This window comes from Lepisosteus oculatus, chromosome 7 (assembly GCF_040954835.1).
Source record: "Lepisosteus oculatus isolate fLepOcu1 chromosome 7, fLepOcu1.hap2, whole genome shotgun sequence".
Lineage (NCBI taxonomy): Eukaryota > Metazoa > Chordata > Actinopteri > Semionotiformes > Lepisosteidae > Lepisosteus > Lepisosteus oculatus.
Genome location: NC_090702.1, coordinates 36,727,614 through 36,858,135, shown reverse-complemented (window position 1 = coordinate 36,858,135; position 130,522 = coordinate 36,727,614). Strand labels below are relative to the sequence as shown.

Genomic DNA, 130,522 nt, shown 5'->3' with positions numbered 1-130,522 from the left:
ACATTAAGTCTCCCAATATGATAGTTTTATTACGATATTTCATTAAAAATGTCATTTTAAAAATATTGTCCACAAGAGGGCGTTCAATTATTATTTTTATTTTTAGCTCTCTGGCGCGCTACAGTTGTTTCTTGTTTTTAGCCTGGACATATTGCTATGTTGTACATTAAACTGTGTACATCTGTGATCTGTAGTGAAGTTGGACAACTCAGACCTCAGGATGTGCAGAGTGGAGATAAAAGAAACATTATAATTGTTAATAATCTGATGCTGCTAAGGAAATGGAGAGGTTAGTTTAAACATTGTTGTGAAATGGGGGTGTTGATAAATGGAGTTTAAAACAAAAACATGAGAACAGTTATAAACGAGAGGAGGCCATTTGACCTATATAGCCCATTTGGCAGTATTAACTCAATCAAAATGAATAGTTTATTGATCCATTAGCAGTCAATCATTATTGGTTAATTGAACAAAATTAATCAATTGCAGCAATGGAATATGCAGATAAAATAGATGGCAAATATGAACCAACATTTATTAAATAAAACTAGACCCTTCTTCAGTAAATTCCCAAAAGAAAAAATACTATAAAAAATTACAAATATAATTAAATATTACAAAAATATTTACAAACTATAGCAAATGCAAGGACTCTCAAAATTCTCTGACTTAATTCTCAAACTGGCTCAAGAAATGTCATTACACCAGACACGTTTAGGTAATAAAATAATACCCAAATTCAGAGGTACAAAGATTATGACCTTTCTAATCCAATCGAATATTTTCCAGCCAGATCTGGAGTTATTAAATTAGCAATTAACAGGATCAAGATCCTCAGTGGAGCAAAATTCTGCAATGGAGCAGATTGGAATGTCCACAGGTTAGGTAGCAATGGCCTGTAACTGCTGCATACAAATGCATCCAAACAGATGACAAAGATTTGTAACAGATTCGAGGAAATACATGTATATCCACAGTTATGAAATACATACATCCCAGTTTCTAAATGTATTCAGTGGCAGGTTTTAAGTACCTGCTAAATGTAATCATTTTTTCTTGTATTAAAGAAACTCTCCTGTCTTCATTTATTCTCATCTGGCTTACCTTTAACTTAAATACTGGATTTCTAAAAAAAATGCTCTTGCCCTCTGATTGGTCAAAGATAACCCTATGGCTGATAGGTTACAGATAACCTTTGACTGATGTAAACAGACCAGAAAATCTCAGTGGCATTGAGTAACACCTCAAGATAAGAACATTGGCACATAATATTTAAAGTTCTATGGTATGATACACAGGGGGGTCAAAGACACAAAGACATCTCAGCCAACTCAAGCTCAAACCTAGCGGCATTCTGTCTATTGTGTGCCACTCCTTGGGGTAATGCCTGTCACATCAACTAATGACACAATAATTACAGAGCTCAGCCTGTGCTCTAAGTGAGTGCCTTTACTTGTCGAGCCACTTAGAAGTGCCAAGGTGTATTAGTTTTGAAATTACAATGGGAGCACTACAATTGCAATCAAAACCAATTTTCTTTTATTTTTCTTTGTTACCATATTATTTTATTTTTGCATCAACTTTAACTTACTGTTTTGGCTTAATTTGTTTTCTGTTTTATCCTGTGAATTGAGATATTCTGCACAGCATAAAACATTCATTCAAATAAAGCCCCCAATCAATCCTTGTGACAGCTAAATCAAACTCTGTCATTTGGATTTCATCCAGGAATTTTTGACGGTTACAAGTTATTTCTCTAATGCTATTAACACATCCAGATGGTTGAAAGTGCAAACACAGAATCTCTGCCTTTTTTCAGAACATTGAACATAATTGTATTTACAGTTCCCTTTTTCAACATGCTTTTACAGGATTTTAAAAGATATTCTCTATTGCAATCAATGACAGATCATTTAAAACAAAAATACTTCAATATGGTTGATGTATGGCATTTAGGTGAGGAATTTAAATTTTTAACATTGCTCTTCATGTAAATATCAAAGGCAAAGCTCTCTCTAATGCTTAGTTATTATTTAAAAAAATCTTTAAAATATCCGTGTTGTCTGGAGAACCAAAAAAAAATTGATAGTGCTATTGCTATTGGAGATTTAAATCACTAAAGGAACAGACATCTCTCAAAACGATTTTATCAGCCTTCCAACATTGATAACTGAATAACAGAAATGCTGTCCTTTCAAATCAGTGAAAAACACATTCAATAAAAAAGCAGAGTACGTTTATTGTGCAAGTGCATTTAGCTTCACTTCACATCAGAATGATGTTCTCATTTGGTTTCAAAGTCAGGTTCAAATGAAAGACTGAGGTTAAATCACTGGTCTGTGGAGAGTTTAGAATTGTAGCCAACAAAGTTCAGTGCCATAAATTAGTAATATCTCTACTTACCCACTTGGCATTTCAGCATGCTTCACATAGTTGAGGTTTTGAAAAATACAGGAATACATGTTAGAGGGGAAACAACTAAAATGACTGGGTAGGTGGATTACAATGTAATGGCTCAAATGCTGAGGCAAACCTATTTAGTGATTTTAACAAAGAAAAAACAGACATAAAGATACAGAAAATATAACTTCTTTTCACACCCTTCACCTTTTTTAAAACAAATCACATTTGAATGTTAAAATACTGATCCATGTAATCCATAGCTCTGCTTATTAAATTATTTCTGTAGTCAGTCCCCTGGCCTCAAAGTATTTTTAAGAGTTCATAGCAAAGGCATGGCATTTAATTGTAAAATAATGGACAGACAAAATAAGATGTAAGAATCTGCACCAATGACCATTCAAATAGAAATGATGTTAATTCATGCAAGAACAATAATACAACCATGTCCTGCTTGGATAATGGTGATTCCCTGGTTGCTGTGGCTATAACTGAAGGCAGGCCTGTTTGTCAGAGCAGTTCCAGAAATCAGCAGAGCAGTCCAGAGCTCCATGATAGGAGCCCCAGCAAGGCAGAGAGTCCCCACACCAGTCCAGGATCATCATCTCAGCCTGATCCATCTCTGCAATGGTTTCTAGGCTGTAGTGGTTACAGCATTAGACATTCCAGGAAGAAATAACCCATGCATCGGTAGAATGACTGGAACTTGCGATCTGTATTGGCAACATGAGGGGGTGGAGGAGTGTTACATTGACCAAAGAATGCCATTTTGCCCTTGACAGACATGATGGATCACAACTTGTGTGGAGATGTCGTGGTGAGGGTTATGCTAATTGTTAGCATTATTCAGGCCAAGCAGTGGGAGCAATGGAAGTGTGATGATGTGTGGAGGCATTTTCTTTAATACAAAAAAGTCTTTGTTGCATGTTCAAGTTGGCTCCCAAGATTGAAAAAAAAAAATGTTGGCTCAAGGACTTAATGCTTTTTGCTAAGCAGGAAGATTGCCCTCAAAGTGTTGATTTTCCAACAGGAGAGTTAAAGACCACCCAGTTCTAGGATTACAATGACACAACGTGAAGAAAGCAAAATCAAGGTCTTGATGAAGCCATCTTTTTCTTCTAACTTGAGTCTGACAGAACCTCTGTGGAGCCTGCTCACCAATACTATCAATGTATCGAAATCATGATTATGATTATGTTAATACCTGGGGAGGTTACACCCTGTTCTAACTTTGTAATTCCCCAGTGTCATGTCTCATACTGAAATCTTATAAGGATTCTTTGATCTGCAATTGTGTTCTCATTTTGTATTAAATGTTTAAAATATTTTATTAAATCCATTAGATCCCAGTGTTGCCTTTGGAAAATCAGTATACAAGTTTTATATCTATAACAGCTTTAGAAAGATACCAGTACTTTGATAAAGAACTTGGATTATTACGTTAACGTTTTATGTTTTTTTGGCCCATGCTACAAATACATTATGAGTCCATTAAAAGCATTGTTCACATTGTGGAAACTAAATCACCACATCCACTAAACATTCCAGTGGATCTGGATATTTTCCAGGGGTAATATTTTTGTCATCTTGTGAGAAATGTAACCCTGGTTATAACTGCATCACTAAACCAAAAATACTGCCATGGACTATAAATAATCATATTTTATAATTAAATTGTGCCATGTAACCTATACACAAATACACAGAATGTCCTATTGTGAATTTTATCATTGAAAGATCTGTCTCTTACAAAGACTGTAAGAAACATTATTTCTTTGACTAATGAAGAAAAGTGAACTACATTTTTTGTCTTACGTATTAATAGATTTCTATTAGGAACACTCCCCAATTTGACCATCTTAAATGTTTTTGATAAGTACATGAACAAAGACTGTTACATTTTGTACAACAAAATCTTTTTATCTAGTATTCAAATTGGAGAGAATGTGTAGTGCAGTAAACATGAAAAGCGATTTAGATGCAAATTATATATAAGGATAAGGGTATAAGGTATAAGGATGCCAATATGACCAACATTCGCGAAAATAATTTATATAATCTCTATATCTATTTAAAAATTAATTTCCATTTGAACATACTCTACTTTGACATTAGTTGAAATGATCTGAAACTAGAATTGGTTTCCAAATTGTTTCCTCTTTAAATATCTTTAATTACATGCTTTGAAAAAATATAACCTACCCGACTTTAGTATGTTTTTTTAAAGCATGTATGAGTCATTTGAATTAGATTTAATAAGACAAGGCCATTTTAATTGAATTTAAGTTTGTTGTGTTTAGATACTGTACTGTATGTTCCCAAATCTAAATAAAAACTATATCCTATAACTGACACTAAACATAACCCTAACTACAGTATAACTCTTTTACCTTAATCCTAACTCTTACCTTAGTGCTGGAATGTCAATCCTCATTTCAACCTGATCTATAACTGTGTGCTTAGCCCTCTGTACTATACATTTAATCCATTACAGAGATCATCAAAAAAAGTTGCTCAGATTTTTTTCAACTTTAAATATTTACAATTCAGTGAATGAAATCTCAGGATATTTTTCAACTGATAGTATTCACCATTATTAACATTATTCATTGTGCAGTTTATAAGATTTCCACAATTGCCAGTGTGAATTTCTTTTCACATAAATAGATGGGAAAATACATTGATACATTTGGTTGTGGGAGATAAGATTCTAAAATCAATTAGCTAGTTACCAAAAGAACTAGAAAATTGACTCATCTCATTTGTAACTCTTTGGTTCTTATGTACTGTAGTTACATGGACCAGGAACAAAGGAAGACAGGCAGTTCCAGAAAACAATAATCCGAGAACTATGTGTATTTGGGCATAAACTTGAGACAGTTTTATAAACATTATATTATTAAAGGATTAGACTAAAGTCTCCAACCATATCCCTGGAGAGACCCAATCCAGTTACTGTTATAGGTTACCTGCTTCTAAAGATTGGGAATACCTGTGAATTACTGAACAATTAAGAAACTAATCCAAATTAAGAGCTCTCTGGTCCTCAAAAGATAAAGATACACTCAAGAGTTTGGTTTAATAAATTTTAAACAATTTTAATTTAACAATTGATCATAGTGAAATGCTTAAAAATTGGTAAGCCATTAAAGTTCCAACACCAACATTGGAGACCCCTATATTAAAATGAACCTCCACTTTGACTTTTCAAGTCCTAGAAACAATGAAGACTATAATCATATTGAGGAAGAAAATATATTTTAAAGCAATTATTTAAATGTGTTCTAAAACAACAAAATCACGATGTGGAAACAATATGTATAGGTACTTAGCTTACATAGTGTATGAAAATAATATAAAGCTTTGTAAATGTAGATGAGGAACTATTACAATGAAATAGAATCTTGACACAATGTTTATAATAATTGGCCAAGTTATTTAGTTAAATACACTTTATCCTTCAAGGATCACTGAGATGATGTGTTAGGATTATATAGGATGGGTATTACATTGTTTTCATGGAAATGGAAAGGTTATTATAAACCCCCTTTAAGACAGAGGCAAAGGTTTAAAATCTTTTTTAACAGAAAGGTTAGTGACTTCATATTTTCTCCCTCCAGTACACCTCAGAATAAAGAGTTTCAGTTTATCTGGATATTTTTCTAATGTGGTCATGTGTAATACTGCCGTTTGTAGAGGGGTATACTCAACAATTGTTTTCTCTTCGTAGTAATCAGTTGGCACTGACAATGAGAAAGCGTGAATCAGTGCTAGAGCTGTATAGTATAGTTTGTAAAGGACATTGTTTCATATGAAAGGAAAGGTTTTGTTGTGCTGGTTTCATAGAGCTAGTTTTAGTATTGTCATTTCTGCATGATGATCACAATTTGAAGAGAATAACAAGTGGGAATTCTGAGTAGTTCAAACTTCAATAGATTAACACATCTAGTGTGTTTGAGAAATATGAACTCACCACAACAGACAAATATTTTTCTGTTTTTCACATAAGGAAGGACTGCAATGCAAAAGTTAAGCTTTGTAGCCATTACCAAATTACCCTGATTTCCAAATGCTCTAATACTAACTGTTGTGGAGATCATGTACAGTCAAAGCCTATATAACACAAAAGTCACAGACCGCAAGACTTTCAAACAGGAGTCCAAGATAAAATGTGCCTTTTGTTAACATGGTGACTGACATGTCAAAGCCATTTGTAACCGGATATATAAATATAATGTTTCAGTCAAAAAAAATGCAAGCATTGCTGAAGAATTTTAAGATATTTTGCATCTCCTCTTTACAGCCTGAGGCCTTTACAGCATGATTACTTAGGAATGCCTTTATTATCGTACAGGTTACTATAACTTCGTTTAGTGAAATACTTGAGATTTTTCTGTCCGGGAGGCATTATTGGCAAAAGTTATTTTGTCTGCACTTTTTAGAGTTATAATAAAAGGCATTTATAAGTAGTTAAATCTAATACTAAAACAACTTAATTCTTGCTGATGCCGATTTGAAAAAAGGATGTGAAAAGGGATAACTAATCTATTTCATGGTGGGGCTGAAAATATTTGAAAGTGTTAAATGTCAAGCTTGTTTTAATAGCCTATCCTCACAACATGTTAAACATAGAGATTATAAAGTAACTGTTTCACAGTAAAAGATCACATCTGCAAATAAATCTACTTATTTTTCAGGACGGCAACTACTAAAACTTGGAGACAATTGACTTTAAGGACTGATAGATATGCCTTTGCTACCTGGCTAAATTTGTTATATTCTCTATCTCCCTAAACTACACAAATACAGAATCTCCTGAATTAAACATGTGCTCCAATCTGTGCTGTTTTAATTGTCTATAAAGCAATTCTTTGTGTTAATCCCAGTAGATAAATCCTGGCCTGATACAGGTGTGTTTGAACAGACACCATGACCCAAGGGACAGCTTTATTTTTTAAATCTAGGACAGACATAAAAAGTAACAGGAAGTTCCACATTCTGAATCGCATCCTATATTCATATAGAAATCCTGGCAGCATCTCTTCTGGTAACTATGCCCATCCCTTATCAGAAAGTATTTTAATTCTGGGAAAGGGCTGTTTCAACAAGAGCACAGGGCTGGGCTACATCCTGGATATGATACCTTTCCATGGCAGGACATGTACTGTATAGACACAGACAGACAGGACCTGCATATCATTGAAGGGTGGAAGAAAACTGCAGCTTCTAGAAAAACTAAGCAAACAAAAGGAGATTATAGAAACTCAAGGTGGTGCATCAATCCATTATCAAACTCAGAACCCAGAGGCTGCACAGACCGCCAAAACACAGTGCTGCCCAATAAATACAATAGTATTTAAATTCAAGTTTGCCCTTGAAGAGCAGCAGTTAAAAGTTGAGCAATCAAAAATAAAAGAGTACGATAAGATTTCAACATTTCTATATTAAAAGTTAAACAATGGTTGGAAAACATTGAATAGCACTGAATCAAATGCAAAGCTGTAAAAATAATGTTCACATATATTCACAAAATTCAGATTTGTTAAATCCCTGCAACTATGTATAAATGTGATAAACTGAATTCCAATATTATTTAGTCACGTGGTAGTTTCACAAAAATGGACAATGGACAATACATTATCGTCTCATATGGAATTCTGAGGGTAGTCCAAAATAAAACATTTTGACCTAAAAAAAAAGTTGCCAAAAACTTTAAAAAATCTATTAGATATCCCAAATTCAAGGTTCTTCTTGCATGCAGTTCAGGCTTTGTATCCTGTGGCATGTATTGTAATACAATTAAACTGGGACACATAATAGTGTCCAAGACATTTAAAGCTAATGTGATGGATGCTAACTTGAAGAGAATGTAAGAATGTTTTACCCAAAAGCACAGCCTGAAAAGTTGCTTGGAAGGATAACGCTCACCCAGGGGCAGCAATTGGGAATCTTCAAAATCAGGAGACAATGTCTCCGAAGGCTAGAGGCATTTGAGTTTGTCCTCATGAGTCTGAAGTCTGTGGCAGAGCTCCATGGCAACAAAAAAAATAAAGACTTGAATTTGCCAAACAGCACCTAATCAACTCTCAAGCTAAATTAAACTATTATGTGGCTGGAATTCAAAACACAAATTGAAAATCTATAAACACCCTCACCAGGAGTATTATGAGAACAGAAAAGTGAAATTAATGTTGATAGAAAACATCCCTTTAAAGAAAAATATAAATGGCCCCATTCTTCTTCAGTGTAGGATTTCATCCTCTTCCCTTGGTCTCTTGGACAGCCTGAGGATGAGATGGTTTATAAAATTTACTTAGATATTTTATTAAAAAATGGGTGTCTTCAGCCACAAAGTTTGACCTTGAACACACATAGACTTTACAACAGCAAACAGATTTTACAAAAGTACAAAGCTTTCATCAAGCCCAATGACCAAATGGTTAAGAATGTGTGAAAAGCAGCATAGACTGTCTGTCATAGTCTCTATCTAGTCTCTCTATCATAGCAGAACATCTATGATATGAGCTGAAGAAAGCAGATCACAAGCAAAATGTGCATAACCTGAAAGAGATGGAGAGGTTCATGGAAGAGTGGTCAGATGTCCCTTGAGCAATTTAGTAACCCATTAAAAGGCTACAGAAAGTACCCCTCAAGGTTATCAAAACCAAAGGAAGGTTCACAAAATCCTCATTGCCATAGTATGATTAATTCTGACAACAAAGCTTTTAAAAACACATGTAATATATTTGACCAATGTATTGTTTATACACATACTATTAAAAGTAACACAAGCCCTTAGTTCAGATTTTTTTACATCAAAGAATATGGAAAATAATATTTTTATCTGAATAGTCATGCTGTATGAATCCAGGAATACATTTGGAGGCTATTGGAATTTTATGAAAATGATGAAACCTTCATATGTAGCAAAGTAAATCATATTTACAAGCAGACTGTTGTTAAGTACTGAGGGTTAAGTAGCTTTTTCATGTCTGATGAAAAATGTACTATTCCTGTTCACAGATCCTATTAAATTCAATGCATATAAACCATACAGTGCTGTTGTTAATAAAAAGATTAGTAGAGCTGGAACCTAAAAGTCCCAATGCATTTAAGCATGATTTGCAATGCATTCATAGTTGTGCCTGGCACGGTTAAAAGGGGATTTATAGTCTTAAGTTACTTTACCTTTTAGGGATAATTCTTGTGAGAGTTATATAATGTTTCAGTGTGGGAGTAAGAACCTGAAATACAGACAGAAGTAGCTTCTGGTTGTTTTCTTTTTTGGATTGCTTTGTGTTTTCTTAGAAAAACAAAAAAAATACATACAGTAGCTGCTTAATGACAACAGTGTGAACACAATGCTTTGGTGATCAGGTAAGTCATTTCTGTAGATAAAAAGACAAAAAGCTTAAAAATTCAAAACTTTATTTTACAATCTTACATTGTTTTCCAGTGTTTTGTAAAACAATAAATATACATATGTTACAAAAATTCCAGTGTCTATCATAAAAATTAAAAATAGTTAAAAAACTAATGAATAAAAATCAAGAAAAAATATACATACACTGGGTCAAAATGTACACGAGAATTGCTGCAAGTGTGTAATATTTACTGGAGAGTTGCAGACTGAACTGAACATAAAGTGACAACTGAAGGTGTTAGACTACATTCAGATCTGTGGTTTTGAAACACGTTCTTTCATGCAGTTCAGGCATTGTCTTCTGTGGCATTTAATTCAATTAAACTGGGCCACAAAAAATGTATTTTCATGGAGGCTGGGTAAGAAACCTTGTTTTTCAGATAAAGCATTTCTTACAAATGTAGTTGTGGCTACACACAACTATTTAGGAGAAGAGAATGAAACATCCCATTGACTGTACATTTCAGATATCAATGTTGATAAATTTCCTTTTTAGTGGTAAAGACCCAACATCTTTTTTTTTTACAATATGAAGACTGCAGTTTTGTAAAACATACGGAACAGAATTACACAGAATGCTGTTATCATATTACCACAATGAGTGTGCTACTGTGAAAGATAAAAACAGCAAACTTTTGTATAAACCACAATCTTGTTGTGATAATGACAATTAGGTATGCATTTCCACTTACAAAAACTACTTTCTGGGGAGTTATGAATATTAAAGAAGAACAAGATGTGAATGTATTTAAGACAAAAATGAAACATTCACATGTGCCTGAACTTCTGATACTGTATTGCTCTTAAGCTTTTGGGATATAGCTGCCATATTTTGAAACCAAATAGCACCTCATTTAAATTTAAATGGATGATATCTGATGATAGATCAATTGAATCACTTCCAAAAAGCTGTGCAATGTATTTAACAAGTCATCATAGCAGGTAAGGCATTTTTGTATTCCTTAATGAGTGCTTTGCAAACAGCCTGAGGGTAATGAACAGCCACACTTCACAAAATGGCCTCAGACTCCACCTTGGCAACAAGGGCGTATTTTCTTCTATGGAGCACTGCACCAGCGAATTCAGAACATCTCCACTTTAAACACCTACAGCTGTACAAAAACTTGACCAAAACTTTTTATTACATAGAATGGTCCATCTACACCCATTACTATTGCTTTTATCTAGTTGTCAGCTGTTTTTAAAGTACCTTAAGGCAACAGATGAATATTTGGCTTATATGTGAGTATTAAGTTCCAGACTTTGCAATTACATATACCACCATCCTTCAAAATAACTTCAGTGGAGCTACTCGTTTTCCATATCCCACATTTTCCATCACTGAGAAGGTGTGTAAATCCCTTAAAAATTTCACAATCTTCTGCCCACAGAATTCCGAAAAAAAAAACAAAAAAAAAAAAAAAAACCCTCTCTGATTTCATTGTCTGATGAGGGTGCAAAACTCCAAATACTTCCTCATTAAAACAATTTAATGACTGTAAATCATACAGCACAGCAACTTCAAGTACAATTGTGCAACCAACAGTAGGAGATTCGTTTAAGTACAGAAGCTCCTGTAGCAACACATATTAAAATGCGAAGTACAGTATAGACGCTAGCTTTTCTTTTTCTCCTAAGAAACGGATATGATAAAAAACAGGATAAAAAAACATATCTACAATTTCTTTTTACATAAAATGCATTCATTTAAGACTGTTTCTCTCTCCCAAAGCCAGAGACAACATGACACATTGGTGTGCTTTGCAGTTCACTGGGGCAAGGCTGCAGCGTGTCACAGAAACCCTCAGTCATCATTAGCAGACTTTACTGAGGTTCTTTCAGTAATGCTTCAGCGTTGTTAATGTTTCTGCTTCCCATCACAGATTTGTTTACCACAGTCAGCTCCTCGGATAAACAATAGCAGAGTAGTATCGCCAAGTGACAGCAGCATGGGGCAGCACATTGGCTACCGATGTCGTTTATTAAGTGATCGCTTCAATTGCCTCGATCCACCTTGTTGCATAGTGGCCTTTCACTTCCGCTTATTGTTTGGCACTGTTCACAAATACACCATGACAAAACCTCCTGCTGGTGCAGTCACATACATTCCCTTTTCTAGCAGGTAAAAGTCTGCAGTAATATTCTTCTCCATAGGAGCTGATGCAACAAAGTGTCTTGTTCACAGGCTTTACTTGAGCCGAGAATGGGGAGTCCCTCATGAGTGTAATACCCCCTTAGGGTTCCTGGTGAATCAGATTGAAGTTTCATTACTTCCTCTGGGCAGGAGAGAAAAGAGGAAAAGTAGACATGCAGGATTAGGGGGATGCAGTGGCAGGCAGGCAGGCAATGTCTGACTTGACTGAACAAATGCAATCGTTTAGTAAGATGTCATGCAATGTGTTTAGACACGTTCTGTTAAACTAGAGAGAATATCTTAGAACTCTGAATGGAGCACGCAATCTTTTCAGCGAGTACACAGAGTTTCCGCATTTCCCCCCTTTTTTTAAATTACTGCAGATTTTTTAACCTGAGATACTCATTTCTCCATTTACACTTCAGATGGCTTGCACAATGGGCCGAAGGAGAAGCTCTGTAATTTTATATGATGGGTTTCAGTTTATTTCTTGCCAAATGGCACAATGTGCATTCTATTCGAAACCCACTTTGCTTTTCATCAAAACAAACAGGGATGATGTAACTCTATATTGGTCTGAGAATCACTACAGGAAAATCACAGAACTGTTCTTTGAAACAAAAATTACAAATCTACAAAATGTTAGTTTTTTAAACGTTCATCACATTAACAGTCGTTGCTTTTTAATTAAACATCTGATTAAAGCTATGTGAGCTTTCAGCTGGACAAAAAAGGCTGACAGGTAATCAAGTTTACAAAAGGCAATGATTGCACGGTTAAAGACTCTGCTCTCAAAGGCTAATTTTCTAACAATTAAGTGTACTCATAGAAAAGTGTAGTCTCAAAGTAGGAGAAATCATTATCACAGTAAAATTTAAAAGAACCAAGAACATGTCAAAGTATAACTGGAATATTGATACAGCTTAATCCTACACTATCAAAAAATGCATTCAGCCAAATAATTGTCAACCCTTTGCCTGTGAAGTGAGAAACATGCAGACAAATATGAAGGCCAGAAATAATCATGCACATGAATATATGTATTCTCGCACTCATGCAGGTAATGTATGGTCTTACTAAGCATGCAGATTTATCTGAATATATAAATTAGTACAATTATTGACACCTAACTAATACAACCTGTATTGCATTATTTCAGAGTTAGCCATATGTAAGTTGTGTGTTTTCATAGCAGCACAATATTTGATGTGAGGGCCAATGCTATCATGTACTCACTCCGAGTCCGACGTGTCTCGGTTTATTGTGCCTGCTCGGACATTCATGGCCACTCCATTCTGCTGCTCTCTCAACTGCTGCCTGGCTGGCTGCTTCACAAGGACATTACTGCCAGCGGCTGGACGGATGCCTTCACTCGACCCTATGGACGAGGTCCGCGATGAAATTGTCGGTGGATTGTAATCGGATAGCTTTTCTCGAAGACGGTTTTTCATGTTCTTGTCTGACAGAGGTGGTGGGTAAGTGATTTTGTTTTTCAGGATTCCTGCAGTTTCAAAGGAAAACAAGAAGAATAAATCAATGGCAATTCTGGCACAGTACTATTTAAAACATACAAAGCAGCAGGGTAACGATAAGTAGTATGGCAATGAATGTGAATACCTTATAATTTTTTTATAATGCTATCTTAAAAACATTGTAGGAGAAATCTTATTTTAACTCTGGTCTGGTATCTGTCTATGTGAAGACTGGTAATAACTTTCTTAAAAGTCATCCAGAGAGTGATATCAAGAACAAAAATAGATTTTGTATTTTATACATCTTAAACATTTTCTGCACTTATTGAATGCTGAATTTGAATTTGAATCGTAGGAATCTTTCATGAGGAGGCTTGGCTTGCCTTTTCTCTGCTCGGGTTGATGATTGGAGTTTGGCTGGCTTGCTGGTACACTTTCTTTCAGTGGTTCTTTCTCTTGTGGCACCTCCCCAGTGTGGTTCAGTTTGTTTTCCTGGTGTAGCTCCACATTCACTTTGGTCTCCACCCTGAGCTTTTCTGTGGCCCCTGGGTCCTCACTGTCACTGGCTGTTGCACACTCTGTGGGCCAGTAAGGTTTTACATGATTGGGAACAGCATCTACAAAATCACATAAGGAATGGCATGAGTGATCATTACTGTTAAAAGTACATTTTTACATTTTTTTAACCTGTGTAGTTTGTACACTGCAGAAAAATTAATAATAAATACCATTCTTAGATAATGAATGAATGAACAATATTCATCTATCTTGTTTAAAAGCAGATGACACAAAAATGTATACTGATCAGGCTTCTTCTTTCAAGGATGTCTATTTTTTTTAAATCAACAAATTGACAAATTATACAGTTAAGTGTTGCAAGATTTCAGCTCTCATAATAATATGAAGAATAACACAAAAACCTGAACAGGCTCACATACAACACATGCAGTTGGTATTGGTATTGCAAGAAGTGATGTATTACAGTATTTTGGTAAAAAAAAAAATACTTCAAAAAGCTATTTTCCCATTTAAAAATAATGAATCGGCAATAACTTATATAATTAATTCATATCTAAGATTAGTTGTCATGACAATGAACAATTATTAACCACACTAAACAGAAATAGGACATGCAGCACACAATGTGATTTGTGAGCAGTGACGATTTAACAATTGAAGGCAGAGTGACTCAACCACCCTTGAGCAGATTCTGACTTAACAATTAACTGTGTATTAATTGTTTTCTGAATTCCCAAAGAAATTAATTCAATATTATAGTGGAGGAAAAGAAACTGACCACACTATGTGATTTGTCTCATGATTTAAACATTTCTTTGAACCATTCAGAAGCACACAGGAGTGAAACATTTTGTGGAAAAGGCAATTTAGAAGCTGCTGTGTTACTACTCTACTCCTTCTGCAGCCTCTCTTACCTTTAGGGGTGCTGTGCAGAGGCTGCCTCTCATTATTTTTCGGTGTGTTTGGATTCCACCTCGGCTTCACGTCCACCTCGTCATCTTCACTGTCTGAGGAGTGGGAGGACGCATAAGAGCTGCTGTGCTCATCCACCGAGAGCTCACTGTCTGAATCAGAATCTGAGGATTACAAAAACAAATCAAATCTCACCCTTGGCTACCCAGACATTTTGAACAGTAGCAGTGGAGCTAATTGAGCTTCTGTGAAGCCCACAAGATAGGAGAGAGAAGAATGTACGGGTTAAGAGTCGGAATAAATTGATGAATGTAATGATTTTTATTTTATCTAAGAATAGTTCTACAAAATCCTTATTTCATCTCTGAGATTAAAAAAAAGAATCTTTAACTTTTAACAATTTTAGTGGAGGCTGGTATTTTTGTAGGAAACAGCTTTTATAGGATAATAAATTCCTGAAATTAACAAATAAAATTTACTGAACAGCTGTAGTCTGGAATTCCATGAAAATATAACCAACATCTATTCTAATTATAAGCAAAAGTGATGCACATAAAATACAAAAATATGTAAACAAATGAGGTCACTTGTTGGACTATGAAGAAGAAATGAAATCAGTGTAATGTCCATTTTCTCAATTTAGTAAATTCTGTGATAAAATGCTAATTAAGATTAATATTAATGTGTATTTAAAAATGTTTTTTTCTGTAGATTTAAGCTTTCAGGACATAAGGAATATTGATATATTCTTCATACAAGACTGACTATACCAATGTAATAATTTACATCTAAGCTCTGGTCCATCTCTGTGGAATCAGGAACATTCCACAACACCAGGAGGTTAAAACTTCTTTCCCTTCTCAAACAGATGTATTTTACAACTAATTTGAGTCTTCATCAGATCTGTTTACATTAAAGTAAAAGTTGTCAGAAATTCTACCTATCCTAGTGGTTCAACCATTTGAACACCACTGTAAACGAGTAAAAGAAAGAAAGTCATGATTTTTACATGAACACTACTTGCCATTAATTTGCTTTATAGTTTTCCACATTAACAAAGCAAGGGAACAGCACTTTTAAATTATTGTGGGTTTTAGCTGTCATCTGTGGGAATTCAAGAATTCACATGACCCAAACTATATCAGAGAGTGCACAGCTAGAATGCAACTATATCTAGAATGCATAAATGAATGTTTGAAAAAAAAGAGAATGATGTTCTGCTTGAATACTAGGAGAAATAAGCATGATACGACTAAATCCAGGAGCTGTGTAAAACAGAAATTCAGCCATACCTTCATGCTTGGTTTTACTGCGGTGGAATATAGATGAATCTCCTTCAGGGAGACCCACTCTTGCTGTACTAGAAGATACACTTGGCTTTTGCCCAGAGTCATCCCTAATACCAAAAAAGTTCAAGAACAGATATAAAAACTACAGAGAATATATCCTTTGATTATACAACATATATCATGAGAAGAAGACAGAACATTTTACTGCAGAAAAAAACCCTTTCAATTCAATATTGTTCACATTGTTCACAGTGTCTCTTGCCTGTCTAACAGCTGAGAATTCAGGATTAGGCAAAACTGGCAACAACATGCTCATGATGGTAAATATTACTTTTCCATCACTTCACAGCAGAATATTCCTCTTTGGGATACAGCAGAAACTTTGTGCTATCTGAATGGATATTTATATAGCAGACTTCTTTAGGTGAAGAAATTTGCTTCAGGCATTGAAAAGCATTCCATCAACTGGTCTGATAAAAATAGATTAGCTCAAACTGGAAGAGAGCCAGTTAGCCAGAGGTAAATATATATTCTGGCTAAACAAAGGGCTAGTGCTTCTGTATATATTGCTTTCTTCTGCTTCATGTAAAAATGTTAATTGTAACAGGTGTTTTCCAAAGAAAAAAAAACCCAAACCTTCACACAAAGACATTCTAGTTTGTTGTGGCATGAGATCTTAAGCCATAGTAAAATTAGCTTACATTTAATAAGACTCAAGCCTGTTTACTTATTCAATGTAAACAGCAAACTCTACATCACTAACTAAAGGGTTAATAATGTGAGAAGTCTATCAATTCATCACACAGTGGTGCAGAACCACTTTTCCTGGCAACTCTTTTAGAAGTACAATGCCAGTGGCTTACTTTAGAAAGTGAATGTTCAAAGGTGTCCAAAGCATCTAACAGGAAACATTGCGATGAAATGTACAGGGCAAAGTAGACTGCAGAGATAGGTTTGCAACAGGAATGGTTCTGCAACCGGCCGTGCAGTTAGTTATGTTAGCAGTGAATTGGAAAATGAAAACGTCAGAGCGCCATGCACCCATCACCTGATTACCTGAGCATATAAGCAAGATAGCTACTGTGGCTCTTGGCTGACCTGACAGTGCTCTCGAGCGACACAGTGGACTCTCCAATGGGCGTCCGGTACAAGTTTGGCTCTTCCGTGTACGTGTTGTTACAGTTCAGAGATCGCTAAAAAGAACAAGCCATCAATATGAAACAGTCATACCTACGTTGAAACGCCAAAAGCAAAAACATTGTGTAATCTTTAGCTTTGCTGTTTAACATAAACACAGCACATGTACAGTATGTGAAGTACAATTAGCTTTCCAAATGAAAAAGTATCGGTAACTTACCGTTAATAGAGAGGCTCGTGTTGTACTAGATTCATCAGGTAATGATTTCTTTGCAGTGAAAACGTTCTTTAAATTTTTTCTCACTTCTTTATTAAATATGCAGTGGAAGAAGAAAATGAATATACCCTGGAAAGGAGATGAAGATTGTTAGTATAAGACTGTACCCTTTTTAAATGTATTCCTGTACAGATTAGTTGGGAGCTGAAGGTGACCTGAATCTCAGCAATGCTGTAAAGCTAACGGTGTCCACTGCAGGCTTAATGAAGCTAAGCTGGAAAGTTATAAAAATGACAACGAAAGCTTATTTCGCTGACTCTGTCAGTTCTGAGAAATAAAATGTCTTCCTGCATTCCTTGATTTTATTTGCTAATGATGATTCCTTATTTTTTAACTTATAAAAACTGCTTTAACACTAATTCAAACTCTGTGAAATACGTCATAGAGTAAAAAATGAGGGGAACTCATCAATATTTTATTGAATCCATAGCTTTTAAGGGAGATCTTTATAGTTTAGTATTTCAGAGAAGGATTGTATTTACAGCACCTGGAGACAGCTGAAGACGGCAAACAGGTAATGGAAGGTCATGACATGACTGTTGACTGCCATCAGGCCTAGCAGCCAGGTGGCACTGATCAGCAGGAGGAGGACAAAAGCAGTGCGCAGAGCAGAGCTATAATAGAACAAACAAATCATTCCCACATTACATAAACCTTTTAAATCCAAAACGTTTCACACAAGACCAGAATTGTTTATAAATGTATCCTTAGGAGATGTGCTTCAAATGTGTGAAAAACAAGAATTCAAGAAAAGCTAAACAATTACATAAATGGCTTTGCCAGTTCTGAAATCTAAAGTGCAGATTGCTGGATCAACTGAAACCATCCTCTACATTACACTGACTTTTCACGTACAGTTCTCAGAGGGTATATCAGCAGATCAGTAATAACCTCACGTCTAATGTTGATAATAATACAATTAAGTACATAAGAAAGGAATTAAGTGGGAAGGCCACATCTGTCCATTAATCATTAATCAAATTACAATCAAATTAAGAATTTTTTAAAAGTTTCCTACAGTTTCATTAACAAAAGTTTCCAGTTGTTTAATGTTATTACTGCTGCATTTGAAGTGTTCAAGGTATTACCTATAAACGTATGGGGGGGTATCTTTGTCTTTGACTCTAATCTTTATTCCTTCTGAGCTCTGAATGCTCTGCTGAGGTAATTATTTACTTTTCAAGTTTTTATGTTGTTTAAAGATACCTATACAACATTCCAGATTGCACAGCTTGAGGAACAGGACAGCACAGCCTTAAATGAAAAGCAACTATTAAAGACAGAAGTTTCCAAAGACAAACCATGACTAAGCTAACTCAATTGCCACATCACACATGCTGTAGCTAGCCTGTACTGTAATTTCCCAAGAAAATGTAATGATTTTACATTGCAAATTAATATTATGTACAATGTGAACCAAACTTGACTTCAACAGAGTAGTAAATTACTAAAACCACATTTGCCTTCAAGTGAGTGTCCTGTTGCTGCATGCTATTGTACTCACATGACTCCTGTCTTCTCAAATGTTCGGTGCTTTCTTCCACAAGAGGCCTTTGCAGCTAATATAAAGATCACAATGTTGACCTGTGAATGAAGACAAACACACAAACATGTTCAGATTTCACTCCTTTATACAAAAAAGAACATGTATTTATTTTCTTTAAATCTTCTTTGAAACAAAGGGATAAAAACATTAAATATCCAAGACACTCACAAGCACTACAATGGAAATGGGTCCTGCAAAACTCCATATTAGGGTATCGTGAACAGACAGCCAGCAGAAGTCAGGATTACCATAACCTTGTGGATCCAGGCCTACAGCAAGACCTGTTAAAACAAAGACGAATAGCAGTGCCTTGCTTATGAAAGAAAAAAAGTTTATGTTAAGAAATTTCATCATAATCTCAATCTCAAGTTTGGGCATGTGCCAGACACTTTATACCGACAACTAGTGCCACACTAGGTTATGAAAATCAACACACTGAATCGTCCTAGAAAAGATGACTTTTTGCTTTAGATATGTTTACAACATTTCATTTTGATTATACTGTATATCTCCCGATGATGTCACCTCCATTTAAAAAAACAGGATTTTGCCTGTGATTGTGTATTGCTTACCTGTGATGATGGCTGGTATCCCCCAGCCAATGGCATAGTAGAACCTCATGTGTCCATGGTTTATGTTTCTCACTTCAGTAAGCATGCGGTAGATGTGAAGTCCTTCCACAAACATCCACGCAAAAGTACACATATAGAAATAGTGCAGTAGGATGGCGATCACAGTGCAGACAAACTGGAACAAGCAGAGACAGTTTTTCAGGACACACATCTATACTTACTCACTACAGAAACAATTAGCACCACACCTATAAATGTGGAGACACACCATTATTTCACATAATTTGATACAGAAATAAAAAAAAATACAACAGGGAAAATCCCTATACTTAAGTCATATCTATAGAAAAACTGCAAGGTGACCATAAATCTTTGTATCTTTCAAAACTGAATATTAATTTGCCCACTAAAATTTCAATGAAGAAACTAGAGAAGGTGACTTCCCCAATTATAATCTGTGTTCTTTTGTAGAACTAGATTTTCGTTGTGGTTTCTTCCAAATATTATACATTTACCTTTAGGTGCCTTACGAGTCTTACTACATAGCAACACCAGTTTGTGCATGTTTTCAGATAAATCTGTAAAGCCCCATGGTGTACTTAAAAAAAGCAAATACAGAAAAAATGTCATATCATTAATCAACTGAACAATTGATAATGTACAGGGATTTAGAGCCACTCCCTAAAAGTCCATTATTGCCTAACTAAAACTAATAGAGACTAGGCCATGCGCCAGACACCCTTGAAATATTTGTGAGTTGTGATTCGGACACTTTTTTAATTCTGGGTAAGCAGAAAATGAATCGTTTAGACTGTCCTCGTAAAAAAAAGCAGACTAAAACTTCAAACAGCCTTGTCTGTCATACACAATAGGTAATTGTGGACTTAAATTTTGTAATATTTTCTAACTCTGCATTCATGTGTATATAACAGATTCTGTTATACATTTCCCAGTGGTAACGTAGTATATTATTCCTAAATTGACACAAATAAACACAAATGTAATTTGTTGAAGCAACTGTTTCAATCTTTTGAAAAACCTTTGTGTATTGAAATGACATGTAAAACTGATGAAAAAAATGCACAAATAATCCTTTGTATTGCAATTGTATATCCTGATTCTTTTTAAATGCATTGTTCCCCAGGAACACAAAAAGCAAGCAATACATTAGAGGTTCCATTTTAAAAAACTCTGAAATTAAGATGAGCAGGTTGCTCCTAAACATGTGCATACCATGTCTATTGGCCTTCTTTCAGCAACAATTATTTTCTAACTGTAATATAAAGAATCTTATTTAAACATAAAAAGTTAGTTAATGATTTTTTAGCAATACTTTAAGCTTCTCTTTTCTATTTCCTGTAGAGAAAACACAAGAAAAGTGCACTGACAGATACAATCTCAATGTTGATATATCTCCTTCATGTCAAGTAGGCATCTGTCATGATGACTATTTAAAGTGCTGAATGCTATCAAAGCTCTCATCTCTGAAGGTTTGGAAATTCCTTCTTTGAAAACATAACCCTACTAAGGTCCTCTTTGGCCAGCCATAGGCAAATCAGAAATATTATTAAGTACAGTATTTTCATTAGACAGATACAGCATATCAGCCCTTCTCTTGAAATGCTTATTCACAAAAGAAAAAAAAAAACTTTCTACACAAAGTAACTAAAGCTGCTTTTAAGCAAATAGCAATGCAGTGACATTAACATTGGAGAAATGGAAATCATTCCTGTGGATTATGACTTGTTCAATAAAAAAAATAAATCAAATAAAGCTGTACATGATTAAGGGTGTATGATGTACAGCCAATATGGTATTTTCCTTTTATTAGGAAATAAAAAAACCTTCTACTGAAGACAGTCTAAAGCAAGCAATTGTAATGCAATAAATAATCCATTTCTTAAACCTGGTTTCAAGGCGATTTAGCAGATAAGTCTAAGGATAGGTTTTCTAGTTTGCTCTGAACAACACTGTTGATTCTTAAGCAGATGAAATTTCTGAAGACGATTGGCAAAGTGTTCTTTACAGTTAAATATATAATTAAAACAAAGTGCATGCATCTGGATGAAAAAGGTGTAGTAAACTCTTAAGATCACAAGACTTTTTTGTTGCACAAAATGAAGTTTCATTGGCCAACCAATCGCTCTTATAATATGATCTTATCACCCTTAGTTTTCTACATTCCACTGCTTTTTGAACAGGTAACTTCCTGCACTTCTAAAACTATTGTATGATATGCACAAAGACACAAAGCTACTACAAGTAAAGGTACACTGTGTTATTTATTTCTTAACTGTAAAGCACCTGGAGGAGAAGCAAATTCTGACTTTTGTTTTGGTCTTGATATGTTCATTTTATGCCAGAGACTTACCGGATTGTCAGTTTGATTGATCCCTATGAGGAAGACAAGCTCAGAGAAGAAAAGAGCCCCAACTAGGTTCTTATGGATGTTGTGAAGATTAGACCTCAGCTTCCTAATGATGACCAGTAGCAAGAATGTCACCAGTAAAGCCACAAGAGATATGGCTATAGTAGTGTAACTGACAATCTTCAATGGCAGTACTTCTCCATACTGTAAAAAAAACAACAACAAATGTATGGGGAATATTTAAAAAGCAAAGATTAAACAATTTCTCAGAAACAGGAAACATCATTAATACTCTGATCTGTTATAATTATTTATGTTTTTTTTAAAATTAATATCAGTTAACATGAAAAGGTGCCAAGAATGTATGGCAAATGCAGATTTAAGATTCTGTTCCAGACAGGCTACAGCAGGTGCAGAGGATAATTCCTTGAGTGACTGCACTGCAAAATAGGAAAGATCATTTAAAATGTGACTAAGCATGAAGTGAATTAACATGATAATATAAGATATTACAACAATAGGCATATAAATAAATAAGGTTGAATAAACAATGTGATTTCAGAATTACAAAGGTACTTTTATTATGGAAGTATATGGTACCTCTCGTTTCGAGATGTCCATGAGCACTGCAAAGCTGGTCATGTGGTTGCATTGGCAACTAATATGAGACTGGTTCCTAGAAACAAGCTCACAGCCCTTTGAGGACCAGCCCCCAGTCCCACCGATCCTGAAAAAATACAAAAGAGCAATGGTATCAGCCAGCCAGGGATAGGATCCACCTTGTCAAAGTGGCTGATTAATATTTTCAATGTGCACTACTTAAAAGAACAAGCCTGAGACCACAAGTAAGGTAAATTCCTACCACTGGCTGCATCATTTAATAATTTATTATTTAACTAACCTATTTGCTGTTTTTAAAATTAAAGCAATGGAAACAAAAAAAGATTTATCAACATTTGCTCAATATTTCCATCTTAACTGAAGCAGTTCTGATCAGATAATTAATTGGAGTTTTTTTGGCTTAAATACTGCATAGTGAATTATATCTGACTTATATAAATGTATGAGAAATTGTACATATATTAAATTAATTTTAAAAACCACTCCGAAAAAAATCACCATTCAGGAATTCTTAGTGGAGTCATTTGTTTCTTCAAGCTTACTGACAGAAATAAACCAGGGCAAATAAAAGTATTCTGAAGCAATCAACAACCCTAAATATTTTGTAGTCAATTTTAGTGAGTGAAACAAACTTTTTTTAAAATTCTGGACTAATGCACCTAAATATGAAAGACGTGTAAGAGAGTGATAGGTTCAGACAAGATCTTATTTGCACCACATTCCCCAGAAAGAAGTGGGGATTGATCTCCCTTCCCCTATCACCCTACATGTTGGTTGGCAAAAAGGGTTAGGTATCAGTTAAGATCAGGAAGTGGACAGTGCAGAGGTCAGTGCGTATCTGATATCAAGGAAAAGATAATCTGGTACAGTGCATAACTAACACCTAAAATGAGATGGATGACATGAATGTGATAGCAGAACAACCTACATAATAAGAAGTAAGTAACCCCCTTAAAGTTTACTTTTTTACCAGAATAATAACATGATCTCTATAGTGGAATGGTGTCCATTTTTGCAGAAATGAACTAATACTGAAAACCAGTTATTGTGCTTGTACTGACCTTAGAATGCTAGATTATGATCTTGATTAATATAACCCTATTCAGTCTTCAATGATAAAATCATTTTTTAATTTGTCAAGAATATTGCAGACTATGATGTTTCTCATATGAACAATACTATTAGCATTATTTACAATCTGATGCACTTCTTGCAATTTTGTTTTCAATAAAATTTAATTTAAAAATGACAACTGATATTTACAGAAAGCCTGAAGAAAAGCCATTCCACTAGTGAATCCACCATTTCAAATTGAAACCAATTTTTGAAAAAGTGTAATTATGTTATCTGCAAGCATACCTTAATCAAAATGTGTTACTTCTTTCTGGGATGTCCTTCCTAAGAATTTTCTAATTATATCCGATTCTCTAAATAGTGCTAAATAGCGCAATACCTTCAAACCACATTTAAGATAATGTAATTCATTCCAGAACACAGAACAGCTCATTGAGCCAGAGCTCCAGCATTCAGTAGTGTTAAGCAGACTAAAGAGCATGTTACTCCTTGTTTGGATGGACCACTGGTCCATCACTGGAATTGCCCCCAGCAATGCTGGTCCCTACTCATATCGCTGGATGGACTGGACCAACTGGGGTAACATCCCCCGCACAAGGCTGCAACAGCAGTGTCTGCACCAGGGTCATGAACCTGCAGTCAGATACACATCCACAATCTTACCCATTAAGCAAAGCTACCACCACATATGAACTATACGATGAAATAATTAATTAACGTTACGCCTATTCTCAAACATAAATTATACAGATTACAACATATTATAAAACAACCACCTTTAAATCGGAAAAAAAGAAGCACTGTATGAATCTCCACCCTCAGTCTGACACTGAAATTTAAGATGACAAATTCTTCAGTTGTTGAACCTTTCAGGCCTGGAGACGAGTCTGCAGAGGTGCAGCACTTTAACAAAAATGAAAGACTTACGCAATGGAATGGTTCCAGAAGACACACACAGGCTTGGTCCTCTCCTCCGTCTCCAGGAGGTTGTAGTCCATGGTGATTGGCATCTCCAGTGGAATGGAAAGAGCGCCCCCCTCACAGTGCACTGTGGTGCTGACTATCGGGGTGTTAATGACTGGCCGGTTGGGAAGCCTAATCCAACACAGACAAAGAGCACTTCTTTACATTCTGCTTATCTGGCAAATTGTCAGGATGCTGTCTCCAAAGGTTTTGAACCGAAACAGTTGAAACATACAACTTAAGCTCTGAAAGCCTTCAAGAAGTACACCATGTCACAGGGTTTCAGTAAATTTACTTTATCTATATAAATGTATACATCTGCAGTCAAACTGTTATGACACATTAAATGTGCAAAACCATAACCCTTTCCCTGAATATTTGATCAAATTACCATACCAAAGGCTAGAATCTCTTTTAAAAATGAGTAAGAAGTGTTAAAAACGATATGAGAAGTCTCATTTTCTAATTAGAGTAAGCCACTCTAGGGGTAGCGCCGAGAACTACATTACCTCAGGCTCCTGCGGTCAGGGTCAAAGTGCTCAGGCAGAAGTTGTCCTAGAGATCTGTAGATGATCACCACAGCAACCGTGTGTGGGCTAGCACCTTCAGTATGACGTTTCTTTTTTAGGGGAACCGCATCGTCATTTTCATCAAAATCTCTCTGGCTAGACGGTTGACTTGTGGGCTTAACTAGAAGATATAAATAATAGAATGTTGACATTTATGCATTTAGATTAACATGACTGACTTTAGAATTGATTAGGTCAGAAGAAAATATATGTCAAGGTATACTGATGGTGTAAGTCAAGAACAGTGAGCTGTACGGCAGACTCCTCTTTAAATGGATATGGAGATGTTCTTTGCAAGGATGCTTGCTGTGATAAATTACATAAAAATAAATGTTCACCTTGGTTTTCTCGTTGCCTGAAAATGGCCTCTGGAAAATGAACGGTGGACTCCAGGTCTTTAGGATAGTCTTCACGGATCTCCGCAAAGTGAGGCAATACAACGCTGTCCGGGCTTGAGTTATCCAGGAAATCAACAGCAATAACTTTGAATGGAGAATTTACAGAAAGAATGTGTGAAATATACTTACTCACTATTTTATCTCTTTGTACACTAAAACCAAATGCAAGTGAATGTGTAAAAACAATATTAAATTACACAAAAAATATCCTTAGTCATATACAATACATTAAAACAATGACCTGAACTTACTCATGTTTGGAGTGACTATGGTGAAGGGTTTGAGATAGGTCTTCCTCATGTTCTGTGCCACTGTGCTGGCATACTCCTCATAATGTTTCAGGAGATGAGCGGTGCCACCCTCTGTACGTTGGATCTGCTCCCAGTGGACTTTGTTGCTAGGGTCCAGGATGGCACTGCCAGCTTTAATAATATTCTGCAACAATAAAAACACGCAAATCTCAGCAGAACATGGACAAAAGCTCTGCTTTGGTTTTCGTAGAGCACTGGACTAATTCTTCTTGACACCTGTGCTTTCTGGCACAGCCTTGAAATCAGTTCATGGACCGGTGCAGTCATGGTAAATGATCAGCAGCACAGGTCTCAGCAATGCTGGCAGAGCAAAAACCCATGCAGTGTCTGCCAGAGCCACTGGTACTCTGCCCGCAAACATCAGGTTCTGGAGCAGTTACTGAGGCACCTTTAATACAGGAAGAACAGAGGCCATTGGCACCTTGTGTGTAATACAGCATCAGAGTCAGTGCCAGGAAAACATGGAGGCAGTTTTAATCCAGGCCGTATCACTCAGAACAAGTATATTAGTCACTGCCTGCTGTATTACTTACAGATAATCCTTTAAGCTTTTCTTTCTGCTGGGGAAAAATATTTCAGCAGAAAAGGCCTTCATACACACCGCAGTGAGTGACCCATACAAAAATTAGTATTGCTTAACTTGTATAAATTCTGTATAACTGTTGACTAAGAACTTGAGTACATATTATAGATCACTGTAATTATACAATACTTCTCAATAGAATAGATGGGATCCATAAAATAATTACTTGAGGTTCCATGTTTTCATCATTCTGCTTAATTTGTCAACCTAGATCATACTGACTTATAACAAACGGTAAGACAGCAACTAATGAAAGATGTAAAGAGAAAAAAAAGCTATAAATCCCTCTCTGAAATCACGGGGGTTTAGGAAGTTTATCTCACTCCAAAAATTGTTACAGTGAACTTGTTAGGCATGTGTTTTCATGAACAGCTCACCTAATTATGTGAGATGATTAAATCTTACTTTATTTACTTACATGTCAAAGGTAGTGTGGAACAAGATGCTGGGAAAATGTAATATACTGCAATAAGAAATATTATTCAATGTTTTAAGAGCTGAAGCCATATTTAAAAATACTGAAATGATTAAGAACTCAGCAGAAGCAAAAAACAGAAGACACAGTGGTACCCCCAAGACTAGAGATGGGATCCACAGATTGAGATCGCACACTTTGCCCAAACAAAACTTTTTTCAAACAACTGCTGTTTGCTTCTGTTTGTTTTTACTACTAGAAATAGAAAAGTGTGCGCATGTTAATGCATGTGTGATATTGGGGAGCTTTTAGCTTATTTTGTTAGATATAGAAATACTGATGTTTCTTCCTCGCAAAGGTGCTACACAGAATGAGAGTAGGAGCTGTCGTTCTCTGCAAAGGTGAAAGATGTTGGAGTGTCCCAGAGTGATGAGTTTCAGATACTTATATGAGCTGTATTTGATTACGTGTGTGAGTAGGTTACTAGAGATATGGAAAATATAATCCTTAAAACAGGTCATACCTTAATCCATTTTAAGAAAATAATCAGAAGGACAAAAATTACATAAGAATATGTGAGCCTGAACCAACAAAATTAAAAATAGTCATGATTCTGAATATGCAGAGGAAAATCTTTGTGTAAACATAAAATGTAAGATTTCCTCTATAAAGACTGAAATAAAGTTCAGTTAATGCTGCATAGAACAGTGTTTCTCAATCGTAGGCATGGAGAACCCTTGTGCCTGCTATTTGCACCTGTTCAGCTGTGAATCTCCAGTACTGGTTCATGAATTTTATTCAATCTACACACGTTAAGCTACATGCTTGTCGAGACTTTTTGTTTACTTTTTTTTGTGCTCAGTCTTGAATCTAGGAATTCAACCGTAACTTAACGTGTCGCTCCTCAACGCACGCACCCTTATTTCTATGTAGCTTAAATAGATTGTCACTTTATGATAAACAGATGGAAATGTAAATATATCGACAATCATAACATTTTCCTTCCATAGAGATCCTGTTGGTTACATATCAGGTAAGATATGTCTGAGGGGAGATTGGAAACTCAGGAATCGATACAGAATTGATACCAATTACAAATCACATTCTATATGTTGATCAAAATCCACATTTAAAAATATGCCTGCAAATAGAAAATTGAAATCAACTAGTCTGTGACTTGTGACTGGGAACTCGGCTGACCCCAGCATCAGGGGTGGGAAGCAATAATCGTGTTAACGATTTTGAAGAGATAATTATATCAGTATCAAGCGTGAGACAAACCAGCAGATGTCACCATTATTCCTGTGAGTCTAGGTACAAACCACCCCACGACAGGCAAGAATGTAACACATGGGGTAACTGCCACAAAGACTTGAGTGAATGTGAAGAAACAATGGAGATGCCTACCTCATTGAATTCAGCGTCTCTTGTTGCTGCCAGATCAAAGCCATGCTGTTTGCTTTCATACTGCAGGACTTGCACGATTAACTGGTAAGCAGTCTTCACATCATTTCCATAAAAACTACTTGTACTATTGGTGGCATTCTGCAGCATCCTTGCAATATTCTTTGACTTTTCACCATCCATTTTTGTGCCATTGTGATGCAACTCCTCATTCTGTTAAAATGAAAATTCAAAAACAGTCTAGAAAAAACGTATGCTTTTATTTAAACAGGTTCAGCGCTATAATCAGGCGTCTGCACATATGTACCAAAGTTTACTAAGTTTGTTCTTGTTTATTGTGCAAAGTACAAATCTAGTTTAACCTAGAGCAGCACAAAAGGTGGAAACAGAATGGAAGGATATGATCTTTGAGAGCAATTATAATAATTCTGTCCCTTAACAGGCACTTTTAAGGCACCTTTGTAGTTGAAAGTTAGCATTTACCATAGCATGAGACCAGAAGCAAAAGTAATGTGCAGCAGGGCAATGAAAAAACACAATCTGACAAATATCTTCAACTGTAGAAAACACTTACCAAGGTTTTTAGCTTTGAGAATGTGATGGTAGTACAATTGAAGAGTTCTGGGGGAAGCCAGCCTTTTTCCTCATTGCAATGGCGGATTGCAGTGCCTAAGGTTTGGAAAAAGATGAGAAGGGTTATAAAGAACCCATTGATCTTTATTAAAACTTGCTATGAAGGGTAAAAACAGGGCCTGGGTGCCCTAAAGTAGTCCTGGTTAGGGTTCTGGACTACTTTAGGGATTTATTCCAGCTGAGTTCTAAATCTCCAGTGATAACAGATCAATTTAATTAATCTGTCTCTTGTTTATATGGTTACCTTGTTCCTATACTCATTCGTGAATATATATGACTTTAGCCATATTGGGTCCAACAACTTATTTATTCAGACTTTGTAGAAACCTCTCCTCAACTTCCTTAACCATTAAAGCTCTTATGATGTGATCAATGTATGATGAACAGACAAAAATGGGAATTAAAATCTATCATACATTCCCACAATGATCTTTTTCTGAAAGGCAGTTCCAAAACTGCCTGAGAAATTGGTACAGGGTTGATAACAATTATGAATCCTATTCAAACTTCAAAGAGCTAAAAGCACATTTATAAAAAATAAAATAGAAATCAATTTGCCTTTGATTAAGAAATCAAGCTGGTACTTGAGCAGTTCTCAGTAAAACCCTCTGACCAGAGAGGGGAACCAATGTACTAAAGTGATGATCACTGCCAAGTGAAGACATGCAGCTGCTTGAAAGTGAACTAACATTATGCAGGAACAGCGCGGAATAATCAAGTACAGAATGTGGGCTTCGTGGTACATTTGCAGGAGAAAACCAAATATTGCAGCCTGTAAAAGAAAATAGGTCCACAAACTCATGTCTGTAGTACCTTGCTTTGTATTTATGCCAGCATTAGACAATCTGAAACAAGATACTGATGCCCTGCCCATCTCTCAAAATGTGTATTCATACACAAAGAGCTATTTGGTTACATTGTGTACTGGTTTATAACATAGTCGCAGGTTTTTCTAGAGGTCGTGCCAGGTCTGCCCTACAATGCTGGGATCTGTCTGTATCATACTTCAGTAACCATTTTCATTAGCATGCAACTGCAATGAGAATGGCTTTTAAAACAAAGCATTAATAATTGAACTTGAAGCCATGTTGGCAGACGGCCTCAACAGAAAACAATTTAGTTTCTGTCTATTACAAATTGACTTCAAATACGTTCTTCTTTCTCCGTAGCCGAAACATATGTCAACAACACATTTGGATTCTAAAAGCACTCTTTGTCAGGGGCAAACTAATGACATTCAAGTATTAAATTGATTACTGGGAGCAAATGTTGCTGGTGCCAGTTACATGGGTTTGATTGTTGGTATATGAAAGAGACAAATATAGGTGGGTAGCTGCGTCAGCATGCGTAGTCTGCAAAGGAACAAGTAATAGGTTTATTCCATGCTGAAAAGAAAAGAGAGAAAACACAACGTTTCGACTGTGAAGCCTTCTTCAGGTCACGCCTGAAGGTCACACCTTAAGAAGGCTTCACAGCTGAAACAGTGTGTTTTCTCTCTTTGTTTTTTTTCAGCATGGAAGACACAAATATATGTAAATATCTCATAATGATATGAAGAAGAAAGTCAGAAAATTCATGTTAGGAGAGAAAAGAACCATAAAGAGCAAAGATGTTTTCTTCATATCTGTAAAGAAAAACTGAAGAGATACATTGGCTTTCTGCATACTTTGAAATAGTATGTTCACATTAAGATAATGCATGTTGTTTATAATTTCTGAGGTTCAGGGTTTCCTGCAGTTTTACACAGGCCAGGCAGGCCACCTGGCCAAACAAATGCATGAAAACTAACAATGTATACAACAATCCATACTGAAATACTGTTTCATAGTAATACACTGCAAGATTATGCATTGAGCCCAAATCACAATGCCTCATACCTTTGTCTGAAAATCTTGCGACATAAACATATTCATACATATTCATATACATAAACTAGGCAGATATATATATAATATGTATTATAATTAATTTCTGTACATTTCTAAAAATGTATTACTACATTTTATCCACTTACAAGACTATAAGAAATGAATTTTGCACCTTCAGTTATGTTACTCGGCTCCTTGATAGTACACCACTGTTTGGTGCCACAGAGTGGAGATATTGGGAGTAAGTGACTTCCAGATTTCTAAATCCAGATTGGGAGCACCTTTAAGCAATATTAACCCTTAGCTGTATCAGGCTGTATAATTTGAAATGAAATGAAAGAAATGAACGTTTCTGTCTTATAACTGGTTTATATGTAAGAAATAAAGTTAATAAAACGTGTATTTGTATTTTAATTATCAGGATACCTTTGATAATATTTTTACAATTTAAAAGTTCATAAAATTAAGAGAACAATGGGTAGAAACTGAGCTGTTAACTCTAGAAGGGCTGGGAGAGACAAAGGATGAAAAAGAATCTTCTACTCTGGTTAAACATGATGAAGAATAAATATTTAGCACAGAAAATAATGTAAAAGGTTACAGGAGAGAGACGGGGAATTAATAGAAGGAAGAAGCACCAGGTGAGCAGACCTCGTTCTGGTCTTGGATTCCAGTACTAAAGAACTACTGAACTTTGTGAAAATAAACTCAGTTTTCTAAACATTATTTTGCACTGTGCATTCTTTTAAGTTTTAGCTAGTATACCTAGCTAATTGAGGGTGTAGCTTCTCAAAGCTAAAATTGATAAAAATATATATTTGTGTTCAACTCTCATGCAAGAGAAACTTGTTGGATTTGCCAGTAAACTTTGCAGGCAACAGCTGGAAAACTAGAATATAAAATAACCAGTGAATCTGCAAAACTAAAGGCAAGAAAAATCATGTTTAAAGAATGTTTTTTATTTTGCATTTTTTCATTGAAGAATTTTCTTTCTGCATGGGATTTATTGCTAACGGCAGTTAAAGAAAGATAAGATAGTTTGATGAATGATTTCAGATGTCTAAAAAAATTATAATTAACATTCATTTTTGATAATGACCTAAGACTTTGATTAATCCTATATTACCAAACTAACTTTTGCACTCAAATAATGTCTTTTTCAGGAAAATATTGTTAAATTACAAAAATAAGATAGCTAGTGAGATTGCAAGCTAGTACAGTATCTACAGTAGGTGTTGGATAGCTTGGGGGAGAGAGGGGGGTGAGGAGGGAAGGAGAAAGCTAATGTTAATGTCTCACTTATGTCATCTGTGGGAGGTTACCACCTGGCCCAAGCTTTTTCATGCGGGAAACCCTGAGGTTCTTTTTAAAGATACTCATTTGCATAGTATGCATACTTTTAAAACAGCTTCAGGGTTTATATTCTATACATCAAATGAAACTTGACATGGAAATCATGTATATTGTGTGGAATGTTGTATTTTGAAAGTTGATAAATAGCTTTTGGTGTCTTTTTGATTAATTGGTCATTCAGAACTGATTTGATGCATTTAAGCAACTTTTTGGGGGCACTACTTTTTTGGTTGGCTGTGGAGAAGTAATGTGATTTCGCTTGTTGAATGTCAAGCCTAGAGAAAAACACAAAAAAGAACCAATATGTTCTGCTTTTCAAGAGAACAATCTCAGTGTTGGAGGGTGAACTAAGTTAGCACACAGTTGGGATGTCATAGCCAGTTTTCTAACCTAGCAAGGTGTTACTGGCAAACAATCTGGGCCGCAATCTTTGAGACCATGTGTCAAAACACCTCACGAAGATTGATCTGGAGATGAGAACATAATTATTTGGCAGGAAGTATCTAGTTGTAGAACTCCACCTTCAGTGACTGATGGCACACTGATCAAGTACTGGGACTTCACTAGGTCTCCTTTCTCATCCTGGGCTCATCCTCATGTGACAAAGTTCCAATATTCCATTGCTTTTGTGAGAGATGAGAATGTGACAGTTATATTATCGATGTCCCACTTGCCAGTGAACATTTGAACCTTTGGTAAATGAGCTCGGATGATGTGTGGAATCTGGGGCTCAAGTACCAGAGAACAGGAACATGATAGTCAGGCTCTAAGAAAGGTATGGCACGAAATTCCACAAGATGGGATCTGCAACTTGGTGCAAAGTAGGATTTAAGATTTTACTGTTTTCCTGATGATAATGTTATGAATCTGTTACAGTTATAAGCTTCTTTTAGGCTCTGCACACCATGTACATACGATGAGACATCGCTGGAAAACGCAATACAACTGCAGTCCATTTCCATATGAGTTATTCTATATTTTATTTTAAAATTATCCAAAGGAAGTATTTATTATGAAATGAAATTGACCCAATATGTCAGTGCCTTAGATTAAAATTTTATATTGAGAAAAATGTACTTTAAACATAATACAATTTGTACCAATTGAATCATGTTACAAGATTCAGGGTTGTGTGACTATAAAGTATACAGTACTTACATCTGTACATCTGTTACTTAGTAAAATGTTAGCAGCTGAAAAATTAGTTTGTGCTCACCAATAGATCCTTTGGGACAGTTCATCGCAGCTGGCCTTCCAAACTTTGTTTTAGGCCACCAGATACCTGCTTCAAATGACTTGGGACAACCTTCATAAATCACTGTAATAGAAAAACATGGTCACATTCATTGTAGTACACAGTCTTTAGTCTCGCATTTTAAATGTTTCTGGCAAGCTAAGGAATGCTGAATTCTTTACTGCATGTTCCTAAACAGCAGGCCAACAAACACTACATCTGGTCATTCAATTTTGCTAAATAAAACAAGTAAAAGAAAAACAAGATAATAGTCAAAGGACACAGGACAAAATATTAGAATTACTTCTCTTAAGCTATTACAAATAATTTTCCATATAACATTAAAGCATTTATTTTCTAATAAATGAAACCCAAATATTTTATGTGGGAAGCTTTCAATAAATGAAGTTGGTTTCCCTGTTGTCTCTGCTATGCTGTTTATCAATGAGTCTCAAATATCCAAGATTTATCTGAGATCCTGAGATCTATGTACTTTTGTAATGCAGAACTTCTTGCCTGGTCACAAGGTTAACTACATACAACAATATGTCAGAAAAACATAATAGCTGTTAACCCTATTTAAATAGCCCAAGAGTTTTTTGAAGCCCTAAGAAACTTGAAATATAACACCAGTTGTTCACCAAAGAAAAACAGTGTGTTCAGGGAAACACAAAAAGCTTCTGTTCCCCCTACTGCTCTCTTGTCTTTAAACTGTATCAGGACCATTGTCTGAACAAGACCACTTAGAATTGACATACCTTGGCATCCCTCAGATGTGACCTCAGCAAAGGGGTTGTCACAGCGATTGCACTGCCGGCCAATAACTCCAGACTTGCATGTGCACAGGCCTGTCTGGGTGTGACAGGTCCGTGTTTTAGATCCCAGGGAGAAACAGTCGCAAGGATAGCAGGTGTCACTGCCCTCTGGTCTGTAGTAATTATCCTGCAGATATCAACCAAGTTCAAACACGTCAAAAGCACAGCAGATCTTTCATTTATATTAAAACTAACCTGAAGAAAAAAAAGTCTGAAGTGTGTGTTGGTTTGCAAAATACTTCTATGCAGAAGCAAAGCATTTGTGACAATTTGGATGTTTTTTATATTTCTAAGCTTTAAAGTCCTAAGGACTTCCAAACATGCTTTTCTGATAATAATCTCCTATCACAGATTTTTTGTAACTGGACGTTTTTTTTAAAGGATGGGAAGCAGTCGGCCAGTTTCACTTATGTAATAGTCTTTCCTGTCTTTGATACGCGGTTTAAATTTAATTTAAATCCATATATATATAGGATTCTTCCATTGACTTAAATTGGTCTTATTTTATTAGAGAATGCCTCGCTGACAAATAACATTCCTAAAACTGCATATTTGCCACTTTCTGTGAAAAAAAAATAGTGAACATACACATTTTTGTGCCTTTTTTGGACATGAGTCCAAATACCACATTGAAGTTACAGCAAAAGACTGTGATAATTATATCACATAACTTCTGAAAGCCTGATGGTGCACCCCTGGGCAGACATACCAAACACTGCAAGCATCAGCAGCAGTGTCAAAATAAGGCTAATCCTTACCTTGCACCTGCACTCTCCAGTAGTTTTGTTACAGTCGGGATCAAATCCCTTATTAATGTCACAATTGCAAGGCCCACAGTTGGAGTTTCCCCACCAGCCTCGGGGACAAGGTTGATCAATCCTGAGAAAAGAAAAATATTTTTGTCATTCTGTACAGAACTGAAAGATAGAATATTACATTGGCTCAGATTCACATTGCCTCTTTTTAGTTACAATTACACAAATTCTAATCAAAACTGTCATAAAGTCTGACAAGTCACCACTGTAAACAGAAAGATACAGCAAATAGTCATAGTTATAAGTTATGCAATGGAACTTGCATTTGCCTCAGATAAACAGATAATACACAAATCTTCTTCTTTTGACAGAAACATACATTCAAATATATACTGAATCTGGATATAAATGCCTACACCCAATGCTATATAGTACTGAAACGTGGGATATTAAATTGGCCTAAAACAAAATGGTAGAACTATCCAATAAAACCAACCATTTCCTCAGCTTGGCCAAAATAATAAAATTCCATTTCAAATTAAATCCAGCCCTGGAATCTTTCATGCAATAAAAGCTACCATAGCAAACGGGAACACATCTGCAGCAAATTATCAAGATGCAAGGCATTTGAGTTAATTAATGACAGACTCATTATAGTGGCACCATAAACCATTTACCTGTGGAAGATGAACAATTTATGGAATAATACATTAACAAATGTTTTTGTACTGTGTATATTTTGTAAGTTTTGTATTAATACCGAATGCCTTGCAAAATAATAATTTCAGAAAGAATGACAGAGAAAAGGAGAGTGTTGAACAGACTTTAGAATAAGGGGAATCATACTTGTTTTCACAGTACTGTCCCTTGTAACTGTCCCCACACTCGCAGATATATCCATGGGAGGAACTCGGCTTGTGGACACAGGTAGAGACATGCTCACATGGGTTAAGCTGACATGCATCCACACAATGTTTGCCAAAGTAGCCTTGACATAGGTGGAAGAGAAAGAGAAATCAATTACTGTATGTCAATAATGTTTCCTGACAAAATAGCTAAACGCATCTTTTGTTACTGTATTGAATTTTTATATAAAAAATCTTGTAAAAACAAATATTCTGAGTTTGATGGATTGAAGGCAAAACTATCTTAAAATTATATAGATTTTTTAGCATTCTGGTAAAAAAATATGCAATACTGTTGTCTGTGGGGCAGATTTTGTTAAGAATACCTGGATCACAAATACAGGAATAGGCATTCCATTCATCGCTGCAGGTGCTGTGTTCAGGGCAGATGTTGGAGTCGCATGGATCTTCAATATCGCAGCCATCTTCCACACGAATCTTTAGGCCCTGGTTCATGTTCACATTGGCTATACTGGTAGAGGTTTCTCCCATTCTCACACCCTGTAAGGCATTTCAGAACGGGCCCATTAAAGAGGAAAGCCTCTCTTGGATAAATATGAACTGCAACAGTAATGAACATTAGGTGAAGAACCAGCATAGCACTCACCTGCATACAGCCAAGAAATCCTTGCTCAACGGACCCGTCTTTCCCCAAAAGTCCCCCTACAAACAGGCTTTTCACTTTCAGTCCCGGTACCTCATTCCCAATTTCCACACTTTTCTGTTGGAAAGAAGCATAATCAAATGTGAATTAAATGTGAAATTCCATCTTTTACTTTCACCTCACCACGCAAACAACAGGATTTTCAAAAGCAGTTCTCTGTTCCACTTGTGAACCACATTCAGGCTTAGTAAATGATAACATTCAGAGAAACTGTATAATTTACTAAAAGAATGATAAACCTGTCTTGTTTCTGCTTGGTGTCAAGTTTTTTCCAAAATTACACAATTTGTTTTACACAGCGATACGCTGCAGACCACACAGAAGGCAATATTTATTAAACCAGCAGACAAGCTGGAATTAATAAAGTGTAACACTTTCTACAGGCAACCTTACACATCCTTCTTCTTATAATATACACATTTACAAATGTAAAGACTTTCAGATCTCATAAATCTCTCCATAGACATAGACCCTGACCATCCCTGGAAATCCACATAAATCATAGGTATTTATAAATCCATTCAAACTGAAAATAAAATACAGACATGTGAAAAATACCAGTAATAGGAATACTACAAATGCAAATGAAAAGGGATATACCATTTTTGATCAACTATGACATTAATGCTAAGGGGAAAAAGAAAGTAAAAGTGTTCACCATTTTTGTAATATTTTAAATAGCATGTAAAACTAAAACTAAAAGTTATTCAACACCTTAAAGAGAAAATCTTTCCAAACTGAAACCTATAAACACAATGAAAGCCATAACAAATACATTAGATTTCATTAGCAATAAAATCTCTCTACAACTTTGTAAAATAAAGACTAATTATGTTTGCACTCATAAAAAAAGTTTGACTTTTCTCAACTTTATTCCTATCTGGCTTGGCTGATTAATTTTAAAATATTTTAATATTTTTGAAGAAGTTAAGGTTTATTTTAGTTATTAAAGAGAGATAACCCTTTTTATAAATGAACAAAATACATTAGTTGTGACAAAAAGTAATGGTGTAATTAGCCACAGTGTCTTTTTGGACATAAGGCTAAGGATATCTAAAGATATTAGATATGCATATTACTATTTGTGTGTAACTCCTTTTGACAAAAGCACTGATCGCCACTTCAGTTTTATTGGCCTTAATGTTATTAAATCCCCATGCCGTATTGTTTTTTTATCCATCATCAGACAAAGGAACCAACAATTGCTTAGGTTTGCATTCAGTCCTCTTGTTTGCCTGAAAACATCTAACTGCTTCTGTCTCTTCAAGAAGGTCAGCCTTCCCTGATATCTCCACTTTTTAATTTTATATGCACTGAGAATCCTTACATGCCTGTTACATGCTTTTTTATCCAGCTCAACTAAGGGAGTATCAATAAAGGAAAAAAAAATTCTGTAATTTTGGAACCTGTATGTTTACCTGAAACATTCCGTAGTCAAGAGAAACTACTGCCATGTATTTGGTATCTTTGCCATCTTTAGTGCTTTTTATCTCAATCAGCAAATGGTGCCACTCTCCATCATTCACTCTGGCCTCTGTGAACTTCAAAATGGCCACCAGACTGACCCCGTAGTACACTTCAAACTGCACGTGCTTGTTACTTACCTGCAAAGAAAACATTTCAGTTACAAATAATTTTTCCATTCATCACACCAGCTTCGTAACACACAACAAAACAAACCATGTACATACGTTTGAAGAAACATACTAAATATAATAATAATAATAATAATAATAATAATAATAATAATTATTATTATTATTATTATTATTATTAATTAATAATTACTTACACTTATATAGTGCTTTTTCTGGACACTCCACTCAAAGCGCTTTACAGGTAATGGGGACTCCCCTCCACCACCAATGTGTTGCATCCACCTGGATGATTCGACGGCGGCCATTGTGCGCCAGAATGCTCACCACACATCGGGGATGTGTGGGGAGGAGAGCAGAGCAATGAAGCCAATTCATAGATGGGGATTATTAGGAGGCCATGATTGGTGAGGGCCAATGGGAAATTTGCAGCAACCTTAGTTTTTCCCAGGAGGTATCCCATCCAGGTACTGACCAGGCTCACTCCTGCTTAGCTTCAGTGGGTTGTCAGTTGTGAGTTGCAGAGTGATATGGCTGCTGGCTACAAATATGAAAAGACCACCCACAAGCAGGGCCCTGAATTTTTTATACCCATGTCACCGTTGAAGGATGGTATGTTATTTAAATTTCTATCTACCTCTAGATTGTTACTATGTATATTTGATGTACATAGCTCTGAAAACGCGTAAAGAATGTTATCCCAGATAAACAGATCATTTGTTCTAGGAATATGTCACTCACTAGTATGTTGATCTTGGAAGACAGTCCAGCATTTGTCTGCATTAACATCCCACTGCTCTGCCGGGTTCTGAACATCAATCCTATGTACCAGGGAATTGCAATGGTGATGTCTGGCTCACTCCACGATACCATACTGTGGCCTTCAAAGTACTGAGGAGAAGGCATTGCTGGAAACAACATGGAATGTGGGCATGTCAGTTCATAGTGCATTGGGCCTTCCTTTCCAGCAGTTATGTAATTTTGAACTATACAAAATGTTTTATTTTAAACACAGTTGTTTCTATCGAAGTGATTTTACAAGAAGGCTAAGTGTAAACACTATACATTTTAGTATCATTAACAGTATCATACATTTTGGTATCATTTGCTAGACCTCTATCTTACCACATTGGCATCTTTGAAATTGTATTAAGGTGAGTAGTCTCACACTGTCAAAACAAACAGGATGCAATAGAAATATGACAATTGTAAAGTTCAATTAGTGAAGCCTTTTCTGATAGACTTAGTCTGTCTCTTATCTAAAATACATGGAAACAAGGTTCCATCATCAATCCTTTAAGGTATCTAGCATAGCACATACAAATGGCTTTAACAAACATCATAGCATAAATAACACAGTACATAATAAAATAAATAATAGAACTCACAATTGTTGATGTTAATGGCCAACTGTAGAAAGATGTTTTTACTTTTTCTGAATGGGTAGGATGAAACCTAATTGTTTTATATGGCTGCCTGCAGCCATAAAATGTAAAACATTTGGACCATAATACATCTTTCAATTGATCGAATACAATAATTTAAATAAACAGTAATTCATATTTTGACATTAACGAAGGAGGTAGCAGTTGGGACAAAAAAATGCTACTTTTTAATATTAATATATTTAAAAGTCCCTAAACAAGGAGATTTACCTTCCTAATTAAGGCAGTATACAGTAGGTACAATGATTAATCAACATTTTCTAAACTGTTTTAATAGTGGTAATTATGTGAAACCTTTGTATATGGTAAAATGCAACACATGTATTTAGTGAACCACCTACAAAATAATTCTAGGACCAAAAGTATCAATGCACTGGATTCTGGATGTCAGAATCTTGCTTTCATGAAAGAGTCCTAGAAGCTTCTGTATTCTCCTGTCTAAGTTTGCTCCCAATTAAATTTTACAAGGGTCAGAAGACACTGCACATTAATGGTAATGTGCTAATAGAAGTAGATCTAGTTATTTTCAGTGACAGCAGTGATGAAATCAGAAATCATGCACTCTGCATTTGAGAAAAATTATAATTGAGGTGTGATCTAATACAAGCATATACAGACAGGAAAATAAGAGAGACGTGCATATATGTTCTTTAATTTATCACTTTAGAAAGGAAACATTCCATTCACAACAGTCATCTATGAGACTGGAAAAAGATACTCTCGTATTTCTTTTAAAAGTCAAACAATTGTCTTTAAGAACAACCAGGACAAGTAAGATTTCTATAACATAGCATTTGATATGTTTTTTGTATCAGATCTTGTTTGATATTTCATCCGTACTTTAATGAGTGCTACAGTAAGTAGGGTTTCATATTGGATTAATTTAAACTTCAGTGAAGACATTGATTTTCTTTATTCTTATTACCTCTGCATAGTAGATTCCTGTAAATATATTTTAACATATACTAAACCAACATGAACTGAAAGGGCAATAAAAGCATTTAACCATTACAGTAACCCTTTCTGAGCTTTAGTTTTAGTTTACACCCCTGATTACAAAAAAAAGGCAATAACTTCAAAAACCTTTCATTAAAAATGTTAATCAAATGTATTCATTTTTCAGTCAACAAATAAATGATGTGAGAGATCTGAAGGTAAGGGATTGCAAAACAAAGTTATTAAACCAGAACCACAAACTGACAACCTGTAAAATTTCAGTCCTGCTTCTTACCTCAGCCCCTTCTGAGGCAGAGTGCATAATAAAACCCACCTTCCCTAACCCTTATTCATAAAACACCGATATGGACTGAACATTTAAACCCATTTCATTCTCGTGCCCTTCAATGGACTATTTCGAATTTCTAATTCTGTAGATATGTCTTTCCTTTTATTGAAGGAAGGTTTAGGAGATACTTTGAAAATACATTGGCATCCCATGTGAAAATAAAGTCCTGTGAAAGTAAAGTCCTGATTAAAACAGGATTAAGACAACCTGGATTATATTTTTTTTTATGTAGGAAGTCAGAATATTTTTGAAGCTTGTGGTTGTGGTTTTTTCCATTTGTAAAGCATAATTTTCACTGTTGCTAATGCTTAACCACTGCACACAAAATATTTAGGCATTTATGCTCACCATTCAAGAATGTGCTAAAGACTAAATTACTCTATAAAGTATCTCACATTTACCAATATGGTTTTAAGGAAGCAAAATGATACTATAATTACATCAAAGAGCTGTCATTTATAGTACATAGTTTGTGAAGTTTTCCACAAAATAAGTCCAAAACACTACTACGTATAGGATAATTTTCTAAAAATGTAAAGTTCCCACAACTCTTGTTTCTAGACATACAGGTATTTACAATCACTTTAAAGTACAGCACTATGTAACCACATCTTATTTAAATCTCAATTGTGTGACAACCAACACACATGAGGAGTGTTCAGGTTTTTTTTTTTTATGGATGAACCAGAATGCTAAACAATACAAAAAAATTAAATATAATTGTCCTTGATTCATACCCAAACAATACAGTATTGTTCTAGTCAACAACAATATTGACAAGAGCCAATCACAAATCTACACATAATTGTATTGTTACTAGATAAATAATATATGAAAGTTAATTACATGATAAATTAATAATGAGGAAAGGAAAAAAAATCAAGCCTTTTCACGTCAAACTGCAAAAGCTCCAAACACAACTCCGACTATAGTGCTGCTAAGCATTTCTGATGAGTCGTTTTTCAAACGACAGTACATCATTAGGTATTAACAGGAAGGAGTCAAAAACCACTTTCAACAAACACAAAAACAATCCTAGCAGACATTTTTCTCTCCAATGCAATGCAGAGTAAATGAACCATGAAACTGAAACACCTGTTACCCTTCTAAGATTCACTCAAAGGCTTGCAATGCAGCACAAAGACAATTACGTGTGTTAACACAGGACATAACTCTTTAACATGTATTCAGCAGTATACATCACTAAAACTGAAAACATGAGGGCAGGAGCCCTGCAATTCCCTCATATTTCCAAAGCTGTTTGATGAAAAGATAGTATCCTAGCAGATATTAGTGAATATGTAAAAAGACATGACAGTGCCGGGTTCAAAATATCACTTCTGGTTTAAAGCTCTTTAATGGCCCTTCATGAGCTGCGATCTATTACTCCATTATTCTACAAATAACATAGAAAGGAAACACACCTGAAAAATGACTTAATTCTAAAGTCTATTCAAGCAATTTAACATACAAGTTAAAAACATCCAGCATTTAGCAGTTACGGGAATTGTTATTCCAGTGTAGTGTCTTTTCCAATATGACAAATAATTGTGTGTTCACTGGTCTGACAATATGCTTATAGCATTTACTTTGATAAGCTAAGATCTGTGTAGTGTTCACAAATTTCCATTCCTCTAAGAGGATACTCAAAAAACAGTAGTCTCCAGCTCATTCTAGGACACTGTCGGCTGACTTTTAACATCTTGCTTTTTATTACCTTTAAAAAAAAAGGTTTATCACACAATGACTTCCTTGACCCTCTCCCTCCTGATACTTCTTTCTCCCACAGATAATTTATTTAATTATTTAATTTCACTACACGTCATGTTATGTTTACATTTCTGCTCTTAATACTGGATAGTTTTAACTGCCGGCCTCTGAGAGGTTTCCTTTAAAGGGAGCTCTGTTATATTATCTGCCCACACCTGCTTCCTTACAATATGCCTGCAAGAATCAAAAGTCAAACTGTCAGCAGTAAATTAACAAAAACAGCATGACACTTGTGTTCCAGTCCCATCAAACCACTTGTGACAGATGATCTGCAGAAACTCATTGTGTTTCCCTTAAGTGCAGAGCAAACTACTGGCCTGGTGTTCTGCTATACACAAGGGATCAGCACAATACCAGCTGAACTCCTTGCCAGATTAAATATATAACCTCAGAGGAAGCAAAGCAGGACCTTTTAGTTGTTATTTGATGGAGACTCACCTTGTTCACAGTTTTTGCCACCATAATACAGTGGGCACTCACAGCCATAGGTATTCCATTTATTTATACAGGTCCCTCCGTTCTGGCATAGATTTGGACTGCAGAAATTCTTCTTAGCTGTACAACCTACATTTCATGAAAAAATAATGGGTTTCAAAGACCTTGTCAGCAATTATACTTCTAAAAATGTGTGGCTGTAATTTAATTCAAATATGCAACAATAAACTCTCGGGCGTATAAAACCTTGTCGTTGACCTCACCTTTATCAGATGTTTTGCTACATTTTATTGTGTTTTGCCAAAATCCCTGTGTATTTAATTTCTCTTGTAAAACCCAAGAAGCCTGGGGGAAAACATCTATCCAGCAATACCACAATATCGTTTTTACAAAGAGGACGACGAAGAAGAGACAGGGGGTGCCTTCTGGCTATAGCACATATCACTGTTATGGGCAACACTCTTAGCCCTTTTGTTCAACAGAAGCTTCCCACAAGACATAATACCAATAAGCAAACTAACTAGAATTTGTTGACTAGTTGAGTTGAGACTAGAAATCAAAATCATTCCAAAAATGTATTTTTAAATGAAGTCCTACACCCTTCTTCTTAATCATTTAATTAAAATGAAATCATTTTTTTCTTCCTGAATATTCAATATAACTATGATAACTAGTTAGAAAAATAAGCTAACCTGCTGTGGTGCCATTATTCGCTATGAAACTGGCCATATCAATGGGTTTGCTGTCAATGGTCAGGTTCCTCATGCAGCCCACAAACTCCCGGTTTCGGACAGGGAAATCCTCTGGGAGGTTTGGAACCCCTCCAAGAAGCAAAGGCCCTGTAAGGTCCAAGGACCTGGAGAGAAAAGATGGTACTTTACTTATTAATAATCTGTGCATATTTGAATCCTGCAGGTGTTGCTGTGCTTCAACCAATGACAAACAACATAAAAACATCATTTAAACAAGGGTTTGAACTTCAATATATGTAAAGCTGAGTAAAAATTTGAGTTCATGTGATTTGAGATAATTGAGGTTAAAGATCAAAGAAGATTTTCACTTTGTGTTTATCAATGATGAGGACATAGATGTCATTCAAAATCAAAAGAAGTGAGGTCAGCAAGTAAATGATTTCATATGGAATGACCCACTGTTAACAGTTAGGATTAGATAATCGGTTTTCACACAAAGTACTAGACGATAAAATATGAGTTAATTCTTGAGAAACGTGATGAACTTGAGAGTGTGAGTTGTAGTCTTTTGATGGCATCTAATGAGATAAGGTGTGTGCCCTTTATGAAGCATCTTTTTACTTTATTGTCTTCTGATTAAAATTAAAGGCCCTACAAAATCTCGGATGATTAAGATTTACTGTAAAATGGAAGCTATGTGAGAGGTTAGCCATCTTTCAAGGAATCACTGAAAAATTTCAATAACATGGATTAGCACCGTTTTAAAAATGAAATGTGAACATTGATATTAATAGCAAAAATCATCAGCACCAAAGTAACTCTCAGAGCCTTTAACTTTCATCAGAGCTTAAGAAAGGGTTTTTATTTTAGTGAGTATGTATATCCTGTTAGGTCTGCCCTTGAAATGACAGCTGCAGGCTCACAGCCAGAGAACTCACTTCTTTGGGCCAGTTTGAGTTCCCTGAGCAGCACAGGAGTAGTTTCCAATGTGGCTGCCAAAACGAACAGCCATTGCAATGTCACAGTCATCCACTGCTACTACAGCCACCTTCTCTCCAGAGGGCCCATGTGGAATACCTAGTCGTCCGATGTTGGGCTGGAACACAGAACAACAATGAACTGACTTATGCACAAATCCAATAAAGAGACAAAGGGAAAACATTATAAGCAAAAACCAACTGATTGCACAAGATCAGATAAGCAAAACGGTGCCAGACACAAGGGTCATTAAAATTTGCTGAAATTGGCTTTTAAAGATAGGACAGAATTTCAGCTATGTTCATTTTAAATCGTACAGAGCTATCCTCAGGAAGTCTATGTGGGCTATTAGAATTGACTCTAAAAATAAGCAATCCCTTAGTGCTTTTCAGAGAAAGTTCACAATACTTTAAGTACTGTTGTTCTAAAGCTATAAAAAGCAATGTGTGCTTATGACAAATGTGATATGCTGCAATGGAATCAACTGAATCATCTGGCTTTTCCAATGTCTGTGATTACATTCACATAAGCTCCAAAGATTTAGATCCTGACGTTCAAATTGACTAATATAATTAGTTCAGAAATATGTAGAAAATGTGAGAGAATTGGTCTTTCAGTTAAAGGCTATTAAACTATGATGATGCCATTACAACTGCAATTTGACATAGTAAAATTATCATTTTTGTGCACTGTTAAGTTTAAAAAGCCCTTATGCTTAGGTCAAGAGATAGAATATCTTTTGCTCAAGGGATATAAAGATCTCCCTTATCACATGAGTACTATACTACAAGCAATATAGATCAAAGCTCAAAATATGGAAAGTTGTTTAGAGAAGGTATGTGGATTTTAATCCTGAAAACATGAGCAAACTGCCCATTTTAGATCAACAGTTATAATTCTCCAGAGAACTGAATATTGTGCTACTTTGGTTAATTATAATGCCTAATTATATTATGGCTAAGTTGAAAGTGCTCATTCTTTGTCTATCCTTTTATAGAGAATGACAATTTTCCACTTTTTGGTAATACAAATGTGTGGTGTGCCATAAGCCATCAAGATAAAATCTGTGAAGCTTTTATGTACATTTTCCATACAACTTAATTTTTTTTTTACAGTGAAACAAGTACAAATACCATCCCTTTCCCTTGAGAAAGGAAATCCCACATATCTCAAAGACACAGCAGCACAGCTACTTTGTAAAGTTTCAAAATGTTTTCAGGTTGTCAAAAGTCATTGTTTATAGGTTGCTGCCCCTTGTCCTGAATGTAATGAGTAATATTCCAGATGTCTACATATTCATGCAATTCTTTAACTTTCCATCAGCATTTTCATTTACACAACACCATTTTAGCTGCAAGCAAGGTTTAATTCCTTGTAAAGATCAATTAGTTTTCTGTTAACTGTGAAAAGGAAAAACCCTGCTATGATGCACTTTGGTTTCATTACTGTAGCAGTTTGTGGAGCAGATGATTAGAAATATAATTTTTGTACAAACTGTACAATGCATAACTTGGTATATTTTCTGACTAACTTACTCTACTTGTCAAGTTCAGCTTTGAGCCTGTTTTAGACATAACTTTTCCACAAAAACCAAACAAAATTTCAGAGTGTTGGGTGACAATGGGAAAAGCTTTTAAGAGTATGCAGCTGCAAAGCCATAGTCCTGGCCTTGGCCTTCAAGAGAGCACCAGCTCAGTTTAATAATATAAAGGATTACTGGTAGTAAGGCAGTCTGAAGTGGCTCCTCCATTTAACTTTAGGACAGAAACAGGCAGTACAAGTCCAATAATTCATCGAGCTTTGAAGACTTTAAAGGGAAGCACACAGTGCACAAATCTAATTAAAATACTGGCGACCTGCCAACAATCATATGAAAAAGAAAAAGCACTTTAAAAGCACAAACAGCCTGCCGTTGGCACAGGGCCTTTCCATGAGCTCCACCCGCTTATGGCTGCTGTTTATAAAGTCTTTCACACAATTGAACACCCAAGCTACAGCTGCCTCCACAGTAAATATGAGGCGTTCCACAGATCAGAGGATAACGCAAGTGCTGACAGATAAACACAGACTGTGGCCAATGCTTCACATCTATAAAAAAAAAGAATACTGTTCCGAAGGCAAACCTGAATATCAAAACCTCTACCACATGTACAGTACAAAGCTTCATGCAGTTAATCTCAATTACATTTATGTCATAGCAGTGAATGTGAATTCTTATCTATTTTTATATCCTTGCTGTGATGAAAGCAAAACTGTAGCACTTGAGGAGAGAAAAATATTGCCCAGCTCTATGTAATCTTTATACGAAGACCAAACAAGGAGAAAGGCTGCCCAGCTCAGGAGAAAATTGCTTTTTTATATTGTTTGCTTAAAGCAGTCCACAGTTATTTATCAGGTTTCTCTGGCTCAATCAATGGCAATAAATGAAAATGTACAACTCAGATTTATCTTCCAAAAAAAAAACTTATGTTGACCTAAATGAAAAAGCAGTGACTACTACACTTTTCATTCTTCAGCCCTTAACCTGCACAAAAGTATTTGAAACACTCATGTTGAAATTCACTGCATGCTATATCATTACATGTCTGGAATGTGTGAATATTGTTTATATGCATTTAAATTGCAGTCTGAATCTTGCCTTTCAACTACAAGAGAAATACCAAAATGAGACTTCCAGGCTCAGTCAAAAACTAGGAATTTGAGTGCACAATGCTTGAGTAATGGCAGTTCTAAGTTTCAATATATATAGAATCTAAAAAAAAATTGTAACGCCAGAGCTATTAACCACCAAGGGCACTGACACTGGATGAACACTGAACTGGCAATGATCCACACAATGAGAGCATCACTATTCGACTGTGACTGGGATTCCCTGAGCAGATGAGCACAATTCACTATTTTAAATAAAAAATGAAGAATGACAAGCACTGCCCTTGAGTATTTTTAATACATTTTTTCAGTTATGGTTTGAAATAGTTACAGCAACTAACTATTGTGAGAAATAAGGACTGCTGGTTACATCCCAGTGCCAATGCAATCCCTTTTCTCAGTTCAGACATGATCTCCTTTGGAAGCCAGCCAACAAACCAAGCCTTCTTAGCTCTTTCATTAACCTGTTGGCCTTCAACCAACAGACCAGAGAAAAATATCTGGATTCGCCAACAATACTTCACCACTCTAGAGGAAAAGGCTCGTTAACTGCCAGTTACTCATATCTTTTCTTTTTGTGTTGGTTCTAGTTGGGAAATTCTGTTTTTGCCCCAACTCACACCTTACATTCAAGCAAATAAAAAAATAAATAAAGAGAGGTCAAAAATGATTGACAGAGATTAAACAAAACTAAAGCATGTATTATCTGGCCTTAGTGTTTAAAAAACAGCCAAGTACATTTAAAGAGTTGGAAGAATATAACCCACTTAGAGAAAGCAACCTGTAATGTTGGAGTCTCATTACCCTGTGTATTTACTTTTTAATAACTCACTTTAAACATCCTATCCAAATTATTGTGTTGTCATCAAATATAAAAAGTACAATATTTAAAAAATGAAGCCATGCCTGTTACAGCTATTTCATTTAAAAATCTAAAACTACCTGCAGCAGAAGTGTGTGTATGCAATAGAGATAAGAATCAAAGGATCGCTTTCGAACTAGTTTTGTGGAAATGTCACACATATAATTTTTGTTTGTAGACAAAAACTGTTCTGCCTAAGAACTGTTGCATCTTATAATCAGTGGCTTGTGCTGTCAAGTAACTCCTATATGAATTTTCATAACAGGAGTTGTTAAGGCAAGAGGAACTTCTATTTAATAAAATAGAGGATTAGCTATATAGTTTCTCCTCAATGTCTGGAATTCCAGGTTTATCTATATTTTTTAGAACAATGTTGTACTATTATGTCTGAGAAAAGGACAAACAGTGTACTCTAAACAGGTAGATTAGTGAAGCAGGCCAACACAAGACTATGTTTGTAGAACAGTTAAAACAACCTTAAGAAATTAAGGGGATTCAGTCCACATTTTCCAGTTTCATTACGCATAGATGAAGAGCTTTGTTCACTCTAGTTATATAAGCTCATTTAATTGGTCTAGTGCTTTTGGCATAATACATGATGATAAGGCCACCCCTACAATAAGTCTGTATAAGTACTTCAGATTTCCAGGGCTTGATATGCACAGTAGATTTACAATAAATGTAAGACAAGAGCTCTTGAATCATTAATTTTGTGTCTGCCGTGTCTGCTTTATTCTCTTTATTTAACTGTCCTTCAGGTGTGACGTTTCTTGGCTGTCAATTTAAGAACTGACAAGCTTTGTGCATTCAGAAAATTATTTGAGAGAGAAGAAAACACTTCAAAAATCATTACCATTATCAGAGGCTTCTAAAAGCCTTATCCTTAATGTGAATGCAATGGTAACTTCAAATTTAGTTAAGTCCTCTAAAGAGGGTGCTTGTGCTTTTTTTTTTACTTTTTCAGTGCTAGGTGTATCAATGGTGAATCTCTTTCTTCATTACAAATCCTTTCAATAGAAACTTTTGTTAATGTGCCTAACTTGACCATGACTTCATGAAGCAATCCATTTGTAGCAATGATTTCATTAACATATCCGACATAACATTAATGTCTCCTTTGAGGTGAAAAAATCCAAATGAAGAGGTTACATCACGTTAAAAAGTGTAACTTAGTCTATAACTTCCTCATGGTAGAAGCAGAATAGGACCCATATTTCAATACTCTCTCCCAGTGTTAGGGAATACTGTGACTTGAAACTTAGAAGCACAGTTATGCCAGCTGCATGTATAATTACATTTTCAAGAACATAACGAAAAACTTCTTTTTTATGCAGTTTCACTCATGTACTGTATATGAAGGAATAATCATCAACATTAATCAGCTAGGAAAATTATAACAAAGGACTTTGACATTATATACTAAAGGCAGGATGATAAGTCTAGCGTTGTAATTGGATACATAGAAATGTGTGTTTGCATTACTGCCTCACAGCTTGAAACGCTGGTTGAATTCCAGCCCAGGGCACATTCTGTGTGGAGTTTGCACATTCTGCTTGCATCTGTGTGTTTGCTCTGAGTACTCAGGTTTCCTAGTGTCTTAAAATGATCACTGTGAGGGTATGAATGTGCTTTCCAATGGAGTGGCGTCCTGTGTTGCACTTTATGCTTCTAATACGGACTCCAGGAGCTTTATCAGTAACGCACATCTTTCAGATAACGAACAGATATGTGTATGTATACCTACAACGACAGTGCCCCTTCTAGTAATCTCATTCTATTGCCCCTAGATAGCAGGATGGTGACAAAAAGTAGAGTGGCACCCACAGATTCTGGAAAGTTAAACCATTTTTTTTAAATGAAGCCAGTTTATTTAAAACACTGACAGCCATGGAAAGACAAGACCTGTACAGATGGTCCACATCAGGTTTTCTTCACAGCTGTGACCACATCGCAGCTGTCACAGTGACAGCAGACTTTACTATACTATGTAAATCCACGCTGAACATTTCTTTCCTCGCATGGGTTTAGGCCTCAGGACATGAACCGAAGTTTAACACACAGAGGTAAGAGTCAACTTACAATGCCACTCTAATTCTCAGGCTCCACTTCAATAATGAATGTGTATAGGGCAAAGGCAATGAACCCTTACACAGGGTGTTTGAGTTTTTCAGCTATGATCCTGTTCTGATCACAAGCATTGTACAAAACCACACAGTGACCTCAATGCGTGATCAAGAATACAAGCTGAAAGTAAGAAATAACACCATATGAAGAACAAGGCATTATTTGCCAAGAAACCAGTCTTTTCTAAGGAGACCTACTTAAAATAGCAACATTTCCATAAATGAGTGTTCCCAAATTCAGCCCGGTAAAGAGTCCAGAGCAGGAATTTCCACAGCAAAAGACAGTAGGCTACCAAGTTTGTCAACACTGAATTTTGCTTCACAAACTCAAGCTGGCAAAAACACTACATGTCATTATACACATACTGTACCTCATGTTATGCCGAATTGGAGAATCCAGTCATTTGAAAAAAAGTCACTGGTTGTTTACCTTGAGAACATCAAACCTAAAATGTTCAAAATGTCCTAAAATTTTACTTCTGTACTTATACAAATCTGCTTGTACAAATGGAGCAATGTAAAGTGCCAAAAAGTAAACTTGAAGCAAGAGTGTTACCTCATTCTTTGTGTAAAACAATAAAATCAGATACATTGAGACATTGTACAGTATGTTAAATAAAGCAAAAGTATGAATCTTTGTGCCATTGTGAATACAAGTTCATTTATGTACATATTGGTACATAAAGTACAGATGAAGTGGTGAAAATCTAAAATATGCAAACTTTAAGTTGCATAAATTTAAATGTTGTCACAGCAATTTTAACTATGGTTTACAATGGTTTTGTGGTCCAAATGCACAAAAATGTTTTCCCTTATTAAAAAGTTTACTGCACTACATTTTTTTCCTCTTTAAAATGCTCATAATGTGCACACAGAGTTACCTTTTTGAACTGTAGCTTTTTCATAATCTTTCTTTATTTAGCTACTTTCATGGCGCCATCTGAAGTTTTTCACAGTTAAAGAAATGTAAAGAAAATATCTATTACTAAAAAAAAATAAAAGTGTACATTTGTTACTCCATCACTAAACAGTTAACTTGCAGCAAAAGCAGTTGTCTTTCCTCAGGAGTGACACTTCTGTTTTTCTGAGGACTGCAGGCAATTCTCTTGTTAATTGTCAATTCTGGTTTTTGGAGAAAAGATAGGCTTACTGGAGCCATGGTAACACATTTGATGTTCTGAGGCTCCACAGAAATAAGAAAAGGTCAATGAATACAAATTGGTCTCCCTACTGACAGCTGCTCAGGATTGCTCTGGGAGCTATTGCAGAGCTTTACTAGACCATGCTTATTGCCCCGTCCCTCGTTATCACACTTGCAAGGATATCTGGAACCTCGAGGAAATGGTGGAAGTTTAGAATTTCTCTTGTTTGACCAGAGAACAGAGAGCACATTCTCTAATGATGACCTGACCAAGAGGCTTACACAACTGTAGTCCAGAAAACAAAGCAGTGAAAGACAAAATAATGTTAACCATAAAATGTTAATAACTGGGCATGACATAAAAATATGTAGGAATGCTAACAAGTATTAGAGGCAGGCAGAAATTATTTAAATAGGTAGTATAATTAACTAACACATTTTGTTTTTGTTTTTTTTTCCTTTTTCTGATCTAACAGTGTTAGTACATATCCTAATTTCTCATAAAGTGAAAAAAACACCCGGTTCATCATAAGAGTTCTTAAAGGTTAAAAGCAACTGAAGTTAACACAAAGTAACACAAAGTTGTGTTACTATGTATATAAGAGAATATCAGCTGCAATGTTTTATCTGCACTACAGCAGAACAGCTCCATTTCTGCAAAGGCATGTGCAAGCACCAAAACAAATCAGTGATGCAAAAATATTAAAAGTTCCCTTATGCTGTCATTAAGCTTTAAAGTACTTGTAATCTTCTTTTACTCCCATTTGCTGTGCCTTAAGTGTGTAGAAAGTGCCAAAAGAAGTGTGATCTATATTGGGATGGAGGACGAGCTATCACATAATTAATTCTTGAAAGGTGGTGTTTATAAATGAGATTACAGAGTCCTGATTTTGTTTGGGTTTTCAAAAGGAAATGCGATTGGCTATCTTTCTGGTCTGCTGAAATTTCATTTTTGATGAGTGATTCAGCGCATTTAAAAAATAGAAGGCCCACAAGTTCTGCTTTCTGTGGTTTCAGGACACCATACCAAAATATGCATCAGTCCTGTCAACTTATAAGATCTTCATTGTGCCTTTGGCTGTGTTGTACTTTATCACTGTTCCATCACAGCAGGTCCCACAACGTACACAAAGCTGATTGAATTACTGAACAAAACTTTCATTGCTATACAGCAGCCTTTTTCTGCCTTTAGGGTGTACATAAAGACTGTTGTTGTATTACCCAAAGGAAAAGCAGCACATTTCAAACCTATACTTTACAACAGTCCCTTTTCTCACTCTCACTCTAGTAAAAATGCAATTATCTGCTCTCTATTTGTCAGTGAAGCAGAAGCAAATATTTTGTTTCACATGATGATTTTCTTGTTGGTGTCTAATGGTCCGCTGCAGAATTTAAGTACACCTCATGTTTCAACTGTTACATGTTACAATTGTTTTCATTGTTATCGCATCCTAGCCAAATTTCCCATTGGCCCTTACCATTCATGGCCTCCTAATAATCCCCATCTATGAATTAGCTTCATTACTCTGCTCTCCTCCCCAGTGATAGCTGATGTGTGGTGAGCGTTCTGGCGCACTATGGCTGCCGTCGCATCATCCAGGTGGGACTGCACATTGGTGGTGGTGGAGGGGTATCCCCATTATCTGTAAAGCGCTTTGAGTGTCCAGAAAAGCACTATATAAGTGTAAGCAATTATTATTATGTAAATAACAGTGACAGCCCATAAAATGTAATAATGGCAAATCACCTGACTAATACAATGAAAATCAATTTGTTTTCAGAACGGTTATGATTCCAAAGGAACAGACAAGTATAAACAATGGTACATTTAAAATACAACTCCGACACCTCTAAAGTTCTAATACAAATACTCTTTTAGACTGGCACGTCCCAACAAACCCAGATAATCAAGATGCCAACACAAAAAAACACCTATTATGGAATAGATTTACAGGAATGACTAATTTCTTGGAATGAGAAGTTGATTCATTCAATATGTATGTTTTGTCATGGTGCATAAACTATGTGGAATCTTACTGTATATTGTATATGGAGATAGGAAGGTGAATCAATCAAAGAAACTGGAGAATAAGAATCCACATGCAGGTGATAAGTGAAGCCTTACTCAGCCAACATGCTGAGTGAACAGTGTGCAGTCAGGAAGTCTTAAGTTTGATTTGAGAAGGAAACTATTACAGCCCCTGTCCCAAAAACAGAAGTTGCAATAGTTTTCAGATCTACATCCACCAGGCATAAATATCAGTCTTCTTTTTATGAGTCATATGGATAGGATAACAGCTGTTAGATGTTTTTGGTTTCTTTGCAGCATTTTAAAAAGCAATACTAGAAAATGCAGTCTAAAGTCCTCATTACAGACAGGCGCTAAAGGACTTCAAAAACCTTGCATAGATTGCAAAATAGAACTAGTAATAGTATTATTACATTACAAAATGTCACTGTCACACATGTTCTTGAAGGGAAACACTCCAAAAGTATTATTTTCCAAAGCTGGAGGAAAAAAAAATTTCTTACAAAGAGAAAAATAAAGAATGAACCTTCAAACTTGTGTGTGATAATGAGGCTAGTGTGACAGAATCCACAAATAAATAATCCTTCTAACAACTAATCGTCCCAAAAATCCATTTTTGTTTCAAGAGTACCAAGCTAAGTGATACTCTGTGACCCAGAGGCTATGAAATGGAATAGGAGAAATGGAATAGGAGAAGATTTATTATTTTAGCATAACATTTATCATAATGTTACGAATAGCTTGGCAAAAAAAATCAAAATTCTCCATTCTGTGATGATTTCTTACTTACATATTTTTGGGAATTTACACACGTTTGGAGGTTCATATACATATTAAAGGGAGAAATTTATTTTAAAGTAAATAAAATTACTGTATAGGCTCACTAATTAAATCTTGTAGGTATGCTTGGCAAATTCTTCAGAGAATAAAGTAAATGTTCAATATTCTTGACTTTCAGGAGCCGACCGCGTATGTTGAGAATGCATGAGTTACAAGTCGACTGCATTGATAACTAATAAAATATGGAAAGATACAATGAAAAGAATCTGTAAACTTCTCCAATTCAGCCAAACATAACTACTGATGTCTTTCTATATTGGTATTCAAGTTTTAGTTTTAACAAACATTAATTATGTCTCTTATCATTATGGCCTGTGTGAGCCAAAATGATTTCAGATTCAAATATGTTTGTGTGAGATCAATTAGTAACTACAATTACAAAAACAGTTACACACACAGTATTTTTGTTTATATACAATTTATGACTTCTACCAAGTTAATAAAGTAACAGACATTTTGTACAACAGACTAATTAATAATATACAGATGTTGAAAATTCCATAATCTGGGAAATCCTTTGTAAAAAAAGACTATTTCTACTGTATATCTTTCTATGTAAAAAAAAAAAACAAATAAAAAGGAGAGCTAAAGATAATCACAAATGATCTGTCAAACTTTAGTTAAAAGTACAAAGGATAAAAATACAGACAAATCATGTGAGAATTCCTAAAAAAATATTCACTAATATTCACTTAAGATAAAATTCAACAGGAGATAATAAGAACTGAGGTCTTCTCATATACATTCTAAATAGAATAAAGTGCTACAAGCCTGAGGCCATCACAGCAGTTTTGTGAGTTGTGGTTTAGTCTGGATTAGATGGTTGTGATTATCAGTATACTGTCTCTTCAGTATACAATCGCACACAGCGACTACAAGAAGAAAAACAAATCGGTGGGGGTGATGTCTCTACAATTACTCATAATAAACGTGACTAGGAAATATACTTTCAATCTCCAAATTGCATTCAAAAGAATGTTTCCGTATTAAACTTGCATCATTCACAAATTTGGAAAATTTAAAATGTTTAGAAAAAGTGAAACAAAGTATGGTTGAAATCCTAAGGTATTTATCAGTTATATATTTTCCAAGACAGACCAATGAGCTGAAATAATTGTGTATGTCTGAATATCTTGAGCTCTTTGTCTCTCAGTTCCTTCCTTAGAAGAACATAGGCTACATCCCCAAAACTTAACCACAGGGCTCGTCTCTGTAACAGGCTGACATTTGAGAGGGCCAAGCTAGATAAAATTCCTTGTCGTGATTAATACTTGTTGTTCCACAAGTCACCTGACCTCCTCTGTTATAGGAAATATGTCATGTGGAAAGCCGATACTGTACTAATGTATAACTGCCATTTCTACTCAAGTAAATAAATGCATGAAACCTGACTCATGTAAACTATCAATAAACCATTCCTCTTTTACCTGTTTCAGCCTTTTCTTCCACATTATTATGAACAAGTTTATGACTTTTGTTTTCCATGCATCTATAATGTATAATAAGTGCCATGCAGTTATAAAAATATGTTAAGATGGAAACATTTTCAAAGCTATACCTTGTTTAGATTTATATAGTACAGAGATGTGTCGTGTTTTCACAGTTTTTAAAGTCTCCCTCATTGTAGATATCAGTCACAAGTCATAGTTATTTTAAGCTGTAAAGATTGTTTTACTTACACAACCATGTAATGAATTAGTTCTACGTGTGGTTTGAGGTAAATGTTCTTATTTACAGGAAGACATTTTTCTAAACCACCTATGCTTTCTGATTCAGTTAAAGTTTTTTATTTGGTATTATGCAACCTTAATGGTACTATAAACAGAATGAAAGCAGGAAGGTTTACAATATTTTATTAATATGTTTTCTACAGCTCAAAAGAATCCACAGTTGCAAAATAATTATCTACACTTAATGCGTTTAAATTAGTTAATTCACTTTATCACCTGGTAGAATACATGATTTTCAGTAAATGTTGAAGGAAATGCAACATTTGAAATGAAAGAGTAATTCAAAAAAATTTAATTACTTAATTGATGGATATAGTTTTGTCTCTACTAATTATATTTAATGGTTAGATACTGTGAATTAAATACCAGCTAAATAAGAAGCCTGTTATGAACAAAACTGCCAGTAAAGATCAAATCATTTTTACCCACAAGTGGGAGCAACATCCACTGATTTACTGACTTTTACAACCAGACAAGAGAACAACATAAATGTTTTTTCCCCTCTCTGAACATTCCACAAAAACATCCCATAAATCCAGTTCCCGTACTATCTTCTTGTCTGCAACAGGCAGTAGTTAAAATGCAAACCTTTGTACATGTTCTATCAAAGAAAGTGCTAAAAACATGGCTTTTCAGCAGGAAGTTATAAATTTCCCCTGCAAATCAAATACATTCACCAGATACAACAGTGCAAAGGTCACACAAAAGATTCCAAGGATAAAGAGAGCAAAAGAATTTGCCTGCAGTAGCCTAAAATGATTTAGTATCCCTGTTTCTGTATAGTTTTATTTATGAAGTATTATAAAAAATATAATATTTCAATATTATTTTATGTCGCTAGACAGCAACCCATGATAGGGACTTTTGACAACCACAAATAATACCAAGAAAAAAGTTACAAAAGAAGATAAACTATTTATATTAGAATTAATAGCACTTCTATACATTACACAATATTTTATATTGTATTTCTGAGATAATGAGTATTGCCTGTTTGTTTTCACTTTTACAGAAAGATGATTCCTTGCAAGCATTCCTTTTATATTAAGACCGCACAACATAGCCAGATCTGTACAAATGATGTCTGAAGACCGCTCTAATAAGCCATTTGGTATGTTATACTGAAAACAAGGTCTGTTTCAAATGCACAACATTAGACTTTTCAGAGACAAAAATAAACCATACCCATCTGGAACAAATATGTTTCTATGCATATATGAGTGGTATTAGCTTCACAGTAAATGTTATATCATAGTGATGTGGGCCTTGTGGACTACAGTAACTAATGGAGGCAGAGTAGCCTAGTGGTCAGAGCTGTGAACTGGAGGCCAGAGAATCCTGGACTCCAGACCCAGGTAAGGCACTGACTTTGCTATGACCTTGGCTACGTCACTTTACCTCCTTATGTTTCAGTTCCAGCCATGCTGTATATATGGGTACATGCAGGACCCCACTGGAATCAAGGAGATGCAGGCTATCCTGGGTAGATAATTGGAAAAAGTTTAATTAGATCCTCTTTAATCCTATAGTCCAACTTCAATAATTCATAGAAAACAAAACTGAGGAATCCTGCAGATCAGTCCTTCGGCGAGACAGTAGGTTACCCTCCCAACTTCCATGGAGGTAGGGCGTTGAAGGCTTGAAGTGTAAATGGGAAGTAAAGGTCATACATTTGTATTTGACCAATTCTACTTGCATCTTTTACAGGCTTTAACTAAGATTAAACATTCATCTCTTCTTATGCTTAGAAAATATTATAGAATAACTTTACCTTGGCAGAAATAAACAAAGGTATAAGCTCATATGAAAAGGGAAAAAAACATTTGAGTAATTTCTAATTAAAATCCACAATGGTAGGAGTCCTACACTGAATGAAACCTGAAGGTATAACTATTCGGTATGGACAGTAAAGTATGGTCTCCATTTACAAAATGCCACACAAAATGAATTACAGCAAAGACTTCTCTACATCTCTTTCTATGATGGAGAGCTTTGAAATAACTTAGTAGAAATACACTTATTCCTGATGATTACTGTATAAAAAATAGTATTTCTTAAGCCCTAAAGATTCCTCACCTTGCTCTTGTAGTTGCCACAACAATAAACATTTTATTTAGTGGATTATGTTGGGTTAAATATGCGTTTACAAAATGGATCTTTTTAATAAGACAATATTGTCTCCTTAAATTTTTTTAAGACTCTCTCTGTTCCAGCTATTGCCCCCTGTCCTTAATACATTCGATCAAACTGTGTGATAGGTATTTATGCATAAATGTATTATGTGAATTAAGTAATTCAACATGATTAAACAGAATCTGTCAAGGCCCCATTGGTGATGAAACATATTAAGTGCCTCCTTCTTATTATTAAGACTGCCACTTATCACAAACTGTACCAACTATCTGGTTCTAAAATTACATTTGCCCTTCAAGCATGGGACTATGTTGGGTTAGGGACAAATCTAAATTTTCACTGCATTCCAATGCTTTAATTATGGTTCTTTTAGGTGCCATTTCGTTCCCTTCAGTTCTCTAGGTCTAAAGGTATGTGCCAAGATTGCACTTCACTCTGCAATTATTTGCCATCTCATTAGAATCAGTATGCCAGTCGACAGTTATAAATATTGTAGTAGTTCAGGTGGGTAGCTGCATCAGCATGCGTAGGCTGCAAAGGAACAAGTAATAGGCTTATTCCATGCTGAAAAAAATCTAGAATCACACCTTCCCCCTTCTCATAATGACAGACTACTTTTCTTCTAAATTTTCTCCATTCGTTGGAGGTTTCATTTCACACCTCTCTACACCTATTCACACCTCTTGATTGGCCTCTCTTTCTGTCCCCTGTTCCTGCCTCTCGCTCCTCCTCTCTCCGAGCCTTTGTTCTCCCGCTACATTACCTTTGCCAACTGCCTTGTCTTTCTCACACATGAAGAAGGCTCCACGGCTGAAACGTTGTGTTGTCTTTCTTCTTTTTTTCAGCATGGAATAAACCTATTACTTGCTACTTTGCATCATAAATATTGAGATCACAGCATTATCTTCCACCTTATGCTGATGATAGCCATTTGTTTTTAGAAAAGGTGGCTCAATCACTTTTTTCTTTCCTTGATATCTTTACAGTTTAAGTGTGCTACAGGGAAATAAAACTTACTTTGCTCCCCCTGAATATTACATTGTAACATATAGCTCTACCTCTACATTCCGACGGTCAGGTTATTTTAAATACCTTGGACTGAAATTTATCCTCGTTTAAAATCAACTGCATAAACCAACTTTAATGATACTTTGTAGAAAAATTGAGATGGATCTCACCCGACCCTGATCATTAGCCAATTAATTTAAAGGATGTCATTAACAGATTTTCACAGATGTTTTTTAATGCATATTGCTGACTCCCAACAGGAAGCTGTGTGCCCCCAACACAGCAACAGACCCATTTTGTATATGATAAGGATATTTCTACCATGATATGATATTTCTACTGTAGCAGAAATGAAGGTGGCTGGCTTCCATTACCATTCCCAAAAATTGCTTTGTATCAATGGGCCTTTGCCTTTCTTGACTCTGTTTTTTCTGTAACTATCTACTGCTTGTGTCCACAGAGCTGATAAAGGAATTGTGTGACCCTGAGAAATGGCAGCTGATGCTAGGAAACTTCACCATCCTCCTGCATTCACCGATTTAGATTCCCAGGCTTTCTTTGTAGGACAATTCGGGGGCAGTGCACTGATACGTGGAGGAGGGGGAGGGGGGATTTGAGGGCCAGTGGAATTGTTTTCTGCATTTTGTTACAGTTGCATAAAGTTGTGCTGCAGTGTATGCTGGGGATGCATTTCTTGAAGAGTACACTGTACAGTAAATCCAAACACACAAAAATCAATATTGCACAAAACAATTAATGCAAAGGTGTGGGAGGGTAGGCTCTGATAAATACAATCTACATGACTGCACAAGAAGCATTTTGACACATTTATTCTTCTCCTTAATGCAGTAATAGTAGATAAAATGTAAGTTATTCATTAATTAAAGTTTCTGCTGTTGCTTCATACAAAATCTTTAAAGCACTATTAAAGGCATTACACTATAAATAACAATTTGTGAATATAGTCTGGTAATATACATAAGTAAAACTGTGTTTACAATGAAATGTAGCATAATCCGATGAGTTGATGTCATCTGTTGCAAATGACTGGCTGGAGAAATGTGGGAAAAGAAAACCAAATCTTGGTATGCTGTAAGTATAGTGGCAAAGTATTTGTAAAAAAAAATTGAAAATCAATGTGTAGTGGGAAATTGCTGTATAAACATTTGGGAATTCTTCATTTTGTTAATATCCCTTTAAAGTAGCAAAATGTGTAAAGTTCCTGAAAATTAGTAGAGGTTGATGCATTGGGCTTTGTCAGAATTTGCTGGTGTCCTCTAATAAATGTCTTTAATGTGACAAGTGTATTGTTAACCCTTCCTGCAAGGCTGTGAAAAATCTGCTTTACAACTTACAAAAGAAAAACAATTGCATTTCCGTAAATTAATCACACAAGACACTGAAAGAGTATTTGACTTCCATAATTTAAACCCATTGACATGTACAGGAAAAGAAAATACTGGGATTTCAGGAACTTGCCTAAAGGCAAAGAAAACACCGCAGGATATCAAAAGTAGGACTAAAGTCTCTTCTTGTGTTCTGCACAGGACTATGAGTCATGTTTAAGGCTCACAGGTAAAGATCACAGTAGGTGAGGCTGTTTAAAATAATGAGCCATGCTCCACTGTGGTATTTCCAAGCTGTTTCACATTCAAGCATGGGTGGTCTATTTTATATATATATACACGCAAATATTTTGCAAATTGCTCCTGTTGCCTTTTGATAGAATGGCTACAGGATATATCAATCATGGTTTTATTTTTGCCTATTATTTTTAATTTTACATTAACAACTTTTAAAAATTATTTTGTATAAATTTATTTTAAATGCTTAAAAGAACATTTTTAAAGAATAAATAAGTTACGACATTCTTTGCTTAAAATTTTTAGCTACTCTACATAAGAGAAAAAATGGGAATTCTTATATTGTGACTACTCTTCTGGTCTACCATTAAAAATGCACATGTAAGCCAAACCAGACCCTAGCGAGGTTTTATATGTTCAAAATTGTTACTACAAAGCTAATGTACTTAATCATTTCAGAAAAACATACACCTATAAGGTTCCAGGCAACAATTAGTATCTAACGGGGGCAATAGCTCAGATGTGAAGTAAGGAAAAAGTTGATTTCTCATAAATTCCCACCAGGAGTTTCTACTTCTAGACGTTTAGTTTTGAAAAAACACCTTCAAGTACACTGAAAAGGTTTGTCTTCTAATCAAAATGAAGGGACTGACAGTAACTAAGAATTTATAAGACATAAAAGGGGCACATGGTTAACATTTCAGCATGTAACAAGAGCTATACTTTCCATGCCTGTCCCTTTCAAAATGTAACATTCGCACAGCCTAAACAGAGGACAATTTCAGTCTTCTAACGAATGGTTATAGATCAAAAAGACATGGCAATTAGAGGATTTGTGTGCTAATCCTTCCTGTAAACATCAACACTGATTACATAGCAGGCCCATGCTCACGCTTTCACAGTAAACAGTTCTTCAGCAGACAGGGCAATGATGCAGCTTTCCCTGCCAGACAGCTACTTTCTGACATCACCCTCAGTTAGGTTCCAAGTAATGACAGGCTTCAGCACAAATGCATACATTCTTCAGTATAAATAAATATAAATAACAATAAATAAGTGACTACTGATAAATCGTTTTTAGTTTTATACCAAAGTGCAACGACAGAAATAAGTCTCGCAAGTATGAAGAAAGCAGACTTAACTGAAAGCAAAATACACACCAATAAAAACAAAACTATGATTACGTCCAGTATCCATGGAAACCAGCTTTTTTGTAATGTGTAATAGTTTGTAATTGAACGCCCAAAGTCTTTAATAAACGCCTGTCTTGAAAGTGGCAAACAATGATTACAGAAGAGAAACAGAAAAACAAATTCAAAGCTACAGTAAATCCGACGTAGGCAACGTCCCTGCAGCTCGAAAGGGGAGAGAATGTTTAAAAAAGACATAGGATGATAACATCAAATATAAAAATGTTAAATATAGAAGTATACATAGTAAAATAATTCAAGAGAAAGATACAGCATACACAGGAATTTAAGGTTTATGAAACTTTTTTTTGATAAAACTCCATACATTTATTGTGAGCAAAATATTTGAATTTGCCCATAGATAGAAATTAAACCTTTTACTAGAAACCATAAAAGGAAATAGTTTAACTATGCTCTAACCTATAATACAATGTTTGAATAAATAACAAAAAATTTACATTTAGCAAGGATAAAGGATTCAAATCAAATAGATGCCATCACCCAGGATGAACTCATTTCTGACTTACGAAAAAAGAAAACTGAGTTAAACATTAAAAATAATGTACTTTATCATAACAACATAAGAAAAATGTAGACATTGTCAGATATTCTACCTTTTAAATTGAAAGAAAAAATGGTATTACCAAATGTAATGTCAAATGTCATACTACTGCCAGTTCTTTAAAATGAATTTAATTCACCAGCAACACATAATCATAACACATGGGCCACTGTCTATTATCACATTTTGACCTCATAAATTACTTTAGTTCTTCAAAGGTCATTCTGCCACTTACTTCTTCTTTAGAAAGACTCTAATCTTAGTGGTTTTTTACAAACACCATCAAAGGCTTGGTCAGATTTAATAGATTTTTGGAGGGCCTTTAAGGAGAAGAAAGTTAAACAATCTTAAATTAAGTGAAAGAAACTGTCAAAATTCAAAAGCTGGTCTTGCTCAAGCTGAATATAGTCAATAATTAGGGTTAATTCTAATTCTATTTCTTGTGGTGGTCGTATTCCTAGAAAATACACATACATTATTAAATAACACCGTACAAAACTGTTGCCTATGACATTAAATACTATTTGAAGTAAAAGTTTCTCCTTTTCCTCTTTTTATTTACACTGTTATAACAAACAACATGAATTTTTACTTAGCCAGATGTCTAATCACAAAGCATCACTGTTACACAGTTGTTTACAATGAAGCCTTACTGAGTGCATTGAAGGGCCAGAAGTGAAACATTTAACATACAAAATAAACACATGAAAAAGAAAGGAATACATTAGAACTGGCACCACATCAGTTAATCTCATTGGGTCCAAATAACCTTTTTAAAAATATTATTTTTTCTTTTAGGAAAGGTTTGGAGGACCTAACATTTGATTCCTGTTGATCTATATTGACATGTATTGAAATCTGATTAATGGTGTTGCATAAAGCTATTTGACAGAGGGAATTTAATCAGAAAAAAATCACTAAATAAACGTTGTATTGACATTTAGCATATTATCTTACTCCACAGTTCATCACGTTACAAAAACAATTTTAGTCACATTTCCCTTTTGATGGAAAGAGTGAGTAGTCCACGTCCCAGAAAATACTGACAAGATCAGAAACCATAAACAATCAGAGGTGAAAATAAAGCAGTTATAAAATTGACAACTCACACACTGTACTACTGATAAAACAAATAAAACAGAAAGTTTTGCTACTGTACATCCAAAACAAACATTCTGATAACTGACCTTTTGCTGGCTAAGTTGTTCAGCTAAGTGTTTCTGAACAGGCCATTAAAAATATGAAACTGAAAAGATCTTATGTTCCAGATTCCTGGAAAAACACTGCGAATGTACAGGGAAAATAATTGACAAAGCAGAACTATTATTAGTTCAGGCTCATATTTCTGCTTACATTACTGTTGGACCAAAGATCTCATCTCACAAATTATGTAGCAACAACTTTCAGAAATTATTATAAAGTGCAACACTCAAACTTGTAATAGATGTGCTCACGTAGTTGTATTTGAATTGTGGCTCTTAGCAAAAGAAGGTAGAAGGAAAAAGGGTGTGCTGGCGATATAGAAGTTCATAAAGCTACACAGTCCAAACTAATACAGGCAATTTTGAGGTTTTAAGTCATGGAGTGTTGCATATGTTTTTAAACCACCTCATCTTCCATCATTTTACATTTCACAATACATTACAAGTGGATGATTGAGGAAGATAAAATATAAAAAAAACATGAGATGTGCAGTGCAAACAGAATTCACAACATATGGAGAAGCACCTCTAATCTTTTATCTTTCACTTTGAACTAGCAACCAGCTGTAAATAGTTATAGAGCTAGTTGGAAAAAATTCCAACCCCAGTCAAGATCAAATTTGTGTTTGATGGGCTCCATCATCCAGGTGAACGATGAATAAAATAATGTTTTGTGAAGTACTATACGTAGAATAACTGCTCTGAAGCTCATGCTGTGCTGCTACTTGCATGGCCTCAGTCATAACCTGAATATACAGAGACTCCTCAAATAATCAAAAGCAAACAGTAGCCATCTCTTACTTTGTTATAGTAATGCAGCTGGATGGAATGCCACTGGCCATCGCTGACGCCTCCTGGAACAAATGGTGCTACAGTGGTTTTGGCCTCTCCTGGAATTTACAACAGGGATAAATGTGAAAAGTGAGGTGGGCATAAAACTCCCATGTAGCATTTTTCAGATTTAACAACTGAACAATATAGGCAATACCAACAAGTTTAACATGGATGCTTTACAACATGGTCATGCTTTTCATTTGATTATACCTTGTCTTTTTGGAACAGCCTGTTGCAAAAATGTCAGAGCTTTACCTCACTGCTGTTAAATAAATGAGTCACAGATTTCCTCTATAGATTAAAAAGGTGCTTGGACTTTTGTTTTTCCTTTCAGTAACATTCACTTGGAAGAAGCTGGATGCAACTGACTGGTTTGCAGAAAGGTTAATCAGTGTTTAACAAGGGCTGAAGTTTCCTTGGCAGGAATTTACTTTCAGACAATGCAAACAGTAAGCCAACACATAAAATATAGCTATGTTTACTTTTTCCATCGAAGGTTTCAGTGTGAATGATTGTTTAATTCTGTGATTTTATTCATCTTACCCAATTTTATTTTCACTTCCATTCCTCATTACAGAACCCATCTAGCACAATGAATATGTACCGTAAACTGTTGATTGACACACTGATTTACAGTTTAGAATTTTCTCAACACTGTCATAAGTTGAGTAAGTTCCACTATGTAATACAGAATCCTTTAAAGTATTTTTACTAGAATGTAAACATAGGATGGACTACAAAGTAAAGAGGCTTTCAATACTACAAAAGCAACCAGCATCTGAACTTCAGTACCTAAACTAAAACTTGTAATTTAAATGTTCAGACCATCATTGCTTATTTCTTTAATTCTAAGTCTAATGTGTACAACAAGAGATTACCTCCTAGGTCAAGATCATAACTGATAAAATACATGAATGCTCCATCTTATATTCTAGTAGTCATTTTGAGAAAGGTCAAAATCCATTGTAATTGATAGCAATATTTTGTCCTCCGTTAACAAATACCAGAAATCTGTTTAAGGAGAGAATTCTCTGTGTTGAGAAATACATTCTCGCAATATAATACAAAGCCATATTATTGCTATACTATTTAGCATTTCTATCGATAACTGCAAAAAGCTTATAGAAACCAACTTTAAAACATCTCTTAGATACACCTCTTATATGCTTATTTTCACATCTTTCTGAGCACACTAGCACCACAGTTGTGAAATGTTTTTTTTTCAAAACAGGTTTATGATGTTCTACAGCAACAAAGATGAAAGGTATTCTTGCTATCCTAGTTGATATCCTGAGTTTCTAACGCGCAAGAATTCAAAACACAGATACAACATATCAGGTCTGTCTCACATGACTGTTTATTTGTGCTGTAACCTCAGGGTTAAAGGAAAACAGGATTTACAGACCAGTGGTGTTTTATTGTAGCAGGCAGCTGCTGTTCAATTAACTGAAACAGAGTGATGAATGATACCCTTAACACTTAGTAACTGAAAAATCATTGATGTCTAAATCTAGCCAATATGTTAACCAGAAAATATCAAAAGCCATGAGAAAGATGTTATTTCAATTGAAAGTAACAGAGTCCATTTGTAACAATCTCAGCATTGGAACAGGCAGTTGAAATAGTGAGGTTTAATAATACAGTATTTGAACCATTCTTTAAAATTAACTCCTTAGGTTACATAATCTGCCTTATAACCTCTGCTGTGATTTACATTATTGTGATTTACATTATTAATCAGCATTTTACTACTTAGGATGTAATATCCACGTCAAAGTGGTTTGCTCATAGTAACAACAAGGAAAACATGTTATGGCACTTAAATATTTATATAATATAAAAGAGAATTAAAATCATATATCTGAACACAATTTATATAAAACCCACTTAAAATTAAATTAACTGTATTCACAAAATATTTAGATTTTCCACAAATACCCATATTTTTCTCACTTTAACAACTACATATTAATTTAAAAATAATTGAAGAAAGTATGTAACATTTAGATTTCCATCATTTTGAAATTAAAGAAGAAACTGATTTATGATCTTATGCAAATTACTGTCATCCCAAGAAAAAGTAGCTCATTCATTTTGACATATTTATATACACTACTACTTAAACATGTCATCTTTCTGTGCATGTTGCTGGAACAATGAAAAGGTATCAATCCATAGTCTGAACTAAAAAGTAGCCTGCTGCTTCACATATTGCTCGTTGATGAATATTCACATTATTCACTCTGTTAATGGAAAGTCTAGTGCTCTATTTTACAAGCGACACAACTGTCTGGCCATCTTACCTGCTGAGAACGTCAACTGGACCTGCTCATCAATGATTTCTAGCGCAATAAAGTCATGCTTTTCATTAAAACGGCCATTGTAAAGAAGCAAAGCATTCCTTTCCCTGGTAGCAAACCTGTAAAGAAAGCACAGCATTTGAATTTTATTGGACCACATAGCTGGAGTTCACTACCACAATCCTATTTATTCCCTATGACAACAGAACAAAACTCTAGGAGGGAGAATCAGCCAGGATGTCCAGAGCATAAAACTAGAAAATCTATGATTTAAAGAAGGTCCATATCGTTTCACAAACACAAAAGGAAAGTTTATACATAATTGAAGATTGGCATAATTATGTGCAAACTTCATTAAACCATGAGTTTTTGTTTTTTGCTAAATGTATTAATATAGAATTTCCTTGCATCATAACAAATAAAACAAAGTCCTTTGCAGTGCATACAAAGTGTATATTTACATGTGATAATCAATTACTGCTCAATCAACATTTAGAAAATGTTATTGCTTTAAACAGAAAAATATGTCCTAAAAGAATTACATTTTTTGATTTTCTATTCTATTTCAATTTTCTATAAATCTAGGACAGGTGGATTTGTAAATGCTCTTCTAGACACTAAAACTAAAAAAATCTTAATGGAAAGAAATTCGCTATTGTTCTACTAAACTTGGGTTATCGTTTACATAGCATGCTGCATCACAATGTTACGTGTAATTTATTCATAGGACACAGGGCTCTGTGTCAAGATTGCAAGTTCCATTGGATATTTTAGAAACAATAAATGTACAACAGTAACCACACGAGTACGGGTGTGATCTGTAACTGCAGGAAATGGGTTTTCCAAACCTGGCAACATCAACATTGTCTTTCGGACTAGAGCAATAATGCGAGAACAGACAGACAGCAAATCTGATGTTGCCTTTTTGGCCGGATACAAAGGCCAGTAAAGTCAAATACAAAACTCAGTGAGTGATTAGACAGAACATCCTGGAGCATTTTTTAAATCCTGTTGCGAAAAAAACAGGAATGTGGTAATGTAGTTCAATTTATGTTATTAATCATAAAAAATTTAAAATAATCACAGTTCTCAGATGCTATGAAATATGTGCAAGGAAGCTATTTGTGCCATGTTATTTCCAGTTTTTCTAGAGGCAACACTTATATTAACACTTATTTTTATTAGGGTTTCAAGAACTATAAAACCACACATATACAGTATATGCATTGTGGGTATATATGTTTTGTAACACTTTAAAGCATACAATTATATATATATAGTTGTATTCAAATGTTTGGGCACCTCTGTCCAAATTACATGTTTTATTGGTTTTCTAAGTGAAAAGAAGTTAACACAACCTCTACAGAAACCAAACTTAAACTTGACATATTTCTGCAACTTTTAATACACAGATACTATTTATTTGCTGAATTTAACAGATTGAAAAAAATAAAACAGTAAATGTGGCATGTGCAAAAGTTTGGGCACTAGTGTTATTTTTTTGTAAGGTCTCAGAACTTCATTGACTCATTAGGCCTTAATCTAAGTCAGGTGATGACAATTCCAGAGCTTCATAAATTCTCTGAGTCTTTGACCCTCTCAGTGTGTTGTGGTCAACAACCATGGGCTCCTCTAAGCAGCTGACTGAGGATCAGAAAATAAACGTGATCTTTATCCAATACCTCCAATCCATTTTAGTACAAGCCACCAGGCCTGTACTGGAAGTTGTAGGTTTGAGCTCACATTTTTCAAGCAGGCTCTTGGTTTACAAGAATAAATGAACATAAACGAACCTGGCAAAAGGAGCGCTATCTCACAGGAGGTTATTCGAGCCTTTTTAAATCCTGATGCAAAAGAAGGAATGCAGAAGAACTAAAGGTTATGTAAATGGCCGAAATACTACCACAAGAGCAAGCCTAGTAATTCAAGGGACCCAACATACGTGAGAGAGACTGTGAAGTGGAACCTCTGCCGCAGGCCCTTGAAGGTGACGAAGGATTGAGGTGGGAAGCTCCTGGTGGTCATCTCGCAGTACGGCCTCTCGTACTCCCCCGGGGGACACTCGCATTTGAAGCCTCCCACCAGGAGATTGATGCAGGTCCCCCCATTTTTACAAACCCCAGGGGCACATCTTCCTGAGCGGGCATTGACCTCGCAGTGCTCTCCTGTGGATCAACAGCACGAGACACCAACCAAATTTAGACTAGTCTGCTGATGGTGGCTAAGATGTCCTTCTACAATCTTTGAAATATATACCCTGTAAAGTACAACACAGGTATAATACCCTTCCTACTTGAAAACACCCTAAAATATTACCCTGTATTTAATATTTAAAGTTAAATTACACTGAGGTTATGGACAACAAAATAATATATAACACCCCTGTAGTTTTTAATTAATTATTGTAAAAGCATATTTTAGTTAATCAATTTCCCTACAGGATTAATAAAGTATTATCTATCTATCTATCTTTATCATGGCCAAAACCACGAGTTCAATGACAGACACAAGACGCAGTTAAAATCCCTGCTGCTTTCAAATGTGAATTTCTTCCTAACTCAATTTATGAAAATCTCTTTGTTATATTGTATGAAACAAACAGGAATTTTTTGGCAAATGGTCATTTTAGGAATGTTGTTTAATGTATGATAGTGTTAAGGCTTTTCCTATAAAGCACTTGCCACAAAGATGTGAAAAATGAAAACCTCAAGTGTTTAGTTTAACAAGAGGGCTCTACTGGGCATCGCATACAGCACGTGTCTGTGTTTAACCTGCTAGTTTCTTGTCAAGAATAATATTTGATTTGTTTGGCAATCTCATTTCTATTCAAAGGCTAGTTGCTGCATGTAAATTATTAAAACACTGAAAGATATTACACAAGGCAAAAGACAAAACAGCATGAGACGCCAATAGGAAAAGGCTGAATTATTAGTACATGAAGAAATCACCAGTGTTTTCTTAACTTTTTAATCAATATGGGGATGAAAATGCTAACGTCCTCCTATTATAAGAGCTAATATGAAAATTAGAAGCAGAGGAATATGACATCTTTTCCACATAACACTTTAAAGGAATACAATCTCCCTCTACTCATTTCATTTTGTTCCTCTGGAATAGAGTATATGACCATTTGAACAAAGTCTGGTTTACTGATTTACTGCAAGCATGAGTTACAGTAGTATTCAATTACAGAGTTTTTGGTCTTTATATCTGAAAACAGACACTGTTTAGACCAAGGCTAAATCTCAACTTCAATTTCTCCATTTTATCTCTCATGTGCTAGTAATGAAGATTCACATCATCACTATTAAAAGAAATATGGGACATAGAGCACACATACTTTTTGAAGTGCAGGAAGTTAGGTGAAGCGCTGGTAATTATTTAATTGCCAGCTGGTTAATCCATCTTCAGAAACTATTACTGGGATCCATTTTCATTTAATGTCAGAAACAGAAGGCGAATGCAGACAGTTCTGCTGTCATCACCCCCACAAAATGATACGTAACTACCTGGACTTGAACTGTGACCTTCAAAGCAATGCCTTAGAAATGTTTCTACATTATTATCCCATAATAGCTCTACGGAGGAAGTGGTCGTTAGTTTCAGGCATGCCTGCCATTATGGTCGAATAAGTTCTCAGGTGAATTATGTGCTATCATCAAGTTCTAGAGGCTGTCAAATTAAATGAAAGATTGTAATAGTAATTTATTTCCTAAATACACCTGTTGTCTTCAAGAATGTGAAACTTGAGATTCCACGAGAGGAACTGAATTCCTTAAGGAACTGCATCTCCAGGATGAATAACCAAGTGCTCAAAACACATCACAGGTGGCCTCAGTGATTAATGTTAATGTGTAAACAATGCACCTCAGCCTTCCTGCTAGGCTACATTCCTTAAAATGATAGCATATTAAAGCTACAGTAAAACAGCACTACAAATTTTCAAAGGGTCAGAGTTCACAGTAAAACACATTATCACCTAATTTCAATATTTCTTTATAATAACGAGTATGACTAATCCATGAGATTATAGTTTATATTGTAAACTGCAAGTTTGTAAATATTGTAAACTTAGAAACTGCATTTCATGGCACTTTACAGTTTGAAATTTTATCAATGAAGCAATAACCCAAAACGTCATTATGTTATCTGAATTGAAACACAAAAAATCACATCAAGCAGCAATATACTGTACTACAGGTTTAAACAGAAGCAATAACCATGACATTAATCTCTTGAATGCAATGACAAAAGTGTTATATATATATAGTATACCAAGGTTTACTCGGTAATGTATATTTGCAATAACAAAATTACAACTTAAAAATTACACTCTAACAAGGTATGGTATATCAAGATAAGGCTGTTAATAAGAGTGTTTAAAAAATGGATAACTATTTTGTATTTAAAGGTGAACCTCCTTTATATATAGGTATTCTTTAAGATCAGTGGTGTGGAAGTTTTAAAAATATTCTGAAATCTATTATTTTTGACCAGGTATACCCTTAGTTGGATCAGTAATACTGATACTGTCACTGGTTGAGTGAGTTGACATGAAGGAAGAGAGCTTGGAACTGCTTTCTCTGAAACCATCAAGCTGATAAATATTATAATCAATAAAATTAAAATCAACAAAATGCAGTTAAAGCACTGGCATAGCACTCTCAACACCTAGTCCTGCAGTAATACTGAGCAATAAAACAAAAGGTCCCCTGTCTGAATATCTCCCACCTCAATCCTTGCAATGGATGGACTAATTCTGCGCTGCCAGCGAGGGCGCCAGACCAGTCAGAGAGTGGCATAGCCTGGTTCCAAGTCTCCCGACAAACCACAGGGGTCAAGCTGAACTAAGTGTGTACTCACCGGGTCCTAAAGAGCCTCCCATTGGAGTGAAAGACTGAAACACCAGGCCTCCGAACAGAAAAGAGCCATTAACTTCAGCCCAGATTAGCTCACCTGTAAAATCCTCGGGACACTCACAGGTGTATCCCCCCTCTCTGCTCCTACACGTCCCACTGTTGAAGCACGGCTCCGAGTAGCAGAGGTTAATCTCGGTCTCACAGTAATCCCCAGTGAATCCAGGCGGGCACCTGCAGCGGAGGCCATTGATGGGATGAATGGGACGGAACAGCACGGTGTTGGAGCTGATGAAGGGAGCGGAGCTGTCAAATTTGAGCACGGAGACGCATTTCATGTAATTCTCACAGGGCTCGCGCAGGCAAATGTTGTCATCGAACGGCAGCACCCGCTGCGTGGAGATCATGGTGAGGAGGGTCCTGTTGAGGTAGATCTGCTCCTGCAGGTCTTCGGAGGGGAAGTACTGGTTGCGCAGCCCCCCCGGGAGCAGAGCGGAGAAAGTGACGTTGAGGATGTTCCCGTGCACGTCGGTGTCATTCTGGATGTTGAAGACGAAGATGCCATCCCGGGTGGTGGAAAGGACAGCGGCCACCCCATCCACGAAGAGTGAGAGAAGAGGAGAGAGGAACTTCTCCTGGGACATGTTCTCCAGCCGCACTGTGATGCTGTTGGTCAGCATGTCATCAGTGATGATGGTGACCCGCAGCGTGCACACCGCAGTGATACGATGAATACCATCTGAAAAACACAGCAGCACCAGAGTGACCTCTGTGAACACGTTCTTAATACCTGCACATAAAGAATCTTTAAAAAACACTTAAAACACTTTGTGGCAATTCTGAGATCAATCAGATAGACATCTTCACATACTTATGTTATGGAACAAGATTTTTTCTTACTTAATTGCACAGAATACAAAATTTTAACAGATGCTATTAGATACTAGAAAAATGAAGCTTTGGGAAGTCATTGAAATTAGCATACATTTTGTACTGTTTACTAATTAAGTGTTCTATTTTGTTTTAAAATTCTGGCCATGTTTATCTCTCATTCTCTTTAGAGTTTCTTTCATAATTTTAAAACTAAAAGTTTGTCAAAAGTAATTGCATCATATTGAGTTATATTCATATTATACTCATTCAAATACTTTATTCAAATTTCTGATAAAAAATTAGAAAATGTTGCTCAAAATATTTTTTGAGAAAAATAGAAATACTGATTAAATACCAAACAACTTAACTAAAAATTGAGATTTTTTGTTAGTGTTAGCTTGTTTTCATGTAGATACACTTTCTCTATTTATTCCTTAGCAAAACTAGTTGAGGAGAGATGGAAATTCAGTTTCCTATAATCTGAAACACCTGCCATGCAGCAGTAATATATATATTCCCAAACAATAACCTTATATAAAACTGCTGGAAGCCACAAACCTAAACAGTCATTAATATTGGGCTGTCAAATCACACAACAGCACTGACTCTCACTGAAGCTGTCCTGACACTGTTAATAAATCACAATGAAAAGGCCAGTTCCTGAAATCTGACATCCTGAGCATTCACTGCCTAGTCAAATGCACACTGATAAAAGATCTCTTAAGGTCTGAACTGTTATTCCTATTGTCACTCCATTGTTAAAAAAGACTGTGGAACCTTCTATTTTGCTTGCACTGCTCTGACAGATTTGATATTATAAAAACAATGCGAGGCATAATTATGGTCCAAAAAAGAGAACTGGTATTTTCATTCATTTACAGTGTCTACTCATATACTGTCAAATGTACAATGCATAAAGCCTGCATAACACTGAAAAATAAGATTCATTTTTGTTTATTGTGGAAAAATCTAGAAAACAGTTTGAATTCACAAAAAGAATATCACACAAGTGAAAATATGAATTCTTGGTCTGAGGTTGTTTTTGAAAAAGGTAAAAAAAGAAACATTATGCAGCATGGTAGAAGGCTTGAATAGATTAAGATGTATTCTATGCATACACATATATTTATTAAAATTCAGTTTAAAAACGTATTTAGTACACAATAGTCTTGCTGTTGTAACATTCATTGAAATACAAATCTTCTTAATCTATTTTCTTTCTTGCATTTCTAAACACCAGAGTATAGGCAACATCTGTTTTACATGTCAGTTGCCCATCTTCCAGATGTCATATTAGTGAGATTTACACTCCAATGACTTTTCCCAAATGTACTTTTAAAAACTGACCACATCTAAAAGCACTGGCACTCTGCATAAGAAAACATTCTCATTAAAAAATGTCATTATCCATATTGCACATGCTGTCAACACTATAAAGAGCTAGGAAATAGTTATAAAGATATCAAGGCACACACAGTCCAAAACTGCAGATGGTGTAATGTAGATTTCATTTGTGCACATCTTGGGATAAAGATAAAGTGCAAACAATTGCAGACACTTGTTCAGAAAGACCAACTAACAAGGTTCAGGAGTCATTCAGGGAATTTCTCTATGAGCATTCCAGCAGCTACTATGTGTATGAGTGAATTTAGCTGCAGAGAATCCAACAATAGGATAATGCCTCAAGGAATACCTCAAGCTGTCAAGCCTAGATAAAAACAGTAAAACAAATGAGGTTAAGGTTCACACTAATGAATGTTTTCACCTATGAACAAATTAGCAGACCAATGTATCTCTGAAGATGTATGAAGGACAGTCATTCTATTCTAGTGAGTGCTTCCTGCACAATCTCAAAAGATACTTTTCAAATCAAATAAGTAATGTTTGCGGTTCTATTCTGTAATAATTACGGCTTTTAAGGCCTTTGTAAATAGGGAAATATTAATACAGTATAAAGTATATTTTTGGAGCACAGTAACACCACTTTTTTGCTAAAATATGCACAAATGAACATAGATATTGGACACATTTAAATTTATCAAGATTTGGGTGTCATTTTAATTGATCACTCATATCATACTGTGACTACTGAATATCAAGCAACAAAAACACAGAAAGAAACCAATATCTCTCACTTATTAAGAAAGGGCCACTTTCATACCATCAATGTGTCAGAGATTGAACTTAATCAGCACAATGTCACTCGCTGTCTTGTTCTTTGCAAGAAGTTACAGAGCTACAGAGCCACAAAGGCCCATCGCTGATGGACTATCAAAAATGAAATCTGGAAGACCGCAAGGCATTACACTTTGCAGGGTTTCATTGTGAAATCCAAGTGCGATGGTGCTGCACGAGTGTCTAGAATCTGCGGCGTGGTGCAAAGCAGGTGTCACAAGTACAGCTCTACTCAGCCCCTGCAGGGAATTGATCATGGCGGCTTGCAGGCCGAGAGCATACATAGAAACACTTCCAACACAGCTGCAAACTCCACTATGCCAAAAGACCAGGTCGTTTGCTGCAGTATAATTCTACACTCTATAGGTTTCAAGAAGATGACGTCACAAAATTTCAGTTATGGCACTACTGTGACAGCAACAGCTTTGCCGTAAAGAATGTGCAACACCATTTTCTAGACAGTGGTGAACTCCGCTATGCCTATAGACTAGTTCATTGCTGTGGAAGAATTTTACATTGTCTAGGTATCTAGAGAAGTAACACCAAATCTGGATTATATTCGGTGCAATGACCTCTGTTACACATGCATCACAGATGTACAGAGTGTCATAGCCAGAGTAATTCTAAGAGAAAACAAAACAAAAAAAATAAAACTTGGTATCTGTCAGTAGGGTGAAATGTATGTTTGCAAATATGGTGAAAATATCACTCCTTTTTCACTGATAACACAATGCCAATATCAATTATCAACTATATTAACTTCACATTATCAATGCATTAAATAGAGATAATATTGTTTTAATGTTTTGTTTGGACTGCATTTGGACCATGTTCCCATTACTCTATCAATCTTTAATTAGTAAGCTGAGAAGCAAGAAACAGCTGACAACCACTCACCAGGATACCTGCTTGCTGGTAAACTAGTGCGTATATTTGGACTCAAGAGGCATCAGGCTACAAAGGCTAAAGTTGTCTTTAAAACAGTTACAAATGTTCCATCAGCCTGTTTGTTTAGATATGTAAGCCTAAGAAAAATAAATTCCATTCCCTTTAAATTGCTCTGACCTCACAGCTGTTATGACCTGTGGCATGGGCTTCTCCTGACTCTGCTCAGCCATGGCTTGTGACAGCTGCCTGTTTCCATATAGCAGCCTGACAGGCTAACTCGCACACTGATGGGATCATCCCAGAACAGCAAGGAAAGAGGTCCCCATTGCAGTCGCAACATTCCTCTCTAACAACTCATCTCCCAGCTCACAAGCCTCCCTCCTGGGGGTCTCATTCATACTCATCTATCTCTTGTTTCTGGATGAAAACTGATAGCCATCCAGAGGAGATTACTAAGGAGTATTTCATTTGGAACAGTGGTGCATTGTTCAGAACAGTAGTTGAGGAGTATTTAAACCGGGGAACAGATCATTTCTGGTTGGAACAAAAAAAACCCTGGGCAACAGCAAGAACAAATTCAAAACAACTCATCCATTTGTAAACATTCATTACCTCTTAGATGAGGAAGCATAAGAAAAAAATCAAGAACTGCATTAGTCAGGAACTATGAGATCAAGGGAATAACTCAAACATCCTCATTAGGGATGAGGAACACAAATATATATTAAGGGTACCCACTTTTATAGAAATGGGGAGGACAGAAGATGGGCTACTCTGGGGTAATATTTTTAAAATAACCTTTGAGTTAGAGAATGTAAGCAAGAGGATATGGGCATTTTAGAATTGCTAATGTTTAAAATGGAAAATATTAATTCAAAGGACATATTAATAGGTGTATGGACCAACCAATGATGATGGGTACACAAAACATAATTTATGATGAGATCAAGCAGATATTTAGCAAAGGTGATGTTATATTGCTTATTTTCCACACAAAGTGGGATATAGTGATGGGGAACACAGGTGCTGAAATTGGTTAATGATTCCTTATTAAGCTTGTTAAAGCACTAATAGGCAAGATGACTTAATATTTTCCCACACAAGAACAATATAATAAAAGGAAATGATGTAATGGAACCACTAGGAAATTGTGTCCATAATATGTTATATTTTGACATATAATTTAAAACTCAAAAACATGAGAATCTAAAAGTAGCATTTACAGTTTTAGAAAAACAGATAAAGAATGAGGCAAATCTTAAAAGCAGTGAACTGGGAACATAGCATAAGGATGGTCATATTTAAAAAATAACATAAAAGACTCAAAACAGATTAACTCCTAAAGTTTTGAAGTCTAAATCTGGGAAAATATGGCCTAAATGGTTCAATGATGATATTAAGAAAAAAAAAAGAAAGGAAAAGAGCATTACCACAGACTATGTATATGGGTCCATTATTCAGAGATATTGCTTTTCCTGATCTGTATCAACAACCTAGATTCTGGTATAGTTAGCAAACTAGTCCAATTCATTTACTAGTCAAATAATACTAAAATAGGAGGAGTGGCAAACAGTAACAGCAGGAAAGCAGTTACAAAATATAAAATTATGGATTAAGCTGACACTTGGCAAATTAAATTCAACATGATCAGTGCACACGATCCACACTGGTGGTAGGGAAAAACACTACACTGTACATATTGTATGGGTGCTTCTTTATATTTATATATTTATATATCATATGGGTGCTTCTTTATATTACATAGCCAAAGGAAGTTAAACACGAAAGGGATCTGGGCATTTATGTAAATTCTTCCATGTCCTCGTCACAACATTGTCGGGAAGCAATAAACAAAGCAAACTGAAAGCTTGGACACAAGAGTTGAATTCATAAGCTCAAGATTAAACTCTACAATGCACTAGTAAGACCTCATCTAGAAAACCATATTCAGCTAAAGAAAGAGTTCAAAGAAGGGGCACAAAAATGATTCCTGGTCTCAGGGGACTGTCAAATACTAACAGGCTGCAGGAGCTAAGAAGTCTGGAAAAAAAGGGTGATTGAGAGGAGATATGAGCCAAATATACAAAATCCTAAATGGGGTAAATAGATTCAACCCAGAAGACTTCTACACTCTGGGCGCCTTTAAGAAATGGCTGGATGAAAGACCAGATTACCTACTAAACTAACAAATGAGGAAGATGAGCTGAATAACCCCCTCTTATTGGCAAACATTTATTCTAACTCTCTTTTAGGTAGACAGGAATAACTTTATTGAAGGCTCACAACATTCTGCCAAACAAATGTTTTCAAGCATTCACTTCTCATTAGATCATCTGTGAACTGTTAACCCTTTGTCTGTTTTAATGGGCAGTTAATTAACACTCTTGTTAATTTCCATGAGGTGTGATACAATCATTATTTGCATAAACACAAAAAAACAAATCACAGGAAATGACAACTTTTCAAAATAAAAAAGTGCAGTCTCCCCAAGTTATATTTTAAAAATCTTTAGACATGTCACACACTATAACAGTGTTTCTATTAAGAATATATATTCTCTTTGCCATCTGAACATTGCACCTACATTTTGGAGTAAGATATATGACACAATCACAAAATAACAAAGAGGCCTAAATATTCTAGTTAAACTACATTCCTTAAATAACAAACCCTTCACATTCTCTTTACAAATGGCTGAGGCATCGTTTTACTTCAGAGGAACATTCAAATTTTCAAATAAAAACAAAGGTTAAAAGGCAACCGTTGCTAAGCTAATGGCTGTAACTGTTCACCTTCTTCCATTCAAAGAAAACCCCTGCATTTCCTGCCAGAAAAGTGTCTTTAGCTTAATTTACCTTTCAACTGAATTTCCAGTTTTACATCTAAAGAACAAAATGTCTTTGCTTCACCCAAGAACGATAAAAGATTAAGCTGGAGCATGTTACCACATTTGTCAAGAGCTTTTTTTCAGATTAACCTACAAACTACCGGCCTCGCCTCAAATATTTGATATTTCAAGTGTTTAAGCATTAAAAAGTTCAGTTACAAGACAAAATTATTTTGCATTGCAGTTACTGACATCCATTTTAATTTTTTCTTGCACAAAAAGTTGCATAAACTCACAAAAGTGCATTACCATTTTTGAATCCAATAACTATGTCAATTTTGTTAAAGTAAGTGCACAGACACTATTTTTTATAGCCACTCCTACAAGGATAAGAAATTAACTTTAACACAGGTGGGGAAATACTATGTACAAATGGTAGCCCTGAGAATAAAATATCAGATGCACAGGGAGCAAAACCTACACCCATACACATATATATATATATGTCTCATTCAACTATATAACTATTGAGGAGTTACTGCACCACTATAATACTATATAAACTTTATAAGGATATTGTTTCTACTTCTGATCGTTTTTCCATAACAACCAATAACACATACCATCCTATACAATCTGAGGCAAAAATGAAAACAAAAAGATGAAATCATATACCAACAGCAGATGGACACTAACAGACTTCCTGTATGTTTTGGCAGAAACTCTATTTGGTAGCCATGCAGAGAGTGTAATTCCTTATGTAAATACAGCAAAAGTCAAGTGGAAATTGAAACATGTTTTAATGTTTGTTGCCTTGTTTTAAATGGAGCTGATGTTGCAGATATGTTGTTTTGCAATTTCTAAATTAGGACATATTGCATGCAATTTATTTTCCTGCATTTCAAAACATATTAGGGAAGGGCATATTTTTATATATGTAACAATAAGACCAAAACAAAACTTGGGTAGAAGTGGTTGCTCTTGCATTACAATTTAATGAGCAAAAGTTCAAGATGTACAAAAATACTTCAACAAGAGACAAAACAGGTGCTCATCAATTTATCATTATCTGTCTACATTTGTTGGGGGAATTGTCAACAACTACCTTTACAGGTTAACAGGAAATTCCTCATACTGAAAAAGGAAATAAAGAACAGCCATATTCACGTGCTTCTTACAAAAAGGTCTTCATGTCAGTTTCTTTACTGATTAATATGTACATTAAAGATTTTGTGGTATGAATGGTTGTCCATTTCATAAAGAGCTTTCTTATTCCAAGAGCATATTTTTGTCATCACAATACTGGCTTGCTACAATACTATAAAGGCTGAATCACATTGTTTTGAAGTTCAGATAGTTTCTGTATCAACAAAGCCAAATTAAACCCTAATGGTAACAGGAGAAAGAATTACCGTTCAATTTCAGTATCTAATCTCAATAACTTTAAACCACAACAATTTCATTAAAATAGCAATAGAGCTCATGTTCCTTGTAAAAATTAGAATGTAATATTACACTGATAATGCAGTCAACATTTTTTATTATTTGCTGAAATGGTTGCCAAAATAAACAATATAGCAATGGCTATTAATTATATAACCACTTTGTTTGTTTGAATAATTATCCCCTGCTATTTGGTTTGCAATAATTAAACTAGACTGTGTCTTCAGATTATTAGGACAGAATAAATAATTTTAAATCTGCTCCCATGATTTTGTATCTTAAAGATAGACATACAATGCAAAAGTATCAGAAATTTATTATAAAAATAAATATAATTTACTCATTATTTTAAATATCAATTGTTTGCTTTCAGTTCAGTTCAGGCTTAATAATCTTAAAATATAAAACTGTCTGAAACTATGAGAGGGAGTACTCCAATTTTTCATTCTTAAACCTTGAGTAACTTCACAACAAAAAAGCGTTCTTGTTTTCTGAAAAGGGGTCTTTTACCATTCATTTAATTGTAGGCAGTTATTGAACATACACATTAAATAACCTTACATTTAATTCTAACCATTTAATTTCAAGAAAAACTCTTCTATCCAACCTATTAAGACAAAGAACTTTTTTTCTGTCTTAATGGCTTTGACATTTCTGGAGCTGAAGTGTTTGAAAATCGTTTCTCATGCTTTGTGTTCCTTATCAGTGTCAAAACAGACAATTTGTGGTGAATGAGCTTAGAAGCAGTGCCTTAAAACATGTTTTTCTTGTGGTTAACTCAGTTCCTAGGTGGGAAAAGGCACAGATTTGTCTCACAACAAAAGGTGTGTAAAACACTCTAGGATGGTCTTAAAGTCACAAGGAAGGCATTGCTGTACCAACTCTTGGCATTATACGACCTGGGAAACTTAAAGAAGCAAAAATTTGCAGAGGCACTATCAATATAGATAGAAATGCTAAAAAACACATACCTATTTTAAAGAAAATGATATTCAAACATCCAAACATTTTGGGATTAAATTGGCAACAGAGCACTTTACACTATGTCAAGAATTAGGAGATTTTCTTAACAGGAATGAATCTATCACCTGTTGTTGGAAAAGACGCTGCCTGCAGGGTCAACTGCTACTACGTTAAGCTCAGCAATTCAAGGCTCTTCTTATTTTGGGGTGGAACAGGATACCCAGTCCTTCATTCAGACATGGGCTCAATCAATGGGTGTCACATACTCTGCTGATTCCTAGCTGCTTTGTACATGTCCTGTAGACATCTTTGTTCTTGTTTATGTAGCCTATAGTTGAATGAAAAGATACAAGAAAAGATGCAAACGATAAAAATAATCTACTCAAGATAAAGGGTGATGCTTTGAAACAAGAAAACCCTTAAACTCGTAATCTATTTTTTAAGAAAATAACCCTTCTGTATGAAAAATACAAAACTGATTATTGAAATAAGTCGCACATATACAGTGCATATGTAGAAATCACCCTGTAGCGTTATTTTCTCAGATCACAGAAACTAGCAAGACTGGGGCTTGTCAATACTGAGAAGGTGTACCTCGAAAGGAAAACCAGGTTGCAGATGCATGTGTTGTAGGTGGACAAGTAGGCACTCTTTCCTAAAATTTTCCTAAAATTTCCAAAATGTAAAATCCAGCACCCTGAGTATTGTGACAGGAAACACTGTTCTGTATGGGGGTAGTATCCTTTACATGAGATGCTAAAACAGAGCTGATCACTACCTGATCTATCTGATCACTAAAGAATCCTTGGTACTGTTCATAAGAGCAATGGTTATAACCCCAGCATCCTGTGTAATTTCTAAGTTAGGCTTGCACTATCTGACCTACACAAAAGTTCCCCCTTTGCTTCCATAATTTGAATTATTTTTCTCACTTTTCTACTAAAGCACCATTGCACTTTAGACTGTTCGGTATGTATCAGAACTAACATGACTACAGATCAATAATATAGTCAATACAATAGCTTAGCCTCTGTTTCATTGCCATTTGTTGACCATGACCTCTCTAATCACAAAAAGTGTCTAAAACAGTTAAGGAACATCAGGTTCTGAGAAGAAAAGAAATTAAAAACTCTTCTGGAGTCAAGTACACACCCGATAAAGCAGTTATTTAAACAAACTGTCTAATCCAAGAAGTTACATTAATACAAAAGAGCTATTTTATCCTGTAACATGGAATTGTAAGTGGCAAAAGCAAGTTATATTCAAATTAATCCCCAAAACAGATGGGAAAAGATCTGGATGTATCAGGCTTGTCTGGCCTACTGTAATTCCACACACTTATCAGTCATCATAGCCCAACAAAGAGGTTTGTCTGGGTCCCTTAAGAATTAAAATTGGATAACTGAGAAACCTGAGGCTGTGCAACAAATGCTGTGCTCTTTATTGGGTTTTAAAAAGAAATTAACACACAAAGCACTCACTAATACAGGTCTCTGTGACATTTATCTTTAGCTCTAGGTGTGCTCATTAAAGCATTGAACCCTTTTTGCAGTAACTTGCTGTTACAGTTTAACATACACATAATATCATGGCTTAGACAAGAGCTTGATAGCTTTTAAGCTGATTGCAATTTCATTTTTGTTCCATGAAAGGGGACTATTTTAACTGAATTAAACAGGGATAGGGTGGCTTGGTGCCACAGTTAGCACAGCTGCCTCACAGCACCGTGACCCTCAGTTCAATTCTTTATCTGGGGTGCATGGAGTTTGTATGTTATCCACATGTCCAAGTAGGTTTCCTCCAGGTGCCCTGGTTTCTTCACACAGCCCAAAAACAAACTTGTAGCTTAACTTCAGAGAATTTTCTCGGGTGTGAGTGTTTGTGTCTTTCTGCTCTGTGATGGACTGGGATCCCATCCAGGGTATACCCTACCTTGTGCCCATTGCTTGCCAGGATAGGCTCCAGCTCCCCTGCAACCCTAAACTGAAAAGTACTTAGGAAATTGATGAACATGGATATTGTAGACTACACAGGGAGTAGACACTAAATGGATACAAAAGGCATCTTAAGTAATCGTGTGTCATTTTTAGCACAGCTTTGAATTAACATGATTGGTTCCATATTGATTCAATTACCTTGGGTTAAAAAAGCATCACGGGATGTTTTCACTTCCAGTTTTTATAAGGCCATGAATCAAAGAATGTCACAGAATTCCTAAGAAACTGTCAGTCTTAAAAATGTCAGACAATTAAAAATGTACCTAAAGTCCAATGTAATTGGAATTAAAGGAACATAAACCAGCACAATAATTTTTTTAATTATTAAAAAATGAATCTTAAATTCAGGATTTTCTCAGAATCCCACTCAAAAAATGCAAAACAGCAGAGAACTGACCTTTAGGTCACTTTTGAAGTGGTGTTTCCATTACTTAATAAATATTGTACAGTAAATCAAATGACACTTTGGCTCCTTTTTAAGTAAAGATACATACAGAATGATACTTATGCTTAAACAGCTCAATCAGAAGTATACATTTTCACATAACCAGTAGGAATAACCAGGAATTTTGTCAGGGTTGTATGCATCATGGTTGGACATGAATCCTTTGGAAAGGTCTTTTGTTTACGTTGCTTACTTTCATGCAGCAGGTAAAGGTTTTCAAAACTGAAACACTTTACAAGTTTTGTGATGGGCGCTGATAAAATTAGCCACGTGTTAACTATTTACTAAACAGATATCTGCTTTTACTCTTATAGCTTTTGTTTTATTTTACGTTACGTTCTTAATCTTTAAAATAAATTAAATACTACTGCACACTTACAACTTACAATCTTATTAAAACTATCATTTTGTATATTACAGTATCTTCACATACTTTGTTTCAAAACTAAACAATAACTGTCTTAAACTGGCAGTGAACTAAATCTTGAGCTTCTTTTCAATTAAAATTGATTACTTTGTTCATGAGATTATTTAAATGAAGGTTTTAAGAACCCTCACATGAAGTGTGTTGTAACGTATTCCAGAAGGGGATCTTAATTCAGAATTTAGTCATAATAAAGACATTACAATTTATGTTAGAAAAACAAGATCTATAAACCAGTTTTCTAGATAGTGAATGTATTTGTCTCAGAAAAAAAAAATTAAACATAAAAAGAGCCCAATGTTTGATCCAGGATTGAGACATTTTGGCCAAGTAATAAACCTGGCCCAGGCAACTACTTTGGATTGCTGACCTAATTAATCCCTTGCTGATCAGAGGAGAAGTTTGCACTGCTTGGAACTCTGCCAAAACCATACTAATGAACAGAAGAGGGGAATAATTCTGTGACTGAGAATGGCTGCCACGTTATTTTCTTCAACTGCTGAAAAGGGGGGACTAGTCTACACTGACTATACCCGCTGTGCTGTTTTCAATGAGGTCATATTTATCTACAGAGAAAGTACAAGAAAACAAGAAAACACAACCATTCATTAGCAAGTTTGTTTGCATGTTCTACAGGACTTTAACTGCACTATCATTGTAAGGATGGTCATTATTAATGCAAGAGGAACGTTAAAACTTATCTTATATTAAAGGTAATGCATATTTACCAAGTCTAAAGAACAATGTGAGAGATTGCAACCAGTGGGTTAAATACCAAAAGAAATTACAAACTACAGACATAACAAAATAGCCACTGAGCAGTTAAAGATTATTTTCCTGTCGCTTTTCTTTCAGTGCAACTTCCACTGAAGCCTGTAGCTACCAACCTAACGTATAAAAAATAAAGATTGTTTTAATATCTTGGTAACATGAAAATGTAATGAACTAAGATCTTTTCACTGTAAAAATACAATTATAGACACCCTGACTCATACACAGTTTTGGATTAAACAACGCCACAAAGAGGATACAGAGAACTGCAAAAAGTAAGTTAATACGACATAATCTATGACTGCCTAAAGCAATAGCCACCACAACAACAAAGCTAAAGAGTGTCCAATAAAATCAAAATAATGCAGGAAATATGTAAACAATAATATATGTGCTCGAGCAGCTATGTCAAAACAGTTTTAAGAGTAAAAATTCCTCTTTTTCATATCCCTATTTAACCATTTTTTATACATACAAACAGAAAGTAGTTCTCAAAGTGGCTCTCTTTGGACAAACATATGCCAAGGACATCAGACTACTGTGTCCAAGGCTCAGTGGAAAACAGAAACTCAAGGAAACGGAAAAAGATATGCTTGAGGCAGTTGATCTGTCATCGCTGTCATAACACAAGAAACACAAGCACGTTCACTATTTTATTTCAGTGAAATATTTGTCCAACAAGAAGACATTCATGCTCATCCTAGCCTTTGAAAACTTAAATATTGGAATTGGTTTGTGAGTCCTACCATGACATCCAAGCTCTAATGATACAGACAGAACTAGATGCATATAAAGATTTTTAAATATAAACGTAAATGATTTTCCTTTCAAATGTATAGGATTTCAAATGGTATAACAACCACCATTGCTAATTTTATTCACAAATAAAAAAACCTGATGGGAGTGAGAAAAGGGAAGTGCATGAATGTGTTATTTTTGGACTTGGAAAGAGCACAGAAGACTCCTTTGCAAAATCTAGTAAATTATTTCCACAGAGTCACTGACATATCTGTTGATTATTCTTTCCTGCCTTCTCTTAACACCCCCTGGGTCTTGCATCCTCTCAACTCCTGCTTCAAACAACATCTGGATATGTCAGGCCTTCACAACTGACAAGCAATTAGTTTGCACTTCTACAAAACTTCTTTATTAGCTGCAGCAGAATGCATCTGTGTGGTAGGGGAAAACAGCTGTGTCTATACAAGAAAGACCAAAGTAAATTTCCATTAATGGGAGACTAAGGACAAAGCAGATGAGCTACTCTTTAAACACCCTAAAGTGTTCTTTAATCCTTGCACACTTCCATTTTGTTTTTTAGATGAAACCCATTAAAACAAAACACTTATGTACATCTTACACTGATCCTAACTTCTAAGTCTATAATGAAAAACTATTTTAAAATGACTTGAATGCTTTATTTTCAGACTTAAATGCTGATGAATTACAAAACCTATAAAGGATTCCATTCATAAATTAGATTACTTTCAAATTAAACCACATTTCACAATGCACTTGTGAGAAAGGCAGCACAAGAAAAATGGGATCACTTTCTCAACCATTCTCTCATTCTGAGATATTTCATTTTCCATTATGGATCTACACAGAAAAGGTGTTTTGCATTAAACTTGTTCAGAGTCTAGATGGAATGTCATCTTATCCGTTCTATTTGTATTCCATTTAAAATTGAATTGTGTACTTCTGTCGTTTCATTACTATTTGAAGGCATTTCATACAGATCATTTTCTTTCTGGTAGTATATACAGGTTTGGTTTATTTTGGAACAGAAATGTTGGTCAGGTCACATATTGAGGTTCTTGAGTAACACTGCATTGTTTTGTAAAAACTGTGATTCTGGACTTTTCCTACAAATTAACATTCCACTGTTCATGCCCACTTTCAAAGATGAGCCCTGACAATAAGCAAGTGACAGAAAAAGCCAAGTGGGATGTCAGCTTTGCTTTATCACAAGTGAAAAGAAGCACCTCACCTGAGTGGCTTCAGGTCACAGGAGGTTTTTGCCCATTCTATTCATTATGCTTTTCATGGGACAACAGATCCTTTTTCTACACTCTAAAAGTAGTAGTACTCTTCCATGAACTTTGGAAGAAGACACTGAACTTTCAACCTAGGATAACACTCTATATAAACACAAATGTGTACAATCTATATAACTGCACTTAATATATTGCTGAGAACACTGCAATCCTTTTAAATGTGATGAAGAGTGGACAATCCAACTTAAAATGCTTAACTTTAAATGTAAGAAAAAGCATATTAAACCAATCATGGAGAGATGATTTTAAACAACATGCAAGAATAGAGTGTACAGCTGAGAAGTTTCCCTGTTTTTATCTCATCTTTTTATGAAACGTTATCTGTTTTTTTGACTGATGACAGAAAAATTGCCAAACACCTCATGCCAATAAACTGAATGAGGTCATGTAATTCCTGTTTGTCATACCATCAATCAAAGGCTAAAATTACCTCTTCAATGGACCCTCAGGGGTGTGGGAGAACTAGGTAGACTGCCCCATAGATAAGAATGATTTCTCTCCGTGTTACCTTTACATTGCCCAACTTCACATGACCTTCCAATGCACAGGATTAATATATGTTAATTTGGTCTTAAGCAACTTGTTGGCTAATAGAAGTAATGTTAATGTACTACAGTTATCAACTATATCCTTTCTGAAAACCAGACTCATCCATCAGATAAATATTGGGGGAAAAAAACCCATTTAAGGTGATGAAACACAAAATGTTGATCAAAATGAAACTTTTAAAGAAGCCTGCTATTATTTTTACTTCTGTGTATTCATGCAGTTAGTGTGAATTGTTACTCACAGATAAATATATAAAACAGAAAAAATACGACTAATGTACACAACTGAAAATACTTCAAGCTGAATAACTGGAGTTGTATACTCTGAGGAAGAATGTTTTATTCACCAGCACAAATAACTAATCTTCCCTACTAATGGAACAATAAGTACACTTCAGTGCAAAAATAGATAGACAAAGATCAAATGGGAAATTGCAGAAGCAAATTAAAATTTCAGTCTCAAAACACACCTTCAAGAGAAAGCCTGACACTTAAACGGTTACACTGTTTAAATTAAAATACAGTTTAAATTATTGATTGCTGTTTTTACCTTATGCACTTTTTGTGTATTATATCGATGATGCATGATCTACTTCAAGTGTTTTCAGAGAACATTATCTGTAATGCTAACTTCATTTTTGGCAGAAATTCAACTCCTGAGTTTTAAACTGAATGAGAGGATGACATGGGAAAGTATATCAGAAACACCTTTTTTTACTTCAGAACATCATTGCACATTTTTACCATAAATCTGAGGTTATATGTAATACAAGCTCCTATGCAAGTTTCAAGTTATGCTTATAGAGACAATTGTTTTGTCTTACATAAGCCATTTAAATATTAATGCACACATAAACTAGCACTGCTTAATCCCAGATTGTCTTTACATTTAGTACGGTAAACTACACAGCCTAAAACAAGGTTGTGATGTGGCTCCTTACTGTGCCATAAAATATGTAATGTGTCCCTTTTGAGGTTAATTAAGGCAGAGTATTTGCAATAAACCCACCTAGATTTTGCCAAAAAGTCCAATAAAACTAATGAAAATGAAAAGCACATGTACACTTCAGTCATTTCCGTGCTTTCACTGCACCAAAGCAATGGCTAATTTTTAATCGATTGTAGAACAAAAGAGAGAAAATAAAAAGCACCTGGCTGTGGATCGACAATAATGCGCAATTAATTTGCTTTGGCCAATTCTAGACTTAATCAATGCCTTTCTTTTTACCCTACGGTCACTGTAAAGCATAGAGCTGAAACATACAAAAGGATTAAGCTTCACGGTGGACAGCCATTATATTTTCATCTTTAAACAAACTATTCAAAATAAGAATTGCGGTTCTAATGAAGACAGTTTTTCAAAGACTACTACCTCTAACACTAGTTTGGTGTTTTGACATTGCAGGGTCACCAAGTTTTGTTTTCTTAACAAAAGCCCAAAACAAGATCAGAAGACCTTGGTAATTAAACAAAACATAGATATTTTCATTCTTGCTTAACTATTCCATTTGAATACAGAGACAGGCTATTATGTAGGTAAGTTATATACATACTTTAATTCATGTGTCTGAAACATGGCATCTTGTTTTACTTGTTATGCTATAATGTATATTACTTATTTGTCTAGTTTTCATATTCTCCATTAGTTATATTTTCCACAAATCAAAGAACAAACCTGATGGAAAACCCACTAATTGCTGCATCACTAAATAGAAATCAATGGTATAATAAATAATTTTGTTTGGGGACAAAAGCATCTCTTTGGCCCTTGTGACATTTCTGTTTAGAATATGACCTGTAACATTTTTACACGGGACCATTGCAGAAGCACCCTAATTTTCACAGGATCTAATTTCGTCATTTAATGTGCACCCTCCTCCCCTCGGGGTACATGTGATTAAGGAAGTTCATTTCTGACCTGCATATGGGTCCAGACCCTTTAGCAATAAGGTGCTCTTTAAAAAAGGAAGCCAGGGTTTGAATCCTTGCTGAGAACTGCCTACCCCCTGAACATCTCATTGCAGACAGAAGCGAAACACCAAGGGATGAATGTGCTTGAAGGAAAGAGAGTGGATCTGGGCCTTTGGCAGTGAAGTGACACGCCCGCCTTTGGGACTGGGGACTGCGTTTCCATCCTTGCTTGGATCTGCCTTCCCCTCAAGCACTTCATTGCTGCTTCTTTTGCCTGTTGTTCATTTAAAGTCATTCTTTGCTCCTGCATTCAGTACACTACATACAACATGTTCAAGAACTTTAATAGATGCGAAAGGCTACATATCTGTTGTGACAATCTTAAATTTAAAAAGAGAGATCAAACGAAATAAATACAGCTTTTTCTATTTCTCATTACTCATGAAATAATTTACCAAGGGTGTCTCCTCCTGTAATCTTAGCTATTTTACCATTTACAGGAGATGACAGGCTTAATATGAAAATTAAGATCCTGTTCGATCTGTATTTTGCAGGACAAACTTCCCAGCCTTGTGAATAATGGGTACAAGGGAACAAATTAAACAATAAGCGCCTGACAGTCGGTTATTTGGATTCGATGGGTTAAAGTGATGAACTGACTACGACAATAATTTGCATTGGCAGATTACATACAGTTGTTGTGCTGATGTTTTTGAAGTTTCTGTTAGTGTGCAAAAAAAAATGCTGAATGATGAGCTTTGCTTCTTCTCTCTTAAATTAATCTGTATTATGGCTGCATTAAAAGAGAACGTGTGTGGATGCTTTGAGTAATTTCTTTATGCTGATAACATTTAAACGTCTCATTGTGTCCAAGTTGTAGACAACCTTTGGACAACAGTGTATATGTATAGTTATATATGTGTAAATGCATTTTTATATATATATATACAGCTGCCTCTCCTTCCATACCATACCAGAGATGAATGTGATGGTAGCTCAATAGCTTCTCCTTTTACTAAGAAAGTTGTACAAAAAGAATGCACGTTTTAAGGCTGTTAAGTGCCATTTAAGGCTGCTTAAATATAGTTTAAATCTTATTGGGAAAAGAATATAACTATTCAGGGAAACAAACAAGCAATCCCCACGCTGACATGTTAAACACCATGTACATCTACCACCCACAGGCTTCAAAATGTTCCCCAGTATAGGGAGAAGAAACTGTCTTGTCATTGCAACTGTGTTGCATTACAAAAGAGACATTTAAGTGTTCATGGATGCAAAGATATTGTAAAATCCAGGGATTACAGTGAGAAGGAAAATGGTTCTTGCTTTCTGTGAGTCTTTCAAACTTTTGAACTCCATTAATATGTGTGCACATGTGAGTGCATGAGCATGTGATTAGTGACTTTTTTTTTGCAGTACTTTGCTCATCTTTTGGGGTCAGGAACTCAACTAATTTTTTTATGACTTTTAAGATTCTGTCCAAGCACATCAATGAAGTGTTAACAGCTGCTTGGGCAGACTGTGGAACAATAGCAGTGGTCTTTCCCTCCATATTCTGCTCAGTACTTTTAGTTCTTCTCTAATATTCGTTAACATCTTTATAAGCTCCAAATAAAATATGAGGAAATGATTCCTTTTTAAATCCTGAAAAATATGTTTCATAGATAAAAGAAGTGTGAAAATGTACCGACAAGTTTACTGAGCTGACAAGTTTCTAATGTGTGATGGAGCACTTTAATTTGTAGAATTACAATCTGTGGAACTTCTAAATGTAGAGAGAATATTAAACAATAGCTACTGCAAATATGTCTTCTGTAAAAATGTTTTTTTTAAATAAGTGTTACATTTTTCTATTTGAATATTTTAAAAATAACCTGAAGCATGTTTTCTTGCAAACACACTGTTAATATCCCCTTCTTAGAATATACAAGCTAGAAATAAGCAATTAGTTGACCTTTGCAGTACTTTTGGTTAAATTAATTTTTCTTCTCACTCTGTATAACCTCAAATTCAAGTGATGACAGAAAACGCAAGAATGACAACCATGTAACTTTATCACAGTTCAAGGTCAAACATTAACACATAGAGGGTCACCAGCACAATACTTCACATAAACACATTACTCAATCAGGTCAGCTCTTTCCAAAAGTTTTTGGCATAGATTTAAAAAAAGAATCTGCACCTATTGTGAGGTCTAACCAAGTAGTTTCAGGTGAAGGGGGTGTTTCAACAGGGCTGGAGATGGAGGTCAGTTGACACCCTGTTGGATATGCACCTGTTACTCACAGCACCATTGTCAATAAGGGTTCATCTGCTCTTGCAGCATATTTTGAAGTAGCTGTGAAAACACCTCTGCACCCCTTGTGCAAGGCTGAGCTCTCAGTTTTCAAATTTACACAAGTCCTCTCATTCCCCTAGCAACCGGTTTTTGTGTGAAGAGGCCCAATCATTCACTGCCTGGCAACAAAGCACCCTGTTTATGAGTAACCAGAGGGAACAATGGCTACAATCAAACACTTGCGCTATTAAAGAGCAAGAAAAAAAATCTGATAGATACCAAATTTTACACACACACATTCTGTATACATAGACCTAGAGTGTGCAATCATTTATTTCATATTCAGAAAACGAATGTACTAAAGTATTCATCCATTCTTTGTCAGAAAGTAAATTCAAAATATATCCTGGAAGCAAAGTATACAAAGTCTGCACCTTCAATAGGATACCAATCCGTCAGAGCCCATACAAGCACATACACACATGAACACAGGGACAATTTAGAGACAGAAAAAATCCTAACCAGCATGTCTTAGGAAAGTAGATACTTCCTACCCATGAAGGAAGCAGAAAACATGCAGACTCCAACACACAAGGTATCCCAGTTCAGAGCCTAACCCAGAAACCAAGAGTTTTGAGGCAGCAGTGCTTACTGCCACACTGAGCTAAATAATACATCTTATTTTATCCATTTATACAGCTTCTCAAAAGTATAGTCCACATAATTGTTTAAAAAAAATCATTTACCCCCATTCATTTTAAGTACACATCACATGCACAGAACATTTATAGTGTCACTGCTTACTGACACACGCCTTCCCTTTAATTGTCATTCTAGCTTTCAAGGGATAGTGCTGGCTGCCGTTTATGAAGAAATTATTTTCATCATATTTGCAGACGTTTTTTTCACAAATTTAAGGACACTCTTGACACATAAATCCAGATGTGTAAAGTGTAAATAAGTAATAAGCATTTAACTTCCTTCATGGAACAGGCTACTTTTCCCAGTTCAGGGGATTTGCAAGCAGTGAACAGTGTGGATGACTGCAGGCTGAAGTACTCTCTGGGTAAAGAGATAATATGAGCAAGATTCCTGACTCTCCATTGATGTTCTCTGGTCAAGTAATGTTCCTTCCTGATGTGAGGAGTTCCCAAGCTGTGCTTTTCAAGTCCACACTGCTGGTTAGCCATTCACAGCTTCTATTAAGTCTCGGGGGCTAGGGACCAGCCACTGATCCATGTCTGAGCTGATGAAATGCCTCCCTATTGGTACTGACACAGAGAACAGAGCTCCTTTCAATTGCTTTTTGCCAATGAAAGTAATTTAAAAAAGCATTGATACACAAACAGCTCTCCAGAGATCTTTTGTTTTTAAGTGACAGAAATCTGCATGCAGACAAAAAACCCTGGTCTCCAGATTAAAAGAGTTTCTTAGCTGAACCACACTACAAAGGTCTATATTGCAACCTTCTTCCCTATTGAATGTCTTTGAGAATGTTTTGATTACCATAACAACCTCAATGAATGCCAGTTTTTTTTTATAGAATCCAGACAACTCTACGATCTGGTGCAGGCTAATTCCTAAGCCACCCTTTCAGTATCAGCCAAAGCCTTCATTGAAAATCAATGTAACGTGCTAGGTTACCTATTTGGCAAAACATTAAACATTTCAAACTGAAAAGGTCACACCGAATGTTATGCTCAAAAAGATTCATGTTTCAACATACAGCTTTTGAGCGATGAGCCCTAGTCTGCAGATTAACTCTCCAATAATGCACTAATATAGCACCCTACCAGGTAGGCATATTTTGTAATTGTTCAGACACATGACAAGCTTAAAAAGCATAAATAGGCTGTGTTGGCCTACACTGAATAAGGTCAACACAGCCTACTTCTGTTTCACCTAAGCAGTGCTATTTACATACTTCCAAGCAGTTTACATAAACCTTAAATCATTTACAATGACCCTTGGGTTCAACAATACTTTAGAATTAATGCATTTATGGGTATAAACACTCTTTATGCATCCCAAGATTAACCATTAACAGGTGGTTGGGTATAATTTATTCACTTAATCATTTACATTCAGGTTACTTTACTCAAATTTATTAAAATAAAATTGAAATTTTCTTGGATTATAAATACATTTAATCTGAGGTACTGTACCAGCAATGAATTGTTTTTGAAATTATAGTGGAAATAACTTTAAAGGAAATTCAAACTGTAACAGGCAGTATACGTAACTGATCTTGCTTTATTCAAAAGCATTTTTCAGAGGTAACATGAGAATTCCTTCATAGAAATGAAATGGCACAAAACAGCACCCTTTTTGCAGATGAAAGCAGAGTTCACTACGATTTGAATATGCTTCAGCAAAATTGTAACATTAGCTTTGTAATTGCTATATACACATGGGTAAGAGTGATGTCATACATGCCTAGAGGCTCTGGGTTTTGATTTTCATATACGAGATTATAAAAATGTTTTTTAATGTCTCCATATATGACCATTCCACATCAGATATATTAAATATCCAATGTGAATGCAACTAAATACCCACCTATATTATGTATTATATTGAAAAGTATTAAGTTTGATAACCCATTCCACTGTTATAAAATCAGTTAAAACCAAATAACTCCAAATGGTGCAATAATTTAAAGAAAACATATTAAAATAATATTTATGATAACCTTAACACTTGGCCACAGAATTTAAACAAAGAGAATTATGTTCGTAAAGCACTGTTTTGTTTTTTATACAAAATGTTTTTTTTTAATTCTGTGGATACAGTAGACAGTCTCTTCTTAGAACATGAAATGTGTAATAATCTTCCAAATATTCACATTGTATAAAGTAGATGAATACACAGTAAATATAATGTTTTTATTTAACAGGTATTCATGAACAGTTTTTGAATGAGTCATCATTATACATCTCAGGAAGCCCATCAAGTCTGCTTTGTTTTAAGCATCAAATTGATCCAAGGATCTCATCCAGCTGACTTATTTGGCCAAAAAAGTAATTAGGCTTATGAGAAAACTCTTATTCTTCCATTATCAGGAGGTAAGTATGTCAGCCCAAACCAATCGATTCATGCACCCATGTGGCACTACACTTACAGTCCCTTTCAAGTTTTAAAATCCTAGGCTGTCAGTCTGCATGGTCGGTAAAAAACTAAAAATAAAACATGGCAGAACTGACTGATACAAAAAAATCAAAAACAGCTGTACTCTTTTCGCTAAACTTACAGTGGCATACTGGCAGAATTAAATTAATTGAGGAGTCACCAAAAAAAAAGAAATAAGGCAAATCAGTCTTGGTGTTGATTTTGGATGTAAACCAGACATCATTCTGATGGAATGATCCGAGTTAAGCAGCTGCTTCTTTCCGTTATTGTGAAGTCTGACATTAATTATCATTGCTATGATCAAGTCGAGTTGAAAATTGCCTTTGATCAAATGTAATCTGTTCTCTACTGCACTACCTGTCATACGGTGAACAGTGATAGACTTTAAATAGTGATTGATGAAGAGAAAAAAAACATGAGCCGCAGTATTTAAGGAATTCCTTTTCCCTTGCACAGGCCTATCAGCTGTTGTCCTGGGCACCCCAGTATGGAAACTGTTATCATGGACAGCAGTGTGAGAGTTTCATTCCAATCATCACTAGAATGGCTGGCCTACATTGCTGGACCATTTGAGGTTATGGGAACAAGGAGTGTTCGAATGCCAAGGATATAAGATTTGAGATGGGGCACAAGGAATGCTATGAAAACTATGTTGCTTAACATAATATAAGTTATTTCAAGTCTTTTATAAGTCTTACAAAACCAAGATAAATGTAAACATTAAGTATGTAACAATCAAAGCTCCCTTTATAATATCTAAATGTAGGATACAAAAATCATGTATACTGTACAACAAATAATACAATGTGCATTCAGCAAATAATATTAACACGGTTTACTATGCAATGTAAGATCCTATGAAATCTTATCCTTTAAACATTTTCTGTGAGCATTACTATTATTTTTAACAATGTATTTTGTTTCAGTTTTCTGTACAACGGTTTTCACTGACACTTTGGTTTTGCTACTAGATAAGTGCTAAACAAGCTTTTTAAAACGTTTTCTGAAGCTTATTCTTTCAGTGTTACATTGGTACATCTCACCCTAATCTTGTCACACCGGTTTACCTATGCACAATTACTGGAGTGCAAATTCACACAGCCTGAAGAGCAAATAACACGGTGCTGTGTAACAGCAAGGGCTTGAAGAGAACACAGAGGTATTCCCATTACCATTCAGCACCCATCTGGCATGAGAAATAGGGACTTTGATTCTCCCCCACTGTTTAGATCGTCACACACTGATAGTAAGTGAGTCCATGAGACATCTCTGACCGTACTAATAAATGCAATGTAATAATGAGTGCCTGAACTGCTGAAACCTTTCAAATAAGCAGCAGGCTAACATCAGGTTAGCCTGTGATAACGATTACTTCAGCCAATAAATTAGTTTCTACCTTTCTCTGCAGCATATTTTATGCTTTCACAGAGATTCAGTGGTATGGTAAGCCTTACGTTAACATCTGCTCAATTCGTACAAGACTAATTAATTCTTTTGCCTTAACTTGTCACACAGCAGGAGCCAAGTGTCTTACAGAGAGCACCAGCATTTTACAACTATCAAGTTCTTAGAGGTGACCGAACTTGATCCTACAATAAAAAGCAATTTCAATAAAAGTTTAAAATGTTTATCACTCACTTAAAAGGGCATGTTAAAGCTCTGTTAATGCTTTTGATTTATCAGAATGTAAACACTTTATATTATTTACTCACAGATAATGCTTTACTTAAAACAGTATTTTATCAAAATGTGAATAAGTATAAATACTTCATATATTCACTACAGCTCATTTCACAGCTCTGCCTTGTCTTTGGAACCTCTAGCTCAAACTAATCCTCTATCTGCTGCTTCTACTCCTATTTTTATCAACACTGCATGTAGCTCTGTGTTGCCCAATCCCCTGTCTTTGATGATTGTGGTGCCTTTTCAAAGTATAAAATGAATTGGTACAAGTCTGCATTATAACCATTACATTTTACAACAGGAAAGCCAGTCTTCACTTTTTCTCCTGGTCAAACTCTTCAGATACCTTGCTATTGTTACCAGAGAACTTACATGAGAACGAATGACCATTTATATTAATGACCTTTTCAAGAGACTTACATCATTGTTAAACAGAAGACGAAACAATGAAAGAAAGAGTAACTTATTTATACGTCACCACAACAAACAAATTTAATAACATTTTGAAACAGTTAGATTTGAAAAGATTTGTCCCTTTGCCACTTCTTTTCAAGTTCATGTCTCCATGAAGAAAAATAAATGTTATTTTTCCTTTGACGTTTATTTTCTGGATTCCTCTTTCTCCCCTTTAATGGTATTGGTATAGATGGGATAATAGGACTTATGTCATATAGAAAATAACACGCAAATGTATTCATTTTCCATTTTATAGTTTGAAAGATATGCAAGAGAAACTAGCCGATAAATGTTAAATTGTATCCCCCCCCCCTTTGTTTTCAGATTGTCTTTAAATCTGACACTCCTGTAATTTTATATGGACTTGAATAAACATGGTTTCTCCACACAGACCTTAAAATAATTTATATTGGGTTTCTGCTTATTAGATTATTAATTGCATATTCCACCCAACACTACAATGTCCCATTACAACATGACATGCATGCCCATTCCATGCCTCTAGTTTCCATTATTATAAACTTCTTAAAAGTAATTCACTTTTCTCCACTTTGGACCAATATAAATATGTCCTCAAATTTGAATCTTTTTAATATGAATGGTCTTCTCATTCCATGACTTACAATCTCAAAACAAGCTACTTGGCTCTTCTTTTGAATTTTTTGACTTGCAACGTTGTTCTACAGTACATGGTACACCATGAAGGGCGAGGTTGTTGTGTATGATGCAATGCATAGTCTGCATGGCTTCAGGGGCATAACGAAGGGGTTGGCTTCTTTCCTTTGTTTTTTTATTACAGGTTTTATATTAACATTTAGCAGCGGTCACTATCTGGAAAGGGGGACATGACTGTCAAATGAAGACATTTCACTACACAACACTATGGCCAATCTAAATTCAGCTTCAAACATCCTAGTCAATGAATGCATCAGTGAATGTCCTGCAATGTGTTATGGGATTAAGGAAGTTGTCTCTTAAAGAACTGACACACCTGAAGAAGGCTCCACGGCCGAAACGTTGTGTTCTCTTTCTTCTTTTTTTCAGCATGGAATAAACCTATTACTTGTTCCTCTTAAAGAACTGGTCTTTCCAGTAATCACAAAGGTGTCTGTAGCACAGCTACAGAGTTAAAGGTAGCCAAAAAAGTTAAAAGTTAAAAAGAGCTTTTCTTTGGGAAATGGACCATGATGGACCATGATTCACATTTCATAAACATTTAACTACAGAGTTTATAAAATGTCTTGTCTTTAAGAATAAAAAATGTTTCCACTTAAAACAATGATTTAAATACTAAAGACCACTCACAAAACCACCTACCCCTAATGTGTGCTTTATAGTAACTGTGCAACTATTATTTGGTCTTCAACCATCAATGCAACGATACAAAGCAAAACAACATTAATCCAACGCATTAAACACATTAATCCAATGTGTTTCTTTTCTTCTCTTTTCAACCCGGAATAACCCTTTACTTGTTCCTTTGCAGCCTGTGCATGCTGACACAACTACCTACTTGAACATCAATCCATGTTTGAAAAGTGTCACCTTGCTGACACATTGACTCTAAAACCACTCTGGCACCAGAAGCCACAGGACATTACCATGACAATGTCATCTGCCTCCAGATGTGCAAAACTGTCTCATAGCAACAGCTTTTTGGTAATGTGCTTAACAACATTTTTACAAGCCTTTCTCTTTTGTCAGCCCCCTACTCAACTCTATGCAAAAGAGTGTCTTTCAGACAAAAATACTTCAATAGCATGGAGAGACCTATACATGGTGAAATAAACACCTTGACAAAACAACATAAAAAACATAGATCAACTTTTATTATTGAAATTTAAAAATTCCTTTTAATTCCTATGAATTAGAATATTCCTCAAAGTTGCCAAAAAAACCCAAACCAATTAAAAGGCTTGGCCTTTCTGTTTTTGGAACTTTTAATGCACTTTCTTTTAACTCTGTAATTTACGAGACCCTTTCTCTGTGAAGATTAATTTAGAACACCGTACTTGCACTTTCAATGGTCTGTTAGGAAATACACAATTTATTTTGAAATAATTAATCTGCTTTTCTCTCTTAGCAGGTAGCAGAGGTAAAGAGACTGAATCATATTAATTCATTCATATGATTCCCATATGTTCACGTGAAATACTTAAAAAAGCACAACTTTTGTTTTTACTTTTGTAGATTCTAACAACCTTAAATAACTGGACAGTGTGCTGAATGATTTGTTAATACTGTAATTGTTTTTACTTTAAATTGTAACATAATTAAAAAAACACTAGTATTATATATTTATACACATTTCTATATACTTTAAATTTCCTTTCTATTAATCTGGTTTAAAAAATATTTTATAAAGGTTTAATTAACTGCACTACTAATATTTTAACAATGCTTTAACAATCAATTATATTTGAATATTTAGCAGAAGGCTGATCATCTACTGCACTACAGATTACACAGTATATTTTAGACTATAGTCCAATCCCTGTTTGTGTCCATAATTTGTTTACATTAAGGTGCAGATAATATGGTTTACTGGCCTATACCAACTCTTCAGGTGATGTGAGTATTATTCATTTCCTTGGTGTTCACACATCAGACCTAAAGCATCCACTATGTGAATAATTTTTTCCCCCAACATCAAAAATCGAAAAAATTAGAAAACAAAAGCTGCTATGTAATGACATTTTCACATATTTATTAATCTATCACACATGAACAAGAGAAAAACTGTGACTCACAAAATTACTCACCATGCAAACACTGTGAGTCATAAAGTGATCATCCCTGTTGCTAGTGTAACAGCATTTCTGACACTTATAATATGAAGTTAATCAGGAACGAAGAGCATTCTGCACTTAAGTAATGTATTAACGACAAGCATAACTGCTTTCTAACTAGGAACAAAGCCAAGTGCTAGAGACTTAAACAAGCCCACTTCTATTAATGAAACATGCTACATTAAGTAAATATGCTTAAAGTTTACATTTTCAACTTTAAAATTTAAAGTTCACACTTCTTCCCACACCTGAAGAAGGCTCCAAGTCCGAAATGTTGTGTTTCCTTTCTTTTCTTTTCAGGATGAAATAAACCCGTTATTTTTTTTACTTGTTCCTTTTATTTTTCAGAAAAAAAAACAATTTTGTGTGACCATTACTTCTTCAGTTCCAGTTGCAAAGGTGTTTACAACTAAATCTCAGGAACAGTCACACATTGTAAAACTTAAAATGATGGAATTATATTCCACTATAAATACCATATTGGGCTGTATTAAAATATAAATTGACAACCTTGATGTTTCAGTTTAGATAATGAAAAGTAAAATAAATAATTTTCATAGATTTTGCGGGTCATTATTAGCCTGGTGTTATTGCTCAAGGAGCAAGCTATAGGACAAAAATAAAGATGGTGTTAATGTATTACTTTACCAACATTCCTAACTTCTGCTAGTGACCACTTAATCTATATAATGTCACTCTTTCTGCCACTGGCAGAATTAGGAGCTTTTCAATACCTAACAAAAGATCTTTTGTGCAAAAAAAGACACATTTCCTTTGTATAACACTGTAACAGGTTCCGGTAACAAGCATTAATGATCACTCTTTCAAAAAAATCCTATAGAGAATACAGAATGTGAAGAACCTCAGCTTTTTTTGTTCTTAAACTAAATGGTAGAGATGTCCTTAAAGTTTCCTCCTTCCCTCTGGCCAAATATCTTACATGTGCTATACAAGCTTAAGTTTCACATTTTTTTCCCCACTTTGTACCCCAACATGTATCTATTTCAAAATTTGTATACCTCCACCAACCAGCACAATACTTATGTTTTAAACTAACATATAGGACAAGCCTGTGTCCTCTACAATATCCTCTCAGGTGATGAATGTGAACTGTCCTGGAACTGTCCAGGTATATAAAGAGTGGTATTCACTCTTTTCACATTCATTCTCCCATTCGTCTTATGTAACACAAAGTTCCCAAGGACAAAAAAACATCTGGTTAACATTGATAACATGATAACATTTCCAATTCTGGCATTTTCAATTTTCAACCCATTTTCAACTCTTAAAATTACTCTCTGAGCTCAGCCCCTACTTCATTCCTATCATTAACACCACATTTTCTAAATCTATAATTCCCCTTTGTCTAATGCTATAATGTTTTTAAGAGGCAAGTAGTATTTACTACATGCCCTATTTAACAACTTTGAGTACTCAACTCCCACACCAAACCATTATAACAACTTTATTCATAGACTGCCCTTACACATTTCCCAGTTTGCAACTTTAAAAACAATGCACTTAATTTCTGAGTCATGGGATATGAAATTCTATGTACAGCACAATCTGGTATTATTTGACATTAAATTAAAAGTATCTAAGACACTGACACAAATTTGAACTCATATACTGTATAAGCCTTTAAACCTGCAATGCTTCTTTAAGTATTAACTTCAGAAAAACTTAAAAGAGGGTCTGCAATTAAGCCACAACCTACTTAATTGCTACGGTTGCTTCTCCAAGATAAGAAAAAAACAAAACTGGTCACAATAAACCAAGCGATGCACTGCACTGTAATCTCAGTATTAATAGTTCTGAAAATATTTGGTAACACACTGAAAGGCCTTGACATCTGTTTAAGGTATCAGCAACTCTTTCTTACTGAAATCAACTTATGCAAAAGGAATAAAAAAATTTAGATGAGAGCCCACATCTGTTTCATCTAATTCTCATCTCATTAACTGATTAGTCAACCATATCGATATCAATAGACAGTGATAATACTGCATTTAAGTCTACATTTATGCAAACTTCCTTGGTCAATACCAGCTTCATAAAAGAGGCAGTCATGCAAGAATAAATAAACTAATGCTTAATAACTTCAGCATTAAGTTCTAAGCATTTTTCTGAAAGAACAAATAAGTGTAATATATTATTTCATTATGCACTGAATTGTTCTGCAAACCCTATACAAAGCTTAAGTGAACCAAGTTTGCACAAGTACAGTTAGCAGGAAAACGTATTGTAATCTGTTGCTCTTTCTGGCAGGTGTGTTCACTAAAACTACCGTGTTTAACCGCCTTTAGCTCTTTGTTCTAGACACCTTATTCTTGGGTGTCTCATATGTTTTTCAAATGACTCTGCAAGATTAAACACGAAATCAAATTCCTTTCCCGATCATTAAACAAACACCCAAAGATAGCTGGAGTGGTTATTCTCAGTTAATTGATTGATGTTAAGCTTTCATTTGAAGCCCTTGTTGAGTTCTGACGCTCAGAGCAATGAAATTCAACGAGAAAGGTCACTCTTAAATCCTGAAAAACTAAACCAACATTTCAATGGGAAAAATGAGTTAACGAAACTGAAACCCAACTGAAAGGATGTTAGTTTTCATATTTTTGTCAGCACAAAATATCAATATTTTGGGTTTATTTTGGTTTTTGTTTACCTTTACCATTGCATTGTATTAAAAGAACATTTTTGGGGATACTGGAATTTAGTTTTGGGTTTCAAATCATATGATTGAATATTTTCATAAAGATAAGGCATTTCAACATTGCGGGGATATGTTCAGATGTTAGTCGTCTCAAAAGAAAAAAAACACATGAAAACATATTAGCTTTTATCTGAAATATAGACCCTTTGTCACTTGACCTGATATTGACTCAGGTGCATAATCAGTTCAATTGCAAATATTTAAACAAAGATTTACAATTCCACACTTCACATACAAGATTACAGTGGTTTTTGTGGGGTGTGTACCCTAAAGGATTCAAGATTTTTGATATATTTTTATAAAGAGTGCAGCTCAAATGAAATCAATCCAAATTTCTCAATGTATTATATTACCCAATAGTATGAATAGCATGGTGTGAAATAAAATAAAAGGTCACTGCTGGTTAGGGAATGTGATTTAGAGATTCTATTTAACACAATGTTCTCTGATAAATTGCTCCTCTGTGTAAAGTAGACTTGTGGGAATTTAAGAGGGAAGTCCTCTTAAGTTCCAAATACCATTTAATTTCAGCTCCTGTATAACCCAAAATCAGAGATGCATAGTAATTGTACTTGGGATGAAGACAGGGCCAAAACAAAATTCGCTCAAAGAGTCAACTCACACTTCCTTGCAATCTGAAAATATCAGAAGCAGAGGCTAACAGCTGTGGCCTATGGAAGAAAACAATAGGTCTTCATCCCCTGTGTGCATTTCAGACTAGTTATGATAATTTTTCATTACAATTGCTATATTAATTATTCTTATATAGTAACTCAGTATGAGTGAAAGCCTGGTAAAACAATCATTCCAAACTTAGGTACAGCATAAAAACACAGGGAGAATCTGTTAATATTTTAAAGAATTTGCAAAAATAGTTACAGAAATTTTAAGCAGTATAAAAATCTTTGTCTTGTTTATACCACTATGCTGTAAAGGAATAGGTACAGGTTTAATACATGCTGAAAGCAAAAGAGACAGATTGTGGCTCTGGAGTCTTCTTCACACCTGATGAAGGCTCCACAGCCAAATCGTTGTGTCCCTTTTCTTTTCCTTTCAGTATGGAATAAACCTTTGCAGCCTACACGTGCTGATGCAGCTCCTACTTGAACTTCTTCACTACTGCATGTTTACGCACTGTGGTAAATGTGTGCAGTTCAATAATTATTTTAAATGAAAATTAGTTTAGATAAAGATATTAGTTCAATCATTATAAACCACCTGCACAGCACTGTCCTTACCTTTTCACACAGTGGTGTGCATCGGTGCTGTCTATACATGTTTTGAAAGAAATACCTATCCAATGGACTTCAACCTGCACATTTCATTTAGTCTTTTAAGTCTGCAATAGCCCTCAGAGGTTGTTTGGAGGGAAATATGTTCTCCACACCTGCTGACTAAGAGCACATAGCACACAGGTCCCAGAGGTGGAACAATTTCATACTACATTTATATGCTTGAGGCATTTAAATACATTGCAGTCATAACTAGCAATACCATGCCACTTGAAAACTGAACAACAAAAATAAAGACTGTATATTTCAAAACAGCTGGCATGTTACTTTCAATGCTTACAATATTGGCCAAACTGATCAATCATGTACTGTATTAGTTACCACAGCTGGGTTTCCTCACCCATTTTTCCTTCTTGCATATAAATACTCATACCCACAGTGGAGTTTTTTGCACCTCAATCTAAGTAATATAGAAGCTAAACAATAAAGCCGTAACCTACATTAATCTGTAGTATGCAAATCAAGAACTTTAAGTATTACAATTTCCTGAAAATAGTTTTAAATATAACAGATGATTTTGCATTGTTAGAGCCAAATCACACGTTTTCTGTTCTCTAACCTGGGTCATTGCTATTCCATATTTCAATTAAATCTCAAGAAATGAGATTAAAATGCAGTAGAAATTCATTTACAACAGTCTTGCTCAAATAATGAACCACTGTCACAAACACAAAATGGATACCGGTCTCTTCTTGTTTCCATGCTATATTCAAGTAATGAAAGGATATCTTTCAACTATTTCCTTTCGGGAAAGAAACATCTTTTTGCCAGTGCTACAAGCAACATAATTCCAAAAAATCTAAATAAATCTAAATATGTATCTCCCAAGTATTGAACATCTGGAACAGCAGAATATAGCATATGAATAAGCATAGTTTGCAATCTATATGATAGCCAAATAAAAAATACACAGACATACTGCACTGTAAGCTACAGTAAAAAAGTAACTTATTAACATACGTGCAAGAAAAGTGTCACAAGATAACCTTTTCTTCTTTAACACAAAATGAAATGCAACTTCCACAAGAAGATGTTTTTTTCATTTAAATCTGGGCACAGCAACAGCACATGCCATTGCAATTTCACAAATCTCATTATGGTCATTCTTGGCTTTACAAAAAAGCAATGTAGCACCAGCCTTCATGATTAGCAGTTTAAATATAATTCAACATCTTTTTTTTCCCATGTAATTTGATCCACATGGTAGGGAGAAATTCTAGATGACAGCAGACAAGCTACTAAATAAATCAGCTTTTACATCCACAACAACACATCTCACTTACACTTCTGACTTACTGACTGAGAAAGATCTGTGTGAACTGTGAGGGTTTTGGCTTTTGTCAGCAGTGCCAGCTTCTGAAATGTTGCTTATATGCAAATACAACTTAAATTGTCCTCTAGAATAAATTGTGTTGCAAACCTTGGGTAACAGTTTGACCTCTTAAAAACCTAAAAAGCAATACAGTTCACACATGAGCACTGTGTACATACTCAATGAAAACTATAAGTTTTTCTGTATTTAAGTGCCATCTCTGCTGGCACAATATAAATTACAATGAACAAAGAAATCCTAACTATTGTGATTCATGAAATGTGTTTTCAGGCATTTCCAAAAGTGTTTCAGAAAAAAAACACAAGTAAAAGTTACCTATCCAGTTTCAATTTCTTCTGCTTTATAAAATCATAAGCAATTTATGGTTTATATTACACTTTGTGTTGTACAGTCTGAAAAGTGAATATAGTACATAAAATAAGTGTAAACATAAAACCTGACATATGAGAAATGCAAAACCTGTATTTACAGATAGAATTCACCTTTCATTGAAAATTTATGGCAGCGCTTAAGGGAGAAGGATTTTCTACATGTAACAGCATGCTTTTAGTTGGAGAAGCATGGTACTGACTGGAAATGATGACTTGTCTTATACTCACTAATGATTCTTTCACACACACACTACACATGAGAAAGGACCAATGGAGATAGGTGATTCTTACATTAAGAATACAAAGGCTTTAGATTATACAATCTTTCCTTTCTACTATAAAGCTTGTCCTCTTAGGAATAAGACCTTACATCCACGACACTTCTAGATACAGTACTGCTAGAATAATACATTAGACTATTTTTGTAAAAATGGTCTAAAATACTAAAGTATTTATATATAATAAGATACATGACATTATATAAACAAAACACAAAAACAAAGGAGAAAATGACTTGGGTACTTGCTCATACTTAGTGAAAGAGAGCAAATATTGTACACCACTTATGGTGTTGTCCCATCAAAAAAAATGTTTTAAAGTAGGCAAATTATAACAAAATTATGAACCAATTAATCACAGACGAAAGTTTTCTTAACAGTTCTATTTTTTACCAGACAGTTAAGGAAAATGCTTTCGATAAAGCAGATCCACAATTGTGTGCTAAATAGTGAAAGACAAAGGGCAATAAAAACTTCTGTGACCAAATCTTTAAAGTCACATGAAAAAGGTTCTCTTACCTTTAAAAATTATTCAAGACTGCTTTTCATGAATGAAACCATTTCCTACACAAATATATATATACATTTACCTCTCGTCAAGTCCAGGGTTAAAAGGTCATTTTACCACCTTTAAGAGTTATCTAACACTTGACATCAGGGTGTGCCTGAATAGCTGCTCATTAAACTGGCAGAGACTTGGCTTCCTGGGGACAGCAGGGTAACCATTGTCACAGATTTACCCATTGGGACATCTTATTAATACCTGTAATAAACCCCTTTCAGGAAAATAATTGGCCGTAACCTTAAAAATTTACATAAGACTGATAACCAGAATTTATAGGATGAACAAAAGTTGTTTTCAAAGGAAATGAAAATGACTGATACAAAAGGGGGGGGGGGGAATGCTTGGAAAAGTTCAAGCTGAAGTATGTAAATTCAGGAACAAGTAATAGGTTTATTCCATGCTGAAAAGAGAAGAAAGAAAACACAACATTTTTGCCGTGGAGCCTCCTTCAGGTGTGAGTAAATTCAGTGATGTAAAGGAAAAAGCCACAGCAAGATGATGTGTGAAAAAGTCTATGATCAGATATCTCTATGGAATAATCAGGCACCGCAAAGAAATTTGTGAAAAAAAAAGGCAATTTGCTGAAAACAAAAGTAGGAAAAGTAAAAACTGGAAATGGTGGAATGAACCACACAATCGAGACGTTGATTTGATGTATCAATCAGATATTGTGACATTTTATTCAATAAATGTCAAAGTATACAATAAATGAAGGTAAGTCTACACACCAACAAAGTCTGTTCAATCCTTTTAATATACCTAACGACTGATATTCAGCAGTCCTGTGGGATGAACTAGAGTACTCAAAGTTAGCGACGGTGAAAAAAACATTCTTTTAACCTGGTTTACAGTTACAGAATAAAAAGGGATGAGCAGTTTACTTAGTTTAGTAGTTTACTTAGTACAGTATAACGTGAAAGCAAGACATTATTCTAAGTGACTATAAATTATGTAGATCTTCTATATCTGTAGATATAGAACTAACATTTGCAAACAAAATACTAAAACTAAATAACAGAAAAGTTTCGCATCTAATACACTATTAAAATAATACACTATTAAATTCTATGTAATATGCAACTATTCACCCTAAATAATAATTAAGAAAACATAAGTTATAGATTGTGGCTCCATAAAATTATGATTGATGAGAACTACTACAGCATGTGGAATTCATAAGTGACAGACTATAAGCAAAGTGTTGTTTTATTTTTTTTAAGTGAGCAACTTTAATTATTAGATTAATTTAGGAGATAGCATTTAGTTAGACTAACCTACAATAAATCTTCAAGATCTTCAGTTAGAGTTAAGGAAATGTAAGAAGATCAAAGTTATCACATAACATAAACACTTTCAAATAATACAACAAAATTACACTAGCTCAGAAGTCCTGTTAACTTCAGTTCATTTTGTTCTTGTCCACTTAGGAAATAAAATAATTTTATCTATTCTCAGCATCAGTCTTATAAGAATTGAAAAAGGTGAAAACTACAGCTTTATCTGATCACTATTGAGTGGTTAAATACCAGAATATTTTTTGAAAGTATTTTCAGTATAAGAAATGATCATTCTTGAGTTTAGTCTGATTATTAAACTAAATGGTAATCCCATAATAAAGACTTTTTTCTATATAATGGACTATGTTCAATTTTCTCAGTGTTCACCATGATCACCAAAACTATTTCCCAAAAATATAATAAATATAATAATTAATGCTGAACAAGATTTTACTTGATCACAGGTTAAATCATCACCTTCAACTATAGTAATATTATTCAATCGTGTCACAAATATTCCAACCAAACAGAATTAAACAGATTTAAAACTGACTGTTTTTAGTCTCCACAAATGTATAAAAAGCAGCCTGGACAGTAAATGTGTTTTGTTATCAACTTATTGACTATGTCACACATATATTAGTTAAACCTGATGGAATGCGAGGTGGCAGGACCAGTCAGAAGAAAGATTTGTAGGCCTGGGGCAAAACAACTGCTCATTTAAAAAAAATATTTCATTGTGCAACTGTAGATGCAGCTTGTGCTTCACAACATTACATTTTTCATCAATGTCAAATAACCATTTTGCAAAGAAAGCATAAATCAAAATGTTACTTATCAGCAGAAAACAACTGAAACCAGCATGTTAAAACACACCCTTTTGACATGTAGCAAAAGCTGCTCCTTTCTACAACCTAAAATAAAAGGTAAAGCTTTAAGAATTCTAAAATAAAGTAAAACAAGGAATTTGCAAACTTCGAGATCAATGAATAGGCACTTACCTGTGACGGACACTTTCATTCTGGCTTCCAAGGGCCTGTTATTATCCAAGTCTCTGCTTAGCTTCAGCTCTCCTGTGTCTTGGTTTAAAATCAAGAGACTTAGCTCATTACCCTCCACAAAGGTGTAATGAAGTTTATCTGAAACGTCGGGGTCATAAGCAGGAACCTTTCCAATTACCCCAGAAGGAAAGCTGTTGGACTTGTTGGTTACATAGTTGTTAAAAATGATTTCAAAGTCCTGCAGCACAGGATCATTGTCATTTATATCCACAAGCCGGATGTGAACAGTGGCTCGGCTCACTAATGGAGCAGATGTTGCCTGGACCACAATCAGATACTCTGTTTTAGTTTCATAATCTAAATCTGTTAAGGCAATTAGGTCTCCATTAAAAATATCCAGCTGGAAAACCTCTGGAATGTTTCCTTCCACAATCTGATACATGATTTGTGCATTGGATCCTTCATCTGGGTCTGTCGCAGTGATCCTTGCTACAGTAGAACCTACTGCACTGTTTTCTTCAACATAGATGTCAAATTCATCCTTTTCAAAAACAGGTGGGTTGTCATTTATATCTAGCACAGATATCTGGATGTTCACTGATGCTTTTAAAGGTGGAACCCCCTTGTCAACCGCATAAGCTTTCAAGTTGTAAACTGGCACATTTTCTCTGTCCAGCTTCCTAGCTGTCCTGACAATCCCAGAGGACTGCTCAATGAGAAAATCCCCATCTCCATCATCCCCACCTTGAAAAGTGTAGCTCACTCTTCCATTGGATGAGGAATCCCTGTCAGAAGCAGTTATTTGCAGGACGCTGGTGAACACAGGTGCATCCTCAAAAACACTGCCTGAGTAAATATCTGTTTGGAACTGAGGGGAGTTGTCATTGGCATCAACAACAATTATTTCAACGTAAGTTGTGTCTGACTTCTGAGGAATTCCATTATCCCTGGCTATAATTGCCAACGTGTAAGAAGCCTGATCCTCATAGTCAATTTCCATTTGAGTAGTTATTGCACCTGAATCAGGGTTGATTTTAAACTGTGGAACATTATCTTCCATAAGGTAAGTAATCCTTGCATTCTCACCAGTGTCTTCATCAGTTGCACTTATAACTACTACCGTAGAACCAATGGGCCTGTCCTCACTGATTTCCACCTGGTAATTAGCATTCTGAAAAACGGGCCTGTGTGTATTAGCATCAGTAACATTAATGTAGACCTGGGCTGTGTCAAAACGAGTGCCATCGGATGCAGTTACAGTCAGCACGTATTGCCTCTCTTGCTTATAATCCAGGGGTAAGGCTAATGTTATTAGACCACCACCACTCTGGCTCGTAATTGCGAACCTGTTCCTAGTGTTTCCACTTGAAATCTGGTATGTTACAACACTGTTAACATCTCTGTCAACAGCTGTAACAGTCAACACACTAGTCCCCACAACTGCATCTTCATTAATTCTAAGGTAATACTCTTTTTCAGTGAAAGCGGGGATGTTGTCATTCACATCTAAAACGGTTATGCTTACACTGGCAGAGGATGACATAACTGGGACCCCATGATCCCTTGCTTCAATACCAAAGTGATAATAATCAGTTGTCTCTCTATCTAGTTCTGCCGAAACTGTGATCCAGCCTGTGCTGTTATTAATTGCAAAGGGAAAATCTTGTGGCATGTCTGTCAGTCTGTATTGTAAGCGAGAATTCTCTCCAGAATCCGCATCAACAGCCTGAATGTGAATTACAGAATGTCCAACTGGGACGTTTTCCAAGACTGTGGCTTGGAATGGGGTGCTGACAAACATTGGAGCATTGTCATTCACATCAACAACTTGCACAACAACAAGACCAGTCCCATTTATCAAAGGGGGTCTACCCCCATCCTGTGCCTTAATTCGCAGATTATATTCCCTAATTATTTCATAATCTAGCGGGTTAATTACATCAATGACACCAGTAGGTGAATGAATATAAAACTGACCTTTTACATTTCCACTAATTATACTATAGTGCACTTTGGCATTGTTGCCTTCATCTTTATCAGTAGCTTCCACCTGTGCAACTTTGCTGTTCACTGGTATGTTTTCAGGTACCTTGACAACGTATCTTTTTTCACTAAACTGAGGATAGTTGTCATTTTCATCCTCTACGGTGATGTGCACAGTAGCTGTAGCAGTTTTTGGGCCAGGGTCTTTGCCTTGGTCATTGGCCTCAACTATTAGATGGTACTTTGCCATCGTTTCCCTGTCTGGACGCACCCTGATCTTAACAACTCCAGTTCTCGGATCAATTTCAAAAGCGGCGTTTGCCCCGTCACCGTTCACAATTCTATATATCATATTAGCGTTGGAAGGCGCATCTCCGTCTGTTGCCCTTACAGTCATCACTTCAAAGCCTTCTTCCATATTTTCGCGAATGCTAACCTTGTATTCAGTTTGCTCGAAAACCGGGCCGTGATCATTGGTATCACTAACAGTGACTGTGAGATACACTACCCCTGACCTCTTAGGTGTGCCGTTGTCAGTAGCAGTCACTTTGAATACATGAGTATCTTTTACTTCCCTGTCTAAAGGCTGTGTGGTTATAATGCTCCCGGTCTCTGGATCAATTTGAAAATAATCGTTGGATCTGCTATCAAACAGGGCTTCCATAGTATACTCAATTCTACCAGCATCGCCTTCATCTGGGTCAGTGGCTCTTAGCATAATAACCCACGTCCCAGCGGGCTCATTCTCTGGGACAGACACCTGATAGTTGCGCCACTGAAACTGGGGAGCGGTGTTCACGTTTCTTTTTCTGCGTTTGTTCCACGGGCCCATCTTATGACGTGCATGATCTGTGAATAAACCACGCTCGTCCGTTGTCATAAACCGTAATTTAACTCTAACAGTGATCTGATCATTTCGCCGGTCCTTGAGCGTACAAACTAAATCCACCTCACTCCTCTCTCCAGACCGTAGGCAGTGATCCCCATTCAGTGTTAAACTCCCATTGTTAAAGACCACTTTTAAATCCGCTTCAGTGCATGTGGAATTGGAAAACTCAAAATTCCTCGTAAAAACTGGTAAATGTTCCTTTATATTCATTAGCAATTTACCTGCGGAAAAGCAAGAAGCCGCATCCAGTCTTGAAAGGTAATTAATGTATATATTGGGCTGACCTGTTGTAGTCTTTCTTTTGTATTTGATAAAGCAGTCTTGCCCGTGGACAAAAGTGTTAAAATGCGTTAAAATTAAGTTTTCAGAATTTACAGACCTGAATTTGAAGTAAACCGGCGCAGGATTTTTTAGCAGGCGCGCACAGTCTATTTTCTGAGTAAGACGTAAGACTCCGGCTTGAGGGTCTATTTCCAAAAAGTTTCTCAGGTATTTTGGAGTTAAAGTTCTATCGATTTTGTATATCCAACCAGGTCCAAGAGACAAATTTGTTAATACAAATCCGGCATGTAAAGAGTCCGAAAGGTGCAAATCAAAACATCCCAACATTGGAAATTGAAATAGAAAACTAATCCAGATCACCCAGTGCACTGCCAGTTCCATGGCTCAAAACTCTGTAGATCCACACAAGTTATCCAGAACACCTGCATATACCATTAGCTCCCCTCCCGCCAGGACATCGTTTTTCGTTTATGTTCCATGTGAAGATTTTATTAACAAAAAGACGAAACTTAACATCTTGTATCCAGAGAGCTGAAACTCATTATTTCCACGTTAAGTTTAAATGATTACAAAATGGCTCCGCAACTCCTCTCCTCCTCCGAAACTGATTAGCATAAACCTGCTCTTATCACCCTACAGGGAACTTTCACAGGGCGCTTTTTCGTGAGTATTTACTAATCTCTCCAGGATACTTAGAAGTCCGCCTGTTAAATGCGTTGTTTTCTTGGAGAGAGAGATTATTATACAAGCACGTAACGCCAGATTTTTAAACTTCCACATTATTATTTATAAAATGTTATTGAAAGGTTTAATTTATATTGTGCAAAACTAACCATTTTTAAATATATAATATATATATATATGCATCAACTAGTTTGAAAACACAAATATGTACAATGTCATAAGCGCGTTTTAATAAAAAATGAGTTATGACAAATACTAAAAAACTGTCACGACTAGCAAATATACATTTCTCTAATGAAAAAAGTTGATGTGGAATACAATCCGCAGTTTTTCACTAAATAAAAACGTTTGAATCCCCGTTAGTATATCTTAATCTACAAAAGTGTTAACCTACAAAACATGTGTGACGGGTTTCATCTCCGTAGCAACATTGTAACTTTCAGCTTTAGACTTCTTTGCTGTGGTCTATAAAATACTCTCTGCAAGAGTGACATCTGGTGATCACCATTAGAAGTAAAAGTACCTGTATTTAAAGTTCCTCGACAGCTCGTAGAAAATACCAATGCGATGTTTCACATGACCGTTATTATACGAGATTGAATAAAAAAATATATATATACTTAATTTTTAGTTGTACAAACATGCTATTAAACCAACGAGAAATTAACGGGTTTAGTGTTTGTCTCAGAAATAATAATAATAATAATAATAATAATAATAATAATAATAATAATAATAACAATAATAATAATAATAATAATAATTTTCTCCTTTTACAAAATTTCTGATAATAACGTGTACAGATATTCAAATACTGTATCGGCTTTAGCAATACTGAATTCATGTTTAACTATTTAATTATTATTATTTATAAATAATTAGACATAAAACTCTTGGAAATCAATATAATTCGTAGCGTAGTAGTAAGGCTACAGACCATAGTGTCATAGGTTCAAATCCTGGGTAGGACGTTGGTATCATATCTGTGAACAAGGCATAAAAAGCACCAGTGAATGCCCTGTTGTGTAAATGAGTCTCCAGGTTGTCACTGAGTCAAAAATGAGAATTTGTTATTGTTAAGAACAATAACTTAACACAACTATTATTCACACTTCACTGCCATACATCAATGATATGTTGAATTATTGTTATTGAATAATACAAATTATTTAATTGTGGTAGCCTGTTATGAACTATTCATTGCACACGTATTTAACTAAAATAATTAATGAACATAAAGTGAAGGAAATTTTAATAAAAAGCCACTTTTGTTGAGTGTGGGTATTGCTGAAGACAATGGAATTAGAATCTATTGAAGAATTGAATAAAATAAATTATAAGAAAAAAAGAAATGGAAAAACAGAAGTGTTGAAACATTTTCAGTATTTTTAAATAAGAATAGGACAAAGAGCACATTTTAAATATTGTTTTGAGTTTCTAATCACATATTGCCCAGACGATTAATATAAAATGTGACATTATCTACTGGATGAACCATACATACATTAAATATGTATAAAGATCTCAAGCAACAAATCAGCCTTTTAAAAATCATTGTAGGACCTAGCTTTTATTTCTGACTGAAATAATGTTGTTTATCAAAGAACAGTATTCAGTGATGATCAAATGTATTTTCAGTATTAGTGAACAGTTTTATGAACACTGATACGGGACGCTATTGTTTTAAGAGAAACTATTTCATCATGATGAAATGATAAACAAAAAGCTTTATTGAGCACACTTTGTTGTCAGATGACATCAATATAGAGCTTTTATTCAAGAAGATATCCATAATGTGTATGGAGTAATGTGCAAAAAAAGACCACATGTCTGAATAATAGTTCAGAATTGTTCAGTCTTGTTATACATTTGCAATCCATTGCTTGGAAATGCTTTAATCATCAATTTGGCAATTACAATTTCATCTTCTAACATGATGACAGCTCTAAATGCATGCCAAAGACAACAGATGAAAGTTCGAAGAAGAAAGAAAAGGATTCCTGTTTTTGATTTGCCTTCCAAACTATTGCATTTGAATGCAATTGAGATTGTACAGACAGACATAAAGAAAGCTACTGCTCAATGACCAGAAAAAAGCGAACATTCCATCTACATACTGTCAATAAGGAACAAGTAATAGGTTTGTTCCATACTGAAAAGAGCAGAAAGAAAGAAAACACAACCTTTTGGCCGTGGAGCCTTCTTCAGCAGCTACCTACCTGAACTACTACATACTGTCAATAGTTGATTGAAAGCACTAATAATTTTAAGGAAGGCATATAATATATAAGAACATAACAAAGGTTACAAACTCTAAATTGTTCTTGTATCTTGTGGTGGATTGGGTCCAGCTCTTCATACGTGTTGCTCCTGGAATAGCCTCACTTTGTCCATTAGTGTTGGTGGGTTTTGAAAGTTAAGCAAGACCCAGTTTTTCTAAATAATAATAAGAATAAACTTTATTTTATATACCGCCATTGAAGGTGGCTTCTCAAAGCGCTTTACAGGATGACAATAACAATACATAAGAAGAATACAACAATAAATAAGGAGAATACACAAGATAAGACACAATTACAATATATAGAGGAGACCGTGGATGGTGGTACTAAGAAGAGCAGAGGGGTGAAGAATGGAACCAGTTAAGTAAAGGCTTTTCTGAAGATGAGGGTTTTGAGTCTGGATTTTAAGGAGTTTAGAGAAGGTGACTCTCTGATATCCTTGGGCAAAGAGTTCCAGAGCCTGGGGGCATAATAGGAGAAGGCCCTGTCACCCATACAATGTATACTTGCTGAGTACTCCATATAATAATATTTCTATAAAGTTAATTCACCAGTTGAGCTCTAATTAACATTTTCATAAACTAATGTAGGTTTCCAGAAGTTACCAGGAATAAGCACATTTCTGACCATAAATGGATGGATAAATGGATGGTCTGTTTCGATGCTCATCCTGAAGGTGTTGTCTTGTCAGTGCCTTTGAGGATGTTCATAACATAGCTCTCCTTCTATTATTTTCTTTTCCAGACCAAAAATGTTTAAATTATTGTTCCTGTCAGGGTAGGAAATTCATTTAAATCTTGGAATGTTACTTGTTTGCTCTTCCCTGGACTAAATCCAGAACAGCAATATGCTTTTCTGTAAAACGACTACTAAAATTGTACACAATATTCTAAGTGAGATATGGATAATCCACATATTTTGTAATAATATGCATCCCTGACTACTTTTCCAATTATGCCAGAATCTAGATCAGTGATATACTGTAAAATGGCAGTGGTCAAAATACATATCGCTCTCGAACCACATTTTCTTCACTCATCCCTTATTTCTTTGCATTCTATTCATTGACCACTTCTCAGCCGAGATACACATTAGAGTTTCTGGAGTGCTTGCCACCCACAATCGGAGAATTAATCTGTTATTAACTTTATCAAAAACCTTATTAAAACCTACATATAACACATATTGCACATTGTGCCCATTACTGCTGTTGGCTTTTGACAGTTAAGCAAGAACCAATTTTTGAAATCTTTCCCAAGTGCCCCATAAAATGAAATTTATATAAAGTTAATTCTCCAGTTAAGTTCAAATTATTGTTTTCATAAACTAATACAAGAAAAGAACTATTGATCTATAAATGCTTCTTTTGATGGGTGCTGCATTAGCAGTATTGGGTAACATCAATGGGTATTATCCCTGTCTTGAGAGACTGCTGGGAGAGTGTCACGACCGCCAGGCAGTCAAAATCAAATCGTAAGCGAGCTAATCAGCCCCAGCAGCGGGTGATTATTAACAAACGCCGCCGCACGAGTTAAACCACCTGCGCACACTCACGGTGCGGTGCGCACTGCTATTTTTACCCTCTTCACCTGTTTCCCACTGATCGGTATTGAGTCTACTCCTTGAGAGCTCTACCTGGCGTTTTTCCCCATACCACGTTTATTCTGGATTTTGGATTCCCCTTCTGCCTTTTCGACTTTGCACCTCGCCTCTCGTCTCGGACAGTCTGCTACCGGAGAACTTCCTGGATTACGACTTGCCTTTCGCCTTTTGACTACGACCTTGCCTCCTGTTTTGGTTTGTTCGCCTGCCTCATCTATCACCCGTGCCTGCGTCTGCACAGGATCCGTGTATCTTCCTACCAGGGATTCCTAACAGAATACCGAGCAAAAAGATGGATCCCGCGGACGCACAAGCTTTTTGCTCACTTTTCAATCGCCATTCCCAAGCTCTCACCCAGCTTCAATCTTCGCTTCACATTTTCTCCAATCACGTCGCTAACCTTCCGCCTTCACCTGTCCCTTCGCCTCCAGCACAGACCACTGCTCCGATCCCTGTAACCCCGCCCACCTCTCCCGTAGCCTCACCGTTTCTTCTCCCGGAAAGATATGACGGCAACACCGCGGGCTGTAGGGGTTTTATTGCGCAATGCTCCTTGACTTTCCAGTTGCATCCTGAGCATTTTTTTTCTCCCCGGGAGCAGATCAGTTTCGCCCTTTCCTTGCTCACTGGCAAGGCTCTGGACTGGGCAGCTGTGTTGCTTGCTAGGGGAGACTTTCAGTTTGCTGATTTCAAGCTTTTTGCTGACCAGCTCCAGGCACGTTTTTCTCCAGTCAACCCGGACCTGACTCATCTCCGGCTCGCCTCGCTTCGTCAGGGTGATGGATCTTTGAATGATTATGTGGCTGACTTCCAAGCCCTCGCCACGGAGTCTGACTGGAACCCTGAAGCCCTGATTTGCCTTTTTTATAAGGGTCTCTCTGAAGATCTAAAGGACCACCTGGTGCTCTCGCCACTTCACAACCGCTCTCTCGAATCGGCAATCGCTCAGGTGGTTGAACTGGACACCCGCATTCGGCTGCGGAGAGCAGAGAGTCATGATGGAAGCAGTCCTGGCCGTCCTGAAGGTACTACCCCCACGGTGCCCACTCGGCATCATGCACCCCTTTCCTCGGAGGAAAAGGAAAGGCGCCGTCGGGAGGGACTGTGTCTCTATTGCTCTGCACCTGATCACCTTCTCTCTGCTTGTCCCTTGAGACCCCCTTATCCCTCTCGAACCCTTCCGCAGCCTACTGTTAGAGTCAGTAGTGCTGTTTTTTCTCAAAACTCGTCAGGCCCTTTATTCCCAGCTGAAATTTCTTGGGCTGACGCACAACTTCCCCTTCTGGTTTTTGTTGACTCAGGGGCAGCGGGGAACTTTATAGACGTCACTTTTGCTAAGAAGTGGGATATTCCCCTGGCTCCAGTCTCACCCCCGATCTGTATTCAAGCTCTGGATGGATCCCTGATTGCACCTGGACGGATTACATGGCAGACCGTCCCTCTCTCTCTAACAGTTGGTGCTACTCATGTTGAGGAAATTTCACTCCTTCTCCTGGACTCGCCTGCCTACCCGGTAATCCTAGGTCTTCCCTGGCTCAAGAAGCACGATCCCCACATCTTCTGGGACAAGAACGAGCTCATTGCCTGGAGCCACTCCTGTCATGTCAACTGTTGTCGTCAGCCGGTTAAGGTTGCTGCTGCAGTAACCTCTATGGAGGAGCACTCTACCATCCCACCCCCATACAGGCATCTGAAACAAGCCTTTGATAAGCGGAAGGCTCTTTCGCTTCCACCTCACCGTACCTGTGACTGTGCTATAGAGTTGCTCCCGGGAACCCTTCCACCTAAAGGACGGATCTACCCTCTCACTCAGGCAGAGAATCAGGCTTTGCAAGACTATATTAAGGAAGCTCTGGAGTCAGGATTCATTCGTCCCTCCTCTTCTCCAGCCTGTGCGGGTTTTTTCTTTATTGGGAAGAAGGACGGCTCCTTGTGGCCGTGTATTGATTACAGAGGACTGAACTCCATTACGGTTAAACATCGTTACCCCCTGCCGTTAATTCCAGCCGCTTTGGAGTCCGTACGAGGAGCCTCCATCTTCTCGAAGTTAGATCTACGGGGGGCTTACAACCTAATCAGGATACGTGAAGGGGATGAGTGGAAGACGGCCTTTATGACCACCCATGGACATTATGAATATGGTCTTGTTAATGCCCCGGCTGTCTTCCAGTCATTCATGAATGACATCTTTAGGGACATTATTGGGAATTTTGTTTTGGTTTACCTGGATGATATCCTCATCTTTTCTGCCAACCCTAGGGATCATGTCCACCACGTCCAGGAGGTCCTGACTAGACTCATTAATAACAAACTCTACGCCAAGCTTGAGAAGTGCGTTTTCCACGCCTCTAAAATTCACTTTCTGGGTTACATCATTTCCTCATTTGGTGTAGAGATGGACTCTGCTAAGGTGGCGGCCATCAATGACTGGCCAGCCCCTCGTAACTTAAAGCAAATGCAACGTTTTCTAGGTTTTGCCAACTTTTATAGACGTTTCATCCGGAACTTTAGCTCCGTCGTGGCGCCAATCATCGCACTAACCCGCAATCGACCAGGCTTGGGTAAATGGAACCCGGAGGCTAACCAGGCGTTTTTACGCTTAAAACAACTCTTCAGTTCGGCACCACTTCTACGACACCCGGATCCCTCTCAGCCATTCATTGTGGAGGTTGACGCCTCAGCCTATGGGGTTGGGGCAGTCCTCTCTCAGCGCCACGGGGATAAGCACATTCCACATCCCTGTACCTTCTTTTCAAGGAAACTCTCCCCGGCCGAGGTTAATTATGATGTCGGTAATCGTGAACTCTTGGCTATCAAGCTGGCCCTGGAGGAATGGAGACACTGGTTGGAGGGGGCTCATCACCCCTTTGTCATTATCACGGACCATAAGAACCTGGCCTACATTCAGTCGGCCAAACGCCTCAATTCCCGTCAGGCCCGTTGGTCTCTTTTCTTTTCTCGATTTAATTTTGTGATCACCTATACGCCGGGCTCGAAGAATGGGAGGGCTGATGCTCTCTCTCGGCTCCATGATCCCCCTGATCTGGATTACACACCGGAACCAATCATTTCATCTAACAGAATCCTCGGGGCGATCCACTGCTCTATTGAAGATCAGATCAGACGTGCCCTCAAAGGAGCTATAGTTCCCTTGTGCTGCCCCCCGGATTAGCTTTTTGTACCGGACAACTTGCGTTCTGCTGTCCTGCAATGGGGGCATGACTCTCGGTTTGCAGGCCATCCCGGGTACAGACGCACTCTGGACCTACTCACCAGAGATTTCTGGTGGCCTTCCATGCGATCAGATGCTGCAGAGTACGTCCGAGCTTGCCCGGTCTGTGCCAGGATCAAGACTCCGCGTGCCAAGAAGACCGGTCTCCTTCACCCTCTTCCGATCCCACACTGCCCTTGGTCCCACATAGCCGTGGACTTCATTACGGACCTTCCTAGCAGTCAAGGTCATACGGTAATCTTGGTGATATCTGATCGTTTTTCCAAGGCAGCCCATTTCGTCCCCCTCCCAGGATTGCCCACAACCCAGGAAATGGCATCACTGTTTGTGCAACAGGTCGTTCGGATACATGGGTTGCCCAACGATGTGGTCTCAGACAGGGGACCTCAATTTGTCTCGGCCTTTTGGAAAGCGTTCTGCCAAGCTTTAGGGACCCATGTATCTCTGACTTCGGGTTATCATCCTGAGGCCAACGGTCAGGTGGAACGGACCAACCAAAGTCTCCTTACCTTTTTGAGAGCCTTCACCTCCAACTCGCAGGATGACTGGTCATCGCTACTTCCCTGGGCAGAATATGCCCATAATTCTCTTACCTCCTCCTCCACAGGTCTCTCTCCCTTCCTCTGTTCACTAGGTTATCAACCCACTCTCATTCCTGCCACCCCTCCGGACACGGCTGTGCCGTTGGTACGTCAATATATTTCCAAGCTGCGCAGGACCTGGAGAATGGTGAGGACGGCTCTCACCAAGTCAACCCAGCGCCAGGCCAAATTTGCAAACCGACACCGCAGACCAGCCCCACGTTTTCGCAGAGGACAGTTTGTTTGGCTTTCAACAAGGAACCTACCTCTACACCTGCCTTCCAAGAAGCTCGGGCCTAGGTATATCGGCCCCTTCAGGATACTCTCCCGGATCACCCCAGTTACCTTCCGTCTTGCACTTCCCTCCACCCTTAAAATCCACCCGTCTTTCCACGTCTCCCTCCTGAAACCCTTCTACCGCTCACCTCTTGCGGCTCCCCAACGTCGCCCGCCACCCCCGCGTCGCATTCGGGGGCACCAGGCATATACAGTCCACAAGATCCTCGACTCTAGATGGAACCGTGGCACCCTTCAGTATCTGGTTGACTGGGAGGGTTATGGCCCTGAAGAAAGATCGTGGGTTCCGGAGAGGGATATTTTGGACCCTACGCTAATCGGAGACTTCCACAGGGACTATCTCGATCGGCCGTCTCGGGCGTCGGGAGCCGCCCGTGAAGGGGGGGGTACTGTCACGACCGCCAGGCAGTCAAGATCAAATTGTAAGCGAGCTAATCAGCCCCAGCAGCGGGTGATTATTAACAAACGCCGCCGCACGAGTTAAACCACCTGCGCACACTCACGGTGCGGTGCGCACTGCTATTTATACCCTCTTCACCTGTTTCCCACTGATCGGTATTGAGTCTACTCCTTGAGAGCTCTACCTGGCGTTTTTCCCCGTACCACGTTTATACTGGATTTTGGATTCCCCTTCTGCCTTTTCGACTTTGCACCTCGCCTCTCGCCTCGGACTGTCTGCTACCGGAGAACTTCCTGGATTACGACTTGCCTTTCGCCTTTTGACTACGACCTTGCCTCCTGTTTTGGTTTGTTCGCCTGCCTCATCTATCACCCGTGCCTGCGTCTGCACAGGATCCGTGTATCTTCCTACCAGGGATTCCTAACAGAGAGTTTATTGCAGTCTATGGATATTTTTTGTTTTCTCGCATATCCTGGAGCAGACCCTGGGGATTTGTTATATATGCATTTCTATTCAATTGTATGAAAGGCTCCCATTATTTTTTCATAGACGTGTTGCTCCTTTACAGTTTTTACATTTCCTGAAGTGAAAACAAAAGTTTTACTTTTGCTGGCCATTATAACATACTTTTTTATACCCCTTTTGGAAGCTCCTGTCTTTAGGATGCCCTTTTGTGAACCTTTGTGCACGAACAGCACTACACATTGCTGAAAAAAAACAAAGGCCCAGGAGTTGGTCCTGACTTCACTGAAGACGAGATAAGCTAAAGCTGCAAGGAAGGCTTTTTCAAATGGGACACAGCTTAGAATTGCACACAGACTCTAAAAGCTGCATTACTAAAGCTAAAACAAGCTGAACTTTATACTGCACTCACCATTCACAAATTACACCGAATATGATGGGTACCATTACATTCAATTTGCGATAATATGAGCAGTGAATTATTTACACACAGGTGAGCTGTTTACAAAGTATGCAGAGATGACTCTTTGGCGGACTCTAGTGGCAGCATTGTGGTCACTACAGGACCTTCAGGCCAATCTGTAACACCTGTGCTGGTAATTAATTGTACTTTTCATTGTACGGTATTTTTAATTGTACATTTCATTAACTGGAAACTGTTTTTAATAATTTTATTAACTGCTTTCTTTCCCCTTATATTCCAATTAATTTATTGATTCGATTAGTCCATGGTTTTATAGAACATGATTTGCAAAATACAAAGTATTGAAGAATATTGGTGTGCTCACTTTTCCTTCCTAGAATGTATACTACCCCAAAAGAAAAACTGCATATGACAGATGTGTCCAATTTCTAAAATCCTGTTCAATTTTTTGATTCACATATTGTATGTTCATCTTTTTTGAGAAAACAGTAACAAAGAAAAACATTCAGAAATGACTGAATTCCTTGTATTGTAAAGTGCAGACACAATTTATTTTTTGAAATGTGTGGTGTTTGTCCAGTATTTTAGAAGCCATCTTGAGCAACATCTTGTGATGAGTGTAATCAAATTTTGGGTATGTATCAAATTGTACAATAAACTGGGAATCGAAAAGAAACTGTTGTAATTCCATTCGAATTTCACAGAAACACCATTAGTGCACTTTTGAGATATTGCAATGGTAATCATAACATCAGTGACAGTCTAGGGAATGTTCAGGACATCCATGTGTAATAATGCAGGTAAAAGACAGATGGATTTTGCTAACTGGTCTCCATAATTGCTTTCAGATGTTAGCTGTAGCAACTTCTAAACACAAATAATACAGACCCAATAAGGTACTGCATCTGTTTTTTCTGGTTTCTGTTTTTTCTGTATTTTTACTTTTCTAAAGCCAAAAAACACAAAACGTGAAACCCCCCAAAGTGCTGGTATTCATTTTTATACTGGTAACTTCTAAGCGCACAGAAAAAAAAATATTTGGGCCTATCAAAAATCATCCAGTTGACAACACTGACAATACACCATTTTACCATTCCAAGCATAGTTTCTACATGGAGGCAGCAGAGCTTTGTATAATTTCTTATTCATAATTTTGATTTTGGACTAAAAATGGCATTAAGGTTTAAAATTTGTAGCAGCATTCATTAATCCATTGAAACTATTTTGTTGAGTTCTTTTCAGTTGCTACTGTTTTTTGAAGGAGTGAAGACTGCCAATATGAAGGTAACTCTTCTCTCTGGCCTTCCATCTCTGACCAGAAAATGGCAGCTCTCCATCTTCTGGAGCTCAAATGGAGGCCTTAGACTGACCTACGTGAGATTTTAATTTCATGATCTCTCACGCTGGAGCATTGTGGAGCAAGCTAACAGTGACTTGGCAGCTGGCTACACCCCTTCTCTCCTGTCTTCTTAACGTTTGCCATGGAAATGCGTTTTGACTGGAAACCTGAATCACCTGCCAGAAATGTAAAATCCAGGATCCAGGATACTTAACGTCTACTCTCAGAGTACTCAGTTCTATTGTATAGAGTCTTCTCTAAAAAGGTCCTCTCTGTTCCTAGCTTTGTACCAGAGTTCCTAACATACTTTTTTTTCCTGTGTCTTGCTAATGTTTAGATTCTTGATCTGAGCTTCACCATGACTATGTCTCCTGGATTTGCCCACCTGTGCTCTGAACTGTGTTTCCCTGTATTTAATGGCTTTGGCTTTGGATTCATCTAGTGCTTCGCTACCATGTCTTCATGGCTCTAACTTCTGCTTCCCTGGACCACAACCCTGGACTGTGTTTCTGCCTGATTCCCTAGCTTGCTACTGCACCTTGCTTTCTTGTGAGCTCTTCACGACTCTACTGGGTTCTAGTCTGTTGCCACACCATGTCTACCTTCATGCCTAGCACTGCTCTGCCTGTGTCCCAAATAGCTATCACGCAGCTTGCTGCCTGCAGCTTCTCTGGCTCATCTCTCTCTCTCTCACCTAGTATGAGGGCTCTCTTTTCATCCCACTGATATGAACCACTACATCAGACCATCTTAAGAAGTGGATTATTTCATGTAGTCTTTAACATTATGGCTGTGGCACAGGCTCCTGGTGTTTAACTCACTGCCACTAAGTATGGGCAAAGTCCTCACCAGTCCATGTCTCACTTGGGAACAGTCCTTCCAGAGATGGACTACATGTACATATTGTTGACAACAGTCTCAGGTAGGTTTTGTCACAAGCTCTTATTGCTGACAGTTGCTATAAATTTGAAAAGCATCAATCCTGGCCTTGGAGAGTGATTACTTTCTGTATTCCCTATCAACGGTAGGATTCCCTGCTCCCCAACTGATGGTTGGATTTAATCAGGACTCCCAGTTCTCACATGTTTTGTGGAGGACAGAAAGATATTGCTCTAGGACATGCATGAAGATATATTTCAGCTTGTACCTACTGTACAGTACATACCTGTATGCTTTAGCATACTGTGTCAGCAAGTAGGTTGGTAGATAAGTATGCTTTAACTTGTGTGTCTCTGATGACACAATAAAGAAGTTTCAGAACTTACCTAAATCTGTGCAGTTAGGAAGTGGATTATATTTTTTTATCCCAATCTGAGTTGTATATTACTTTTAAAGAGTGCTTTCTAGTCTCCCAGGTACCTTCTGTAAAGAAATGACTCAGAAAGGAGGTACCCTGCTTGAGGCAAAAGTATTCTTGTCTTTTAGCCAGTCAGTGTGGGACCTTGCACCTGGGAATGTTTCTGTCCCTTCTTCTCTGGGCTGATTTGAGAACAAATATATATCTTTTTGTTTCACAGTGAACAAAATTTTCTTATTTTAAATGAGGATTTACGTTTGCATTGTACAATTTTAACACATCCCTCAATTTAAATTAATGGTTCTTTTCTCTGGGACATTTCCCTGCTTCCAAGCAAAACTCTCAGATTTAGAACTATACACATTATTTTACACATTTTACATGAGTGGCTTATAAATTTCTATGCATTGTATTAATTGGAATAGTCCATGCAGGAAGTTTGGACTATTTTCTCTTTATTTTAAACTATTTAAGACTCATGTTTTAGGATGTGCCTTTCATGTTTTAAGACAAAATATGATATTTGAAAATCTTATGTTATAAATGTTCCGTTCATTAAAATGTGAAAGTTTTATACAAGTTCTAGATAGCTTTTCTCTTTAACAGTGAAACTCCACCAGATCTCTCCAAGACAACAAGCACGATCACTGTTGGCTGCATTTCAGCTAACCTGCTCTGTGACTGCACACCCCTGGGAAAGTAAATATGAGGAACTCTAACCCAAACATTTACACTGCACAAATGATTCACTAATTGTTTAAGATTTACTTAAATCCATCCACACAAAGATAAACTTTTGATTTAAGTTAGTCACTTTTAACTTCAATAGGTTAAAATAAAAACTTTAATAGGGCACATCCAAAACCAACAGAAATGTAAGTACTCAAGGTTCAAAGAATCTCTTTAGAAGAAGCACTTATTTATTTTTTTCTGAAATGGAAAATAAATGCATAAATTGCTAAAAACAGCAACAACAAAAAGTGAAATAACATGCATTTATATATAGGTAAGGAATGAAATACCATTTTTTATGGTAGATTAATTGATTAATCAATGCACAATATGCATGTTATACATGCCACAGCTGTACATATGTTGCTGCAGAGGGGTTCAGGTCGGATCCCAAATGCTTGGGCTTGGGGAATTTAAGAGGGTTCTGGAAACGTCTGAATACTGAAGTTGGAGCTCACTAGAGAAGTCCGAAGGCTGAAGGGTTGGAGATCACTGGAGAAGCCTGAAAGCTGAGGCCTTGATTGATAAAGTTGTAGAATCAGCTGCCACGGAGGTGATGGATTGAAAGTAACTGTGACAGTCATTGCGATGATGACTGTCGACTTAATGAAGCAGAGGTTAATCAGTAATAGCAGTGATAGGCTACCAACTTGCCCTGGTCCGGCAGAGTTGAGATTGTTACAGCTGAGATGTGCTGCCAACTGGTAGTTAACAGGTGGAGATGTAGACTTTTCCATTAAACTGGTGTGGAGGCTGAATGCTAGTGTGTTGCAGGGAGTCAGAGCTGTAGATGATGCCACAGGCTATGTGGTGGAGAGCTGCTAGCTCATAGCTGGCAAGTGGTACTGTTGAAGCCATGGCAGTATGCAATTCTGCAGATACAGCAGCAGACTAGTGCAGGGACTAGTTGCTGAAGTGTAGCGGACCGGAGGACTATTGAAGTTGCAGCATGGGTTGGCTACCAACTCATTGTAGACCGGGGGCGCAGAGGAAACTGTGGTAGACTGATGAAGCTGACAAGACCACAGATGCCAAGAAAGGAGATTGACAGACGGCTTGTTGCAGACTAATGTTGCTGTAAGAGCTGTGACAGGCTGTGAAGCTAAAGGAACTGCAATGGCCTGGGACAGATGAGCAGATTACCTGGCTGTCATGTAAAGGCAGATAAGAGAGAGATTGTAGTCACAGCTGAAGCAGACTGTTGACTGGGACACCCGCAGAGGCTGGCTACCGACACGAGTAGTGGTGTTGGCAGTCACGGCAGGGGTTGGGTGTTAACTGGGGTAGTGGCTGACGCAGTTGTAATGGACACTGGCTGCTAACTGAATTTGATGACTCTGGGAAGGCACTCGGTATCTGAGGTGAAAACCAGTTCAAGAATCTGAGACTGTCAGAGAGATCTGCAGCAGGTCTAATGGTGATTGTGCCAATAATGGTAGTGCCTCTGGTAGCTGAGTGAGTTCAGTGATGGAGAGCCCCTTCAGTGGCGCTTCAACATTAAATAGGTGATGAACAAATGAGTGATCGGATGCCTGAATGGTAGAGCGAGTTGTGCCGCCGGAAAAGTGGCCTGACTGCATCCTTTAAGCTACGGGATGACTGTGACTCCTCATGGGAATGTTCCAGTTTTCATAACTGCGGATTGAGAGCTGCACAAAACTGCACAGTTAATCACTGCACAAGTGTGCAAAAATATCTTTAAAAATGATTTCCTAGAATATCAGATTAAAACTTAGTTTGTTTAAATATTCATTCAGTTCAGCACTGTAATCATTGTGACATTTCACTATACAGTATACTGTACATTTATATGTAAAACTACGGTATATTTTTCCCTTTTCAACTTATTTAATAAAAAATTCCCAAAATACAAAAAACTCATATTAAATGTATTATTCGTATGAGATTGGCTTCAAGTTTTAAGTTTTTTTTAATACATATACACTGTATAGTCTACTTAGCTGCATTTATGCTACTATAAGAAAGTGAGTCCATAAAGATTTTTGTCAACAAGATACCAAGTTAAATTTAATAATTATGTTGATTATTTCCATTTATATAGCGCTTTTCATCATCAAAAGATCCCATAAAATTAAATGACTTTATTCATCAATGAAGTGCAGCAGCCACCTGGTGATACCCATTATGTTCCTGCTGCCCCACTACACAACAGAGGAGCTAGTAATTGCTTCAACAAATCAATTAAGAGGGAACTTTAAGGAGGCTGGATTGTACAAACTCACAGTGGCATTTAGCCAGGATATTGGGATTAACCTACTTTTTGAAATGTGCTGTGAGATCTTTAATGACCAGCAGCCCTGCTACATAACAGAGAAGAGAGTAATTGCTTCCAAAAATGAATTAAGGGGGGAACTTTAGAAAGGCCTGATTGCACAAACTCAGAGTGGCATTTAGCCAGGACAATGGGATCACCTACTCTTTTGTAAAATGTCGTGGGAGCTTTAATGACAAAGCAGTTAGGGCTTTGGTTTAATATCTGCTCATGCTGCACAGAGTCACTGGTCACCATACTGGGGCTCTCTTTTAGAAACTGAAATTCCAGCAGAAATACTTACACTGTGGGCCCATCAGCACCAATTGCAGAAACAGGATAGTTTTTTTCTGACAGTCTCTCTTTCCAGTATTGACCAGGCCAAGCTTCGCTTAGCTCCTGAAATATGACAGGATCAGAATACAAGATGGAAAAACTATTATCTGTATATCTCTATATATATGTATTATCTATATATGGGGAAAAAATGGGTTAAGTGTTCTTCAAAGCTTTGCACTAGATCAAATTTGCTCTATTTATTACAAAAACACTTAAATCAAACGTAATAATGTAGAGACAATTATTTGATATTGAAATAGAATAATGTGTTTCATAAATATAATATGTTTTGCTATATGGAATATCTGATATTTTGAATGTGCTACCTGTAAGTATTCCTTCTGCTGTTTTCTGAACTGAGTTTAATTTTCAGAATTTTGAGTGTGCATGGTATCTCTAATCACCGCCACAAACGTTGTGACAATTCTAATCCCATTTCATTCTTATCAACGTTTTGTTTCTACAGAATGTTGTGAGTGGTGTTGCACTGTGTTTAGTTGCTCCGGGAATGCAGAACATTCCCATGAGGGATCGCAGCTCTCCTGCGGAGTTGAGGACTTGGGCCAGGGAGTTGGAGGCATAAAGGTCAAAAGTACAGAATGACATGGTGAAGATAAGGGATAAAAATAATACCAGAGTCTGACACTATCCCTTTAGCCATTTACAGAATGATACATTAAAGAGCACTTCAATGGTATTTTTTATATTTTGGGATTAGAAAGAATCAGCATTGATAAGTGCATTTCAAACCACAATAAAAGTAAAATATACACAATAATTTATAAAACCTGCAATTTACATCACAAAATAGATTACATTTCAAGGCATGCGCAGCACAATATTCTGTGATTTAGAATGAGGCAGCAAATGTCTGGTGACATAAAGCAGCCCAATTCCATTGTAAACAAGCAGGCTTCTATTTTAATTAAATAATTTAAAATGTAATCTAATATTGCTCTCAATTTTGAGATGGTTTCGCTGACATAAACTGCTCACTTGTTAATTCTGCATGAAGATCATGTTGGAAGATGTCTGCGGTGAATTGTCTGCTGCACAAAGTTATTCGCTCATGCATTACATGTCATAACCAGGCTGTGAAACTGGGACTGCAGTTCCCCTTTAAAAATAATTAAATATGAAAAATAAGTGTTTGACTTGCTTTCAATAATCAATTATACAATTCCAGCAAATCAATGTACTTACATGAACTCTATATCTATGAACCACTGGCTCAGACAGCCAGAGGAGGACTGGCCTACCTGGTGCAGTGTAATGTTCCAAGGTGAGGTGTAAAGGACAATCCAACCCTCAGCTGAGCTCCAATTCAGTTGCTATTGGTTCAGCAAGTAGACATGCCATGCCATCAGTGTGGGTATCTATAAGTGAAAAAACTGGCCCTCCTTACCTTGAAAGGCTTAGAAAACAAGAAAATTACAGACAAGTTGCTGTTGGTTGGAATGTTTCTGCTCATCTTCAGTCTCTTTTTATGTCATTTCTATTTTACTTCAGCCAAGGCTGCTCTGCCTTTAGCATGTGCTGCTTGTGCTACAAATTTAGCAGCAATGTTAACAAAAACATATTTATTAAAGGTCATGAAACATAAATAGATTTACACTATGCTAGAAAACCTTAAAATCTTCAAATACAGACCTAGGCACACAAACTGGCAAAAAGAACAGTTAATCATAATTAAATAATGCCTAATAATTTCAGTTTAAGTACAATAGAAAATATATAAGAAAATGTCAGGTAATGAGTTTAACATGCTCATTTAGAATTAATAGTGTTTTTATTAATGTAGTTATCAAATGAGTTGTCTTTACAAAGGCTTCCATTTGTATACCAAAGGTCTACCGTAGGTAGTAGCAGACACTTATTACTAGACTATTAGAAGCTTATTAGAAAGCAGACAAATAATAACATGAAAAACAGTTAAAAATGCATCACTTTTAATAACAATACCATAATTAAAATAACAAGTACATTCAGGTGGAAGGACTAGACAGATTTATCTACAGATTGATGTGGATTCAGCTATCCAAATTATTTTGTGCCAACATGATAAAAAGTGACGACTTGGCACACACTGTGGCTTTGCAGATTTTAGACTAGGGGATTACGTTGACACATTCTTGATATTGTTTGCAATGTTGTCACAACCACAATATAAAACTGACATAATGCTGCCACAATGTTCACTTGTTCATCTTATAATCTAAATCATATATTCATTGTAAATGAAATGAATGAAGTTCTAGGTGAGGGTTGGTAATAGTCACTTCTTCTAAAACAATCATTATCATTTGTTTTAATGTTATTTGGTTTGGTTTGGTTTGGTAGAGTTTGGTTTGTTTTGTTAAAACATTTTTAAAAAATGAAGCCAAGAATCCTCCTAGATTTTCAAAAACAGCTGTTTTTGTAATGTGGCTGAATGCATGACCTAACCAAATTTAAACTTTTGATAGTGCAAAAAACTTACTAAAATATCTTCTCTAGCATTACCAAACCAAAACAACAGCTTAAAAATTCTGATACATTGTGTGTTGACTGGGTACGAGTTTTTTACAAAATACAGATGTTGAAAAGAAAAGCTTGGTTATACCTGAAAGATTAATAATTCCAATATGTTTGATGCACATCTCAGAATTAATTATACTAACCTTATTGTTCCGGTCATGGATGCTAGTCTTTTAACACTTGTATAAGTTTACTTTTAAAAGTCTAAGTTTAATATAAGACAAAAAAACATTTCCTATGGTGGAACATGATGTACTTTGTAATCCTGTGTCATTGTCAACTATTTAGGATTAAATTATAAAAAACAATGATCAGAACCAAGCCTAGAACAGCATCCAGTTAAAAACTGCATTGTAAGAGAATAAACGTTGACATAGAAGAGGAAGAACACATCTGCTAGATTTCTTTGAACAAGTAACAAATGCAGTAGATTGATCATTTTAGGACACTGTAATATACAATAGTCTCCATATGTATTAATATTATTAATTAATTACAACTTAATTGAGTTAAATTGACTTAGCAAATAAAATGCAGGTTTACACCAAATGTTTTCGGCTTT

At 36.1% G+C, this 130,522-nt stretch overlaps 1 protein-coding gene across 6 annotated transcripts; it reads right to left on the bottom strand.

Moving 5' to 3' along the window:
* Positions 1 to 9,811: 9,811 nt before the first annotated feature.
* Positions 9,812 to 112,080, bottom strand: celsr1a (cadherin EGF LAG seven-pass G-type receptor 1a). Of its 6 annotated transcripts, none has more exons than XM_015352652.2 (36): positions 108,347 to 112,080; positions 71,957 to 72,595; positions 68,943 to 69,165; positions 67,004 to 67,119; positions 64,668 to 64,756; positions 57,587 to 57,667; positions 44,775 to 44,932; positions 43,837 to 44,000; positions 43,148 to 43,273; positions 38,951 to 39,117; positions 38,033 to 38,218; positions 36,558 to 36,671; positions 36,277 to 36,451; positions 35,892 to 36,033; positions 35,049 to 35,169; positions 34,234 to 34,417; positions 33,458 to 33,559; positions 28,962 to 29,056; positions 28,391 to 28,600; positions 25,926 to 26,109; positions 25,615 to 25,758; positions 25,217 to 25,397; positions 24,672 to 24,839; positions 22,650 to 22,776; positions 22,053 to 22,253; positions 19,682 to 19,856; positions 19,278 to 19,390; positions 19,068 to 19,147; positions 18,051 to 18,177; positions 17,507 to 17,632; positions 17,206 to 17,342; positions 16,153 to 16,256; positions 14,863 to 15,024; positions 13,813 to 14,046; positions 13,194 to 13,458; positions 9,812 to 12,099 (listed from the first exon to the last, which is right to left on the bottom strand). In XM_015352652.2, exons 1-36 carry the CDS (start codon positions 111,879 to 111,881, stop codon positions 12,075 to 12,077), a joined length of 9,180 nt encoding a protein of 3,059 aa, XP_015208138.2. In that variant the 5' UTR covers positions 111,882 to 112,080; the 3' UTR covers positions 9,812 to 12,074. The 6 variants fall into 6 exon arrangements, with proteins under 6 accessions (XP_015208138.2, XP_015208137.2, XP_015208140.2 ...); XM_015352651.2 differs by having other exon boundaries at positions 9,812 to 12,066; XM_015352654.2 differs by having other exon boundaries at positions 9,812 to 12,066; positions 13,813 to 14,007.
* Between the last annotated feature and the right edge of the window lie 18,442 nt (positions 112,081 to 130,522).

Bases quoted from the DNA above. Each gene is read 5' to 3' on its own strand.
- celsr1a (XM_015352651.2), bottom strand. From the start codon at position 111,881: ATGGAACTGGCAGTGCACTGGGTGATCTGGATTAGTTTTCTATTTCAA. The intron at 24,840-25,216 runs GTAATGTAGTTC...GTGTTGGATTAG, and splicing joins CCTGACCGCAGGAGCCTGAG to GCTTCCCAACCGGCCAGTCA. The intron at 17,633-18,050 runs GTGCTGTAAATA...TCTCCTTTCCAG, and splicing joins CCGTCTTCAGCTGTCTCCAG to GGTATATTCATTTTCTTCTT.